Source organism: Rattus rattus, chromosome 9 (assembly GCF_011064425.1).
Source record: "Rattus rattus isolate New Zealand chromosome 9, Rrattus_CSIRO_v1, whole genome shotgun sequence".
Taxonomy (NCBI): Eukaryota; Metazoa; Chordata; class Mammalia; order Rodentia; family Muridae; genus Rattus; species Rattus rattus.
This window is the reverse complement of record NC_046162.1, coordinates 11,393,035-11,509,762: the sequence shown is the minus strand read 5'-3', so window position 1 is coordinate 11,509,762 and position 116,728 is coordinate 11,393,035. Positions and strand designations below refer to the sequence as shown.

Here is a 116,728-nt window from a genome sequence, read left to right as displayed (position 1 = left end):
TTGGTGACTCTTCCAGGATCTTGGCCTCTCCGTCTGGCTGGCTGCCCCAGACTTGGCACAGGGAAGAAATGTCAACAAAGAAAGGCCTTTTTGCCAATGTGAATGTGCAATAAAACACATACCCAATTCAAACATCAGTGCAACTGCACGTGTGGACGAGGTCTGACTGAGGCGGGCTAAAGAGTGCAGCTACACATTGGTTCTCACCTCCTCCCTCCCCAAACGCTGGCGCTGGCGAGTGAGGAGACATTTGCTGGTGGCTACATCCGTTTTTTTCCACACTCACGCCTCTCATACTGATGCCCTTGAAAACCTTGTGAAATTATTTGTGGAGAAAGAAGGGACGAGAGGCATCTCGGGTAATAGCAAAGCAGCCATCTAACTGCAAAGGTTCCAACATGGGTGGTTTTATAGCTAATTGGAAAAACATGTTTCTTCCAAGTTGACTTAATCTTTTCTGCAGTGCTTGGAACCTTGAGAGTTCCCAGAGGTTTAAGGGTGTAATTGCTCCAGGGTGGTCACCCCAGTGACAGGAGCAGAGAGGCCCCCCTCCCCCTTCATGACATGCCAGCATATGAAGGTCTTTTCCATGACTCCAGATCCATCTGGGGCCCATGCCAATAATCTTCCTGACTAGGGCATGGGCTAGATGTTGGGGCTAGCAGAGTGAGAGGCCAGACTCTGGCCTGGAATCCAGTCTTTGGGCCGTAGACAGGAAAAGGAAACTGCAGGGCTGGAGGGTCTGGGAGCTGAGGACTCCCTGCCTTCACACCACTCTCATTCCCCGGGCCTGTCACCCTATATTTCGTTTTATTTATTTTCAGACAGGGTTTCTCTTTGTAGGTCTGACCATAATGACTTAACTCTGTAGACCTGGCTGGCCTCAGACTCAGAGATCCACTGTCTGCCTCTGCCTTCAGAGTGCTAGGATTAAAGATGTGTGCATCACAGCTGGGATTAAAGGTGTGCACTACCTCTGGTTTGCCTCTCTAAAACTTCTGAGTCAAAGGTCCCTGCCCTCTCTTCCTCTTTGGGGTTCTCTTGTAGTGAGGGTTCCTGGGGACAGACAATTGGCTGACCCACTACTGCACCCTGGCTCCTCTGGCTCAGACCCTGGAAACACAAAGACATGAGTCTGTGTCTGGCCAGTGGCTGGCCTCAGTGCTTGGGTCTTAGTTCTCTTGGCTGCTGGGTTGTTAAATGTGAGTCTGGGGTAATGGTGCCTTGCATTCCCCTGTTTCAGGATAAAATACAGGGCATGGAACTCGTCCGTGAACAAAAGGCAGCCCTGCTGTCAGAATGTCATGGTTTTGTGGTCCCCCTCATTCTTTCTTGAACTCCCAGAAGAGGCTTGGCAGGGAAGGAAGGGCGTTTTGGATCCCTGAGCACTGCTGGGGAATGGTCCTGCCCCTCCTTAGCTGTGAGTGTAGCCACGGGACTGCAGATGTGTGGGCCTCTGCCGTGGGCTGTCGGCTGCCTCTGTCGGCTGGGAGTGCTCCTGAGCTCTGTTACTTTCCTTGTTGCCATCACAAGCTGATAAAACCAAGTTAAGGAAGGGCTCGCCATTTGAGGGCACAGTCCCTCATGGTAGACCAGTCACTGAGGCAGCTAGTCACATGGCATCCATAGACAAGAGACAGACAGACGAGTGGGGGTGCTCATTTTGTTACCCCTTTTTACTCAGTCCAGGTCTCCAAAATGGGATGGTGCTACCAATTTTTTGGGTGTAACTTCTCAGTTGAACCTCTCTAAAAACACACTCAGAGACAAACTGACCACGAAAATTCACCAACACGTGGGTCTCATCCTGCACAACACAGGCTGCGTGCTCATGACAATCAGGACAGGCACAGTCAGGGGGAAGACAGACCTTAATCACAGCTAGTGTGTAACCAGCCCTCTCCAGCTCTGGCCCCTCCTTACAGTAATGATCCCACCAAGTGAGAGGTAGTCAGCTATGACTTACAATAGCAGAGGGCCTGATCTCCAGGTTGCTTAAGGGAGGGTTAGGAAGTAGCCCTCAAATGTGTCTCCCCATGCAGGAGAAGGTAGGGGAAGTCTCTCCAGTCTTACCTTCCTAAAGGGAAGAATTCAGTCCAGAGAGACTGGAGTGGGTTGTGCCAGGAAGGGGCAGCAGGGTGGGGTCTGTGTTGTGAGTCTGTGCATTAGAAAGATTTTTATGAATATTTATTGGTTGGGTGGCATATTCATGAGGTAAAGTGTCTCTTTCCTTCCCAAATCACGGTAGACTGGATCACACTCAGAGCCTTTTTTCCCATGATCCTCTAGGAAAGCTCGCTAGAAGGTCAAAACCGCCAAGCAAATGACACTGTGACGAAGCTGGGCCTGTGAGGATACAGACCGTTCACTAGAGCATGGGTGTGGGCCAATGTCCTGGCACCTTAGTTTCTGACATGGTGGGGACGACTAGTTTGCAGCCTCAAGGGTGTTTAGCCACAGAGGGGCTGCCAAGGTGCAGCTGTGGTTTTCCTTACTCCCTCCCAGCCAGCCCCTCCGACTCCCCGGGGCCATGATTGATCTCACTGCTGAAGGTTGGGTAAGTCATTCCTTATTTTTAAAATGAGGCTTTATTGTGAAAACTGTGACTGCCCAGGCTTTAATTAATTTGCGAGGTGGCATACGCAGGAACAGGTTTTATGCTGTCTGTGGTTGTGACCCACTGCTCATGTCTCCCTTCTGCCTAACTGATGGGCCCCAGGGCTGACCAAGCACTGTGCTTTATGCTCCACTGCCTGAGAAGCTGTGACGGTGGCTCTAAAGCAGCGATGGCACTTACATACAGGGCCACACACAGTTGCTACCTAAGACTTAAGGTTCTGGTTGGGAGTGGTAGCGTGCACCTGCGATCTGGCCTTGGGGAGGCAGAGGCCTGAAGACCTGCAGAGCCATCATTGCCAGGTGACCTCACTACCAAGGGTGCAGAGAGATAAGCCTAACCAAAGCAGAAGCATCCCGTTTGGCCGTGGGCCCAGGCATGCTCAGACACTGCTTATAGTGAGCCAGGTGCAGACCTTAACTTTTCTCTTTGCAGAGACATTTCTGGGCCAGGGGGCAGGGTGTGCCTCAGTCAGTGAAGTGCCTATAGCACAAACGTGAGGACAGGTTTGGAGCCCAGCCCTGTAAATGTGGGTGCAGCACACATGTAACCCCAGCCCAGAGACAGGGCAGCTCCTCAGCCAGCCTGTCTAGGGAGGTTGAGGTGCCCGAGGCTCGGTGAGAGACCCTGTCTCAAAAAACAAGGCAGTGTGAGGACCGTTTGTCTGAGAAGGTTATATTTTAGAATGTATACATATATACACATATATATGTAACAACTAGAGCATATGGGAGCGTTTAGAAGGAGGACGGGGAAGAAGAACACGATTAAATTATAATGCCATAAAGAAAAAATGGAGAAAATATTACTAATTTATATTAAGGATATCTAGTGTGCAAAAACCCTTTTCTATCTCTGTATTTTTGGGCACATGGTTAAACGATATTTTCTGTAGTGAGAGGTCCATGTGACAAATCCCGACTATTGCATTATGAATAAAAATGTGTGATATCCCCAAAACTGGAAAGCACAGAGGGAAGCAGCTGTCTTGCTCACTGTCTATTGCTGAGCTAAACCCCATGGCCTAGAGCACCTCAGGTAAGAACACACAACTTACAGCCCGTCGTGAAGGACAGTCAGGGCAGGAACTCAAGGCAGAGCAGGACCTGGAGACAGAGCTGGTGCAGAGAACACGGGATGCTGCTCACTGGCTTCCTCCCCGTGGCTTGCTCAGCCTGCTTTCTTATAGAACCCAGGACCACTAGCCCAGGGATGGCCCCACCCACAATCATCAATCAAGACAGTGTTCCCCAGGCTTGCCCACAGGCCAAGCTGGTGAGGCCATTTTCTCAGCTGACGCTCCCTCTTCTCAAATGACTGTAGCTTGTGTTAAGTCGACATAAAACTAGTCAGCACAGCACCCAACATCAACAGGCATGCACGCATGCACGCACGCGCCCGCATGTACATGCACAAAAAGGATTCCCAGATGCCCTGTGGACAAGGACAGTCCCAATACTGGATGACAATCCAAAGTGAAATGAGTCGGAGGTCATTGTTCCAGAGGACAGACAGGAAGGGACACTTGTTCCTGGGTAAACTGAGTTACGGCATGAGAGGAGTAGAGGAAATGGGGCTCCAGGGTTCCCCCTCTTTACCAGGAACATACACCCCGCTTTTTGAGACAGGATCCTATTGGCCCCAGACTCACTATGTGGCTTCTGGTCTTTGTGTGTCCATCTCCTGAGGGCTGGGATTACCATATCTGGGTCACCATACCTGGTTCATGTGTTGCTTGGGATCAAATCTAGGTCTTAATGCATGCTGGGTAAGTGTTCTACCCACTGACCTTTACTGGGACTCCTTTCCACTTGACTCACCCAGACCTGTAAGGGGCAACCAGGCCTCTGGTGTGACCGAGTGGAAGCAGATAGGCAGGTACGCACAGGGAGAGCATAAAAGGCCATGCCTCAGGAACTGCAAGCTAAGACCAGATGGCAGATCATGTCCCCTACCCTGGCTTCCTCCTCCTATGGGGATCTTTACAAATCGAGGTAGAGGCTAGATGTGGGCACTAGTGATCCAAGGCAGGAGGATTGCCACAAGCTCTAGGTGAGCTTGGGTTATATAGGAAGCTGTCTGAAAAACAGGCCTATAATTCATACATTGTACTACTGGGAAGCACACAGCCATGGCCCCACGCATGCGCAGGGCTGTCAGAGGAACGCTGCCTGCTGCCTCTGCATTGCTCTCCTGTACATGGAGTCCGTGGTGTCTGGTGTCTGGCTGCTCTCCCTGAGCTCAGTGTCATGGTTAAGATGCTCCAAGCTGAACATGCATTACTAGGTTCTTCTCGGTGAGTTCTAGTCTGCTGGGTCAGTGTACTAGACAGGCATCTGCTCGCCAGCAGAGTTTTGGTAAAAAGAGAGTTGTTGACTTCTAGTGAGATGGTAGGGGTTCCCCAGGCAGGCCTGGGTTTAGGAAAGGACTTGGCCAGACATTAGGGAGAACAGAGAATGTGATAAATCTCAAACAAACAAACAACAAACAAATGGAGAAAGAAAGGTCAGCAGTTCTTTTACAGAGCATTCAGGTAGGCGGGACATTTTTTTGTGGGGAGTTCTGTGTTGTTTTCTTTGTGTGTGTGTTCAGATTTGTGTGTGTGACTGGGAGTGCCCGTGGCCTGGCACCTCACCCGAGTGACTGTGCCAGTCACCTAGTGTTGCTTGCAGCCGCCTTCACCAGGCCATCTGGTACATGAGCTTCGGAGGAGTCTCCTGGCTCTGTTCCCATCGCACTCATCAGAGTGCTCAGACTCAGAGCCCGCAGCTCTGCCCAGCCACCCCAGGCTCTGGGGTTTGAGTGTCCATCCTCACTCCAGGCCCGTGTTATCACTGACCCTTCCCTGAAGCTACTCCCTCTCTGGACTGTGGTTGGATTACCTGGCCTGTGCTCTTCTTGTAGACTTTGCAAGGAGCTGTTTTCTGTTTTTCTTTCTCACACTTCACTCTGCCTTTTCTTGGACTAGTGGGGTCTCTCTCTTCCTTCCTCCCCTCCCTCCCTCCCTCCCTCCTTCCTTCCTTCCTTCCTTCTTTCCTTCCTTCCTTCCCTTCTCTCCTTCCTTTCTTCTCTTTATAAAACACGGTCTCAAAACATAGCCCTGGCTATGTGACCAGGTTAGCCTTGAACTCACAGCAATTGGCTTGCTTCTGCCTCCTAAGTGCTGGGACTAATAGTGTGCACCACAGTGACTCACTAATGGTTTTGAACATTTTCTCCCATCTTTTTTTTTTCCCCTCTATTTTTGTTTGTTTGAGACAAGGTCTCAGGTAGTTCAGGCTAGCCTCAAGCTTGATAAGTCACAGAGGACTGTCTTCTTCCTGCCTCTGCTCCGCGTTCTATTGGCTTTTTTCTTTTATCTTCTAGCTATGTGCTTTCAGCTGAATAGACACACGTTCTGGCGGCTAGGCAATCCTCCCAGACCTGCACCACCAGGCCCAACCTGACATGTTTTCTTTAGTGTTTGTCTGGGATTACAACACCAGCATGCGCTGACTCATCGAGGGGTTCTTCAGCCCGCGTGGAACTGCTCTGAGAATAAAAGGGAATAAAAGGCAGTGATGGTCTGACACATGGGTGACCCCTGAAGCTGAGTCACAGAAGCTTTCACAAAGGGTGGTGTCTTGCCTTCTTCCTTTTACGTGAAATGTCCTGAATAGGGGAATCCTGGGAAACAGTCTCCTCTCCCAGGGGAGGAAGGGAGAAGGGACAGGTTCTGACTAAGAGTCATAAGGCTCCTTTTAAAAAGGAGAAATGTTTAAGTAAACACATCTATACACTGTATCTTGGTCATGTCGCCCCACTTCCTCCCAGTTCTCCCTTAGCGTCTCTCCCACTTCTTAACTTCATGTCTTGTGTGTGTGTGTTCTTTTAAACCACTAAATTTAGTTGGTGTTGCCCACATGCACATGCGTGTGGGTTATGCATGGGGCCTGGGTGACCCTACCAATGCTCCCTCTCCAAAGAAAGGTGACATGTTCCCAGAAGCCATTCGCTACACTGGCTCCTCTGCTAGGGGCTGGGCATTGGCGGAGCCCTCCTTCCCCCATGGTGGGGATTTTAACATTCCTGATCTTCTGTGGGTCCGTGTCGGTGGGCACGTGAGCTGCCGTGAGTTCATGCGTGGAACAGTCGGGCCTTGTCCAGAGGCCAGCTCTACATCCTTTCTACTCCCCCTTCTGAGATGTTCCCGAGCCTTCTGGGGTGGCTCGAACAGGTCTAAGGTTGACCGCTGTGTCAGTCAACAGTGAATGTTCTGTGAGTAAATAAAGCATCCTTGAGTTCTACACTTTATAGGCATATGTTTCTGTGCACTGTGTAAAGATTACCCGCGTATTATTCAAATCCTGATTTCCGGGCCCCATGTCTGGCTGCAGTCCTTATTCTGAGAGTTTTCTGTCTCAATGTTGTGTAAACATTGCTCCTCAGTTATTACCTGATTGGCCAATAAAGAGCTGATTGCTAGCGACAGAGCCCCGGGAGAAAATAGAGGCCAGGGTCGGGGAGACTGAGAAAGGAAGTGGGGTTTCAGCACAGGGTGAGAGTCCAAAGGAGGCCAGGAGAAAACTCCTGGAGCCCAGAGAGCCGGATCAGTACCGACATGCAATTGTCACTGGGATCTTGTCACTGGGAGGTAGCCAGATTACCTTAGAGAATTGAAATAGAGTATGAACAGAATGTACCGCTCAGGTGCTGTGTCCAGTCCCAATTACCTGAGAGATAAGAGGAACACGGCAACAAACATCTGTAAATCGTCACTAACGACACTTAATTATGTGTGTATGGTATATGTGTGTTTAGTGTGCATACTTACAACTGTGCGTGTGTGTCTGTGTGTGTGTCTGTGTGTGTGTCTGTATGTACATGTGTGTATGTGTGTACATGTGTACATGTGTGTATGTGTGTACACATGTGTCTGTGTGTCTGTATGTATGTGTGTGTATGTGTGTACATGTGTACATGTGTGTATGTGTATGTGTGTACACATGTGTCTGTGTGTCTGTGTGCACATGTGTGTATCTGTGTGTACATGTGTGTGTATGTGTGTACATGTATGTGCGTGTCTGTGTGTGCATGCGTGTGTATGTGTTTATGTGTACATGTGTGTGTATGTATGTGTATGTGTGTGTTTTTGTGTGTACGCATATATGTGTGTGTAGGTCAGAGATGACCTCAGGGGTCAGTCACTGCCTTCCTTCCCTGTATTTTTAGTACTTCCACCAGGCTAACCTGCCCACGAGCATCTGGGGATCCTGTCTCCACCCTGCATCTCACCACAGGAGCACCAGCCTTCCAGCCCACCCCACATCCAGCTGCTCAACTCCAGCCCCCACACTGGTGCAGCCAGCACTTCATTCTTGGGCGTCTCCCTGGTCTCAATTCTGTATTTTGAACATAAATTGTGAGCCAACAGAGTGACATCGCTCTCCTACAAATTTGTTTCGTGTTTAGAATTCTTTGTCTTCATCATGAAAACTATTTTTAGGGACTGGAGGGATGGCTCAGTGGTTAAAAGCACTGTCTATTCTTCTAGAGGTCCTGAGTTCAATTTCCAAGCACCCATGTAACAACTCACAGCCATCTGTAGTCCCATGAGATCCAATTCCCTCTTCTGGTGTGCAGATGGACATGCAGACAGACACTCATAGACATAAGCAATAAAGGTTAAAAATAAGTAAACATTTTTAGCATCCCTCCCACTAGGGACTCGGGCAATGCGTTTCCTCAGGTTGGTCTAATGTTTTATTTTGCTTACCGCACCCTTTATGAAACATAGGTTCATATATCTAGCCTAGCCTTGCCTCATCAAACTCACTGCATAGCTGAGGACGACTTTGAACTTCTGATCCTCCTGCCTTCACCTCTCTAGAACTGTGATTGCAGTCATGAGTAACTATACCTGGTTTGTACCAAGCTAAGGTTAGCACTCAGGGTCTCATACATGCTAGGCATAAAACTTTGTCAAATTTGTTTATTGCCCTGCCCCCTTTAACACTTTTTTCTTTTAAAATTATTTGTTTTTGGTTTTGTGCCCGTACATACAAATGCCCACAGAAACCAGACGATGGCCCTAGATCCCCTCAAACTTGACTCACAGGTAGTTGTGAGCCATTCAGTGTTGGTACTGGGAACCAAACTCAGGTCCTCTGGGACAGCAGGAGTATGCTGTCTGTTAGAAAAGAATATTCTTAGTGTCACAGGAGGGCCAGGGCTACACAGAGAAACCCTGTCTGGAAACCATCATCCCTCCCCACCAAAAGAGAAAAGGAAGGACAGCAATATATGAACAAAGTGAAAGAAACCAAGCAAGGTAATTTCTTTGTAAAAAGAGCACAGACTGGGCTGAGGAATTCACCCAGCATTTATTCTAATGCAGATGGTGACCGTGCCTCATCCCATTAGTGGGAGCTCCAGTCTGACTTGATTGGCCAATTGGCCCAGATGGGAAGGAAGTGATAGTCCAGTCTCATGAACGTCCAGCTTTAAACAAAAAGGTCTCAAGGTTGGGAGAGTTCGTGGAGCATTGGTGCTTGACAGGCTTGTGCCTTTGGTAGAAAGGCTGTTCTCACATCTCCTGACTGTTGAGATCCATGGTCCCCAGTCCCATTTTGGTTTTAAGGATAATGGGACAACAGCCTCTCCTCATCACTTCATTTTCTGGTTCCACTGTCATTATGTTGTGTGATGGTGTGGTGTGGGTGCATGTGGAGGAAGCCAGAACACCGAGATCTCCGTGGTGGGTTGGGTATGCTTGGCCCGGCGAGTGGCACTGTTAGGAAGTGTGTCACTGTGAAGGTGGACTTTGAGAGTTTCCTCCTAGCTGCCTGAGGATCAGTCTTCTATTTGCCTTCTGAACGAGATGCAGAACTCTCAGCTCCTCCTGCACCATGCCTGCCTGGGCACGGCCATGCTCCCATCTTGATGATAATGGACTGAACCTCTGAACCTGTAAGCCAGCCCCAATTGAATGTTTTTTTCTTTATAAGAGTTGCCTTGGTTATGGTGTCTGTTCATAGTAATGAAACCCTAATTAAGACCAAAGGGGTTGTGACCCACAGGTTGCCTGGTTGATTTTGGTTCTCAGGACTGCCATTGGGTGGCTCCTAAGTGCTTGTAACTCCAGGGGAATCTGACGCCTTCATCTGGTCTCCGTGAGCACTATACTCACACGTATACACACACATACATATATGCATGAATAATTAAAAATTAAACAATTTTGGCAAGGAGGCACATGCCTTTAATCTCAGTACTTGGAAAACAGAGGCAGGTGGATCACTTTGAGTTCAAGCATATCTGCCTTTAGTTTCATGGCAGCCAGGAACAAGACTGACCCTGTCTCAAATAAAAATGTAAAAACAAAAATAATCGTTTAAAAGTTTGTTACATTTATTTATTTATGTGCACGTATGGTGATTCGGGGTAGACAGTTCTCTCCTTCTCCTGCCTGGGTCCTGAGGGTTGAAGCCAGGCATCACTCTGCAGCAGATGCCTCTGCCCACTGAGCCACCATTCCAGCCCTGCACCATTGCCACAGGCTAGAACAGACAGTTTCCCGGGAGGAGTTTGGACAGGCTCATGTCTGTGAGCGCCCGAGGAGTCCAGAAGAAGGCACTGGATCCCTCGGAGCTGGATTTATAGGTGGTCGTGACTTGCCCATCCTGGGTGCTGGGAAGCAAACCCAGGGTACTCTGGAAGAGCAACAAGGGCTCTTAACTGCTGAACTCCATATGAACTTTCTATGAAGACCAGAATGACCTTGAACTCACAGAGCTCCAGCAGTTTTGGGACTAAGGCCAGCAGCACCGTGCTTAGCCTAGCATGACTCTTCAGGGAGGGGCAAGACTGTGTCTTCTTCCTTTGCCAGGAAGCCTCCAGTATCTTTGGGGTAGTTCGGGATGTCTTGTCTCTACTTGGTGTTTTACATCCTATTCTTCTGATCAGGAATCAGAGCCCTGCTATTTCCATTCCTGGTTTTATAGGCTGCTGATTGTGAGGGAGGGGTCCATCCTTAATGACCTTCTAGCCAGATGATAACTCCCTAACGTCCCCTGTGCTGAAACTGTGGGTATAACCATCATAGCTGGCTCTGTTGGTCTTCCCGATGGAATCAATCCCCCTTCCCGCATCTGTGTCAAATTCTCAACATGGACTCAATCTGCAACTACAATCTGCAGAGCTCTGATATTGAATTTGCTTGAACAAGGGACTGGTGTGTATGGTGCATGTGAGTGTGTTTGTGTGTGCTGGGCGGCCTATATAAGTATACATAAAGGCCATAGGTTGATGTCAGATGTCCTCTTCAGGTACTCTCCACCTTATGTTTGAGGCAGGGTCTCTCTCACTGAACCTGGAGCTCACCAGCCGGACAAGACTAGCTGTCCAGCAAGCCCCAGGGATCTTCTTGTCTACCTTCTCAGCACTAGGATGACAGGGACATGCTGCCACGCCCACCTCGTTTTCACAGGCTCGCCCAGGGTCTGAAGTCAGGCCTCTCCCCAGCTTCTGAGGGCACGCTTCTGTTTGTATGTTTGTTTGTACTTCTGTGCAGGCATGTGCATCTATGCATGGAAGGAAGCTGGAGGGAGCCATCGGGCGACCTACTCTATCACTCTCTGCCTTCTTCCCTTGAGACAGGATGGCTTATCGAACCAGGAGCTAGGCAGACTGCAAGAACGCTGCATCAGGCCCGCGTCTGTCCCCACAGCACAAGCATACAGCCACACTCAGCTTTTACACAGCTGCTGGGGATCCGAACTCAGGTCCTCATTGAGCAAAAACCACTTTTGCCTGTGGAGTTATCTCTTTAGCCTTGAGTATCCCTTCTCACGGAGCTTGGCGTCAGCTTGCAACTTACAGAGCAGTTTGAGAAAGCGTCACACAGTTCAGCCTGGGCCATAGCTACAGTCTCACTGGGGCGGGTGCTGCCTTGGTGTATGTGAGGAAGTCAGTTCTCCTGGGTGGGTTCTGGGGATTGAACTCTGGCTGTCAGGCTTGATAGGAAGCCATGACACAGTGTGTGTGGGGTGGTGTGGTGGTGGGGAGTAGGCCTATGCACCTTGAATGGCAGACTGGCCTGGTTCAGTGACATCTGGGCTCCAGACTGGCTTCTGTAAGTGAGGGAGCAAGGAGGGACATTCATTCCTCACTGGGCTATGGTAAGGGCTAAGGAAAGGTCAAACACCTTTCAAAACATCCTGAGCAGTTCCAGGTCACCACGAAGGTCTTCTGGATAGAACTGGGACATGCAGGTACGTCGTCAGTCAGAGCAGTCCATGCCTCATGCCTCCTCCTAGAGCAGTGTTCTCAACCCCTTTGGGGGGTCAAATGACCCTTTCACAGGAGTCGCATATCAGATATCCTGCTTTCCAGATATTTACAAATCATAACCATTGTGTAGAAAAATTATAGTTATGAAGTAACAACACGATAGTTTTGTAGTTGGGGGGGTCACCACATCATGAGGAATTGTTATTAAAGGGTTGCAGATTTAGGAAGGTTGAGAACTGCTGCTCTGTGGGGTAAACAGAACTGGCCTCACTTTCCTCTGTTCCGGAGTTCTTGTTTCTAGACACCTGTCGTGCACCCCGTGAGTCTAGTGCTTGCCCTCCTGCCTAGGTGACACAAACCCAGCCCTGTTCAAAGACTGAGCAGCAAGGTACTAGCCCTAACCTGTGCAAAGCCAGTGTAGAAAGGGCTCAAAGGTGCCCCCTCCTGGTAGGCAGGCTCATAGTCATCAAAGCCTCTGCTTCTCTGGCACAAGGACCAGTCAACCCCAGCAACCAATCCCGTAGACTCCTGAATTGCAGTTAAAAACTTAAGAAAAAAGCCCATTTCCAAGAGGAATGAGCAACAACAAAAAACCCTGCTGTCTAGTGGCTCAAGCTCAACGTTGGCATCACATGTTGAAAAGGAGCCTTCTCCCTATGCCTGAGAAACATCCTGGAGAAGGAAGGTCCCTAACCAGTCTGGAGGCCACCAGTCCCCTCCAGGGTGGCAGGGGAAGCCTGTGCCAGGGAACATCCTATCCACCTGGTCACGGTCACTCAGGCTCAGGCTGTAGAAACAGTTGCTGGGTGAGTGAAGCAGTGACTTGTGCTGGTGTGGGTCTGGTATGGTGTGTCTTCTGGAGGGGTGTCCCTTGGCCTGACTGCCTCCCAGTGAACTTGGAGAATGAATTCCCTGGGCCAGCTGGGAGTCCCTCAGCCCCAGGGAGGCTGGGAAAGCGGGGCCGGCCCTCAGCTCTTCCCTTCTGCGCTTGGCAGCAAGGGTTGTTTTCCTCTCTGGTTTTCTGGCATTCTGCACTGATGGTTCTCTTCCAGCCAAGAGCCTTGACCTCACCCCGGAACTAGGATTGGGGTAGAAGGTGAAGAGCTTGACATCTTTGGCAGCCTTGTGTTGGCTTGGGCAACATCTCAAACTGTAATAAAGAGAAGTGAGGTTGTGCTGTGAGGCCTAGAAGAAGCGCCCTACCATCTCCCAGGGTGGGTTAGGGTCCCTGTGGTAGCCCCTGGCCCTCCTGACACCCACCCACCACTGTGTCCCCACTTTGTAAGCACAGCAGGCACGGTGCTGTGCCTTCCTTCATACTGTGGGACAGTGTGTAGGCAGCAAGTGCTCAGTCATGCACAGAGGTGCAAAACTAACAAACGTCAGCCAAAGGCTTCTTGGCAAGGGGGAAGGCCAAGACAGACCGCCTCACCAAAGGGAAGGGCCGGGGGCAGCACCGGATGCTCTGGGAGCAGAGATATACCTGAAACAGTGCAGGGGCAGGGGTTGGGGCTGTAGAGAAAACTTAGGTCATGCTGGACCTGAGTACTGAGGGATCCAGATTGCGAAAGTGCTGCTGACATCTGGATGGTTCTGGAACATCCAAATGGCTTCTCTCTGCTCTCAGGAGGAGCTAGCCCTAACACAAAGATATAAGCTGCAGAAGCCGGGGTTCCATGAGCTTATGGGCCCAGAGCCCCTGAGGACACCACAGGACCTCTGTAGACAGCTTCCACAAATTAAGCTAAGTTCCTTTCTTGATTGATTGATTGATGGATGGATGGAGACAGGGCCTCATTAACCCAAGGCTGTACTCAAGCTACGTGGCCAAGGGTGCTCTTGAACTTCTGGTCTTTCCCTGCTGAGCCATCTCACTGCCCTGTTTGTGTTTTTAGTCACTGGTTCAGTTTCCTTTGTGGTTCTGTCTAGATTTTAAATTTCATTGCTGATCTCAGTCATTTGAGTCTTCTCTTATTAGTATAACTAAGTTTGCCTGTGCTGTGGATTTTACTCATTTTCCAGTTCATGTCCTGCCTTTTCCTACTCAAGTCGGAATTTCTTTCTCCTAGCTATAGATTTGATTTTTGATAACTGGAGGTATAAAATTCAGTTGTTTCTTTGTGTGTGCGTGTTGAGTGTGGAGGCCTGGGGTCAACTCTGGGTCCTGGCGATCCTTGTTCCAGTGCCTCCTCGCTGAGCTCGCTGATCAGCTGAGGCTGGCCAGAAAGCCAGGGACCTGCTTCTCTGCACTTCCTCAGTGCCTGAGCCACCATCACTGAGCCACCATCACTGTGTCCCCATGCTGAGCCACCATGCCTGAGCCACCATCCCTGTGTCCCCATGCCTGAGCCACCATCCCTGTGTCCCCATGCTGAGCCACCATGCCTGTGTCCCCATGCTGAGCCACCATCCCTGTGTCCACATGCCTGAGTCACCATCCCTGTGTCCCCATGCCGAGCCACCATGCCTGCCTGGCTATGGCTTGGTTCCATTGGTGTGGGGAGAGACTCAGGTCCTCTTGCTGTGTGCTGAGTCTCCTCCCAGCCCTCTGTTTCCTTGCCTCTCCCTTTGCTTCTCAGAATCAGTTATTCCAGCAGACCCTTCCAGGTCACGCTCCACCCACTGTTCCTTCCACCCAGTTGCTGTTCCTTTCGTTCTAGAGACTGGGTCTCTGTCATTTTCATTTCTATGCTCCTGTGTGGCTCTCTGACAGCAATGTTCAGCTCACTGTACAAATAAGGACAGCATTTAAATGTCCTTGTCAAGAAACGTAGAGGCTTTGTCTCTTGAAGGTTGGTGTCTGGGGGGATCTGGTTCCTTTGAGCACACATATTTCATGAATATTGCAGGGTGTCTGCACACCTCCTAAGCATAAGGAAAGGCTTTTCCTGGCTTAACCTGTTGAGGCCCCTTAGGTCTCTTCTCTAGATGTCCTCTGCCGTGAAAGGCTGGTGGTTATACAGGGGTCCCCACCACTACTGCCCGCCAGATACCCACACTACACCAGCATTCAGAGCACAGTGCAGGGTGAGTCAGGAGCCGGCTCCTAGAGTGGACCCAGAGGAGGGAAGTACAGTGCTCACAAGCTCTGATCACTCCCTTCCATTCCCAGTGGGACGCCGGGAACTGGGCAGCTAGCTCCGTTGAAGCCCACACAGGGCGGGGCTCACTGTGAGCGAAAACACTTGTGTACAGGTGTATGCACGTGGAGGCCAGAGGGCACCACCAGTGACTCCTCAGGCACTGCCCATCTTCTTAGTGAGACCGGGTCTCCTCCGGGCTGGACAAAGCCTTTCTTTCCCCTTTGTTTTGCGGCTGTGCTCTGACCATCTATGGTATGGGCCTAGTAAGAGTGTCTGAGACACCACATGCTTCACGATTAAGGGCTCTAGGCTCAAAGCTCTTACTCTCCAGCACACCAGGCCCTTTCTCTACACCCCAGGTTACACAGTAGCTCCTCCCTTCACACCCTGGGTCACATAGTAGGTCCTCATTCCTCATGCCATCACTTTTTCCATTCCACTGACTTTCTCTTCTGTTGTTCCACAGTTGGGTTGAGCATCACACGGCTGACTCTTACATTACGTGTAGACATTTCCTTTGGCCTGCTGTTCAATCTTTGGATGTCGTCTTGCCTACCCTTAAGACACTCAGGCTGCCCCCGAGTCTGGGAGGTGAAGGTCTCAGGCATTTCCCGCTGCTGTCCACTGCAGCTGTGACTTGTGTGTTGGATGAAGAAGTCAGATGTGCGTCACAGCCAGTCTTTGTCAGGTTCACAGGCCACGGGGTGTCACCTCAGAGCTATGGGTGCAGGTTCTGAGTGCACAAGGTTCAGAGAGTCTTAGGGGCTGGAGACACCTGGCTTGGTGTCTATGGTCTCGGGTGTCCCCCTTAACCTCGGGGAATCCTCACTTTCTTGTTCGTTTTTTGTTTTGGGACAGGGTCTCTTCAGTGGCCCAGTTAGGCCCAGCCTCGCCCGCCAGCAAGCCCGGGGCTCACCATCTCTGCCTCCCCAGCACACCACCTCACCCGGAGGGGATTTTTTGGGGTTTTCTTTTTTTGTTTTTCCTGGTTTTGGGGATCCAACTCATGCTTCTAAGGCAAGTACATTATCAGCCAATGTATTTTCCTGACTTTTTTGTTTGGTTCCTTTTCTTTTTAAGAAACTATTAATTTTTAATTTTACATGTATGGGGGGTGGGGCGTCAGGCCATCCATTCCCCTGGTGGCAGTTGTGAGCTGGTACATGGGTGCTCGGAATTGCACCCAGCTCCTCAGCAAGAGGACCATGGAGCCATCTCTCCAGTTCTATTTGATTTTTGCTATGTAGCCCAGGCTGGCCTCAAATTAGCATTCCTCCTGTCCCTGACAACCAGGCCAGCTCTTTCTTCATAAAAACCGCTTTGCACATAGCTTTGTTGGACCTCTGTGCTCACTGCAGAGCTGAGCACCTGTCATTCCTGCAGGAGAATGTGTCAGTGTCAGAGAGTGGCACTGCTTTTCCATTTGGGGTGGGAGACCAAGGCTAGACCAGGATGAGAACTTACCACACCGCAGAGGAAGGACCAAGGGCACAGAGTCCTGGGCACACAGGTGGGTGTAGGCAGCCACCAGCTGGCAGGCAGACCAGCGCTCCCTAGGGTCACAGGTGCTTGGACCTGGGGAGTGGGGCAGGGTCCACCTGGAACCACTACCAGCCCATCCCTGTGCTTGCCGCTGTACCCTTGGAGGGGCATAGGCTAGATCAGGCCTCTTTCATTCTGTGATTTTGCTGACTTGCCTCTGGCCAGGGGCAGCCTAGCACTCACCACTTGGAAGCAGCTCCCCAGGCTGGACCAGGGGTCTTCCAGGCCTGAAAGGTGGTGCCCCGTCCTGAGCACGGCTGCTGTATCCCCTCCCAGTACCACAGTTCTCACCACCTAGGTGGAAACACAAGACTCAATCCTCCCCACGTTTCTCTTGGGCACACTGCCTGGTGTCCTTGAGTGGAGTGTGAGGGCTCCTGCTTCACCCTGGACCTAGGCGACTGTCCTCCACTGAGCCAGGGGAGGCCTGGGAGAAAGGGTTTTCCCACCGCTTACCTGCCAGGCCCGGGGGAGCTCCCCCAGGCTGGTAGCTTCTGTGCCACCTGACAGCAGTAGCTCATTGCCTGCTTCATTATTGCTGGTACCCAGAAGGCCAGCAGACGTTCCTGCAGAGCAAGAGGGGCTGCTGGGAAAGTTCCCCCTCCAGACTCCCAGGATGCTGGAGTCCTCAGAGGCTGGGGAGGGAAAAGATGATCTAAAGAGGACTGTGCCTTGCAGTGCCTTCCCCACTGTCCCAGCCCACCGGGCCACTCAGAAAGCTTTGCAGGGGACCTCGTGAGAGCTGACTTCACTCCGTACGGACTGTCCCCGGAGAAGAGAGCCAAGCCGGGTCAGAAGCCCTGGGCCAGAAGCTGACCCTGGGAGCAGGGGAGAATATCCAGCTTCTGCTGGGTCATCGGTAGTGGGACAGGAACCACCAGGATCGAGAAGGAGGCAGCTGTGTCACATTAGAGAGGAGGCCAGCAGTCATGCCACCCCAGCAGGGAAGTGACCAGTCAGCGAAGGCAGCCATGGAGATTATTTCCAGCTCTTGCCCACTGGAGTGTGCTCTTCTCCACCAGGGAGGCCAACTGCAGCACCACTGAGAAGGGGCAGATCACCCCCACCCTGGAGTCTGGCCATGGGGTAGCTAGAAAAGGCCCTTGTGGGGAGTACCAAGCCCCAACCAACCATGGTGCCACAGGCCAGTGTCAGGCTGCAGGTCACAGGAGACAGACACTGTCCTCGATGCTCAGCTCAACCCTGGACCCAGTGCTCAGCAGAGCAGGAAACCCCAGCAGCTGTCCCAAGGCCAGGCAGTGTCTTGTAAGCCTGTGGACCACACACAGTGAGTCTGGAATCACTCCCAACAACAAACCCTTAGGCAACATGCGCACAAGAGGCTCCAGGGAGTCCCCACGCCCTCCTGAGCACTTACCTTCAGGCTAGAACCAGGGTTGTGTGTCTCAGCTCCACATGAAGGACTGTGAGCCCTGGGCTTGTGTGGCTCAGCATCAGAGAGAGCGGTCGGTCGGTGAGAGAAGTCCTTGGCTAGCAGGGATCTGCCACAGCAGGGACTCAGGCCCCACACCTGCCCATCAGAGGTCACCATGTACCTGGCACGGGCCACCACAGCATGATCTGAGACGAGGACAGACCGGCTCAACACTAAGTGTTAACTTGCCACACAGAAACAAGTGTGCTTCCAAGTCGGGACACTCCCAAGAGCTCAGGAATGTCACCACACAACAAACCACTCCGTGCCAAGCCCGATGCTATGCCGTCTCTGTAGCAAGGGCTTGGGCTCAGACAGATGCTTACAGTCTGCACAAGCCAGCCATGGCTTTCCCTCTACTCCACACAGGAGGAAACTGAGGAAGAAGAAGTTATACAGCAGCGTGAACCAGAGGCCGCCTTCCGGGGCCTCCCAGAGGCATGGGGTGCGGGGGAGGCTGCAGACTCTGCCTCCTCGGTAAGCCAGCACTCCACTAGCAACCTTTCCGCTCCAACTGGAGCTCGGCCTCCTATTTCTCCACCAAGGCCCTCTGGGAGAAGGCTGGCCTCAGAAGGGGCTCCCAGCTGTTGTGTATTTCCCCTTAGCCAGCCAGGACTTAATTCTGGACAAAATCCTAGCCAGGTCAGTAGCCCCAGATGACCGCACCATGCGCAGAATCTGTGGGCTGGCCTATGACCCACAGGACTTGACAGGCTTTTCTGTCACCAGCCCTACAGGACTCGCTTGGCCTTTCACTCCACAAGCAGAGGACGTCCCAGGAAGTGGGCAGGACAGGCAGGACTCAGACTTGAAGGGGCTCCCCAGCAGGCGATGCTGGAGCCCACAGAACCTGGCCAGCACATTAGGCTCAGACAGCCTGCAGAGAGGCCACAGGAATTTCTCCTCCACCAGGGAACTGACCACCTGGGTGCATCCAGGAGCCCATCCCCCACGGGCAGGAGTGGCAGCCTTACCGTCACAGAGTAGTTCCTGAAGGGGACACAGAGGAGATGGATCCCCCAGCAAGTGGAGATGGCTCACCGAAGGACAGTGATATCATAGGCTAGAAGGCAATCGCAGAGGTTGTCCCCTAAGAGAGGGCTTGCCCCTGTCTACAGAAGTCTCCTTATAGGATGGACCAAGGTCCTTCAGTATGGCCATGGCTGTCTGATTGTGTACCCTGCTCCAGGGGGCAGTGGGGTTAGGGATGGGCACAGACACCAAGGGAGGCTTGTCAAGCCAGGGTTCTTGTCAAGGTATACAGGCAGGCACAGTAAGGTGATGCTGAATGGACTAGAACAGGAACCCAGCCAAAGGGGGCTCGTCTGAGGGACAGGCTAGGGAGAGACTCTAGAACTTTCTCAGGCTGTAGAACAGACGCTTGCTCAGTAAACCTGGGGTCAGAAAGAGTGAGGAAAGTCTAGGCTACAGTGGAAGGGGTTTAGGCACTGGGAATGGTCACCACAGAGCTACAGAGACAAGCCACCACTGTCACAAGAGACCCTACTCTTTCCACTCAGTGCCATCTGCTGAAGCATTCGTTCTACATAGTCCCTGTCAGGTTTGCAGAGTAGGAATCCAACCAAGAGTTAGGTCCAAGTTTCCCATACCAGGAGGCACCATGCTGCCCCCTGCTGGGCAATACGGGAACTGCAGGCACTGGCGGCTCCTACCTGGGAGGCCTGTGCTGCCACTTCTCCATGGTTAATCTCTTCTCATCTGACAGCGCCAGAGGGCCAGCACCCCTACCTCAGCCCTCCAGAGAGAACCTCCTGTGGTTCAAGCTGCTACAGTTCTGCTTACATTGCACTGGTTAGACATACCCAGAAGCCCTTTTGTTTGTCCCTTGTCTGTAGAGGGACCTCCGTCCTTCCAGCTGTTGAGGCCAAAGATACTTTGAAGTCATCTCTCACTCCTCTTTTACCACCTACATCCAGCTGAGTCCCAGTCCTCTCCAGGCTGACATTAAAAACACAGCTGGATTCTGACTGTCTCTCATCCCTTCCACGCTGACATTGTTCCAGCAACCCTAGACAGCCCTGCACTCTGTCCAGGGCCACCAGGATGGCCCTTAGCCGCCAACTCCCAGGCAGCCTGAGCTGCCAGGTCCCTCAGCATGGGAGCCAGCGGGAACTGAACGTTTGCAATACACAGAGATCCACTTTTTCCTGGGCCAAAACCCCGGTGTGTGCCCGTCTCCAAGCAGAAGCCACGGCCTGAGGAGGAGCTTGCTCAAACCCTGCTGGCTTCCTACTGTCCTTCAAACAGATGCCATGGCTCTGCAATACCCTCTTCCCCTGCTCTGCACCGATTGTGTGCCCTACCCAGAACTGCCTGCTCGAAGCTCACCCCTGGGCTGGGGAGATGGCTCAGGGGTCAAGGCCCTTGCAATGCAAGCACAAGGACTCACGGTCAGAGACTCAGAACCACACATGAATGTGAGGCAGGCACGAGAGAACTTGTAACTTCGTTCTCAGAGGGAATATCCCCAGAACAAGTCACCTGGTACGACTAGCCTTATCCTCGAACTCTGGGAGGGATTGAGAGAGCCTGCCTCAACAAGAAAGGTGGAAAAGCAATCATTCTCCATCAACTTCAAGCTTACCATCACTCGTGTGTCTCCTCATCAATCTGCTTTCCTGCAGCATGTGCCACCGAACACATCCTGGACACATCCAGGCTGCCGACAATGTCCTTCCCACAGCTGGGTCTTCTGCAAAACGACTAGAATGTCACCAGTGCTGTGCAGAGCCCATGCCTGCTTCCCACCGTCAAACGAGAACCTCCTGTGTGGCAGCGCTGCCCTGAGGATGAAATGGGCCAGCTACAGGCCTGGGCCTGCATGTAGCAGGACCATGGGACCCATCAGTCTCAGCACCACTTCCTCGGCTGCATGAGAGTATGTGGTCAACAAGGGTTTGCAGAGCGGCTTCAGGACCGGGGAAGCCTCAGCCTCAGCCCAGGACAGTGTATGGTGGATGACCTTGGGGAGCAGGCAGAGACAGTTCAGAGATACCCTCACTGAGCTCAGCCCCAACACACACACACACACACACACACACACACACACACACACACACACACACACACACACACACACAGCCCTTACCAGCTCCAGGGTATCCATCACAGCTCCCAGGTCACCTGGATGGGCCTTAGCCTCCAACTCCCTGGCAGCCTGAGCAGCCAGACCTGCAGCCACTGCCTGGCCTCCTCAGCTCGTTCTTGCCACACCTCATCTAGAGGCCGTAGCATCACCTCCAAGTAGACCTCCTTCAGCGTGGCCAAGGCTCTGCAACAGGTAATCATCACCCTGAGACCTCAGGGATCCTTGCCAATGAGAACCCTACAGCGCAAGCCAGGCATGTCTAACACCTGAGCCCTAGAAGTCCCAGGGTCGGCGCCCTGAAGTAAGGAGTCGGGTAGAAATAAGCAGCGGGCACTAGGACTGCAGACCTGGTTGCCTGGAGTTGACAGAAAGGGCCTGCTATCCCTACTATGCGAATGACCCCTACTATGTGAATGTATGTCCTCCACCAAGCGGGAGCCAGTGTGGTATGACTACCCTGTACATTGCCTTAGGACTTTCCCGGAGGTGAATGTTTCCCAGCGAAGTTGCTGGTACCCAGTGGGGTACGGTGGAGCTCTGCATGTAGGGTTTGGGGTTTCAGCCCAGTGTCTTTCCCCATCATCAACTCTACTCTGCACCCTTGTGCTGCTGTGAGTCACAGCCATGAGGAAGTCTGTGTGCTCCTGGCCAGTAAGAATCTCAGGGGCCGTCAGGAGGATCAAGAGTGGTTCTTAACTGTGGGGAGGCCAGGGTCCCAGCTTGCCCAGGGCAGGGCTGTGTGCTAACCAGCCCGGAGCCCATAGACAGACACACAGTGGCAGTGCTGGAAGCCTCACAGCGAGGCTGTGTGCGTGAGTGGAGCCAGGCAGGGGGATGGCTGAAGCGTGGGCAGCGGGCGTAAATGAGCATTGCCTTGGAACCCAGGACGAAGAAAGCAGGCCAGAGGTCGCAGGCATCTACGAAATAAGCTGCGGGATCTAAGGAGATTAGACCGCCTTTCTGACGGAGATAGAGGTGTGAGATCCAGTCTGAAGGCCCAAGGCTCCTGGCGCTAGGGTTGGGGCTGCACTAGTGCCCTCTCCTATACTCTCGTCCCAGCCACTGTGCAACTGCTGCGTCTCCACCCGAAGCTGCTCCAGGTAGAGAGGGAGGTGACAGTCAGCATGTGTCTGGGCTAGCCTCTGCTCCACAAGGTGGCCACCATCTGGTCACCTGCCTGGACAGTGCCTGGCACAGCCTGAGTCAATAGTAACAGACAATTTGCCACACTGTCCAGAGTGCCCACCGGCGGTACCTAGGCAGGGAAACCAAGGCAAGATCAGTGGGAGACCACAGAGACAGCATCCTCTGCCTCGCATGCCTGGGCTGCAGAGCTGCTGGACACAGGCGAGGGCAGAGCCCCCACATGCTTCCAGGCTACCCACCAGGGTCTGAATGTCTCTCACATAGTCTTCTATGTGACAGAGCTTCTCTTCCAGCCAGGCCTGCACCTGGGAGCCAATTGCTGTCATCCTGGACTGCAGGACAGAGGGACAGGTGAGAGACAGAGGAAAAAGTCCTCTGGAGAATGTGTGGGCTGTCCCGAAGGGACCACTCTGATTTTTCTGGGCACCGTTCACTCAAGGGCTCTGGACTCTTGACCAACAGCCCTCCATCCCTGGCCCTCTTACCTCCAGATGGCTCAGTAGGGCCCCCTGACAGCCATGTGCCTCTAGGAGGAGGCTCCGGTCAGCTGCCTGAATGGTCAGGCCCCCCAGTGTCTGGACAGGCTGCTCGCTCTAGGAGCAGGGCCTCCACCTCCATGGCTCGCATGTGGGCACACGTCCACAGTGTCACTGTCTTCTCTGCCTCCTGGAGCCATAAAGGGACCGAGGTTACATCCAGGCCTTCTCTGCCTGCCTACCCCAGTGCCCTATACAAAACCTTAAGATATTAGGGTTTAAGGGCCTTGAGTTGTATCGCCTTAGTAATCCTGTCTCCTGGAATACTGGAAGCCCCAACTCCACACTTAACTCTGGGATGGGTTAGCTCAGCCAGATCCCCTCCCCAAACCCCACCTCCACAGCCTCACTTGACCCAGCCAAGTCAGCACAGGAGTTGACAGGAAGTCTGGGGTGGTTCTGTGTTTCTAAGCTCTCAACAGGATAGGAGTAGGGATCCCCTGTCCTCCCTTGGACAGAGGTGGGGCCTAGCCACCACCTTGCACTTGGTGACTGTCACCTTGCCCTTATCTTCCCCATGGGCAGCAGAAGCCTGAAGACAGCACAGGGCCCGGGACACCAACAGTCTTAGTTTCTGCACCTCCATGCTTCCTTCCAGCTGGACCAGGCTTTGGAAGCCGAGGTAGAGATGCAGCCCAGCAAACTGAGCTGCTGAGCCCTAGGACCTTGGAACGACAGACCAGATAATAGAGGCCTGAGTGGGCCTGGCTGCTGGGGCTGCTCTGGTCTCTGGCATCTGCCTGTCCCAGGCTCAGGAAGGGCTAAGGCTGACTCAGTAGGGAAGGGTTAGGAAAATGTCTGTTCTTCCAGGGAGGACCGGCTTCCCTGCCCTTCACCCCTGCCACATGGCTCAGAATCCCACCATGTACAGAAAAGCATCACAAAAGCCCACACTGTCCAGGAAGCTTGGAACGCAGGACCTTGCTCTCTCCTTAGACAGATACCATTGGTCTGGGGACTCCAGGCATTTCTCCTTTGACAGTCCCAGTGCCCAAGTGTTTCTCCTGCAGCCCAGATCTTCTAAGTTCTCATGAGCATTGCTGCAAAGACCTTAGCAACTTCAAGAGTCATGTGTGGTCATTGAGTTTACCCAAATCCGAGTAAGCGCTCAGCCTCGAGGGAGGAGCAACAGAACAAATGGTTGTTGCATGAACTGGATCAATGTCAAATGCGTCAAGGGTTCCAGGGAAAGAGGACCCTTGAAAAAGATGAAGCGATTGGTGGTAGAGGGTCTCGGAGAAGGGAGCCTGTCCTGGCCCAAGTGCCCTGTATTCTAGCTAGATCCTGCAACTGACGAGTTGTGCAACCTTGAGTAAGCCTCAGCTTGTGACTGTAAAATGACTCGGACCAACAGTTCTCAGAGCTCAGCAGAAATCAGAGGCTGTCTTGAGTCTTAGGAGTGTAAGCGCAGCCATCAGTCTCTGATGTCTTTCCAGAGGTGGTCAAGGAAAGATGAGGCCACAGTGGGTTAGAGTAAACCACGAGTGCAAAGTGCCACATTGCTAAGGGCAGTATAGACTAGGGGCTGGGGCAAGGACCGTGGGGCAGCACCAAAGCCAAGGTCAATCAGTAGCCACTTGAAGGTAGCAGTGGTTGTGGCCCGAAGATCCCACCTTCAGTTCAGCTTCAGCAGTTATGACCCGTGAACAAGACCCCACAGGCCATGGTGTGGCTGGGAGAGGGGCTGTCCCTGCACATGTCCTTCCTGTGTTTTGGGGGCTAAGACCCCAGCGCAGAGTAAGGAGGGTTAAGGGTGGGGCCACACATCTTGGGTGCCTGCCCAGTGCTTGGCCTCAGGCCCTGCTCTCTGCTCTGATTCCAGGAAGCTGTGTCCAGCACCTGTTTATAGATGCCGAGGCAGAGCCTAGATGTAGGTTAAGAAGTGGCAGGCACAGAGGCTCTGCATCTTAAATAGAAATGGCCATGGCCTGTGGGCATGACCCTATCCAGAAACGCCATCTGTGATGTCTAGTCTTGGTTGTCAACTTGACTGTATCTGGACTGACTAAATAAAACAAATGGCTGGGTGTGCTTGTGAGGTGGTTGCTTTGTTTCTTTGTTTGTTTAAGTTGGCCACTTAAAGTAGGAAGGTCCGCTCTGTCTGTCTGTCTGTCTGTCTGTCTGTCTGTCTGTCTGTCTCTCTCTCTCTCTCTCTCTCTCTCTCTCTCTGTGTGTGTGTGTGTGTGTGTGTGTGTGTGTGTGTGTGTGTGTGTGTGTGTGTGTGTGTGTTTCTCTGTGTAGCCCTGGCTGTCTTGGACTTGATTATATAGACCTCTGCCTAGAAGGCTTTCATTACCACACTTGGCCTGGAAGATCCATGCTTAACCCAAATCTTTTGAGGAGGGAAAGTCCACTCCACCCTTAACCTGGGTCACACTTTCTGCTGTCAGCTTGTTTTAGGACATGGAAGCTCTCACTCCGCCTGCTTGCCCTCACTCTCAATGGCAAGTCCGTCCGTTCCTCCATGGGCATTGGAGCCAACATCTTCAGATTCTGGTGTATCCTGGAGACCAGCTGAGACATCCCGCCTTGTGGACTGAGCAGCTACTGAAGTTCTGGATCTTCCATTCTCAGACAGATATTGTTGGACTTGCAGAACCACAGCCTGTAAGCCACTCTAATAAAACCCCTTTCTTGGGCTGGAGAGATGACTCAAAGGTTAAGAGCACTGACTGCTCTTCCAGAGGTCCTGAGTTCAATTCCCAGCAACCACATGGTGGCTCACAACCATTCATAATGAGATCTGGTGCCCTCTTCTGACCCGCAGGCGTACATGCATGCAGAACACTACACATACTAAATAAATAAATAAATCAAAAAACAAAAACAAACCTTTCTTTCTCTCTCTATATATATACCCATTCTCTCGGTTTTGTTCCTCTAGAGAGCCTCAAGTAGTACACCAACCTCATCACACTTGAGCAAAATAGAAGCCATATTTTGTTTATAGGGAGAGAAGGACCATGGAGTGATATAGGAGCCGCTCAGTGGACCCAGACAGAACCTTAGGTTCAGTAACTCTCCCCGGAAAGAAGTCCTGGACCATCAGGATGTAGAGCTGAAGTTCCACAAATGACCACTAGGTGGCATGGCTACCCAGGCAGTGGCGCTCCTGGCACGGATACTAGAGAAATTGGAGATGAACCTCCAGATGCCCAGAGAAGTCCGATGCCTTAGATCAACTGTGGTTGTGTATTGAGAACGCATCAGGAGTGCACCCTGGTCCAGACTGTGCTCCCCAGAGAAGGAGAAGGCCTACGGGAAGACAGCAGAGGTTTCAGAAGTCAGGAGACACAGGGGAAATAGCTCAGTTCCCACTGGACCCTGGCCCAGCCTGTGATCCCTCCCCCCTGGATTGCTGTAGCAGGCTGTGGGGGTGGCAGGCTCTACTGCCCCACCCACAGACCTTGTCTAGCAAAGCCCCTTAAACCTGGAAGCACCACGTCCTGCGCAGGTGCGTGCTTGTGTATGATCTGCAGGGACCCTGAGGCCAAGAGTAAGCCTGGTTCCCATCCTTCCCAGCGTCCCCCGGGTCCTAATCGCACAGCTTAGGTCTTCCCTGTTTTCCTCCACTTCCGAACAGCACCCGCCTTGCCTCCCACTCAGTCCAGAGACACTGCCTTCATGGCCCAGTGGCATGAGCAAGAGTAACAAGAGCTGTGATGACTTGTTAAATTTCAAATACTCTGCCTGGCCTTGACTGAAGCGTCTATGGCCCCTGGGAGGGAGGGAGGGATGGGAAGGTGGATAGATGAATGTGTAGTGGGTGGGTAGGGGAGTAGATGGATAGATAGTAGGAGGGTGGGGTGGGAAGGAGGACCTGGGAATGGTGGGGGAACTCGGGGTAGCCCAGGGTCCCATGTGCCTCTCAGCAGTGGCTGTGGTGACACCCTTAGTGACACATTCCTGTCTCATTCTCCGGAATACCATGATCTTCCCTACGTGTCTCCTCTGCCCCCTGAGGGAAGGCAGGCAGGCATGCAGAAGGGTGGTTCTCTTGCTTTGGTCATTGCCTATTCCCTCCTCTCTGGCCCAGGTTCTCCTGCACCTGCCCTTCTCCCAAACTCACCCTGGGGCTCTCAGGATGGAGGTGTGGGCTCCAGTGGCGTCTCTCTGCCTGTGCTTGGTCCAGGGGCCGGGATGTGCTCCAGTGTGGCCTCTGCGTGGACCTTGTCCCACCAGGACAGCGGCTGCTTCTGGAATGGTGGGCCATGACATGGGCGTTTGTCACATATAAGAGAGTGCTCACAGCACCCAAAAGTGATTGTCAACCACACAGGGGCCAGGCATCTGCAACCCCAGCCTCGGCACCTCAGGGGTCTCAGAAGCCCAGGGATGTTGTGCAGAGGGCTGAGGGCAGAATGTTCTAAGAGACAGCTGTTCCCATTTCAGTGCTGTCTGGCTTCTGTCTTGCACTCTGAGGATTGGCACTTAGTCCCACCGGAAGCCCTGGTTAAGTGGAAAATACTGAGCCCTGCCCTTTCAGGAAAGGTGAGCCCTCCCTCATCCTCTGCCCATGTCCAGCAGGCCCCTAGAACCACCAGCTCCTCTACTGGGCCTAGCACTAACTTGAGTGTTTGATCTACTTCCAGGAGGTCACATGACTGTCACACCCATTCAGATAAGCAAGGCTCACTCAATGGAATGAGTGGCCTAGGTCCCCTGGCATAGCCACACTTGATCCCAGAACTGCACTGCTTTCAGATTGGTACTTCCCCTAGGAGGTGAGGCCCCTGCAGGTGACCTGCCTTGAGACTGGCTCCCTGGGCCTCACCTCATAGGTCACATTCTGCTGCAGCAGGTGTTGGCCCCAGGAGAGATCAAACTGCTCACTGAACATGACCAGGGTCTTAGTCAGGGCCCACAGGCCTTTGGTGGGCCCAGGTTCCAGGTCCCTTGGAGCTGACAAGAACAGGTAGTTAGGCAAAAGCCTACTGGAAGCAAAGGATCGTAGGCAAGAGCTCACCAGTGAGCCAGTCCAACATATAGAGGCAGCTAGGCAGCTGTCCCAGGCTACACTGCATAGAGGATCTGTCAGCCCAGGTGATCTCCAGAGTCCCAGGATTGCTGTGCCAGGACTGCTGAACCTGCATGAGGGACTAGCAGAGGAGCGGCTGTCACCACCTCTGAGGGGAGAAGCTGGCAGGACTGAGGCTGCCTTCATCCTCCCCTGTAAGGAAATGGGAGCTAGAGATCTCTGCCCCTCTTTGTAGGTGTCCAGAGCCCTCTACTGGGATACTGAGAAAGACCTCTCCCTTGGTGACAGGATGTCAGCCAGTCCCTTCTGGATGCCGAGTGTTCTGCCCTGCCTAGTGTCAGCTTCTTCCACGGAGGCTCCACAGCACAGGGCCTTTGCACTTGCTGTCCTTGCTCACACTTCCAGGGACCTTGGCTGATGGTCTCGTCTCTCACGAAGGTCTCACTGGCCTTTCAAATCCAGCCCCTATCACAACTTCTGATTTAAACCACATCCATCTGCTTGCATTTTGCTGGCTAATGCACCCCCATTGAAGGGTGGCAGAGGAGGCTCAGAGAAGCCACACACACAGTTTGAGGACGCACAGGGGGTGGGGAGGCTGCTGCCCTGCTCAGCCCTCCCTGGGGTGGTTACATATACAGGTTATCATACAGATGAGCTCAGAGACTCTTAAGAATCATTTTTTCCTTTGAAAACCCAGAGATATGCAAGTGCGGGGCAAGCATGGGTCTCCAACCCAGGCACACAGTAGGCTTCACTGAAAGAGAATCGAGTAGGGGACAGTTGAGGCCATGTTGTGTCTGTGAACAGGGTCTTCCCACCCTTTCCAGGACCAAGCCTGAGACCTGCAGTCTCCCTGCGTCCTAGGCTGAAGTTCTGTTCCTAGCAAGGCTGCAGACCTCTGCCCCACATGGAGAGGTGAACAGGATGGGGAGGGAGGAGGGGTGGGCAAGTGCAAGCCAGTTCTTCCTTCCCTAGCCACCCGGTGAGCCCTCTTTGCTGCCCCCACCCCCCACAGGGAGGGAGCCTGAGGCTCAGGGAGTACGGATGAAACAGGAGCATGACTGGGAGGGTGGCTAAAGACAGGTGCTGCACTGGTTGTCACTCCAAATCAGTGACAGCTCCTCTCTGTACTTCAGTGTCAGGTTCTGAAAACAGCAATGGTAACAGCACCAAGCAGGATGGACAATAGGATTAATTTGTGACAGGACCACATCAGCTGCACTTGTCACATGGGGCTGGAACCGAGGTTCTCTGACCTCATCTGTGGGCATCTAGTGCAGCTGCTGACCCCGCCCCAGTCAGGCTCCCTGAGCAGGGTGGGCCACCCAGGGTCTCCTTCCAGCCCCACTGCCTACCTGGTCTTTATTGTCCCAGGTTACAGCCAGGTTGCCCTGGTGGCTGTCTCTAGAGTATTCCAAGGACAGGCGGGGGCTGCAGCATCGTGGCAGGAACAGAGACAGCTGGTGGGCAAGCTCCACCGTGGGGGACATGGTAAGAGGGTGGCAGTAACTTCATGTAAGATTATGGCTGTGGGTTTAGGTCACGGCAGGAGACTGGTTCAGGGGACTCAGTTACTCAGGCAGCAGGTGGTCACCTCACCCATACTATAAAACTTGGGAGCCACCTGTTCTTGTCATGGTATCACTTAAAGCCACCTGTCCCCATGGGAGCTCTGTCCTCCTTTCTTCCTACCCCAATGGCACTGAGCAGCCAGCCACACCAACCCAGAGCCACGTCTGGGCCCCAGCCCCAGACTCAGAACAGGCCACTGAGGCCAGCCAAGCAAGCATCAGGGCCAAGTCGTAGTGCTACCCCTCTCCTGACCACTGACCAGCCACCGTGGAGCACCTTAGATGGCTGCTGATGGCTTCAGACCAGACTTGGGCTAACAGCCAGAAGGTGCTGAGCTCAGTAGAGATCCCAGAGATCAACAGAGCCCTTCTCCTTAGCTTGCCTCTGACCTCGAGAGGCACGGGCCTACCAGGGCCTCTCTGCTACACCCTCCTAACCACTTTAAGCCATTGGGTTTCATTCAGGACAATCTAGGGTCTTCGTTACTCTTATTTGCGTGTGCACTGTGGTACAAGAGAACGGAGAGGAGAGAACAACTTTTGGGAACTGCCTGTCTCCTTCACTGTGCAGGTCTCCGCTCAGATAGTCAGGCTTGAAAACAAGCACTGCCCCGACAGCCATCTCATGAGCCCCAACTTACTTTTGCTGTTAATTTTGGTTTATTTGAGAGAGGGTTTCATGTAGCTGAGGATGACCTTGAACTCCTAACCTTCTGGCCTCTACTTCGTGGGGTTGGGATTGCAGACATCTTCCCCTAAACCTATATATTTTTTTAAGGTGCTGAGGATCAAACATTCTAGGTAAGTAACTCTACCAACTGGGTTGCAGCCCCACCCGCTCTGAGATTTTGCTGACACAGCGTTTCCTCTCTCTGCCTGTCTCCTCTGAGGACTGGGCATTGGACCATCTTACGTCCTGAGGATTCCCTGTACACAAGGACAAGGACCCCCATGGCCAGTGAGAGCACCCCTTACCCTACTCCTGCCCCCATCCACTTACCCTTCAGACGATGGTCCCCAAGAACTCTGAGAGTGACCCAGAGAGGCCCCCGTTGAGGGTCACCTCCCTGCCACCCCACAGCACCTCCTGGTACAGGATGAGGTTGCCTTGTGCTTTCTGGATCACAGTCCTCAGGACCAGCTCTGTGGGAAGAGTGCTGAGCTGGAAGAGAATGGGGTGGCTGGTGTGGAACCCAGCCCACGCACCGATTGGGTGGGGAAAGAGAGACACATCCAGGAAGGAACGGCAGCTGTGTGTGGATCATGTGGATCGTTGTTTCCTGCATCTTCAGAACCACAATGCTTGAGCGGGAGGGGGAGGGTGGGAGCGTGAGCAACAGAGGGTAGAGCCCGTGAGCTCTACAGACGTGCGGTGTGCCTCTGGGCAGGGCTCCTAACCACTCTGACTGTCTCTGCTTCCTGTCTGTGACGTGAGGTAAGACTGTCGGTTCCCACTGTCTCTTTATCTGTGTCCCTGCCTAGCCCAGGCTGTGTGTAGCCCAGGCTGTGTGTAGCCCAGGCTGTGTGTAGCCCAGGCTGTGTGTAGCCCAGGCTGTGTGTAGCCCAGGCTGTCCTGTAACTCACCACAGTTACTCTCTAGTACTGGGACTTAGGTCAGTGCCCTGACTCAGCAGGGCCCCCCTGACATATCTCTAAAGCCATGCCCACTAGCTCCTCCCTGGGGAGAGACCTTTTCTTCTTGCCCAGCTGCTCCCCCTTTGCCGCCACCTGCAGACCTTTCTCAGCCCAGCAGCTGTGGGAGCCTGGAGGGAAGGAAGGTGCTTGTAGCAGAGTCCCCCCTGTGTGGGCCGACAAGCACAGCATGTGCAAAGTGCTCTTGCTGTCCCCACACAGCCTGTCCGTCCCAGCTCAAGGGTTTCTGTACTTCTCAGACTCATTCCCACCCCAGGCCTTTAGCATGGAGTGCTCTTTTCCCAGACTGCTTGTCATACAGGATAAGCTCAAGTGTCACCTCCTCAGGTGACACTTCCTGACATCCTACCTTCTAATCAATTGTGTGTGTGTGTGTGTGTGTGTGTGTGTCCTGCTTATATATCCTACTTATATGATTTTTTTTGTCACCTGCTTCCACTACATTCAGTGACAGAGCTAATTGGTTCTTGCTACACCCCAGCTTCTGGTGTGGTACCTAGGGTCTAGGGGATGATCAGTAGATACAGAGATGACACACAGCTGAGAGTCCCTTCCGACATTTTGTCCCCTTCAGAGCCTGGCTTGTATTGGTATCTCCAGAAGCAAAGCCTCAAATACACTCTTCTAGGAACCTACACACCTGGGAGAAGGTCTGCTGCATCTGGATGACATTGGCTAGGCTGTCCTCAGCAGCCAGCGGGCTGGTACTGATGTGGAAATGGTGCTCTAGGACAAAGCTGCTTTTGGTCTCACCCTTGGAGCACCGGAGCTAGTGGAGGGGAATGTGTAGGGGAGATGCCATCATCAGCCAGATGACACCTTGCTCCAGGCTCTGCCTCCAAGAACCCCAGACCCAAGGGGCCCACAGCTCCCCTCGATGAACGAACCAATGATATAAGAGTCTTGAATGGGGATAGAGCCAGCCTGGTGCTACCCAGGGCCAGCCTGGTACCACCTGCCCTGTGGCCAGACATTGGCAACAACCCTATGCTCTTGGGCATTGACTTGCAGATACTGGTTCAAGACCGGGATGTAGTTGTGGTTCCACCTAAGGCCACAGAGGGCAGTGTAACAAAGGTCATTGCTCCATCAGGCTCCAGGGTAGCTCTATTAGGCATGAACTGAGTTATTGACAGCTAGATCCTGGGTTCCTGAGCCTTGACCATTTGACCTTACAGATCAAGATGCTTGCTTTATTCATAGACGGCTTTGAAAACTCTACTGAAATGATATACCATCCTGTGGGCTGGCAGAGTGACTGTCACTTAGTATAGATTCCAGACTCCCATAGAAGAGCCAAAAGACTTAGGGACAGGGACAAGAATTGATGCTCATACTTTGGGGTCCACATTTTCCTTATTCCCCTCAGCGTCTAGCTGGATTATAGAGTTAAGTTTATTGTCATGAGTAAAATGACAATAAGTCCAAGAGGACTGCAGAGGAGACTCTGCTAGGAGCACTGGCTATCCAACCAGAGGACGTGGGTTTGAGTCCCAAAACCACTTAGCAGCTCACATCTGTCACTGACTTGAGTTCCTGGGGAGCCAGTGCTCTCTCTGGGCCTCTGAAGGCATCAGGCATTCACGTAGTAGCCAGATATACATTGCAGTCAAAACACAACACACAAAATAATAACTTAAGAACTAATTTTTTTTTTAAATGCTGCTTCCAACTAGCTCAGAGGCCCTGTCAGCATGTTCAAACTAATTCTTACCCAGTACAAACAATCCAGAAGTACAAACTACGGCGTTCCACAAACTGACTGCTTTCACATGTCAGGATAGCAAACATGGGGATTTTAAAAGAAATCGAGTGAGAAAAGATGAACGGGGAAAAATCTAGGCAGTGGGCATACAGGTGGATGAACATTTATTTCACTTTGATATCTGAAACGTTTCACAGGAACACGTTGGGGAGCTGCAGACACACCTCTGCAGTTAGGGGTGCATATTGTTCTTCCAGAGGACCCAGGGTTCATTCCAGATCCTGTTACTCAGGGGATCTGATGCCTACTTCCGACCTCTGCAGGCACCTACACCCACACACATAAAGGGAAGAGTAGAAGATTCTAGATCTAGAGTCAACCTCCAGTTGATGTGGCCTGCAGTCAAACTCATTGGTTTGGTAAAGAAAATTGTATTTGGGGGTATGTATGTGCATGTGTGTAGCATGTGTGTGGAAGCCAAAAGTTGATGTCCAGCGTTTTCCACAACCATTCTCCACCTTGTTTGTTGAGACAGGGTCCCTCAGTAAACCTGGAGCTTGTTGATTGACTGGACTAGCTGGCCAATGAGCTTCAGGGATTCTGTCTCCCCTACCCACCCAGCCTTGGATTATAGGTGTGTGCTGCTATGCCTGTCAATTTATATCTATCTATCTATCTATCTATCTATCTATCTATCTATCTATCTATCTATCTATCTATCATCATCTATCAATCATCTATCATCTATCATCTACCTACCTATCTATCTATCTATCTATCTATCTATCTATCTATCTATCTATCTATCTATCTATCTATCATTTGTCTATCTATCATCTATCATTTGTCTATCTATCATCTATTTATTATCTGTCTGTCTGTCTGTCTGTCTATCATCTGTCTGAGACAGGTTCTTACTGTGTAGCCCTGGTTAGTCTGGAACTCACTCTACAAACTAGACTGGCCTTGAATTTGCAGAGATCCTCCTGCCTCTGCCTCCTAAGTGCTGGGATTGAAGGAATGGACCACCACACCTGGCTGTGCCTGGTTTTTTTATGGGTGCTGGGAATCCACACTCGGGCCTTCTGCACCACCTCCAGCAGCACCCCCGCCTGATGGTTATCGGTCTTGTTTGCACACTTACTTACCAACTGTAGTAGCTGGCGTCCTCCGGTGACAGAACTGAGTGCTGTAGCAGAGACAGGATGGCTTGTGGCTCACACCTCATATACCCGAGCTTGCTTTCCGGCTTCCTACACCCAAGTTTGTAGACTTCTGCTCAACGATAAGAAAAGAAATGTGTCATGGTTCAACGTGTCCTGTGCAGCTCTGGGTCCTGCCGTTACGGGTCTAACCCTGGGACTGAGCGTTTGAAAAGGCCTTCCTGAACAGCTGGGGAGTTCTAATTACCCAAGTGCTATTTTAGCATTCCAGTTCCTGCCAGGCCTTGTGGCACAGGCCTGAAATCCCAGCTCTTGGGGAAGCTGAGATAAGGAAGGTAAGAGAAGGTGGTAGTGAGCTCAAAGTCAGTGAGTTCAGGACCAGCCTGGGCTACATAAACAGACTATCTCAAAACCAACAACAAACAGAACAAAACCAACTAGGGCTAGGGCTGTAGCTCAGTTGATAGAGAGACTGCCTAGCATTCAAGAAGTCCTGGGTTCAATCCCCGGAAGACCATGTGTCTAAGAAATTAAACATCCTGGGTTTTGTAATTATGCAGTGTTATATAAAAATCCTTGTTCTACAAAACGCTTGAGGTGTGTGGTCTGCCCTGGCCCATCAGCATTTCCTTGTTGTTGATTGAGACAGGGTCCCATGTAGCCCAGGCTGGCCTGACATGAACTATGAAGCTGAGGCTGAGCTTGACCTTCTGATCCTCTTGTTTCTACCTTCCTAGTGTGGGGGTTACAGGTGTGCATGGTTTATGGGGGTGGGGGGTGGAGCCCAAGGCTTTGTCTCCATTTGGCATTCCACCCACTGAACCACATCCTTGGCCCAACAGAGACCATTCCTGTGCACTGAGGCAGTCTAAGTGACTTGAGGACAAAACTCTCACAGGGTAAAGGGTTGAAAACAGCAGGCGCTCACTCTGTAAACAGTGGCAGACCAGGATTCGATCAGGAGGACATGAACAAAGCTGGTGGGGAAATGCGGTGGTCAGGGATTGGGGTGGGGGGTGTATAGCTCAGCAGTAGAGAGCTTGGCTAGCATGCAGGAGGCCATGGGCCTGGCCTAGCTAAGAACAGGCAGAAGGACAATGGGGAAGGGAAAGGGAGAATGGGGAGGAGGGGCAGGGGTAGGGAGGGTGGGAATGGGAAGTGGGGAAGTGGCCGGTTGGCAGGCCTCACTGTATTGACCAAGCAGCTACTCTATATTGGTCCCTGTGCCTAGGGCTGGCTGGCATCCCCTGTAGGAGCTCCTGATCTGGGGACTAGGGACAGACACGGAGGCTAACAGAACAATGCAGAAGCAGCCTTCAGTCACAGTCTAACAAGCCACCATGCTGACCCAGCCTTCCCTGTAGCCTTCAGGGTGAGTGGAGGTGGGGTGGGAAGTGGTAGGCTTTCCCCAAGGACTGGAGCAGCTGCTGCAGCTGCTGGGAGCATGCCAGGTTGGGGAGTGGGTGGGATATCAGGTACCAGGTTCCAGGGCAGGCAGATATCCCAGCACCCCAGGGTCCCCTGGGTTCCTCTGAAATGTAAACAGGGATGTTTGGGAAAGCCAGAGGGGGAGCCAGGGTTTGCCTTTGACAGACTTGGAGGTGCTGACACACCCCAGCAGCCCAGGCTGCACTGGACTGTCCGGGTTCTGTCTGGAACCTTAGGAGAGGGAAGTGCTGGGTGATTGCCTTGGCTGTGGAAGGGGCTGATACAGCACCCTAGGAGGGAGGGGAGGTGGCATCAGCCCCACAGCAGCAACTCTGTGCTGGAAGTAAGGGACGGGACTGGAGCTGGCATGAGGGCATCTGGTTCAGCACTAACCTGAGGTGAGAGGGTCAGAGAGTCCCAAATGTGAGTGGTCTGTCCAAGTGTGGTCTCAGTCACCAGGGGACCAGGTCATGGGTCCCACAGGTGCAGCTTCTATCTAGCTCTGACACCAGGAGCCAGTTTCTCACACCTCTCAGCATCAGTTTTCCTGTAAAGGGCTAAAACTGGCTCCGGATTGTGTGTCCTCCAAGAGCCCAAATTCTTGGGTTTGCACAGCAGGAGCCCTAGGGGATATGGGCAGCAGGCACCCCAACCTGCTCCCAGGAACTCTCCATGCCGCCCTTCTACAAGCTGCTTATCTATGGGGCCATGGAATCTGCAGTCGAGACCTTTCTATGCACCCAAGGGTGTTTAGCAACCTTACTCTCCTGGCTAAGCAACCAGACATTTCCCCAGACAGTACAAAGCCTCACCCAGGTGAGAGTGTGGGGACCGAGTTCTAGAAGGGGAGCCGGTACCCACACCCCACCTAACAGGAAAGAGTGTGAGCTCCACACCTGTTCCACTAAGACCAGTGGCTGCTGAGAGAGAGAGAGACAGACAGACAGACAGACAGACAGACAGATACAGACGGAGAGAGTCTAAGGACTCACTCTTGCTTCCCCAGAGGACAGAGAACTTTAAGAAGCTCTATGACCTTGGAAAAGCAACTCTGCCTCTCTGAGCCTACCATTCTGCCTTCCTAGTGGGCTGTGATGTTTTGTAATGATTTGGGAGAGCCATCGTGTCTCATTGGTGTCCATCAGTGCCAGCTGCCTTTAGTTCAGGCTGTCCCCAACTCCCCTTTTCCTGGGCAGCTCCCAGAACTAGCAAGAGGTCCTACCTGTTGGCATGGTTCTGGCCATGGACACGGAGGACCACCATATCTTGGGTGTCAAAAGTGAGTTTCAGGGAGGAACTCATGTCTTCCAAGGTCCAGTTCTCAGAACTGAGGTAGGGGAGGAAGAGAGAACAGGACACTTGGTGTTGGGGGTGCTGAGAGCCTTAGAGATCAGCAGAGATACCTACGTGAGTCACAGTTCCAGAGCAAGACCCTACCCTGCCCCCAAGCATGCAGGCCCTGGCTCTCGGCTGCCCCTGGACACTGGGCTCGTGGGCAGGGCTCAGGTGGCCCTGGCACACCCGGCAGCCAGACATGAATACAGAACCAGATGGGGAAAGAGGGAGTCTGGCTCGCTCAGTTGTGGGTCCTGACTACAAAAAGAAAACCACCAGGATCTGCCCTTCCTCTTCAGCGGAATTGTGGGACATGAAGAAATGGCTGGAGGTGGGCTGTGGGCACCCACACAGGCTTCAGGGGAGATTTGAGTTCTCTCTCCACTGCCTGCTCGCTACATGGCCATGAGGAAGTTGCCTACCAAACCTAAGTGTGACCCAGAGACATCATCACAGCCAATGGCGTCCCAGCATCCTCAGCTCATGGCCTCGATCACCACAGCTCCACACCGGACATTACCATCTCTGTTTCACACATGAGGCTGAGGGCACGGACAAGCATCTGCTCTAGGCGGCACAGCCAGGGATGGCAGAGTAGGGCTATTACCTCGAGGTGGTATTCATAAGCGGTTGTCAGAAGGATGAAAGGAAGCACAGAACAGCTTGAGTGCTGCCCACAGCACTAAGTACTGCCCACAGCACTGAGTACTACCCACAGCACTTAGTGCTGCTCACAGCACTGAGTACTACCCATAGCACTGAGTATTTCCCACAGCACTGAGTACTGCCCACAGCACTGAGTACTACCCACAGCACTTAGTGTTGCTCACAGCACTGAGTACTGCCCACAGCACTGAGTACTGCCCACAGCACTGAGTACTACCCACAGCACTGAGTACTGCCCACAGCACTGAGTACTGCCCACAGCACTAGGGTACTAAGCAATGCTCACAGCACCAAGCAGTGTCTCCTTGGTAAAAGGAAGCTGGGTTTTAGCTTTGATTCATTACTGGATGAGCAGACAGGATCCTGACCAGGAGCTAGGACATGGCTGTGGTCAAGAGTTTGCTTGGTAGGCATTGGCTGCAACTGCTTTGTTTTAGTTTTGATTTTTATTTTCACAACAGAGTTCAGCCTTGAAAGTCTGGAACTCTATAGATCAGGCTGGCCTTGAACTCAGAGACCTTCCTGCCTCTTAGTACTGGAACTAAAGGTGTTCCACACCCAGGCCATGACTGTTCGGTTATGTCGTTGTCATTTTAACAGAGCCTCTATAAACTGTAAAGTGTCGTGAGCACCTGTCCACCCTCCCATCTGCACGAGGGGAACGGGATGAGAGGAACACACTTGGAGAGTGGCTTGCTGGCCCTGTGCCCCTCACCTGGCTGTTGAAGGGCAGACCCAGGCCCTGGAAAGCATGCACTGTGGCCGGTGTTCACTGCTGCCTCCAGTGTGCCACTCGGCAGCTGAGCCGTGAGGGCTGTCACATCCACGCTGACCTCGTTGATCCTGCCACGGAGGTCAACTCGGGCCCAGAGACAAGAGCTGTGAGAACTCGAACCTTCCTCCCGGGCCAGCAATGCAACAGACTCTAATGGGGACATGCTGCAGCCATGGACATTGGCAGAAGAGGCCACCATATAGGCCTGGGAGGGATCACTGACTGACCTCAGGCTAGCTGGTCACCTTTCCAAGCCCTGATGATATCATCTATCACAAGGTGTCCCCTAGAGCTTCCTCTGAGAAGCCCCACCTTGACGTGTAAGCTCACCATGCACCTGTAGTTCACCTCGCAGGTTAACCTCACCAGGGACTCCAGCCTGCAACAGGGCCTCAGTGTTGTGCTGACTGTGCCCCTACAGCTCCAGTCCACCTTCCGTGAGTCCGTTGTTCACAGAATAGTTGGTGGATATAGGGCCAGCCGAGATATGTGTGGAGTGCTCGAAGCTGGCCTCATTATCACGAACATCCACAGGGACCTGCAGAGACACCGTAAGCATGGACCATGCCCAGTGAGCCACACTCCGGAGCCCCAGGGATTTCAGGGCCAAGGGATGAAAAGAGCAGGCCTGACTTCAAACATTCCCTCGAGTGGAATGAGGTAAAGAGAGTGGCCTGGGGGAGGGGCTCAGGCACAATAGCAAGATCGAGCCTGGGAAGGCAGAGCTGTCCTACTGGTGAGAACAGGTTCACAGGCCTAGGGCTTCTTAGCTTGTGCTCCAGTTCTTGTTAATAGAGTTTTATTAGAATATGGCTCTACTCCTTCATCAGCCACTGCCAATGGCTGCTATGGACTGGGAGAGTCCATGACCTAAGGCTTCTCTCTCCTCTGTCTCTCTGTCTCTGTCTCTCTGTCTCTCTCTCTCTCTCTCTCTCTCTCTCTCTCTCTCTCTCTCTCTCTCTCTCTCTCTCTTGTTCTCGCCTCGCTCTGTAGTCCTTGCTGCCCTGGAGCCCACTATGGAGACCAGGCTGGCCTTGAACTCACAGAGACCAACCGATCCACCTGCCTCTGCCTACCAAGTGCTGGGGTTAAAGGTGTGCATTCTCTGCAGAGAAGCCTGCTGTCCTTTGCCCTAGCACATTGGTCCTTCCTGTGCTACCTTCAGCTGTCTCAGGCCTTAGGGAAAACCTCCACCTCCCATTACTGAAAAGGATGGGGTTGGGATTAAGGTGGCATCGGGGCCATGTCTGTCTGTAGTGTTGGCTGTGGACCGGGGTTGTTGGTGTCACTCAAGCACACATAGTCTCGGGCTGCCCCAATCTTGCCAGACCAGATTCATATTTTAAAAACTATTATTTTAAGTAAATGGATATTTCGTTTGCATACGTGTCTGTGTACCACATACAAGCAGTGCCTGGGGGCAGAAGAGAGAGCTATTCTTTACCATTGAACCAATTCCCCTGCCTCAGACTCACACTCTTACAAACAGCCCCAGGGGCCTGAGTGGAATGGCACGAGGCTTTAATCCCAGCATCTGGAGGTAGAGGTGGGCAGATCTCTGCGTTTGAGGCCAGCCTGGTCTGCAGAGTGAGTTCCAGGACAGCCAGGGCTACACAGAGAAACCCTGCCTCACAAAACAAACAACAAAATAAACAAAACATAAACCCACAGTCCTGGATGGTGTTTGGACTGTGGGCACATGGCAAGCTTAGGCAGAGGGATGTTCATACCGGAGCCCCACAGGAAGCCCCACTCTGCTACCCCAGCTTCTGAGGCCTTCATCCTGGGCTGTGTCCCAGACCCCTGCAGGTTCCTTCAGTGGACCTGGTCAGGTAGAATGGGATGCGCATAACAGGGACATCTCTGTTCCCCATATCTCAGGGTGTCCCTCAGAGTCACACTCACTGGAGCCTGGCTAGGCCTGCAATGAGGTCCCCTGGCAAGCTGAAGCGCCTGTGTGTCCTGGCGCTTACACCTACACCTTTGGGAAAGCCATCATGGGCAAGCCATTCCTACAGAAGGGTTACACAGCCAGAGCAGCTGCTCCTACAGCATCTCTGTGGGCTAGGTACTGTTCTAGAAGGTTCCTTATCTGAGCCTCTACAGAAGGCAGTGACTGTCGACAGCTCACTTTGTGGATGAGGAAATAGACGTAGAAATCCACATGCTCTAGATGATGGTTTGACCAGCCCTGTGACAGGCACAAACGTGACTCTGTGTGTGTGTGTGTGTGTGTGTGTGTGTGTGTGTGTGTGTGTGTGTTGTTGGGGGTGGGGCTCACACAAGCTGCTGCATTCTATCATTGAGCCACAACTTTTAGTTTTTCTTCTTGAGACATGGTCTCACTAAGTTGTGCAAGCTGGCTTTGAACTTAAATTCTCCTGCCTCAGCCTCTCTAAACCTGGCTCTACTCCTTATACTATATGAGTGACAGTGGGTGATTGAGGGTGGCTTCCTTGTGATAGTTGCTGGCAATTTTCACCCTACAGGACTTAGAATCAGCGAAGAGATTAGTGTCTGGGCCTGTCCCTGAGGGATTTCCTAGCTTAGGCTGGGAAGGGAGGACACATCTAAATTTGGGCAGCAGCATTCCCTAGGCTCCACTCCAGACTGACTGAAATGGAAGTGAGCTGGGCACCCGCATTCATCTCTCTCTGCTTCTTGTCTACAGATGTGATATGACCCAGCCACATCATGCTCCTGCCTCCATGCCTTCTCTACCCCTGGACTGTGCCCTAAAACTGTAAGCCAAAGCAAACTCTCTTCCCTTATGCTCCTCTTGTCTGGTATTGTATCCCAACAGCAAGAAAAACAACCGTTACACTTGTTGAGCCTGCAAGGTTGCTTGGTTGTTGCCACGTTGGCCCAGTCTTCTCCTCACCCACCTGGATGTGCCCATGGCTATATATGGAGAAGGGGAGGTCCCAGTGCCTGTGGCTGGGCATGGTGGGGCCTGATGAATCAAGGTTGCCATCAAGGTAGCGGGTCGCACTCCACAGTGACATCTGTGCTGAGCTGTTCAAAGACTCCTAGGCCCCCGTCACTTGAGTCTCAGCCTTGGAGGGGATTCCTACAGATGAGACCCAAGAACAGGTGGCAGTGGATGGAAGCAGAGGACTGTCACAGGGCCCATTCCAGCCTGTTGTGTCAGAGTGGACTCCCGTAAGATTCCTGGAGTCCAGCTGTCCCCAGAGACTCCAGGTGTGCCACATGCAACTTTCCCTGTCCCTCTGAAGTGGTAATTTCATCTGATCCAACCACCCAGAGCAATTCTTGTCCATAGCCGGGGTCAGACCTTTGCCCCTGTGGGCTGCCTGCTACCAAGTAAGGCCCAACCTCCTAACAAGGCACCGGGGTTGGCAATGTAGCTATCTGTTGCACAGACATCTTGGGCCTCTCCAGGCATCTAAGAAATGGCCTGAGGAACTAGGGCCTGAGGCCTGATCTGTCCCACAAACACAGGTGACAGAAAGGCCACAGCTTTGGGCTCCAGATGTCCCTTTCACTCCTGTCCTTAGTTTTAGGTTTTCAGAGTCTGGGAGAAGCCACTCAGCTGAAAAGAACCCTCCTACCCGCATCACACAGCGTGATGAAGTTGGGAGTCACTTTGCCTGAAAGCTGACTATACCCAGATCTAAGGGGCAGGTCCCATTCAGGGACGAGCTGGTCAAGTCACCATGGATGCTGGCCTTGCCCCTGAGGGCGCCGGGGTAGGTGTGCCACTGCCCTCTCAGCTGGAGCTCTCCCAGCAAGTGCTGACTACAGTTGTTTTTTTTTTTTTTTTCTTTTTTTAGGAGCTGGGGACCGAACCCAGGGCCTTGCGCTTGCTAGGCAAGCGCTCTACCACTGAGCTAAATCCCCAACCCTGACTACAGTTCTGAGTGAGGATGCAGGCCACGGTGTGCAAGCTGCTGCTCCCTGTCTCCTCATGCACGTCCTGCAGAAGGAAGCTCAGCATGGTCCAGTCAGTGGCCACCCTCACAGAACCTGGGGAGCAGGGAAGGAAGGAACACGATATTGAGTGGGAAGTTGCTGCATCTCAGGCACTGTGAGGCCAACACTGTGGCCTAGACTGTGGTACCCCAGCTCCTCTCAGGGCACTGTAGAGCCACACGAACCGGTTGAAAGACCGCCAGCCTGGTGAGGATGTCTACTGACTCCTGACCTCTGTTGCCACCACAGACCCTCTGTGCTGGCCCAGTGGATCGTCAGCAATGTGGCACCAAGGAAGCTCTGAGAGACCCGGTCCGGAGTTGCAGGACTAGGAAAGTGACTCTCAGGGTCTCATCCCATGTTTCCAACTTGGTTCTGTGTCAGGGTCTATACATCTCCTGATACAACTTTCTCACGAGATGTTCTGGTGTGTGCTCACAAACCCACAGTGCTCTGAGGGAGTCCGCATTGCCACGCCGTGACAGTCCTCGGCTGTCTAGTTGACAGGGTCTAGGATCACTTAGGAGACACCTCGGAGCATGTTCGTGAGGACTCTGCAGGCTGGGTGAATGGATGTGGGGAGGGCCTCCCCAAGTGTAGGCAGCACCATCTCAGGGGCCCTAAACTAAATACCAAGGAGGTTCCTGACTGTGGACGCAGTGTGACCAGCTGCCTCATGTACCCGCTGCCCCACATAAACTGCCCTTTCTATATATCCGTTCTACAGGTTCTGCTCTCCAGAACCCCAACTGATACAGTGTTGCTTAGCGCTCACCTTCTCGGAGTGCCCTCTTCTGCTTTAGCACACCCCTGAGCCTCAGGACCTGGGGCAGTTTCATCCAGCCAGCTACTGAGTGCTGTGTAGGGGTCCACAGCCCCAGACCCAGCCTCCTCGTCTCTCCTCAGATGCCTTGAGGAGCAGTTGAGCTGCGTCTTGGTCCAGCATCACCCTGGAAAACAGCTGTAGCCTAGGAGGAAAGTGATGGGGCCTGCCACAGTCTTCTGCAGGCTCGCATGTCTGAACACATGTCGCCAGCAGGAGGCGCTGCTTAGGGAAGGATGTGAAGCCTTTGGAAGGCGGAACCTTGGCGAAGGAAGTGGGTCATTAAGGGGTGGCTCTTAAAGTTTCTAGCCTTATCCCACTTCCTGTCTGCCCTCTGCTGCTCATCCACCCAGACGTAGGTGAGCGGCTTCACGCTCCTCCTGCGGCTTTGGGCTGCTCCCTTTGTGATGCACACATATCCTTGAATAGTGAGCCAGGGTGAGCCCAGATAACTGCCCCCTAAGCTGCTTCTCCCAACCGTTTTGTTCCAGAACTAGAAGTTAGTAACACAGAGAATGTAAATGGGCAACCTCTGGGCTGGACCCCAAGAAGCCCCAGTTCCTGGGAGCCCCCATGGAGAATCTCTGCAGGATTGCTCTACCAGGGCTCCACACACAGGAAGGCAGGGAAGTGGGGTACCCACATCACAGGCTTTGGAGTCAGGCAAGCCTGGATTTTAAAAAAGGGGGGGGGTGCCACTTTAGCTGTGTGGCCTTTGACGAGCTACCACCTCTCTGACCTTTCTCTCCTGTCCAGTAAGGAAATACTAACCCTTCTGTGGGACTCCTCTTCACACAGAAGGCCATCTCCCCACGCTCCTTTGAAAGGGGACCTTACCACTGCCCCCATTAAGAGACAGACAAGGCAGACCTTGGGAAGTGGACTTTGACTAACAGAGTGGACAACAGGCTGCAGCATCTATCTGGCTGAATGGTGGGTGAGATGGGAACTGGCCGTGCAGAAGCCATGAGCAAACGGTATAAGGGTCCCTTTGCTCCACTGCGTCAGGCCTGTTTGCTATGCATCAATCCATCATGGTGACACACCGTTCCGCACATGGTCGCTACTAAGTGCCTTATCAGACTTTTCATAGGAGCCCTGGGAGACGAACCAGGTTATAATGCCCAGTGTCCAGATGAGGAAACCGAGGCAAATGGCAGTGATGGGCCAAGAACTCATCATGTTTCTGCTTGTGCCCATTCTGTGGGGGTGGATTGCAGCTAAATGAACTTGGAACTATTTCTGGGCTGGATCCTGGCCCCTCAACAGCTTCTGTCATGGTGACTCTTGAAGCCTGATGTTAAACTTGCTCTTACCTCCATGAGTTCTGTACGGCACTGTGGGACGTACTCCATTGTGTATGGACAGATCGAGCTATGTCTCCCCAGCATGCAGGTACACAGCTATGTGGCCCGTGTGCTTCTTTATGGCCTGTGTGCTACACTACAAATACCGCCATTGTGCCCTAAAGCTCAGAGCCTCCAGTGCAACCCTGGGAAGCACACGAAGTCCTTTGGCACACATGTTCCTACCCGCACTGCCGTAAGTGCAGATCACCGTAAGCACAGCTCCCCTTTCTCTGCCCGCTGCCCCTTGTGTTTTATTTACCTAGAACTGAACTGGTAAGCCACAGGCTTCCTGCCATTGCTTTTACAGTCACGTTTTACTGACACACAGTCCTTCTCTTCATTTCTCAGTAGCCTCCACTGCCCTGTTCTCAGCCTGAGGCTGTCACTGTAAGGCCTGGAAGCTGGAGAGCTCACCATTCGCCTTCTTCTGGGATCCCACCAGCTCCTGACCTAGAACAGGTTTTGTCATGGTAATAGATGACAGACGTGAACTGATGTTTAATAACCTGCCTCAAATCAGCACGGCGACTACACCTTTAATCCCAGCATTGGGAAGCAGAAGCGGATGGACCTATGTGAGTTTGAGGCTAGCCTGGTCTACACGGTGAGTTCCAGGACAGTCAAGGATATACAGTGAGACCCTGTTACAAATTAATAATAATAATAACATCAATAACAACAACCACAACAATAATCTGCCTCAACTCTTTATGATGCAGATGAGGACGCACACGCTGATGGTTGAGCAGCTGGTGGGTGGCAGCCCTGGGACCAGAGGAAGGAATAACGGTCCTAGGTCTGAACCGGCCCAGCCCCAGGTTCTCAACAGCATGGCATCCTGGGGGTTTTAGCCAATCAGAGAGGAGAGAGGCAGGAACCGGGCAGTCTCTGTGACTATCTGGTAACTTGTTTTGTTCTCTGGAGAAAGAGGTCATTTGAGATAGGCTCTTTGTGGCCCTGCCTGGACTCAAATCCACAACCCCCCTGCCTGTTTCCTGGCACATGAGTAACTATGTGAGAAGATAACCCTGTCCTCTCAATGCCTTGGGATCAGGGTTGTTATACCAGGGCCGATCCCGTGGTCTCGGGGATACAGGGGCCTGCAGGGATGGCTATGCCCAGGCGACATTAGCCTTGGTCTCTGGAGATCCTTTGAAGGTTTTGTCAAGGCACGTAGGGACAGTTACCTTGCTGGGGTCACCTTGGAGGGCGGCTGTAGCTGAAGGGCTCTGGGGCTGCTGAGGATAGCCTGGTGGAGGGAGAGCCTCATGTTCCAGCCCCTGTGGCTCTTTCTAATTTGCTTGTTAGTGCCCACCTCTAGCAGAAGCAGTGTGTGACCAGACACATGCATAGGCAGGGACATGTCCTCTCTGTGTTCCTTGTGAAATCCTGTGGCAGCCTGCACCCGCGGGACGCTGGAAGGGATGGAGGGTCAGTGGAGGTTTAGGTGAGGACAGCCTCACTATGAGAATCACTCCAGCCCTGGCCACCGTCCCCAACCCCAGCTCCTGACAGGGTTCAATCCTAGCTGTTCCTTAGCTGCACATGTCTGTTATCCGGGCATGTAGGAGGCTGAGGGAGGAGGGCCATGAGTTCAAAGACCCCTGGCCTTAAAAAGAGAAACACGTGAAGAGGAAGGAGGACCTGAACTCCCATGTGTAGTTATGGCCAAGAGCTTCCAGAACACACCTCAGTCTCTTCTGCCTGCTCCCTGCTCGCAGGGGTCCTGCAGGCTGTATAGTCCCAGCCCCATTTGTATGGTACCACATGGGCAAAACTTGGTTCTTAAGCCAGATATAGTGGCACAGCTATAATCCCAGCACCCAACCGGGGCAGGGCAGGGTGAACCCGAGGCCATGTAGCTGTTGGGCAGCAGTGCTGGAAGCCACATTTGAGTTTATATTTTATTTTATTCTCTGTCTTTCTGTCTTTCTCTGTCTCTGTTTCTGCCTTTGTCTCTCTGTGTCTGTTTCTGTGTCTGTCTTTCTCTCCTCTCTCCCTCCCTCTCCCCTCTCCCCCTCCCTCTCCCTCTCTCCCCTCCCTTCTCTCTCTCTCCCTCCCTCTCTCCTCTCCTCTCTCTCTCTCTCCTCTCCTCTCTCTCTCTCTCTCTCTCTCTCTCTCTTTCTCTCTGAGGCAGGGTTTCTCAGTGTAGCCCTGGCTGTCCTGGAACTAACTCACTCTGTAGACCAGCCTGACCTTGAACTTGCAGAGATCTGCCTGCCTCTGCCTCCTGAGTGCTGGGATTGAAGTCGTGTACTACCACCGACTGGCTTAAACTTACACTTTCAACTTGTGTAGTTTTTACATCTAGAAGTCTTTCTGGACCCCTTGGTTGTAATATAGAGTGAAAATTGACACTATTTCTACTCTACACCGGCCAAATACTACCCTGTGTCCAAAAAGTCCTTTCCAAAGTACTCTGGCTTTCCCTAGACACAAACACAGGACAAGGTCGGGAGGAAAGTTAAATTCTCATCATCGCTAAGGGAGAGACACAAGCCTTCATCCCTGGAGTTTAAGGCTGCTTGGTGCAGGTGGTGACTGAAGGCTTCCTGCTCCCTTGCCCTGATCCTGCTGGAGATGCTCCTTGAAGCTCAGGGATGCAGCGCTGGGAGTTGGCAGCCTGTGAAAAGTTGGCTGAATCTGAAAAGGACGAGGTCACCAGAGCGGGAGGAAGAGTGCCAAGGACCAGACGCACCCTGAGTGAGTGCATTTGAGGAACGAACCATGGATTTTCCTTTGCAGAGGCCAACACCACAGCTCCAAGACCTCCCTTCATCCCCTCCCTATCTTCCTGTGAGCTAGCGATGAGGGGAGACCTAGTAGGCAGTTCAAGGTCATCTCAAGGGCAAAGTCCATACCTCTAAGCTGTGCAGGAAGGCAAGGCCGTCTGGAGGTTGGAGTTGCAAAGAAAATGCCGAATGTGAGCTTGACTTGTTCAGCTGGACCCAAACCTATTGGGCTATGGGAGGGGGGAGAGGGGTGCGCTTCCATCATTCTCAGTAAGGGGGTGGAGAGCTGATGTTGGGGTACTCCTAGCTTCCCTGATGTTGCACCTGCCTCCTGTTGGACCCTGACCACGAACCCCCCTGACTTGCTGAACCTCACACTGTTCTGCTAGGTTAATGTTACCAACCCATTTCCCAGCTGGCAAAACTGAGGCTCAGAGGCATTAAGTGATTTACCTAAGATCACATAGCTAGTGAGCATAGGACTGGGAACTAAACTCGAATGAGTAGTAAGCTGGGCACCCGCTGGCTTCAGAGCTCCTTGGAGATGGTGACAGTCATGCCACCTATCACCCAGCAGAGGCTGGTGTAGACACACGGTGTGCACATGGGAATGGATGAATGCAGAAATATATCCACAGCAGCTACTCTAGGGCATTCATGGTTTTCCTCTAACACACAAAGCCAAACTACATTTCCCAGCCTTCCTTGCAGCCGTAGGGATTTCCTGTGGGTTCTGGCCAGGGATATTGGCTGGAGTAACAGTGCTGCTAAAAGGCCTGGCCCTCAGAAATACCTTATGGCTTTCCCCACCCTTTCTGCCACCTGCTTGGATCCTTGAGTGGGGACACGGGGCAAGGCTACTGTGACTGCAGTGTGGGTGTGTGGGCCAGGGTTGCTCTGGGCTGTACTGTGGATGTGTAGGGAATTACAGGTGTGCACCGCCATGCCATGTGCTGGGAATGGATCCCAGGGCTCTGTGCATGCCAGAGAGGTGTCCTACTGAGCCACAGCCCTAGGTTACTGAGTAGATTAAGACCCTTTTCCTTCACAAGTGGGCAAAGTCTGCCCCTGACCTGGGATGTGGCATTGTGACTGATAGCAGCTTGTGCATCTACAGTGAAGTCAAATGCTCCTTGTGAGGTCAAAACCACCATTCAAGCCGAGGGTCTGAGGAAACAGCCGGGAGGAGTCCCACCCCTCACTCCTGAAGGTGGCCCTGCTCAGCTCCCCGGATCCACACTGCGGAAGGAAAAAACTAACACCTTCAAGTTGTTCTCTGACTCTACACATGCACAGGGGTGCAAAGCACACACACACACACACGCACACACACACACACACACACACACACACACGCTAAAATGTTTAATGTTTAAAAGGAAGCACTCACATAGCCAGACTAAACAGCCTCAGGCTATAGTTAATGATGGTGACCTTGTAACCCTGATCCTCCTGCCTCACCTCCCCAGTGTTGGGAGTGCACCCCTAATAGACTCTCAGGCTCCCTTGGCAGACACTGGCTAACATTTGCCTAGCCTAGGGGCGCTCACCTGGTTGGAATGAGTGGCGTCCATGGTCATGCTGTGCTGGATCCCTCCATCCTGAGAGCTGCCCTGGTGTAAACCCTTCAGATGCAGAACGACTTCCTGGTTGTCTTTTACTGTAGCGCTGACCTCACTGTTCTTAGCCTGAGTGTGTAAGAACCAGAGGTGTGCAAAGAGGTCACCATCATGTTGACATGCCACAGAAGCCATGGTTCTAGAGATCAGAAGCAAGAGGCCCAGAGATGGATGTCAAAGTGTAGTCTTTGCACACTTTGCAAAGGTCCCTTGCACTATGGAGGGGGAAGTGAAGCCAGGTGCATGCTAGGCCTTCCACTACCAGTGCTTGTAGTTGTGTGGGCCCAGTGGAAGGGAAGCTGTGTTAAGACTCTCCTCACAAGGTGGTGCTCAGCCAGTTGATTTTCTTCTCCGCTAGCTTCTGAGCACTCAGATGCTAACACACAGTAGGTACTTAATAAATGTGGAACCACTATGTCTAACCTGAGATGTCGAGGTCAAAGTGGGAGCGTGGCAAGAGTGAGAGAAAGGCACATAGTAGGAGAGCGATGGGGTTGTATCCTAATCCCTGGAGCCTGAAGCCACACTGCCTTCTGGGCAAAGATGATTTAGGGACCTCAAGGTGGGAACGGCTCTTCGGCTTCCATCTTCATCTGAATAAGGAAGGACCTTGTGAGGGGACTGCAGGAGAGCCATGGTCATACAGAGAGAGGTAAACACTCTTTGCTGCCCTTGGACAAGCCAAGCAGCACAGGTGACTTCAAGAAGCAGAACAGGGAAGGAGGGGCTTCTTCCCGGAGCAGCTCTGCAAGGAACTCAGTGATGCTGGACCATGGCTTTAATCCAGGGAGATTCCTTGGCCGTTCTGAGCTCAGGGGCTGAAAGACACCTGTTTTGTTTTGTTTTTTTAAAGTCACCTATTTTAAGTTGCAACATTTGGGGCAATATGTAACCCAACAAGAGGAAACACAGTAATCAATTATTCACTCAATAACCACGAGGCAGCTGCTGGAAGACAAGGACAGCATAGCTGGTTGAGTTCTTTATACCTGTACTGATGGGGAACCCTGAGGGTTGACTCTAAGATACAAACAAGCATGGTTTCTTGGAATCGATGGAAGGAAAGGAAGCAGCTAAGAAGGAAAATGTGTGTGACAAAACCTTCTGGTTTTTTGTTGTGGTGTTGGGCCAGAACCCAGAGCCCGGGCAATGGTTCTCTATAGAGTTGCCTCCCCGCAGAGGCACAGCTCTGTGCAGAGAGGAGGTCAGAATGACTGTAAACGGAGACCTCTCCAGACCCTGCCAGATGTTCTCAGCTGGGATTTCAGTCTAAGTGGGGGGTGGGGGGGCAGACCTGATTTTTCTTTTCTTCTCAGGATTTGTCGAAAGTGTTCCAGTTCTCAGAGAAGGCAGGCCATGAATGTACACGTGTGGCTGCGTTTGGCCTGCAGCATCACTCAGCGATCTCTGGCTGAGGAAGCTATACAAGGCACTGGGAGCCACTCCAGCAAGCATCTGACTTGGCATTCGTCCCGTTTCCCCTTAGACATGCGTAGGATTTTACTGACCAGCATCTGGAGGAACTACTGTCAGCCCCGTGATTATGGAGATGAAGCGCTGGGATGGAGTGCTCAGTTCCCACTGCATGCTTGACTTCATCTTCCTTCCTAGCAGAGAGAACCGCTATTATTCCTTGTGCACACAGTAGGTGTTCAGTAAATGCTTGTTGGAGATTGTGGTGATCTCTTCCTGAGAGGGTCAGGAAAAGAGTCTAACGAGGCCCTGGTAAGCATGTGTCACGTGCTTAGGAGAGGTCACCAGTTACACTCTGACCTATGGCTATGGAAGAACAGACGTACTGCCCACTCCACAGGAAAGGGAGCTGAGGCCCAGGGCAGTGTGAATCCAGGGTGTATGTGCTGAGACTCTGCAATCAAAGGCCACAGGCTGTAGCCCGCTGGCCACTGCAGTCTCTTTTGTCAATCGAAGAGCTGCCAATCGAAGCCTGACATGGGGCCAGGGAGACAGCGCAGTGGTTAAAACAGCTGTCGCCAGTATAAAGACCAGAGTGAGGATCCCCAAACCCACATACATACCAGGTGGACATGGTGACCCATTTCTTGTCTAGCTTTGGAAGGGGCAGGTGGACTCCAAAGGAAACAGTTGGTGAGCTCTGGGTTTGATTGACAGGCTGCCTCATAGACAAGGTGAAAACACTTGAGGCTGATTCCTGAGATTAGCCTGGGGCCTCCACATGCACGTGCCCTCATACACATGTGAACACCACACACACACACACACACACACACACACACACACACACACACGCACACACACGCACGCACACACACACACCTGGACTGAGCATGGTATGGTGGCATATGCTCTCCTTGGCAGAACAGGCACACAGAGGACACGGATCACAGGATGGGTAATGGGTGTCACCATGCCTGATGTCTGCATATGTCACAGAAGCCAGAGCCCAAAGGGACATGCATCTAGGGCATGGCTGTGCTCCGGTGCTGGGCTCACCTCCAGTAAGTGGGTGTGGAGTGCTGGTCCTGAGTCATTCCTGAAGGGCTGGCTGATGCGCAGGAATCTCTGGTTACCACTCTCCGCCCACCGTTCCCGTAGCTGGCCTCCAGCTGCCCGCGCAGGTGGTCCAGGCTCTGTGCTGCAGCGGACCTGGGACACACCAACAGTGAGACCCCCTCAGAGGCCCACCCACATCTGCCCCTCTCCAGAATGTCAACTCGCTTTTCTGCAGCCGCAAGAAGTTGTTTGTTTTCCTACTGGAGATAGGCCCCTGGGCCTCACACATGCTGCGTAAGTGCTTTCACCCTAATAGTTTTAGTGTGTGTGTGTGTGTGTGTGTGTGTGTGTGTGTGTGTGTGTGTGTGTCCCATGCTTGCCTATGTCTGTTTAGGCATAGAGGCCAGAGGACAATCTCAGGTGCCATCTGCCTTGTCGTTCTTTCTCTCCTCTTTTATCTCTTTTTTGAGACAGGCTCTCACTATGTAGCCCGATTGTCCTGAAACTCATTTGTAGACAGGGCTGGCCTGGAACTCACCAGGTAGACCAGGCTTCCCTGAAAGTCAGAGATGCACCCGACTTTCAGGCTCACTGTCTGAGGTCAACCTGGTCTACAGTGAGTCCTAGAACATCCAGGACTACATGGAGACACCCTGTCAAATTAGGAAGAAAAAAAGGAAGGAAGGAAAGGAGGGAGGGAGGGGGAAGGTGCAGTGAGGGCTAAGTGCTGAGTCATCTCTTCAGCTCTAACACTAGGAATCAGACTCAGGCCCTGTGTGAGCCCTTTACCCACTGAGTCGTCTCCCCAGCCCTCATTTGCCTTCCCACAGTGCATTGCCCCTGAGGGACGGGTGGAGCCTAGCACACTGCTAGACACTGGGTGCCTGAAGCCATGAGCCCAGCACCTCATGATCCCCTCACCTTCGTCAGAGCAACAGGGCAACAGTCCAATGGGAGAAGACAACTTTAAGAAGGTAAGTGAGAGGCTGGAAAGACGGCTTGGTGGTTAAGAGCGTCTGCTCAATTGTAAGGACCAGAATTCAGATCCTAGCACCCTCATTGGGTAGCTCACCAAAACCTGTATCTTCAATGCTCAGGGATCTGATGCCCTCTTCTGGGGTTCTTGAGCATCTGTGTACACATGTGCACATGCATTCAGGGAGATATGTGCAATTACACACACACACACACACACACACTCACACACACACTCACACACACACACACACACACACACAATTTTACCAAAAAGGAAGTAACAGGGCTGCAGGAGGTAGCTCAGCAGTTAAGCCTGCTTGTTACTCTTTCAGAGGAGCCTAGTTTAGTTCTCAGTCCCCAAGTCTGGTGGCTCTCAACCAATTGTAACTCCGGGGATCTGAAGCCCTTCTGGGCTCTGCAGGTACTGCGTTCGCATGCACACACACACACACACACACACACACACACACACACACACACACACCCCTCTGGTTTCCTTGGGCACTGCATGCATGTGGTACACAGATTTACCTTCAGGTAAAACACACATACACATAAAAAATAAAGGTTAAGATTTTTAATAAAAGTCAATCTTTTTTTTTTTTAAAGCAAGTGTATTAATAAAGGAATTCTGACAATGTGGCCCAGTGGGAAAGTGGCTGCTTAGCATGTATGAGCATTTGTATGCAGTCAACCCCCAGACTGCATACAAACCAATAACCCGCTCCTCCAAGGCAATAAAAGGCAACACCCCTGCTCCCCTTTCCTTTGCCCTCCAGCGACTTGATAACCTTCCTGATCCTTCTCTTCTCTCTCCTGCCCACAACTTTTGTTCTTCAGTTCCTCTGCCCAGGACACTTGTACTAGAATAAAGTTACCTTACATCTTAATTTTCAGTGGAAACATCACCTGACCAGAGGAGTCTTCCCCACCAGCTCCATCCCAAAACATCTTCCCTGTGCTCAGCTCCCACTCAGACAATTATGGTTTTCATGGTTGGAGTTTTCTCTAAAAATCTACCTGTGCCTACCAACGAGGTGGCAAGGGCCAACACTATTTCCCTGTGGCTGGGTATACAATAGGTATTTAATAAAAGCAACCTAGTGAAGAGACTGAAGCTATGTGACCCTGTGCTGCCCTTCCCCATCCCCCACGAGTGAGGGGAGGCTTTGAAATCCTCAGTTCCCTGCCCAGGCACCGACCTTGTGACTGATGGTCAGGAGCTGTGTGCAGTGTCATGGACCAGCTCCAATTCATGGGTATCCTCGGGTCCCTTCTCCATCCTCAGCCTCTGGTGGGTCTTGCACTCATGGGCAATGTGCCTTTTTTGACCTGTGTGAGTCAGCCCAGAGTCCCTGCCTCCTTCTGCCAGGCAGCTTCCACTAACCTCTGAGGAGAAGCGGGTTCCAGCCTGACTGGACTTTAGTCACCCTAAGCGAGCATACAACCAGACTACCTCCACCCCCCCCCCCCATTTTGCTTCTGAAGACAGGGTCTTGTGTAATAAGTTACACTCTGACTAGTTATGTAGGTCTCTCTACCTCCTGGGTGCAGGGATTACAGACCTGGGACAGCATGCGTGGTTTATGGAATACTAGGGGTAGAACCAAGGCCTAAGCAGCAGGGCAAACATTCTACCAACGGAGTCAAGTCCCTGGTCTCCTCATGCAGCTTTCGAAAGATCAGGTGAGCAGCCCCAACACACTTGGTGTTGTTTGCATTTAACTGCTGTGTCTGATCAAGGGCAAAGCCAATGGAATGGCTGGAGCATCAAAGGCTGCCATACTGTCCCAGGAGGCCCTCTATGTGGAGTTCTACCACACCCGGGACCTGCAGCTGGACCCCCAAGATGGTCTCCTGCAACCCAGTCTCTGCCTTCTTCTCCAGCAACACTGTGGACAGTAGGCAACAGGGGTGGTGGCTTTCCCCCAGCATGCTTCCCACCTTGCGGGCTCCGAGAGCCAACCCCTGCTTCTCCTGTGTCATCTCGGCAGATGGAGGCCTGCTAAGTGAAGTGAAACAAAATCAAGAGGGGCAGGAGAGGAGAGTGTGACATTTGAGGTGACTGAGCATATCTGACTTCCTAGAACTTTCAGCTCTGTAAATCTGGCATGCAGCCAAAGGGAAAGAGCTAAGCCAGACTACAGGACCTCCCCAATACAGCCACTGCTCCAAGTTCCTCCAGCTCAGGCCCTGGGAACCTTCCAGAATACCACAAGGAGCATAGCCAAGCCATAAGCTGACTCTAGCACCAGGGTCAGTACTGCTCACACAGGACCTAGCTGGGCTGTGTCCAGACACCCGGGGGAGTGGGGATTTAGCTCCGGTGGTAGGTGGCCTGCCTAGTGTTTAACCTGGATGTGATTCCCCTACACTGCAGAAAGCTGGGCGCAGTGGTGCCCATCTGTAATCCCAGCTCTCAGGAAGGTAGAGACAGGAGGAGCAGAAGTTTAAGGTTATCCTCAGCTACCCAGTGAATCTGCAGCTAACCTGAGCTACATTAGACGATCACAAAACAAAATCTCCTGGACATTATGCTCGAAGTCAGAAGTAAACACTGCTTCTCACAGTGGGTTAGAACAAACAGCCCCAAAGCTGTGGGCTGAGACAGCTGGTGCTTTGGGGTACCTGAGGTGGGTTGAGGGGAAGGAGCAAACAGGAGCTGGTACCCCTTAGATGGACACCAGTGTGAGGGAGGCTGAGCTGGTGGGGGTCACACCGGGGCACTGGGCTGTCTCTCCCCAACCTCGCCACAAACCACAGAAGGAGGGTTCTGTCTCCATGAGCCTGGTCATTTCAGTGCTTCTCAGAGATGCAGAGCAGCCCAGCCTGCTGTCTGACTGCCACACGATGTTCCCAGCAAGGACTATAGGTCTGCCTGCTGTTGCCAACTTTACCTGGGCCTCAAACCGCTGGGTCTTGTTTCCAGACTCTGGCCCTGAAAAAGTCCCAGCATCGTCTGGGAGACAAACATGTCCAGCAGGCCTGACCCTGATCCTGTGAACTGGGACCAGACAGGGGTGGGGGCAGAGTGTAACTGATGACCTCTACTTTGACCTTGGCTCATTTGTGGCTGGCCTCAAACTCCCTATGGAATCAAGAGCGACTTTGAACTTCTGGCCCTCTTGTTCTAACTCCTGAGTACGGGGATTACAGGTATGTGTGCCGCCGTGCCAGTTCTTGTGGTCCTGGGATCATGGCGAGGGCTTGGTGCAGCACTTAACCACAGCCCCAGACCTTGGCTTGATTTTTAAAACCCTGAATTGTTTAATATAGGTTCCCAAGCCCACAGTCAGGGGTAAGCGGGGTGGGGGGCTGCACTGCTCCCCTTTATCTCATTACAGGGTCAGAGCAGCTACCCTAACAGTTTCTAGAATCTAAATACCTCTGTACCCTCTGGCTGCCCAGGCCTCAGTCCCAGGCTTGAAGCCTGGGTCACTGTAGTGTCCTCCGCACCCGACTCTGGCCTCTTTAAGATGTTAGAACCAAGGTACAGCAGGAGCCAGGGCTCTCTGCACTGAGGACAGCCTGCAGGAGCACAGAGCCTCCCTGGAGGCTGGGGAACCACAGACCACAGCAACCAGCGCTTTAAATGGCAGCTGTGAGCTGAAGAATGGCCCCACGACCTCTCTGCTGGTGTCCATAACCAGTGCTGCAGGCGCTGTCAGAGCAGAGGCAGGTAGGGTGGTGCACAGCTGAGGCCCCAGAACTCTGTGGGTAACAGAAGGACTATAAACTCGATAGCATCCTGGCTATGTAATGAGTTCAAGGAGAGAGTGCTCGGTGATTAGAGAACTCTGCCCTCCCAGAGAGCGTAGGTTTGGTTCCAGGACCCACATGAGTGGCTCCCAACCATCTGCCACTCCAGTTCCAGGGCATCCGAGACCTTCTAGTTTCCAAGGGCAGCAGACATGAACATTGTAGATATACACATGCTCAGACCTACACAGGTACACATAAAATAATAAATCATCTTTTAAAAAGGAGGGGAGGAGGAGGAGGAGGAAGGTTGATGGGGAGGAAGGGGAAGAGGATGGAGAGAAGAGGAGGATGGAGGATAATGGAGAAGGAAGAGGGGGAAGGGGATTAAAGGGGAATGAGGAGGAAGATGGAGACGGGGAGGAGGAAAAGAAAGAGGAAGAAGTAGCAGCAGCCAGGCATAGTAATACAGGTCTGTAGTTCCAGTGCTAGAGGAGTTGAGACAGGAGGTTCACAAGTTCTAGGTTAGCCTAGGCTACACAATGAGACCTTTTTCAAAAGAGAAACAGAAAAAGAAATATCATGCTCTATACATTGGGAGTCTTTGTGCATGCACATGTATGTGAACGTGTGTGTGTGTGTGTGTGTGTGTGTGTGTGTGTGTGTGTGTGTGTGTGTGTACATAAGCAGACACACACCCTTCCTTTTTACAATAATGGATGTAGGCCATGCACTGTGTCCCGGTGAGGGCATCCTCAGCTCTGTATCAGGGTCTGTGGGTGGCAGCCAGAGCTTCCCAGGCACATCTCAGGCCTGGTGCCCAAGGAGACTCCACAGTTACAGCCCTTGTATAAAGGGACAGAGCAGCTGGGCCTCCCCAGGCCAGTCCCTATGTGGGATCCCTAACATGGCACACCCCATCGACTCAGCTGAACCCTGAACAGTTGTCTGAATTCAGGAGCTCCCCTGCCTCAGTCTCCTCACCTGCTACAGGTTTCCTGCAATCAATAAAGTGAGGCCCTGGAGCTGTGAGAACAGGCTGCCATGAGTGCCCTAGCCCTGGGCGCTGGTGTTCTGCAATGGGTGCGAGACCAGTGGCAGGTGCTCTAGGAGCCCATGGGGCTTTTCTACGATGGTGCTGAGGGCTCAAGGCCCTGGGACCGAGAATGAGGAGTCTTAACCTAGCTACCAGGGGCTCCTCCCAGGTGGCTGGCAGCACAGTCTGGACGTGACAGCATTAAAGTGGCGAAAACCAGTAGAGCCTCATGGCTCACATGCCAGGAGTCACTAGGAAGACTCTGGAAACCAGGTGGAATCCCTGGATCCTATGCTAGGGATACCCAGGGGGTCGGGGCCCTCGGAGGAACAGGTTTAACTGTGGCTGCTTTAGTCTGGCCTGGTGGCACTCAGCAGGCTGAGGCAGGAAGATGGTGAGTTCAAGGCCAGCCACGAGACACCATTTCAAAAGAATGATCCAAACCAAATCAAATAAAAACGAATGCGTAGAACTCACACTAGAGAATCAGGGCGATGGCTTGGTAAGGTACTTGTGTGAGGACACGACTTGATCCTCAGAACCTAGGTCAGAGACTGGGCAGTCAGGAGGTAGAGGCAGGCAGATCTCTGAGTATGAGGCGAGCCCAGTAAGCCAGAGCTATACAGTGAGGGTTTATGTAAAAAGCACAAATCAGGGGCAGTGATAAGGGTGCAGTCAGTGGTAGTGAGCAGGCAGAGGTCAAGGCCTAAGCTGCAGCTCCAGTGTCCCAGCACCAAACAATACAAAAACCTCAGAGTAGAAACCCCAGAGTAGAGGGCATTACGCGTTGGCAGGATTATGAGTTAAACCAAGTCTCCCCAAAGGATGCTGGAGTCCTGACACCCGGAGGCTGTGAGGGACACCTTGTCTGAAAACAGGGTCTTTTAATGGTGGCATTAAAAGAGCTTATTAGTATGAATGACAGGTGTCCCAAAGCCATCTCTGGGTTGAGGAATCCTGCTTTAACAGCTCTCACTCTCAGGAATTCTGGAGCAGGGCTGGTAGCAGCAAGCAAAAGAAGGTAGGGTTTAACTCTAAAGCAGTTCAAACCCAAGGCAGGCTCCCACAGAGCTAGACCAGCCCCGCTCACGCCTTCAGAACTAATGGGAGATACACTGTTAAGACACCCAGGTCTGGGAGCTTCAGCCTGCACTTAGGAAACCTGGGAGCGGCCTGTTTAACTTTTTATCTTTCTCTGAACTTGTGAAAACTTCTATTATTATTCTCTTCCTATCATTATTATTATTATTATTATTATTATTATTATTATTATTATCTAAGATTTATTATTTGTCTATGTGCACATATCTGCTGTGTGTGTGTGCACATACATTCAGGTTCCCACAGAAGCCCAAAGAGGGTGTTGGGTCCCCTGGAACTGCAGTTACTGGCAGTTGTGCGTTCCTGGATGTGGGTGCTGGTCCTCTGCAAGATCAGCAAGAACTCTGAGCTGCTGAGCCATCTCCTGCCACAAACCTTCTTATTGACTCCACACATCAATGTCTTTAACATTGGGGCAGGGGCCGAGAGAGCTTTGTTGGCCAGGACACCAGCAGGGGCACGGAGACCTGGGCAGGGGTAGGGCTGACACAGCTGTGCCAAGAATATGAAGCAAACCCTGATGTGATAGACATCCCTGTCATCAAGAACCAGCTCCAGATGGCCCACGAGTGCACTCTTGAGAACCTCCATCTTACCTGGGGACAAGGCCAAGTTCAGAGGCTGGGGCTCCACCTTCTAGCCCATTTTTGATCCCCTGAGCCATCAAACTGACTGGACCTTGCTCTGGAACCCAGAGTGAGTGTGTGGCAGGCACACTGCCCATGTTGGCAGATGCCGAGAGGGGAGGTTACCAGGGAGAGCGCCATCCTCACCGTCCAGCTGAATTTTCTTTTTGGGGTGTAGGAATCAGCACTTTCTCTGGGGAACATTGTGGCTGATGTCCACCCCAACGTTCCTGGCTACTTCTGACTTGGGGGTACTTATGAAGAGGTGGGCTGTGGCTTCTTCAGGGAGCCAGCTCCCCTTCTGAAACACAGCAGGGTTCCTGGGAAGAGACCACTGCTCCTCTTCTGGAAAGCACCTCCTGTCCTTGCAGGGAACAAGCTCAAGGACTTCCTGGGCTCTGACCGGGGAGAGGTAGATTTTCAGAACAGTCAGGCACAGGACTTTGGTTTTTCCCTCAGTGTTGGAGTCCAAGGCTTTGTCCCATGCTAGGCAAACACTCTCCTTCTGAGTACACCCAAGCCTCTCCAGGTCTTGATTGACAGGGTAAACAGCCAGGATGAAGCTTCTGCAGTACACAACCCCAGTGTCCTATCAATGCCGTGTCATCCTAGACTAGCCCTGGGACAGGTCCCTCCTCCTTCTTGTGTTTTACTATGCACAGGGGGCATCTGCAATGTCCCCCCCACCCCATCACATGGCCCTGAGTCCAAAGGGTGAGAGTTGGTGAGGCCAGGCCTTTTCACTTCTCCTCCAGGCCCTAGGACCTTTGCTTAACAATCTTCCTTTACCCCAAGCCTCTGTATGCAAGGCTCTGAGAAAAGCAGCTTTGAGCTCAAGCTGACTTTAGAGCACCGAGGCAGGGCTGAGGTAGGGCTCAGTGGGCACGGATAGACCTTGCATGCACAGGGCTCCAACCCCTACAACTGCAAAAGAACCAAATCAAATACCATATCCCTACTCACTCATTTGGCAATTCATGTTAGCTCAGCACACATGCAGAACTCCTGCCGCTTGGGGCTGACACACCAGAGTGGGGGTGGGGCACACAACCACCAGACGTAGAACCAGGTAAGAGAGCAGTGGCCATCCTTGTCACAAACATGAGCGGTCCTGGAAGGGGATGTATTCTATGTCAGATGGTCAGGGTCAGGCTACCTTTAATGAACTGAGGGAACACAGACTACGCGGCTACCTGGGCATTGGAAGAAAGAGTGCCTCAGGCACAGGAAGGAGCCAGTGTGAAGGTCTGGGCACAGGACTGTGCTTGACACATTGGGTCAGAGTTAAGTCAGAGCCTGAAGCAGGGATTAGCATGTGCAAAGGTCCTGCATCAGCAGGAGTCAGCTCAAAGCATCTGTCAAAACCTGAGTCTCTGTGGTCAAATGAATGGGGAGATCCACAAGCTAACTGGGAAGCAAGGGGCCATTCCACACTGCCCACCTTGAAGTGCAGGGTGTAGGCAGTCTCTAGCAGGTATGGCTGAAGTCCTGGGTCCTGCTTCTTCAGAATCAAGTCCATGAACACAGGCACTGAGGACAGAGAGGGCTGACCAGGCCCTGGCCAGGCCACGCTAGTACAGTTTCCAACCCCAGATGTGGGACACTGCAAAGACAATTGAGTGACGGTTATAGTTAGCAGAGAGCTCTGGGTATGCCCTCAGCCACTCGTGTTAGCATTTCCTTCTGAGAACAAGTCTGCATAGACTTTAATCCTGAGAGACAGGACTGCATAGACAAGGGCTCCTCAGCCTCAGCACACTATTGATATATGAGGCCCAGTGCTCTTTTGAGATACCATCTATAGTATGCAATGTTCAGTGGCATTCCTGGCCTTTACCAGTGAGATGCAGGAACCACCATCAAAGACAGTTATAGCAATTTCACTAGCCATTGCCTAACAGACCCCTGCTGGAGGCGATGCAGAAGGCAAAAGCAACCACACCTAGAACTGCTGATACAGACTGTTCTCTCTCCCTCCCTCTCCTTCCTTCCTTCCCCTTCACTCTGTGTGTGCGTGTGTGTGCGTGCGCGCGCGCGCGCGTGTGTGTGTGTCTGTATGTATAACCATGTGAGTGCAGGTACTTGAGGGTGTCTGATCCCCTGAAGCGGAGTTACAGGTGGTTGTGAGCTTCCCACTGTGGGCGCTGGGAACTGACTCAAGTCCTCTGCAACAGTAGCAAGAGCTCTTTACCACAGAGCCGTCTCTCTAGCCCCAGGAGGATTCTTTTTGATTTGTGTGAGACAAAGTTTCTCTGTGTAACAGTCCTGGCTGGCCTGGAACTCACTCTGTAGACCAGGCTGGCCTGAAACCCACAGAGATCCACCTGCCCCTGCCTCCTGAGTGCTGGGATTAAAGGGGCAGACTACAATACCCAATCCAGGGATCATTCTTTTTCTTAAAAAATTGTTGGGGTTGGGGATTTAGCTCAGCGGTAGAGCGCTTGTCTAGGAAGCGCAAGGCCCTGGGTTCGGTCCCCAGTTCCGAAAAAAAGAACCAAAAAAAAAAAAAAATTGTTGTATTTTAAGCTACCTAGGCATCTTTCTCAGGAATGTACCCAAATGACTTGCTTTTGGGTTTGTAGATTGGGATAAGCATAATTAATAAAATAATTTCACCTATTGTACAGAGATGCCATGTAAAATGATTTATAGGCTGTCTTTTTTAAAAAGCAGGTGTCTTGAAAGTAATATGTTGAAGGAGCTCTCCCGCTAAAGCCTGCGTGACAGAATGAGTGATCCCATTGGAACGCCTCAGAGTTCCAGAGTACCTAGCTTCCAGCACACACAGCCACTGGGATTTGTTCACAGTGTCCTCTGGTTCCTTTCAGAATGGCCTGGCACAGAAAGACGCCATACAGCATACATCTTCAGGTAAAACGCTTTGATACAGTGTGTGTGCATGTCTGAGGGGGAGGCTGTAATTCTGGTCAATGGTGGGTCCCAGCTCCCTTCTTGGTTTCACGAAGTTCCTTGGCAGAGGAAGCTATTGTGCCCGTGGCATACTTCATGGTGGCCGAGGCGCTTCTCAAGGTCGCCCTTCTGTTCCAGACCCAGAACTCATGTGTGTGTTATGCTCACTATAATCAGCATAATTCTACGATACTCTTCAAAGACGGACGTAACTTCTGCAGCCAGGGTCGTGTTAACAAGTGCACACCATCCCCTTCCTCCAGTTTCATACGAAGCGCTCACACCCAGATCGGCCAAGTCTTGATTCATGCTCAAACTCTCACAATGGTGACCCTTGACAGAGGAAGCAAGGCCTCTGCAAGTCTCCATGTACCAAGGTGTGTCTTCGGACAGATCTCTTTTCCGCCCTTCTCTGTGTTCTTGTTCTGAGAGTTTTTTACTTGTTCCAAGTCTCTCCATCACCCGCACAGTTCATTTTCATCAAACTGGGCTGGAGTTTTAGCAAAAGAGTCTCTTCATACTGGTGACCTAGGCCGGCTTCCTTCAGAGCTTTCCTCAGGGCTCCCAAGCCCTGAGCCTTCCTGAGCTGCTGAGGCTGAACTTGGTTCCCTTGGTGACTATGTCAGGGGTGGTTACTGCATCCACCCCTTTAAGAGCTACAGCTTTGTGCAGGACAGCAACATCCGAGGACGGGTTAAAGCTAGGACATGACTGCTGTTGACCCGGGACCACCTTTGGATGATGTCACCATTTGAGCAAATCTTAGCTACTTTTCTATTACTGTAAAGAGACATCATAACCAAGCAACTTATAAAAGAAAGCATTTAATTTGGGGGGTCTACAATTGTCATGGCAGGGAGCACGGCAGCAACCAGGCAGGCATGGTGCTAGAGCAGTAGCTTAGAGCTTACATCCTGATACACAAGCTAGAGGCAGAAAGAGAGGACAGGGAGGGGGAGAGAAAGGGGGAGGGGGAGGGGAGGGAGAAGGAGAGGGAGAGGGGAGGAGGGGAGAGAGAGAGAGAGAGAGAGAGAGAGAGAGAGAGAGAGAGAGAGAGAGAGAGCACAGGAGCGAGCTAACTGGGAATGGCAGAGGCTTTTGAGGTTTCAAAAGAGACACATCACTTCCAATCACTTCCAACAAAACCACACCTCCTAATCCTTCCCCAATAGCTACACCAACAGGGAGTCACACATTCAGATGTATAAGCCTCTGGGGCTAATTCTCATTAAATCACCACAGGACATATTCCTGTTCTCAGGTGGTCAATAAACCAGGCCTGTCAGAGGAATTCTGTTACCATTGCCATTTTTTTTTCTTTTTTCTTTTTTTTTCAGAGCTAGGGACCGAACCCAGGGCCTTGTGCTTGCTAGACAAGCGCTCTACCACTGAGCTACATCCCCAACCCCTACCATTGCCATTTTAAAAGAAATAGCTTTTTTTTTTTTAATCTCCCTTTCTTCTAAGGGACTAAAGAGAGGCATCACTCTGAAGGTTTCAATCTCCTTCAGAGTGGGAATAATAGGTCAGCAATTTGCTGTCAGGGCGTCTCCATCTTGTGCCATGCAGGCTCCCAGGAGTGGTCTAGTTCAATCTGCTCAGCCCACAGTCCCGGGAGTGTCCCTGCTTGGCTGAAGTGGAGATTGATTAAATTGTCCAAGAAAGCGTGGAGACCCCATCCTGGATTGGTGGATCCTGAGGGACTCACATGGCTTTGCACAGAGCATTTTGTAAAGGTCTCATTCTGATCCTGTAGAGAGAGCTCTGCCACTTAAGAAAGCCGCTACAGCTGGGCATGGTGTGCTTGGGCACTCGGGAGGCACAGACAGGCGGATCTCTGTGAGTTCAAGGCCAATCTGGTCTACAGAGCAAGTTTCAGGATAGCAACCCTGTCTCAAAAAACCAAAAGAAGAAAGAAGACTGCAACTGTTTCTCTCAAGCACCTTCAAGGAAGGAGGAGGAGACTAAGTTCCAGCTGATCCCAGACTCTGACTGTCCTGTTACTGTTGGCCAAGTGCATCTTCTCTGATCCTTAGGGAAATGAGCCATAGTTCTGTTTTGTACAATCAAACAACAAAGTAACTTTAAATAATTAGCATTTAAGAGGAGGGGAAGGGGAGGAAGGGGAGAGGGAGAGGGGGAGAGGAGAGGGAGGGCTGGTAAGACAGCTCAGATGGTAAAGGTGCTTACTGCCAACCCCAACAATCTGAGTTCTATCACCAGAACCCACATAGAAGAAGGGAAGAGAGTCCCCAAGTTGAACCCCTCCTTCAGAGAGAGAGAGAGAGAGAGAGAGAGAGAGAGAGAGAGAGAGAGAGAGAGAGAGAGAACTTTTTAAAGAAAGGAAGAAAGTAACAATTACTTAATCAGGATAAGGAGTTTGAGGTCCCCCCGCCTAGCTACATATAAAGTTATAGACCAGCCTAGGCTATCTAAACAAAAAACCCAACTAACCAACCAATCAACCAACCAACTAACCAACCAACCAACCAACCAACCAACCAACCAGCAAACATCTGCCCTGGGGTGTAGCTCAGCTGTGGGACAGTCAACACTGTCAGTTTGGCCCCATCCCGAGTCATACTGGAGACAAATCTGGTCTATAAGGGGTTATTTAGATTAGGCTAGCCTCTGAGTGTTTGGGAGGGATTTCCCGGATAAGATTAAGGAAGAAGGGAGGCCTCCCTAAACGTGGGCAGCACCTTCCCATGGTTGTGGTCCTAGTCTGAGCAAAGGAGAGTAGTGAGCATCACAGCTCCACCCCCATGCATCCTAACCAGTTGTTTCCTGCACCCTGTTTGCCTTCCCCTGAAGATGGGAGCAACAGCAAATCCTTTTGTTGTAAGACCCCATAGTGTCCTTACCTCAGGAGCACAGATTGACAAAGTGACCACTGCAATGAGGGTGTAAGGTTTTTAATCCACATATGTAGGGTTGCTCATCCACTCAGGGAGAGGCAACCCCAAGCCCAAAAACCACACAACTTTTATTCTTTACAGAGGGCAGACTTCAGCAACAGGGTTAGCTGGTTCATTCTCATTGGTGGGGCACAGGACTAAGAATCTGGTCAGGTATTGGCCGGCCTGCTCAAGGGGCTGTTCTTGGCTCAGTTGGTTACTTTCTTCATCCAGCCCTACACCTGGCCTTGGAGAATCACTGGGAAAGGGCTAAGTTGTCACGGCTCTAAGAGGTGGGTGAACTGGGTGGTTGGGCAGGGTCAGGATGACATCTTGCGGTTGTTCTCGGAATTTACCACAGGGATGGGTAGGGGGTCTTTCTGAGAACAGTTGTTATCGCTTAATTAGCTTAGTCAGAATCTTGATCACCAAAACTTTATCATATCACTGGGCATCCTGACGTCAGATGTATCTCTCAGAAAAGTCACAAGTTTGTCATAGGCATCCTGACCACCAGATGTATTTCTCAAAACCTTGTTTTTACAGCTTTGTTTCTCATATCTATGAAACTATGAAACTTTATTTCTTCATTCCCCCCTTTTTCTTTTGTCATGGTTTCAATCTTAAAATCATAACTCGATCTCATCACTAGTGATGGGCTCACATTGCTGCCTTAACAATATGTTCTCTAATAAGCAATAAACCAGAGTTGTGAACCAAGGGGAAGAATTGAACCAGGTTTCAAACCAACTTTGTCTTGAGCTCTCTCTCTTCTTAAAAACTTTGTTCTATACCCTCTCTAATCTTAGTCAAATTGTCTTTAATTCTTCCTGAATGATCTATATAAAAACAACATTCTTCCTTTAATGCAGCACATAGGCCTCCTACTTTAAGGAATAAACTTCTCCTATTCTGAAGGACTATCTCTGAGAGGGAGGTCAGGGATTCTTGGAGGTCAGTTAAAATCTTTTCTGTCCTTTTTACATCTAAGTCAATGGCAGTCTTCAATTCTCCATAAGCCTTGTATTGCAGGGCAATGGCAGATGTCCCTGTAGCTGCCCCTGCAGCACCTAAACCCAGCCCTAAGATAATTGCCAGAGTAATTCCCAACTCTCTTTTGTGCCTTACTAAGTCTCTTCTCTAGTATCAGGATCCCAATAGTTCAGTACATCCTCATAAGGATGGTATAACAGTCTAGGTACTATCTGAACCAACACATAAAAGTCATGATTGCCTTTTAGAACTTTTAAACTATACAGGTTGTGATCCTTGAGGCACAGGCCCAAGAAGTGTTAGGAGTACTAACATATGTCATACCTTTATAGTAAGGGGGTGTTACATCATTTGCAATGAAACCAAGCCTACCCTCACACCTACGATTGGGGGACCTATCTCTATGTAACCCAGGGCAAACATAAAATTCTTGTTTCCAAAGTACACCCCCCAAGCGAGCATTACAGCAAACCCCCAGAAGGTCTCTGATGTATCCACTTATCTGACGTGGAGGTCTAGGGAGCTTTTTAAAGATCTGATTGTCCTTCTAGGTCCCAGCCTCCAGCCCCAACAGCTAGTATGCAGCTGATGAGGGCTAACATTGGACGGCTGTCAGGGTGGTCAGCAGCACCAGGTATGGTTCTTTCCAGTGAGGCTCGAGTGTCTGGGTCTGGTGTTGCTGTATGTAGACGGAGTCTCCGACCTGGAACTGATGAGATGTCTCGGGGGTCCCTGGGGCATAGGCTGTTGCCAGCTGTGAGCAGATTTCTTTCTGTATCACTCGTCGGCCTTTTAGCCTAGCATACAAATCATTATTACTATGACATGTTGGTTCAATAACATCATCTAATACAATCAGAGGAGCTGGGGCCCCATATAAGATCTCAAAGGGGGTTAAGGCTGAATCTGGAAGGGGTACTTCTTGCTCTGAAGAGAGCAAGAGGGAAGGAGTGCCACCCAGTCTGCGCCAGTCTCCATGATCAATTTGGTCAGGGTCCCTTTTAGAGTTCTATTCATTCTCCCTACCTGTCCTGTGTTGGGAGCTATGCCCTTGAAGCCCTCCATTGTTGATGTTAGAATTAAGTATGACTAGGTTCATGGAAAATCCCTAGCCAGCTGCAGAAGACTAATACAAATCTGGTGGTCAAGAAAAATAATAATATGATAAAGACATCCTGCTGACTAATAGATATGACAAACCTGTGACCTTTCTGACAATCTGTCAACATCAGCCTACTCCCTGACCACATGAATATTGTGTCCTTGGCCTGTGTAAATGTTTCATACTTCCCCATTCCCTCTGTTACCCATGTTATGGTATAAATTCAGCCTTGGGGGAAAATAAAATTGTCGCCTTGTTCAGACTCTTGTCTTGGCGTCCTTCTTCGCGTCCCTTGTCCCCCATTCTCTTCCAGGTACCCCAAGACCCTTCGCTTACAGTCCTGAACTTTGAGGTCTGTAGATACAATGTAATTTCCAATCGACCTCTAAATCCCTGGCCACACCCTGGCTTACCTTGGCAATGAAAGTGGGGCCGTTGTCTGACCCGATTACCTTGGGCACTCCAAACAGAGGGGGTGGGGAGATTTCTTCTAGTATCTTCTTGATGACTACCGAGGCCATCTCTTGCTTAGTGGGGAAAGCTTCTACCCATTCCTGAAAAGGTATCTACATACACTAGGAGATACTTGTAACCATATTTTCCTGGTTTTATCTCAGTGAAATCCACTTCCCAGTAGGCCCCGGGCTGGTCCTCGTGGAGCCTCCTGCCAGAGTCAACTTTCCTGAAAACATTTACCTTTTGGCGTGGTACATATTGGTGGACTATCTGCTCCACGAGATACCTGAGACCTGTGACGTAATATTTAGTTTTTGAAAATGTCTGGATGAGTTTGCTTACCCCTAATGAGTCCATTGATGCATTTGTTTTATCATGGCCTCTGCCTGTTTTTGTGACAGGATCTTTTTTCCCATTGAGGTGTACCAGAGTCCCTTCCTTGGCCTGGCTGGGTCATGGAGGGCCCTTAACAGAGCCAGAATCTCTTTTTTCTTGCCCTCAGATGTCAGCAGGCCCCTCTGCTCATGGGCTGTGGCAAAGGCATACCTGCTCTCCTTATAGATGTTAAGTCTCTTTCTCAGCTCAAGGGCTTTGGTGAGGGCAGTGAGCTCTGCCCTCTGAGTAGAGGTGCCCTCTGGTTGGGCCTGAGTCCAGATGACTCTGTTTCCATCTACCTCTGCTGCCCCAGCCCATCTTTTTCCTTCTCTAAGAAGCTGCTCCCATCTATGAACCAGATGGCATCTACCCTCTCTGGTGACTGGTCAGTCAGATCTTTACGCCACCCCTGTGCTTTAGTGAGCACCTGCTGACAGTCATGAAGGGGGTCTAAGTTGGGGTCCGGGGCAGGGTTGCAGGGTTCAGACTTGTAGGGGCAGTCTGGGATCACAAGGAACAAGTGGGATACCCGGGCCACACCAAGGTCTACCATTCTTCAGGTAGTCCATGAGTATCGTTTGTTGCCTGTAGTCCCCTGTACTCAAGGTCTTTTGCTGGACACTAGCCCATTTGGGCATAGGAGCACAGAGTGTTGAGCCCCCATATTCACAAAACAACTGGGTGGACTTCCCTTCTATCTTTGCGCATAGCCAGCACTCTAGGACCAAGAGGCTTGCCTTCAGGGCCACCAGAGAGGCCCCTCTTGTTCTTCCTGGGGCAGTCCCTGACCCAGTGCCCTTTTTCCTTACAATAGGCACACTGATCTTTAGCCAGGAATTCTCTTCTGTTGCCAGGTACTTTCCTCCTAGTCTCTCTAACTACTATGGCCAGTATATATTCCTCTCCTGTCTTTTATCTCTCTTTAGCTCTCTAACGTCCTCTTCTTTCTGTCTCTTTTTCTTCCCTGGCTTCCTGTTCTTTTTGCCTTCTTTCCTCTTTCTCTTCCTCAGTCTCTGTTATGATATCTTCCGCATCTTCCTCTATAGCTACTAGATGCTGTCCACTTATGTGCACAGACCCTGAATCACACTTCAACCTTACTTTCTCTGCAACTTACACTAACTCTCAGCAACTTAGCTTAACCCCTCAAGTTTCTGCAACTTTCTCTTCATATCTTTCCCTTACCTTAGCCAAATTGGTGGGGCATTTTCCAGCCCCTCAGAGACCCACCGTTGGAGTCTGGCAATAGACCAGGCGCTCCCTACCTTCAGGGCTATTAAAGTCAACAGGCAGGAGTGAGGGTCTTCCATCCAGGTCTGGAACATTCTTTCTGGCCTCTAGTAGGATTCTGTATTTCCTTGGTGGTAAAGAAGACCTGTAACAGCTACTAACAAGCATCTCAAGTGGGCTGGTGAGAAAGGAAGAGAATCTAGAAAATAGAGGTCTACTGAAGAGGACAAATAGCTTCAGTCACACAGCCAAATGAGGAAGCGTTCTTGGGACGAAAAGGCCAGTGCTAAAATAAGCACAAGCCTTGTGCCTATGAACAGAAAGGTGAACAGAGGGGCAGCTGGTCTGTTACTGACTGTCTCTCTGGACTTAGATTCTCCCTTAAGGAGTACCTCTCTTCAGTGTCAGCTTGGTGACTTCGTCTCTCAAGAGACCTAGCCTCTAAACGACACTAGGCTTCCAGTAAGAACTAATAACAAAAGGATGGAGAGATGATTAGGACCTGGGTGCTAGATGCCAAGCGGCTGACAAAAGAATTGTATGGCTCATCTGCTCCCTGGAGCACCTTGGTGAACACGGAAGAAAAGCCAGATTTAGGGGGTTGTGATCTGATTGATGCCTTGGGTATCAGAGAGTAAGCTATGGTCAGAGATAACTGGTTCACCTGGGGCTATCAGGACTTTTTCTGCTGCCTTTCCTGAGGCAGGAGTCAAAGTTGAACTGGGCTTCCTGCCTCTTACATCCAATAAAGAGATTGCTAATGCTAGAATACTAACCTTTAATAGAACTATAGCCTCCCTGTGGCTCTGAATTCCAGGACTGCAGTAGCAGTCCCTTACCAAGCTGTCTCACTGGGTTAAAGGTCCATGGAAAAGAAAACATTCTCACTTTCTCCTTAAGCTGTTATTGGAGGCAGGAGTATCAGGAACTCTGCTGCTACTGAGTTTGAGGCCAGCCTGGGCTACATAAGCCAGCCTGGGCTACACAAGACTTCATCTCAAATAAACAAAACTAGTTCATCAAACACCTTTATGCATAAACATTTAGAAGTGACTTTGGTGTTGTCCCAGGGTGGAGTACAAAAAGCAGGTTGCTAGGAGGTTAATTAAATATCAGTGGCACAAATACTTGTGGAGAGAAATTTGAGGTTATCCCCTCCACACCCAGGCTGAGAAGCAGAGGCCCAGCTGCCTACCTTCCTCACTGGTACAGGAATGGGACTCAGAGAGGTTGTGACTGTCACTTACACTCTTCACACTGTCACCAGTGACAAGATACAGCCTGGAACTAGTGGAAGAGGATGACACTTGCACCTCAGGCCATCCCTCCTGCAAGTCCTCCCTCCCCCAGCAGCCTGCCCCACCCGGCCCCTCCCTCTCCATGCAGGCCCCAGCCCTCCCATTTCTTTCTATAAGCAGTTCACTTCTCCCTCCCCCCATTACCTCCAAGACACCTCACCCTCCACACTGCAGGCTCTGCCCACTGCCAGCTCCCCCTGTGGTGAAGGCCCCCCCTGAAGCTGAGTAGCTCCCCTGAATCCTCTGGGGCATTCAGATGTACTTTGAGGTCCTGACCTTAGCTTGGATACTGCCATCTAGGCTAGTGGTGCCATGGGCACGGGTCAACCATCTCAGCCCAGTCTGCCCCAGGGTTCCAGCAGTGCCCATCTGAGCCAAGACCTGGAGGAGGGCCCTGAGGGAGAAAGAACAAGGCCCGATCCCTGCACCCACTGGTCCACTTGCCACACACTATCCAGTCCTCACTGTCACAAGCCCATTTTACAGATGGAGATGCTGAGCCTCTAAAGGGCAGAACCATCTTCCACTGCCATGGCTGGGGGCCAGGACACAGACAAGATGATTGAGCCCCACTTCTACGTCCCACTTCAGTCCCCCTACTCCAGACAACTGTTAGAGGGTGTGATTAATGTCTCTGTTCTCAGTTCCACCCAGGACCTACAGCTTGGCTGGGTAGTGGGGCAAAAGACCCTGAAATGAGACTGTGACTTACATCCACTCTGTTCCGTCCCTTCTGTGCCACATGGCCTGATCCTGTGGCAACTTCGTTGGAATCAGTTTCCTCACCAACAGCAGGATTAAAGAAGGACCTGCCCTCCTTGCTCAAAGGTCACTGGGGTTTGTGGAGCTTGAGTTTGGGCCCTATCACCTCCCTTGGGAGGCACGATGTGGTGATCCTGGCCTCAGTTGCTGACTCCCCAGTGCAGCCCTGAGCACACAACTTTACCTGTCTGAGCCTGTCTTCTTACCTGCAGAGGGACCTCATAGCCCGAGAAACTCTCACGGTTGTTTGGTTTAGCAGACAGCAGGCAGGCAGGCTGCAGAATGGATGCCTCCCCACAATGTGTGTGACATCCAGTGCCCACGTCCCCAACTCTCCATCCACCCCAACTTGAAGAAGTCTGTTACTGGGCTTGAAGTAACCCCTCAGGGAGAGGTCTGAGAGTTGTTGGAAGTCAGCCACTCCTTGGACCCGGATGCTGACTGTAGCCAAGGCTTGGAGGCTGAGCCTGGCTGTAATGCCAGACACCGTGGGAAAGAAGACCTCCCCCAAAGCCAGGGTCAGCCTCCAGATCACCTGTCCCTGTGGCCAGAGAACCACAGTGACAACCCACGGCCAAGAGTAGGGACAGATGGCTTTAGCATGGAGCACAGGATACCTATGTATCCACAGATACAGGCGGGGGGAAATGAAGCCACGAATATGAATGGTTGGCCCAAGGCCACATAGTAAGCAGGAGTAGAGCCATCCTGGAAATATGACAGTCTGCTTATTGATTAAAGGCCAGCTATGCATGTGGGGACACCGAGACACATCCTTCAGTGTGTCTTAGGCAGACCCAAGCACTAACTTAGTCAGTGTTGGCCCTGCGAAGGAAGCACGCTGGTTTTATTTAACATCTGTTTCAAAGCTGGGGTGCAGAGCTCCCGCTGAACATACCTGAGGCCCAAGTAGGAGGTGGTGTGGGTAGAGGTCTTAAGCTCAGGTCCCACCCCAAATTCATGTCCCAAGGTCAAAGGTCAAAGGGGCAGGGAATAGAGAAGAGAAGCAGCTAGGATAGGGGTTCCAGGACTGTCACAGAAGCAAAGGAAAGGGACTGGGGACAGAGACACGAGGCAGGACACAGGGCTGGGGACAGAGACACAAGGCAGGGCACAGGGCTGGGGACAGAGACACAAGGCAGGGCATGGGGCTGGGGGCAGAAGATAGAGACAGGAAAGGAGCAGGGGACAGGGGGCAGAGAGTAGGGGCAGAGTAGAATGGAACAGGAAAAGTGGGGAAGGGACAGAGAATACCTTCAGAAGCTCAACAGTGAGTTCAGCCAGGCACAGAGACCAGCGTTTCCTGTGGCCTCCCAGAGGCCCGCAGTCTATGAAGCTCAGCTCATGCCGGAACATTCTGACACTCAGCTGACAGCTTGGTGCCCGCCTTGCCCTGTGCTGCTGGGCCACCTGAGGAAGAACCCCAAGTGAAGACAGAGAAGCAAAATGGGGTTAGAAGAGAGGGTGGGCTCTGCTAGAAAGGTCAAGACATGTGGGGCCTAGCCCACCAAACACAGTCTACCACACATGTTCTTTGACGTGCATGTAGCACCCATGACCTAGTACAGACACAACTTCCTAGAACAGGCACAAACGAGAAGCCAACTCATACCAGCTGCAATGGTCTGGCCCTGAACTGAACTGATTTCCCTGGTTCCCGCCTCAGCATCCACTTTCCAGATCCCCTCCAGCCACCAGGCTGCACCAGGCCTCGGCCTCCCTCCCTGACTCCAGGCTACAGGCCTTGGCCTCCCTCCCTGACTCTAGGCTGAGATGCTCTCCTCATTCCTCATCATTTTTCATGCTGTGTACTCTTGGTTATGTAAGTAGACTTTATTTTAACATTTTGGGCTGGAGAGATGGCTCGGCAGTTAAGAGAGAGCACTGACTGCTTTTCCAGAGGTCCTGAGTTCAACTCCCAGCGACCACATGGTGGCTCACAACCATCTGTAATGGGATCCCGTCCCCTCCTGTGGTGTGTCTGGAGATAGTTACAGTGTACTCACATATAATAAATAAATAAATCTTAAAAAATGAGAAAGTTCAATTTTTACAGAAAATCCAAATGCAATCTATCTTTGAAGAGAGAAATAGTATTTTGTCCAGCCACCCTCGGTAGGGGACAAGAATGAGCTACACCAAGAAGTAGCCACCCGTTGTAATGGATGCTCCTCCCTTTGTCTTGCCAACATGGAGGTCGAGTGTCTGTTGTTCCTCTCTTTGTTCTTGAGATGTGAAGAAGTGAGGGTAAAACACGAGAGAATAACAAACGAAGGAGAGTGTGTTCCAAGACAATTATTTTTTGAGAAACAGAGTCCCATGTAGCCCAGGCAGGCTCTGCCCCTCCGTGGTGCTGAGGCTTGCCTGGAAACACATCCACTTCCAAGTCCTAGGGTTACAGGCACGTGCCACCATGCCCAGCTGGAATAAAGTGTTTATTCCTGGCCCACCTGAGCTTTGGGCTGACATCTGGTCTGTGTTTAAACATGTCAGTACACACCCAAGCCACCCACATTGCTGGCTCTCAGATGTACACAGAAATGGCATTTTACAAGAGCAAATGCTGTAGGCAGAGTGCCCGTCTCGGTCCCCACCCTCCAGAACACACATGAAAGGACTGTCCTCACAGTGTCTGCTAAAACAGTAACCAGCAATGGGGCATGATCATTCAGCAGACAGGCTTCCCGCTGCAAGGTACACAGCCTCAGACACTATACACACATCCACAGAAGCCGCTCTCAGCCCAAGTGTTCACTTCATTTTATCTGTTGACACGGGGTCTCATGTAGCCCAGGCTAACCTCGAACTTGCTAGAGCGAGACTGGCTCTGAATTTCTGATCCTCTGTCTCCACCTATTGACGCCTGTATGGGTACAAGCATGTACCAGCATACCTGTTTTTATGAGCTGTTGGGATCCAATGTGCACTACTGAGGTGGGGGCAGGGGGATTGTCACTGAGGTCAACCTGAGCTACACAGTGAGATCTTTATCTCAAATAAAACAAAAATTTAATTTATCAATAAAGTGCTTGTTGCGAGCATGAATAACTGAGTTTGGGTCCGCAGTCCTCAAGGAAAACATAAGCCAAGCACAGCAGTGTGCCCTTTGATCTTGATCTGGGGAGGCCTGGAGTCAGGGAGGCCTGGTGCAGCCTGATGGCTGGAGGGGATCGGAGAAGGGAATGCTGAGGTGGGAACCAGGGAAAGCAGTTCAGTTCTGGGCCGGCGCATCACCACTCGTCTGAGCTGGCTTCTTGTTTCTGCCTGTTCTAGGAAGTCTGTCTGTACTGGTCACCACCATGCATGTCAAAGAACAAATGCAGAGTCTGTTGGGCTGCGGCCCTACGTGCCCTTGACCTTGCTAGTGGCCCACATTTGAGAACACACACATATGTATGCACACATGCATGCACATGTACAGATACACATAAACATTCATACACACACCTGTATAGACATACATACATACATATATACATGTACACACATTTTTACATGTATGTGCATGGACACACATACACATATACAGAAAAGTGGAAAAGAACCCAAAACTAAACAACAAAACCATTCCCAGTGGAAGAGGATAAAGACATATCACAGACTGGGAGATAGTATTTCTGAGTAATATACTGATAACAGGGTTTACTTCTAAAATAAAGAATTCTCAAAACCTAGTAAGAGAATAACCTGATAAATAAAATGAACCTAATATTTGAATATACATTTCGCCAAAAAAAAAAAAAAAAACACCTGGGTAGCAAGCAGATAGGAACTAACTATCCACAAGGTTTGCAAGAGGTCTCAGGTACTCGCAGCCAAAACCGATCATGTATGTGGTGGAGGAAGAGAATCAGGAACTGAGATTTGTCCTCTGACCTCTGCACACGTCCTGTGACACACACACACACACACACACACACACACACACACACACACACACACACACGCACATACACACACACTGGGCATGATGGTGTGCATCGTTAATCCTAGCACATGAAAGGCAGAGACAGATCTCTATGAGTCTGAAGCCAGCTGGTCTACATAGTAAGACCCTGTTATAAAAAAAATACATAAAATAAAATCATAAATAAGGTTCACCACCATTAGTCACTGGGGAACACAGATTAAAGTTAGAGATTAGCCTGGCAGGGTTGAGCAGGCCTGAGATCTCAGCACTAGGAGGCTGAGGCAGGAGGATCATGTATTTGAGGGTAACCATGGGCTAAAGAGCAAAGTTTCAGGTCAGCCCAAGTCGTATGGAGGGCCTGAGGTCAGCCTAAGCTACATAACGAGACCCTTCTCAAACAAACAAACAAACAAACAAACATCAACAACAGCAGCCCCTGCTAGGTAGCTCGGTGGCAGTGGAACGGTGCCTCTCCAGCATGGAAAGGCCCTCGGTTCCATCCCCAGGCTGCATGGGTCAGGGGAACCTCACAGCCATGGATGAATGAAAGAGAGCAAGAGTGTGCATAGACTTTAAATCCATGTTCAGTTTACAAACGTCTGAGGGAATGCCGAGCACCCTACTGTGGCAGAGAGCTTCTCAATTGCTCCCTGGGGTGGGAGCAGGACTGGAAGGAGGCGTATACAGAGGATGAAGGTGCTTGGTCCTCACCTGTGATCCCATCAACAAAGAGGCTGAGGCAGGAGGACTGTAAGTTGGAGACCAGCCTGATTACAGAGTAAAACAGTCTCAAAGAAAACAAACCAAAAAAAGACTCCTATGAGAACGATAAGGTCATTAGATTTTCGGTGAGGGTGACATTCGTTCTCAGATTGTATCACATGCGTGTGTGTGCGTGTGTGTGTGTGTGTGTGTGTGTGTGTGTGTGTGTGTGTGTGTGTGTATGCCAGAGGTCAATTCCTCTCCAATTAGCGCAGAGCCTCTCACTAAAGCTGGGCATCTTGGCTAGCTAGCCACTAACCACCCAGTTTCACTGCACAGCACTGGGGTTAGGGGTGCATGACACTGAGCCCAGCTTTCCAAAGCTGAGGTTTGAAAGGCAGAAGCCATTGCCATCAGAAGTTGGTCTGGTGCTTCCCTACGTTAGGGATGGTTAAGGACTAGAAGAGAAGATGGAGGGTTCTCTGGGATGAACAGAACGGCTCAGTTCTGGCCTCGCTGGTGCACAGAGGAGGGGCTTTGGGCCTTTACCGTATAGAGGTTACACTTAGACAAACGCCTTTTCAGCACCAGGCGGGCCTCGCCAGCAGGTGTCCACAAGGGATCCATGAGCACCTAAAGCTTCAGTCTTTCCAAGAGCCATGCTGGCGTCTGGGTCACTGGCTGGGGGGATGGGGTAGTCAGAGCACACCAGACTCATGGCCTTCTCCTGGAGGTTCTTCGTCTTTCTGTATCTTTCTCTTGGACACTCAGCTGTCCAGCCTGGGCTCTGGCCCTGAGGGAATCTCTGGTTCCCCCTCTCTCTTCTTTTCCTGCCCCCAGAGGGTTGGAGGCCCAGCAGACTGCGGAGGATGTCTTTTGCATTTTTCAGCTGAAGTCCCAGCTGCAGAGAGAAGCCAGAGGCTCACAGATGAGTAACCACATCACACAGGTGATCAAGAGCTGTAGGACTGGGAACAGGGACCTGGGAAACAGACCTGGAGTACTCAGAGCTCCTCGGGAGGCCACCTGGGCTCAGGAAGCAGGGTACCACCTTGAAATTCTCAGGCAAAACTTCCTATGAATCCTTTAGGTGTTTGGTTCAAACGGCGCCCCCTCCTGGGCAGCCTTGCTTCTCCCATGTGAAGCCCAGGCCACACACATCACACATCCACTTGGGTTCCCAGCACACAAGGTCACACCCAGGCCTCTCGTGGGAATCTGCTGAGTGGTGTAGGGACTCACGAATTACCCATGAGGCATCTGCTAGCCCAGATGATTCTCAGAAGATGATAGGTGAACAATTTTTTCCCCTGGGGGCTGCAGTGATGGCTCAGAGGTTAAGAAAAAGCACTGACTGCTCTTCCAGAGGTCCCGAGTTCAATTCCCAGCAACCACATGGTGGCTCACAACCATCTGTAATGAGATCTGATGCCCTCTTCTGGTGTGTCTGAGGACAGCTACAGTGTACTCATATACACTAAATAAATAAATAAACAAATGAATAAATAAATAAATAAATCTTTAAAAAGTCCTTTTTCTGTCTGTTCTTCCTTCCATCTGTGTGTCCTTTGTCCTCTTGTTCACTCTCCTCTCCCCCCTCGGTCCCCTCGAATCTCTTCCCCTCCCCTCCTGCCTCCAGATGTCTTTGATGATGTTTAGAGAAAAATCACAAGGGGCGGCACCACCCCCAGCTGGCAGCATCTGGGTGACAGGCTCTGGTCTCCATCAATCAGAAAAGGTTGGGAGAACACAGAGCAAACGTCCTGCAGACAGACTCCAGGGCTTTGGGGCCAAATGTCAGGACTTCACAACAACGCACAGGACACCGGCCTCAGAGATCTTCCATTTTCCTGGGCACTCAGAAGAAGAGAGCTTGCCTAACATGCACTAGGGTCCCAGCACCAAAAGGGGGGAAAAAGGAGGGAGGGAGAAAGGGAAGGAGAGAGGGAGGGAGGAAGGAAAGAAAGCAAAAAGAAATGAAGGAAGAAAAAAGAGAGAGAAAGAAGACTGTGGCCCCACAGCTCATTCATTCCTCAAGGTGACAAGTAAACACTCTGTCACATCACACCACTCCCTTCCATGCTCCCTCTCTGCATACCTCATCCCTTCCTTCCCTCTGTTGCCTGTGAACACCACACTTTTCCTCTTAGCAGGCTACTCTCTGACCTCAGCTCTGCACAGGGAAACCTTGACTGAGTTTAGAATTGCCATCCATCAAAACACACCTCTGGGCCCATCTGTAAGGGAGTTTCCAAAGAGGCTAAAATGAGAAAGAAAGACCCACCCTAAGCTTACTCCAGTCTATGAGCTGGAGTCCTGGACTGAATAAAAAGGAGAGACTCAGAGCAGGTGATAGGGTTTGGCACATAAAGGCGCTTGCAGCCAAAGCTGATAATGTGAGTTCTATCTCTCAGACCCTCGTGGAGGAAGGAGATACTTGACTCCCACCCCCTGCATGCATGTAGTGGTACCCACGTGCTCCACCCTGACAATTTAAAAGAAAAAGAGAAAGCAAGCTGTGCACCAGTGCAGTGTGTGCGCACGCATGTGTGTGTGTGTGTGTGTGTGTGTGTATGTGTGCACAGATACACATACACATGATCTGCTTCCCAAGTGGATGCAGTGTGACCAGCTACCTCACACTCCTGCTACCTCCATGACTCCCTGACATAATGGAGTGAACTATCAAACTCTCCTCCCCTCAGCTGTTTTTGTTGTGCTTGTTTCAGCAGCAAGAACTTTAATAAAATGTCCACTCTTCGTGTCTCACCTCAACCTCATATCTTCAAACACAGTTTAAAGCTGCCATTGTCACATTCAGCTATCTTCCTCTGAACAGCACTGTGGCCATCTTCACCAGACCAGCTGTGTCAGCTCACAGACAGTCGCTGCTGGGCTTGTTGGCTGTTGATCCCTTGTGGAAGGAAGGGCTGAGGAGAGCCACCATTCCTCTCAGTGGGATAGATGCCATTCAGTCCCAATTGCATGTGGCCTCTTGGCCTTGGGAGGGGCCAGAGTACACAGGCTAGGGGCAGAGATTCCCATCTCTGCAGTCATGGAGTTATGGAGGAGCTGTCGTCCACGCTCGCTGTAGACCTTCCAGCAAGGCTGCTCTGCAGGTTAGCTTAATGAATTCATTGGTTCCTCAGGGTGAACTCTGGAGAACTCAAACCTTGGCTTGTTAGAGCTTTGGTAGGAGAGGTAGAAGTACTCCCCCCACCCAGCGAGAAAATTCCCACAACAGCCTCCCAGAATGAAAAGTTCCAGACAAGCAGGAACCATGGCTTAGTGGTTCATCACTGTGTGTCCAGAGCTGAGCACATTGCTTGATACAGTGTCAGCTAGAGGAGGGATATTCCTGCAATGGATCGTAGGTGGGTGGGCAGGTAGAGAGAATGTGGATGGGTGGATGGAGACAGATGGAAGATGGGAATATGAATGGATGGGGGAGGGAATAAGAGCGATAGACGATGGTAGATGGATGGATGGATAGATAGATAGATAGATAGATAGATAGATAGATAGATAGATATTAGGATATATGAATGGATCAAAGAGATGGATGGAAGGATAGATGGCCGAGTGGGATGGGTGGATGGATGGATGGACAGACGGGTGGGTGGATGGATGGATGGACAGACAGGTGGGTGGACAGATGAATGGATGGTTGGATGGATGGGTAGATGGACAGATGGATGGGTGAATGGATGGATGGGTGGATGGATGGATGGATGGATGGATGGATGGATGGATGGATGGACGGGTGGGTGGGTGGACAGATGAATGGACGGGTGGATGGGTGAATGGATGGGTGAATGGATGGATGGGTGGATGGATGGATGGATAGATGGACAGATTGGAGGGTGGACAGGTGGATTGATGGATGATGGGAGGGATGAGATGTATCGAAGGATGCTTGGGTAACATGTGTGGACAGATGTATGGCTGTATCTATGGGCAGTAGGTAAATAGGTCAAAATGATAGATGAATGCAAAACAATGGATGCAAGGGCAGGTGAACAGACAGAGGGACAGGTGAGGTCACTCCCAGCCCCGCCTCCAGGACAGGCCTTAGGGGGAAGGCAAGACCAGTACTCTTACCTCCAGCAGGTTGCAGGCCCGGCCAGCAGTGTGGATGGTGAAGTTCACCATGGCAGAACAAGGGAGGAAAGAGTTGGGAGAGGAGGGTCCTCTCCAGGTTGGCTCCCAGGCTCCTTAGAGATAGAGAGGGTGCATCCTGCCCCCAGGAGAGCGTTAGCCATTACCTCATCCACCTGATGGAGGTTGGGAGAGGTGCCAGAGCACCCTCCATACCCTATGCTTCCCAGCATGCATGATGTGGTTCAGGGACCTCAGCTGAAAAGACCTCTGCTCCTCCCACCCACTGCCCACTTGGAAATCCAACACAAGCCCTTGAGAACAGGGTAATCTTCATCATCGAACTCCAGCTCTCTACCTTTTGAGACAGGGCTCTGTAAGTTGTCCAGGCTAGCCTCAAACTTGTTCTATGTAGTCAAGGCAGAGGAGAGAGTACCCTTAGCCCCTGTGTTCTGGGAGATTGGAGCTCTGGAGTTCCCAGGCCTTGCGGCCCCAGGTGAGCCATACTTGAGTGGAAGGTGACATCAGAATAAGACGAGTGTGTCTAGGTCTCTGTCTGGATCTGCTGACTGAGGATGTCCTCAGTGTTTCAGGGGATCATCAGTCTCCAGCAGTCGCAGGATGGGGCTCCACACAAAGGAGCCCACTGAGGCAGAGTGGTAGCAAGAGATGCATGGTGAGCCAAGGCTCTTTGACTCAGCCCAGGCCTGCCATGCCCCTGCGTCTGGGCCGCTCAGGACCTACTGTGGTAGCTGACAGGAGTAGAACCCAGCCTGTGGATGGAATTCTGATGAGCTACCCTGAAGACAAAGGAAAGTTATGAAGTGGGATCCCTTGGCTTGAAAATCAGACCCAAGTCTGAACCAGTTCATTTCTACAAGTACAAACTGTGTTACCTCAGGATGCTGGTATGCCCTCTCTGTGCCTCATCTGTGAAATGAGGATACCGTGCTTTATTTCAAATTCTTATTCCACCCAACCCCTTTAAAAACTTTTCTATGTGTGTGCGTGCGTACATGTGTGTGCATGCATGTGAGCTCAACTCACAGGGCTGTTGGCGAAGGCCAGTCAAAGGCCAGAGAGTCTGACATCTCAGAGCAGACAAATAGGGGATGTGTAAACCACGAAGGCGACCCTGTCAGAGCCCTGCAGGGATATCGCATGTAGGTGTGACTCTGTAGGGTTATCAGAGCCTAATGGGAACCCTGACCATAGGGCTTGATAAGTCACAGCTGGAAGCTACTCAAACATCTGGCCATGGGGCAGGGAACCCACTTATCCTACTGGGCAGCACACAGCTTGCTATCTGTGGCCCCTGTATGATCCCTTGGAGGAGGCTTAGCAGGCTGACTACTAAGATTCAAGACAAGGTCTTCCCTACCTCAGCCCTTCCCTCCGCGTCAAGCCTGAAACGAACACTACGATGATCTTCTGTGACCCTACGTTCACAGAAGGTCATTTGCAGCATGGTCTTGGTTTTGCTCGCTTTGTAGTGATGGAGCTAAAAGCCTCATCATACATTCAAAGCACATGCTCTGTTGCTGAACCACATCCCTGGCCCTGCATCTGTTTCAGAAGACTCGCATAGGTGTTTGGGTTTCAGGAAAACACCAAGTCACATCAGGTGTGCAGAGAGGTCCATTTGGATGCTAAGGCCCAAGACTGAAAACAACCTCCAGCCCTTGGTGGGGACAGGTAAACCAGATAGGGATGTGCATGAGTGTTATCTGTGCGTGCTGGTCTCGGTTACATAGATGTGTGTTGATTGGCTGGTTAGATGGGTGTCTGCAGTGGTGCAGACGGAACCCAGGGTCTCACACAGCCAGGCAAGCTCTCCTGCACTGTGTTGAAGTTTCGATGCCACCCGAGAAGAAGGCCTTCACTGTTCACCCATCTCCCTGCCCTGCCCTTTCAAACATGACTGCAGAGAAAACAAAGGGTGAGCTGTCCTCTTACATCATATCACATGAGGATGTACCAGCTCACCCACACACACACCCCGCCCCCAGTATACTCTGAGGCACACTATGTAGTGTCCTCATTTCACAGACCTGGAAGGCTCACAGCAACGTGGGTCCCTCTCCTGTGCACACAGTCAAGGATGAGTTGGGCTGGGGTTAGAACCAAGCTGTTAACAAGCTATGTATTACTCATTTGGTTTCCGAAACTGGGTTTCTCTGTGTAGCCCTGGCAATTCTGACTCACTCTGTAGACCAGGCTGGCCTCAAACACAGAGATCCACCTGCCTCTGCCTCCCGAGTGCTGGGATTAACAGTGTGTGCTACCACCACTACATGGTGCATTATACAATTCTTTAGATTGTTTTTACAGTGCAGGATGGAGGCCAGGTCTTTCATACATTAGGAAGTGATCTACCTCTGAGCCCCGGCCCAGGCCATGTCCCTAGGCCCAACCTTTGTTCTTTGGAGACAGAGTTATAGTGTGTACAGTCAGGCTGGCCTGGAATTCCTGATTCTTTTGCCTTATTGCCTGTACTGCAAGAATTACAGATGCACACTGTCACAGCTGGCCAGCTGTTACTGGGATTTTTGTTTTGTCAGGTGAATTTATCTTTCATACTATGTCCAAAGTTCCCCCGTTTAAAGGGAACTCACTGATTCCCATAGAGACCTAGTGGTAGCCGGAGTCTCTGTTGGTGATTGCCTCTTACTCTCAGTCAGGGTCTCATGAAGACCAGGCTGGCCCTGGTGTCTGTTTATAGAACTGTCTGTGACCTGCCCAGAGTGAGCAGACCTTGGAGAGTCTCGAAGAACCTGAGGACCTGAGAGAAGGAGATTTTCTTAAGCTACCCACGGGCAGGAAGGGGCTGGAGCTGCCATGTGGGAGAGCACACAGGGCTAACTGTGTAACTAGAGGAGTAGAGGCTGAGGGGACTCCTAACCACACTGCACACCCTGAGAGACCCCTGGCACCCCACACCTCCCTACTCACCCTGGGTGGAGTGCTCAGTTGCCTGTGTGTTGCCCGTACCTGGGCAAACACCTCCTCACTGGGGCACCTCATCAGGGCCAGGTTGGCATTGATACGGAGCTCTGTGTCCTCTTCAGGGGCTTGGTACAGGTGCAAGAGAACTGACCACTGGCTTGGGAAAGACATCCACCATTTGGTCCCCACCCTGTATAGTGCCCTTGTTTCTACAGTTGACCCTGTGATCCCACCAGCTTCCACAATGTCTCTACCATAAGTAACTTCCCCAAAACACTGTCCCTGTGACCCTACTATGGGATGTAGTGAGGTCCCGTCTATTCCCCAGTCCTCCTATGCCAGAGCCTGGTCAGTTTCCGAGCATACCAGCAATAACATGTGAATGCATTCCAATAAAGTTTTATTTACAAAACAGCATAAACATGAAATATAAATGTCTTAGTGCTTCCAGACCAAGTCCTAAAAGAGCCACCTCCAGGCTCTGTGCCTCTCCATCAGCTTCTCCCAACTCCCCTCACAGTGCAGCCATCTACCCATCCATTCATACCATATACTTTCTGAGTGCCTACCATGTACCTGATTGGATAGATGACATCTTGGACATGGCTGACCCAGGCCCTATCAACCAGACACTCAGGTTCTAGTGCAATGAAGGTTAATGTGGAAGATAAGTAACACATAAGGAAAAAGAGGGAAGCAGGAGCAGTGTATATCTGTGCATGTATGTGTGTGTATGTGTTTATGTATATATGTGTGAGAGTGCATGTGTATGTGTTTGTGTGTATGTATGTGTGTGTTTGTATGTGCATGTGGTTGTATGTACATATGTGTGAGTGCATGTGTTTGTGTGTACGTGTGTGTGCGTGTGTGCTTGTGTGTGCATGCATGTATATGTGTATACATGTGTGTGTGCATATGTGCATGTGCATGTGCATGTGTGTGTGTGTGTGTGTGTGTGTGTGTTTCTGAGAACCATGGGCAACTTCTCCAGTACACAATCACCTGTGGTTCTGCTATGAAAGGTAGTGGGGCCACTACCCAGGTCCTCTGCTAGAGCAGCCGGTGCTCTTAACCACTGAGGCATCTCTCCAGCTCCTCTCCACCTCATTTTTTTAAAAAGATCTTTTATTTTATTTATGTGTGTCTGCTTATATGAATCATGTGTGTACATGCATGCATGTATGTTTTAATGCCAGAGGTCAACATAGATTACCTTTCCATAATCGCTTTCCACCTTACTTTTGAATGTTATCAGTATGAGTATTTTGCCTGCTTATATGTCTGCATACTATACGCATGTTTGGTGCCAGTGGGGGCCAGAAGAGGGCACTGGATTCCCTGGAACTGGAGTTACAGGTGGACATGAGCTGCCGTGTGGGTGCTGGGAACTGAACCCAGGTCTTCTGCAAGAGCAGCGGTGCTCTTAACCACTGAGGCATCTCTCCAGCCCCTGTCCACCTTATTTTATTTAGATTTATTATTTGTTTAAGGTGTCTTTCCTTGTATAAGTATATGTGCGGTGTGTGTAGAGGAGCCCTGGAGTTACAGGTGGTTGAAAGCCACCATGTGGGTACTAGGAACTAAACCAGGTCCTCTGTGAGAGCCAGGCAGCCATTTCTGCAGCAGCTCTTCCCCCACCCCCTTTTAAAGACTTACTTATTGTGTATTCTGTTACGTGTGTTACCACCTTTATTCTGAGCTGAGGTCTGTCGCTGAGCCTGTCCAGCAGTTCAGCTGGAGTGGCCGGCCAGCAAACCCCATGGGCTCTCCCATCTCTGTCCCTTCCTCAGGGCTGGGGTAACAGAAATGCTCACCATGCCCAGCTTCTCTGTGGGTGCGAGAGATAAGCTCAGGTCCTCACATTTTCACAACAGGCACTTTACTGACTGAACAGCCCCCCAGCCATGCTCGGCATGCAGCTGCAGAGTGAGGCCTGGGGACATCTGGAAGAGAGGGTACCAAGGAGGCTAAGATGTGCTAGCAGGTCGGAAAACGGACCACAGAGAGCTCAGTGGTCCACGGGCAAGACGTTGACCTAGTGACAGACGAGTGGATAAGCTTTTCCCACAAAGATACAGGAATAACTTTCTTGGGCCTTGCAGTTTCTCCTGCCCAACTGCAGCCAGAGACAGGAAAACACAAGGCCTCACACATCTGCAGAGCAAGGGACCCCCCTGAGGGCCTGGAGCACTGCCAGCCTGATCTCAGGAGCGCTGCCCCTCAGGGATGGGCAGGTGCTCATTACAGGGGTGAGAGCTGCTGTTGACAGACCTGCATTGCCCAGGGCCTTCAGCACAAGCTGAAGCTGCGAAAACATGGCAGTCGGATGAGGGCTGGAAGAGTCTCGGGCCTCCCACTGGTCCAAGGATGACCTACCAGGCAAGCCCTCTACTCACCTGGCCAGCATCCACAGGTTCTGGGAAGCTGCACTTCACACCCAGAGCCTCTCCCAGAATCCTCACAAGCGAGCCGACTCCAGGCAGCTGTTGGTAGAGCTTACCCAGAGCAGCAGAGAGGTTGGGTGCCAGAGCTGAGAGGCCAAGGAAAGCCCCTGGGCTGGCCTCTGGAGACTGCAGCAGAGGCTAGGGATGGACGTGAAGTAACCTGCCTCTCGTTGCCCACCCATAGGAGACACAGTGCTGTCTTAGCCTTGGGGTTGGAGTCCCAGGTTCAAGTCTGGGCTCAGTTCTGAAAAACACCATTTCTGAGGCCCTGGGTATAAATGTCAGCCTGAGACCACCCAGTGCTAACAGAGTTCTGCTGAGGATGCACGATGATTTCCCACTGGCCCACACGAGAATGCAAGCTACAAGGTGCTCACCTGGGGGCTCACATGCACACCTCTCTGCCAGCAGATGTTTTGGAATCTCAGCATTTGTGTGTGTGTAAGAGAGAGAGAATGAATATATGAAATTCGTTTGTGTGTGTGTGTGTGTGTGTGTGTGTGTGTTATGGGTAAATGTGTGTCTGTGAATGAGTGTATATAAAGGTGTATATAAGTATGCATGAACAAGTGTGTCTCTGTATAGATGTGAAAATGTGCCCTGTGTGTATGTATATGCTTGTGCGTGCATTCCGGAGTACGTAAATCCTGGTGCACGCATCTCAGCATGTGTCTCCTACGAAGTCTACAGGAACAAATCACTTTAAGGCACATTTTGGTTTTTTCCCCTGTGTTTATCAAAATAAAAGGCACCTGAGTCGAATGAAATTTTTAAAAATTAGAGACACAGGCATCAGGCAGCATTCACCCTACCTCGAGGGAGAAAGGAAGGCTGCTCATGTGATCTTGACCGAAACCACTGCTACCCTGTCCACACACCCTGACTGTCCCAGTCACTCGCCTCGCCAGCAATCTCCTGATCCACACATAGCACAGCCCCACCATGCAGACAGGGAAACTCAGACCGTGCTGGGAAAGGTCACGTCTATGCCTCGTATCCACACCACACAGAGAACAGATAAATGGGGGAGGTAGAGGAGAAGAAAGGAGGGATGGAGGGGAGACGAGCCCGCCCAGCCCTTGGATGGCGCCTGTAATCAGTGTGTCACCTGGTGGGCTGTGGACTGTGGGTCACTCAGGGTCCACTCTAGACCTGGATCAAAGTTAGTGCCCAACTTTGTGTCTTCGAGCGCAGCATATAGCCTGTGGGACCAACCCCAGGGTCAAGGGTCAGGGTTAAAGCTTTGGGAGCTCCCTACACACTCTCAAAAAGCTGTTGGGGCTCAGAGGTACCAAGACCCCCATCAGTGCCTGATGCTCCTGGGGACTCTGAGTGTGGCCACAAATGCTGGCTGTTGGTCCCCTCACACGCTCCCAGCCTGGGACAGTGGGATGAGCGTCCCCGAGAAGCACCTCCAATGCCTGAAGCAAGCGATGTGGATGGTGCAGGACCACAGAGCAGGGTTACCCACACGGGCAAGCTGCCCTGCGTGGGGACCTGAGTTTTCCACCTGTACATTTATGGTGGTGATGGCAGTCACGGAATAGTGGAGGTAATGTGATGGAAATGAGGCTTTGCTCATCAACGGAAACTTGGTTAGTTTCACCCAGAGCTCCACATCGCAACACGCCCAGATGAAGTTTGTGGTGGCTTTTAGACTGCAGCTCTGGTTCTGTTTTGTTTTTAATTGTGTACATATGAGTGTGCTGGTGTGAAGATACACCTTGTGTGGACATCAGATCCTCTAGGACTAGAATAGTTGTGAGTCAATCGCGGGGGCTGTGGGAACTGAACCCGGTTCCTCTGCAAGGACAGCTAGCCCTTCTAACCACCGAACCATCTCTCTAGCCCCGTGGTGGCCCTTATTTAACAGGTTCTAATTGGGTGCTGAGCAGCGTGTCATCTCTCACCACAAGCTTAGGACAAAAGAACTCAGTCCATGCTTGGTCCCCACACCAAAAATCAGTCTCAGAAGGAATAGAGAGATGGCTCGGATGGGCGTGGTGGTCGCCTTTAATTCAGGCACTTGAAAGGAAGAGGTGGAGGAGACTCTGAGCAAGCTGGCCGGCTAGACTTGCCTGCATCGGTGAGTTCTGGGAGGTGGCACACACCTTTAATCCCAGCTCTCATGAGGCAGAAGCAGAGGCAGGTGGACCTCTGTGAGTTAGAGGCCAGCCTGGTTTATGGGGAAAGTTCCAGGACAGGACAGGCAGGGACACACAGAGAAACCCTGTCCAAAAAAAAGGGGGGGGGCGGAGAAAAGAAGAAAGAAAAGAAGAGAAATGAAAAGAAAAATAACCTTGCCTCTGTGAACACGCACGCACATTCATGCGAACACACATCCATACGCACATAGAAGAGTTCAGAGAGGTTGAGTCACTGGTTCACAACAGCTCTACGCATCACTGAAATTCAAATCCAGTTCTCACTGCTATGGTGGCCCACACACTGAGTCTCAGAATCTGGGAGACAGAGGCAGGACGTTGTATAATTTGAGGGCAGTCTGGGCTGTGTGACAAGCTCCAGGTCAGCCTGGCACACATAGCAAACTCTGCTCCCTACCTCTGAGAACCACATCTGTGACAGCAAATCCTGCCTTGAACATAGCACCATGGCAGCAGCACCAAACCTAGGCTATGAAGGGAAAACACAATTTCAGGATGAGAGCAGTTTACCTTCCTGTGTCCAGCAACCCAGCCAAGGGAGGAGCTCAGGGCCGGGGGTTGCAGAGTAGACTCACCAGCAGTGTGAGCACCATGGTGTCTGTGGGCTTTGGGATGAAGCCAGCGACCACAGCCATGCCTCAGCCTGGTCTGCCTACACCTCCCTAGCCAGGATGTGCTGCTTCCTGAGGCCCACACGGTTCTGAGTGCTGCAGGAGGACAGAGTGGGTGCTGAGGAGAGCAGCAGTCACAGAATTGTGTCACATGGGGGACAAGTCACATGGCGGCAGTGGAGGGACATACCTGAACCCTCCAAGGAAGGAGCCATGCTGGTCCTGTGTCCCTCTTGCTATGCCCAGCTAGCTAACGGAAGAGCCTAGTCCACCCTCTGGCAGGATCCAGCAAGAGGATGACATGGGGATGAGGCCCTGCATAGGTCAGTGGTTCCCAGTTTAAGCATCTGATGCTCTTAGCCCAACACCAAGGAATGCCTGCCGAGTGGTTTTATGATCTTATTTTCATAGCGCTGGGAGCAGAGCCCAGGGTCTTGTCCACTAGGTGAGCGCTGTGGTACTGTCCTACTTCCCTGCATCATTTGAGACAGAATCTCCCTAAGTTGTTTAGGCTGACCTTGAACTCAGTCTGTAGCTCAGGCTTAGATTCATGATCGCCCTGCCTCAGGCTCCAGTGTAGCTTAGATTACAAGCTTGGGCAAGGAATTAATTAATTAATTAATTAATTAATTAATTAATTAATTATTATAAGCAATGGATTTGTTAAATTTTTTTTTGTCTATTTCAGATTTTTCCCCTTTGCTTTTATTCCCAGACTGAAAAGAAAAAGGTTAGAAGGCTCCAGAGAGACATTACGCCTTCCTGCTGCAGACTGGGGGTGGTAGTGTCTGGACGGGAACAGTGAGTGTATGGAGGGCTTCTCGGTCCCAGCCATTCCCCACGGGCAGAGGTGAAGCTGGGGCCGCAGGAGGCAGTGAGGGAAGCAGGTGGAGACCCAGCTGCCCCGGACGCTCTCCAGCATCTGGTCTGTCGATGAGTCTCAGCCTGCTCAACAGCAGGATGGGACTATGGTGACAAGACTAGGGCTGCTGTGACATCCTGTGGGCTGAGGGTCACACGGACCCTCAACCATTTCTCTTGTTTGTCTGTGAGGCCAGCCTTCGGGAGGAGCAAGGGCAGAGGGTACTCAAGAGATTACCAGCTCCCTTGAAGCATGAGGACTTAGAAGGGCCTCCCCACCGTCTAAACCTTAAGGTTCTTCATCCTAAGGCTGGCATGGTGGCATAGGCCTGGAATATGAGGCAGGAGAATTGCTGTGAGTTCTAGGCCAGCTGAGCTAAACAGCAAAACAAATGACTCTGCTGTGTGGCTTCAGGCAGCTGTCCCAAATGATCTGTGCAGATCCAAGGAGCGGGAAGAACAGCACTTGCCTGTGGAGTTACTTTGGGGATTCAATGAATGAACGCGGACAGCAGCCACAGAAGTCACATTTCCCGTATCGTGTTATGTGGTTGTTGAAGGTCCCTTCACACCTTTCCTGGCCCCAGTTCAGCTGGAGTGAGAGTGCGGATGAGGTGGGGTGGGATCCTAGCCTGCAGCACCCCGCTACTAGACACCCAAGAAGCCTCTGCGGTTGCGGGGGGAGACCCAGGTGCCTGGCTTGCCACTCCCTGAGTTTGTACAGATGATGCTTAAGGGGGAACAGTGCCACCTTTGTCTGCGCCTTCACATCTGATCTCAGGCCCACAAAGATGGCATTCTGGATACCACCCTGGCAAGTGGGAGCCACACCCTATCTGAGGACCTAGAGAGTACCAAGGCCACCTACCCCATCAGGGATTCCCCAAAGGCAGCTGACCTGTGGTTCAGCCTCCACCTGGAGTAAAGTTCTTACCAATCATCTTGGCATCTCAAAGAAGACCATCTCCAGACTTCCATCAGCTCATCCGCAGAAAGGCCTTGGAGCTCAGACACCAGCGTCAGGAATATCTCGGAGGTCTGGGGTGCGAAGGAGGCAGAACATCAAAGGGAATGCCCCTGGTTGCTTGTCCCATCCCCTGCATCGAGACAGACTTGCAGAGCGAGCTAGACAGTCAACAGACAGCTGGACGGCGAGGCCACATATTCAACTCGGCACTGCCTTCCTCGCACGCTGGGTTTTGTTTGTTCGTTGTGGTTTCTGGGGACCTGGTGTTGTTTTCTATGATACTAAGGACACAAGGCCTGGTGCCCGAGAGACAAGCAATCCACCTGCTGACCTATGTCTGTGGCCTTAAACTTTCTCCCATTGTTGGGAACAAGCAGAAGAAGTGTATTCTAAGTGCTGCCATTTCATTCTCAGACTCCATTTAATCATAGGGAGAAGCTAAATTCAAGGTCCCAGGCCCTAGGGGATCTGGGGACTTCCCAATAGTTAAACAGCTTCTGTTATAAGGAAAGAGTCATCTGAGCCCAGACATCTTAAGGACAACTTTGTCATCTTGCTGGCTGCCTCAGTCAGGGTTCCTATTCCTGCATAAACATCGAGACCAAGAAGCAAGTTGGGGAGGAAAGGGTTTATTCAGCTTACACTTCCACATTGCTGTTCATGATCAAAGGAAGTCAGGACTGAAACTCAAGCAGGTCAGGAAGCAGGAGCTGATGCAGAGGCCATGGAGGGATGCTGCTCACTGGCTTGCTTCCCCTGGCTTGCTCAGCTTACTTTCTTATAGAACCCAGGACCACCAGCCCAGGGATGGCACCACCCACCATGGGCAGGGTCCTCCCCCCTTGATTACTAATTGAGAAAATGCCTTACAGCTGGATCTCATGAAGACATTTCCACAAGTGAGACTTTTTTTCCTGTGATAACTTCAGCTTGTGTCAAGTTGATATACAAAACTAGCCAGTACACTGGCAGGGTCAAAAAAGTTCATGTACGCAGGCCCAGGGACGAACCCCTATCCTGATTGATGGAAATGCCCTTGCTCAACTCCCTTATGTCAAAATATGATTGGACAGTGCTACAGCCCACCTGCCCCCCCCTACTTTATGGTTTTGTCCTTTAAATATGCAATGCAGCATCCCTTCAGGGTCATAGTTCAGCTCCAAAATCTGTTCTGTGGCCTGAATCCATCGATAATGGTTTGATTACAATAAGTTTTTGTCATCTGCATTGACCTGGTGTTTGAGTTATGTTGGATTTAAGCAGACACCACAAAACCTATCAAAAAGTGACTGCCAACAGTGAGGCGAGAAAGCATAGTCAAGATTTCTAGTTCTCAGCTGAAGGCCAGTCACGGAGTGTCCAAACACTGACAGACAGAGGGCAGCCTCCAGAGCATATCCCTGACCCCCATAGGTTGCTCAGTTTGGGAAAACTCAGCCTCCCTCTAATCCAGATCCCTGCTGCAACTCAAGCCCGAGGCCACAGGACAAGCAGGTCCTGGGGAGCCATGCTGGGTCCACCTCCTGCTGCCTGCTCTGCAATGGACTTGGGCAGGTCTGAGGTGTCCAACATTGTGGGATTGCTAAAGTGGAACCGGCAGCAGCCTGGTCTCAGAACAACACATGACATAGCCATCATGGTGGCACACGCGGTAGTCACAGCACTTGGGAGACACCAATGGGGGTCATCATAAGTTCCAGACAGCCTGGGCCACAGACTGAGACCCTGTCCCAAAAACATAAGAGGATAACTGTAGAGGACTTCAGCAGGTCAGTGTGCCCAGCCCAGAATCAGGAGCTTTCCTGGGATAGACCTCTAGCACACACCCTGTCTTCACGTCCACTGCTGGTCCTCATGGGCAGCATCAGAAGGCTGGCCCTGACTCAGCTAACCTCAGAGCTTCTCTGTCACCCCACCATGCTACCTGAAGGCCTCAGAGTCCTGGACCTGTTTCTCCTCCTGGCTGTAAGATTTAGAGCACATCTGCAGCCACCAATAACGTATAAGCAAACCCATCTTGTATACCATGGTTTCTAGGGCATTTGGCTGAGGTGTGACTGTGTTGGGACACTTGGGTAGCATGTGTGAGGTCCTGGGTCCTATCCCTAGTGCCTCCAAAAAGAAGAAAACCAAAACAAACACCACTTGGCTCTACAGCCAAGCGTTTAATCAATGTGTGCAGCTTGGGTTTTCTTTCAGAACGAGTGAGCCTGCTCCTCTCCTAGCCACCCCAGCAGGCATTTCCCTTCCCCTGGCCTCCTGGTGAAAGCTTTGGCTAGGCCACTCCCACCATCGCCCCCAACATTACCAACCCCAGGCCCCCCACAAAGAGAAACACACACACACACACACACACACACACACACACACACACACACACACACACACACACACACACACACACACACACATTGGGAGTTGGTTCTCTATGGGGCACCAAGTCCTCGCTTTGTTTCAGGACTGAAAACTAACCTTGTCTGGGGCCACTGACCTTAGGAAGGGGCCGACATTTTAGTCTCCTGGCAATGCAGGAGGCTTGTCCTCCTGGGGCTGGCGGTGAGGGTGGGGTGGCATCTGATGGATGTGGGCTAGTGTTTCCCTGGAAAGCCTAACAACTTATTCCTTGGCTCAAAGTACCTCCTGGGGAAGATGGTGGCCCTCTGACACAGCTCCTGTTCCTGGAGTAGAGTCGTGTGGTGGTAAAGGGAGTGTAGCAGTTCTCAGCTTGGACTCAGCTGAGCACGCAGAGGTGTCAGTGTGGTTGTCAATATGGCAGGAGGAGACCAGACGTGCTTCTGTACAGCACCGTGTACAGCGCACCCCAACCCCCCCCCACAAATAATGCTCAGGGTAAGGAGACTTGCTGTGCTACCGAACGGCCTCGGAGAAATGCCCAGCTCTGCCACTTCCTAGCTAGGTGGCTTTGAGTACGGCCCCTAAACTCTGCAAGCTTCCCTTTCCTTGCCTGTTAGACGGGCATGCAGGTAAGAATTTTCCTGAGTTGACTTCGATAACATGAGTGAGGTCTCAGCTCCCGGTCTCAGCACAGAGCAAAGGTTCGGGTGTGCAGGCAAGGCTAGGTAAGGCGAGGAGAGTATGGAGAAGGTGCTCAGGCCCAAGGCAGAGTCCAGCATGGGGCTGCCGAAACTCACCTCAAAGGTGGCGGACTGAGCTGCACACAACCTCCTCACCAGTACAGCTGCTGTGGCCACAGTGGCTGGGGACAGTGTTTCCTCCCACTCATACTGCAGGCTGCTGGGACTCAGGTCTTTGAGGTCTATATCTGAGACGGCAAGGCAGTTAGAATCAGAGGTCCCTGGAAGCTGTTCCTTCAAATCTACAAACAAATCCTTCGGTATGCTCTGGGCAAGAGGTTAAAGAGGCACACACGAGGCCAGAGAAAGACATAACCGAGGTGCCTGTTCCCTGAGGGTGAGAGAAGGCTACAGCCTCAGCATCCTACAGCCCCACCTGTCAGGCAGAGAAGCCCATGGCGGTCACCTCTGACAATGAGGTCCTGTGCCAGCTTCCGGCCACACATGGTAGGCTGATGGTTAGTGAATAAGGGGTTGCTTTGGGGCTGATACACCCTGAAAGTGATGGAGACAGTGAGTCTCTGAATACATCAGAATCAATGTCGGATCAGACCCTTCGAGCTCTGGGTCACTTTGGTCTTTTGGTTCTTTGGTTTTTGCTGTCCTGAATTCCCATCAACCCCCAGCTTCCGGCCTCAGCCTCTTCAGTGCTGGTGCGATCCACCCTACCCAGCTCAGATGCAACCTCACACAGTGAAGCATGGGGAAAAACACCTCAGTAAAGGTGTCATGTGTATGCGTGTGTGTGTGTGTGTGTGTGTGTGTTCACATGCATGTGGGTGCCCATGCGTGTTGCTAGACATTTATATGTGCTCATGTGGAGGTTCAAGATCTGGGTACTTCTCTTGATTGCTCTCTAACATATACTGACACAGGGGCTCTCGGTAGAACCCAAAGTTTGCTGATTTGCTAGTCTAGCCAGACTGTTTACTCCTCTGGGCTCTGCCTCCTTTGCACTGAGATCACAGATAGCCCACCATGGCCACCCAGCTTGTGTAAAATGTAGTTTTATGTTTAATAACCTGTGCTTGTGTGTTCTGTGTGTGGGTCCGTGCATGTGTATGCATCGCTCTCAGACAGAAGAATGTATCAGATGTCCTGGAGCTAGAGTTACAGGTGACCGTATGCCACTCAACATGGCTGCTGGGATCCAAATTCAGATCCTCTGCAAGAACAGCACATGCCAGTAATCACCGAGCCATCGCTCCAGCCCAGCTTTCTGTGAAGTTTCTGGGGATCCAGCTCTCTGTCTCCTGCTTTCATGGCCAGCCTTGTACCTTGTAAGCACTCTGTCCAGAGCCTTAGGTAAGGTGTTTTTCAAAAAAAGACTAATTCTAGAAGGGTAGGCATGTAGCTCAATAGTAGAGTACTTGCCTGGCACTCAGGAGGCCCTGGGTTCAAGTCCTAGCTCAAGAAAAAAGAAAAATAAGATGATAGAGGACTCACAGAGATTGAGAGTTTGGGGCCAACTGAGACTATAACAAGTTAGGCCTATCCTGAAAACCAAAGCCAAGCATGGTGTTCGTGGCTGGGATCCTAGCCCTCAGGAGAATCAGGAGCTCAAGGCCATCTCTTGTTACATGGTTAGTTCAGGGTTAGCCTGGGCTACATGAGACATTATCTCTAAAATTCAAAACAACAGCAAAAACAACTGAAAGTAAAAATAATGTTCTTGGGTCTGCGGAGATGGCCCAGCGGTTAAAAGCACTTGCTGCTCTTCCAGAGGACCCAGGTTCAACTCTCGGCAACCACTGGCGGTTCATAAACATCTGTCATTGCAGTCTGAGGAGAGCTGATGCTCTCTTCGAGTATCCACAGGAACTGCACACTTGTGGTGCACAAACACACCTGCAGACAAAACACCCATACACGTAAAATAAAAATAAAGGTTAAAGAGTCATCATTAAAAATATTTTAAAAGAATAGTATTCTTATTTCCTCATTTGGAGGAATAATCGGCTCCTTTAAAAAGGCAAAACGAACAAGCAAAACTGAACACTATTTCTCCTTGCCCCAGCCTTAGTCAGTTCTTTCCACGCACGGCTGTAACAGAGGCCCACTTCAAAGGGAGGCTGCACATTAGCAGGAACTTTCTGGAAAATCAGGAATTTAAAAGGGCCTTTGAATGTAAGACCAATTGTCCTACAAATGCTCAGACCAGAAGATTCCGTGTGACGACAGTTCAGAGAAGGGATAAGAGGTAATGTCCTCAGAGCCAGCAGAGAGCTGACAGAAACGTCTAGAAGAGGCTAGCTTCTGACAAAGACCATTTCTGGGATAGTTCAGGGGTACACAGGCAGGGAAGGGCCGTGTGGGCCCTCTGAGGCTCCTCACATCCACACTCCCACTGTGGCCAGGGTAGAAAGGACAGAGTCACCTGTGATAGATGGAACCTGGGCCACCACACGCAACAGTGTGACAGAGGAGCGTGCCAGTGTGTGCAGGGGCTGGCCTTCTGGAGCAGGGGCCCAGCTGTGTGCCGGTCTTCACAGGCAGCCTCCTGCAGCACGCCAGCCTGGAAGCTCTGCTGACAGTTAAAGCTGGAAGCTAGACTGGGCTGGACCAGGAGAAGATATACTCAGACCATGTCCTGGGACCCAGGCCGACTGCAGGAGCTGCAGCATTAGGAAGAGCTAAGGGCCCATCCTCACCTGGGCAGTGACATAGCAGAAGACGCTAGGAGATTAGACACAGGGAATGGGAAGTCCAGCAGACAGGAACCCAGGGACAAGAAGGGTTGTGGCAGTCAGAAGAGCTAGGAGGTGCAGTGTGGACAAGGCTCTTGGCCTCTCAGACCTCTAGGGACCAGGACTCTCAGGAATAAGGGTTGTTTCTTCCTTATTCAGGTGGTCACTACTCAGAGCACACATCAGAAAGATGTGGAGGGGGAGGGGGGATGATTGGGTGAGAGGAGGGGGAAGGGGGAAAGGAAGAGGAGGAGGAGGAGGAAAGAAAAGAAGCAGGAGAGAGAGGGGGAGGAAAGGAAAAGGAGTGGGTAAGGAAAGAGGAAGGGGGAGGGTGGAGGAGGGACTGAGCAAAGGGATGGGAGGATGGCAGAGGAGAGTAGGCTATGGGTGTGCACATTTACCATCCCGGGCAGTAGCAGAGTGTACAGCGAGGAGTGAGCACTGTGCAGGCAGCGTGTTGCTGAGTCCTTGGTCTCGAGCAGCTGAGCCCCTTGACTCTCGTATGTGGTGGGGCCCATTAAGTCTACCTGAGATGTTCCATAGAGCAGTCATCCCCTACCCCACCACTCCACTGCCCTTTCCTTATGGCTCTGGCCTCGCCTCCTCAAGGGTCTTAGACTCATGGACCTCGGGACAGCTCTACACAAGGCTCAGGACTGATCTTCCAAGGCCCAGCATGTCTCAGAGTGGTGGGGACACAAGTGGACCCTTGCCCAGCACTGAGGATGAAGCCAAGAGGACTGTGGCCCAGAACAGCACTGTGGAGGGAGGGATGGGGGTCACATGGGCCGCAGTAACTCTGCCCTGCAGCTCGGCCCCCAGAGGGAACACCCAGTCACTTCACTCCTGGAAAGCTTTGCCTCCCCTTTCTCTCCGCTCAAGGTGTTCCTAGGTCTGTCAGCACCACAACGAAACCCACAGCTAGGCGACTCGTGCACAAGAGGCTTCCGAGATCTGCCTGAGCTCTAAAATGCCCCACTGAGCCTAGAATCTGTCTCCATAGATAGCCCCATGGCACCCAGACCAACACCAGACATCTGCTCATATCAGACAAGCTTTCACTGAAGCCATGCAGCCTCCAAAGGGGCCCTCTTGTCATTCGCTCCTCTCCAGAGTGTCATCTAGCAGAGAAAACTCCAGCCCAGGAAAAAGACTATGTTCCTAACCATCTCTCTCCATTTTCTTTTGTTTGTTAGTTTTGACAGAACACCACATACCAAGCTTCCCTGAACTTGCTGTGTATCCAAGGGTGGCCTTGGTCTCCTAGTCTTTTTGATTCTATCCTCAAGTGCCACCAAACTTCTCTTATCAGTGCTGGGGACTGAACCCATAACCTCACTCATGCTAGGCAAACACTCCCCCAGTTGAGCTACAATCCCAGCTCAGCCCCACATTTTTTTTGTGTCAGGGAGCAAAGGATTCCATTACTGAGGACTCCACTGGTGTGGAACAGGCTCTGGAAAAACCGTTTTTACTTTAAGTGCTAAATCCAGACCTGGGCCCACAGGAAACTAGACAGACTCAAAGCCTGGCCTCTCTGCCGTTGTTCTGTGGGACTTCTTCGCCATGGGCCGCCTGCTTTCCTTGTCAGGTCTGTATGCATGCTTTACTGTCAACTTGACACAATTAGAGTCACTTGAGCAGTGGGACCCTCAATGGAGTAACCGCCCAGAACTGACTGCCCTGGAAAAGTATCTCCATTAAGGACTTGTGTGGGTGTGCGTGGCACCATCTCTAGGCCGGCAGCCCTGGATCTAACACAGGACCTTGCCAGCGGCTAGCGAGTGAATAAACAGTGTTCCTCCAGCAGTTTCTGCTCCGACCTCACTCAGCAAAGGACTCCTTTGTAAGCTTTCTTCCCTCCGTCGCTGGTGGTCATCGTGTTGACCCGACCACAGCTACAGAGAACAGATTGGCAGAGCATGCTAACCTGTATAACCCATCCCTTCCCTATTAGGGCTGCAGGCACAGAAGGCCAGTTCTAACCTCAGGCTCACCTTGGGTTCCATAGGGCGTATCACTCCCTAGTGGAGGGCAATTACCACGAAAGAGCAGAGATGATCATTGGGTGGGGACCTAGTGGCTTCCTCAAGGGCTGACAGTGGGAAGGCCTTCCTCACACCACTGTCACAGAGCCAGAACTCGGCCAATGATAAGCAGCTGCACCTTGCTGGGGCAGCCTGGCCATGCAACTCCTCCTCCTCTAAGGCTCAGGTCAGCACCGGAAAGGCGCATGTGGGATTTCTGGAGTCCTGCATTGTTCTTCCCAGCATGCTGATTGCCTCCCTCTGCTTTTCACAACTACTCAGCTCTTAAACTGGTGCATGGGGACTGGTGGCCAAGCCTAGAATGTGCGCACTGCTGGAGCTCTGGGTTTTGCCCTCAAACTCCAGGTCACAATCATTGAGACTAGAAAAAACAGGAGATGGGGGTTCTGGGAGCATTGCCTCTGGGCCCTGCTCCTGACTGGTAGGAGGGCCTGTGCTTGGTCCCTGGAAGGTGGGGGAAGGAGGAGGGACGAGAGCTAAGGCCTGCATCCTTGTGTGGAGATAGGAGACCAAGACCATCCAGGATGAAGACAATTACTCTACTCCAAGCCACAAGCTAGCAATGCGTCCTCTGAGCAGACAAAACTGTCCCCATTTCTACCTCCCACAGAGGCCTTTGTCCCCCTCCTACCCCAGTTGTTGTCAGGGGTAGGGGGTCCTAAGGCAGTGCCTGGAGTCTCAGACCCTGAGCTTAGAGACATTCCAATGGTACTTCCTCTCTCAGAATGCAAGTGTCAGTCTGGTCCCAGGGAAGTGACAACCCTCAGGGCCCCTGACTTAGCATTTCTGATGAGGAATGGGGGACAATAGGTCCCTTAGAGGAGACAGCCTAAAGCCTTTCAGGGGACCCATCTGCCCCTGGCCAGCATCCCCCCACCCCCACCCCCTGCCCCTGAATTCCTGGACAAAGGCTTTATTTTTTTAACAAATGAATTTGCAATAAAAAGGAAGGGGAATCTGTCAGATGGGGCTGTCTTCAGCGGCTGCCCTTGGAGCTTTGAGCCCACAGTCAGGGAGCCCTGGGAAACCAGCGGAAAGGAGAGTTCCAGGCTTGGCTGGGTCACAAAAGGGCAGCTAAGCTTGGGGGCAGGCAGGACATTGCCTTTTCCCTCCCCAGATCATGGCGGGCGGGGGGGGGAGAGCAGCTGGTCTCAGGGGATACAGAGACCAGAGTCATCCAAAACCTGCACAGGGACCTACCTACTCCAAGTGAGCAACAGGCAGTACTGGGAAGTGGGTCCCCTTTACCAGGAAAGAGGGTAGAGGCAGGATTATCAGGAGTTCAAGGCCAACCTTGGCCACATAACAAATTTGGGGCCAACCTGGGCTATAATAAGACCCTTTTCCCCAAACAAAACCTGTTAAGATAGACCTTCATTTGATCTTTACTCCAAAGTGACGTTTCTTCAGCATGGTTCTCTCTCCCTGGATTTTCTGGTCTGGCTTAGTGAGCTCGAAGTCCATTAGTCATGGGAAGGGGTTATGGGTTCATACAGGAAACACCAGGATCTTACCTCAGATTCTCGGACTCCTTCAGAACTTCCACCGGGGACCCCAGGACAGACGTCACCTCAAAGTCTTGAAGCTGAAGCACAAAATGTCGTGAGTAGATCGCCTCTCAGTTCTCGCTGATGTTAGAGGCTAAGGTCCCTTCCTCAAAAAGAAGGTTCTAGATTCTGGGTACCGAGATACTCCAGTCGTGCCTGCTTCTCCCTGCTACACGAATGTTCTCATTTTACCCAGAAAGACCTTAAAATCGGATAGGATTCCTGTAACAGAAATCTACAAACTAAAATAAATAGGAACATAGAAGAAATGTGCTACTGGGGCAAAGGTGCTTGCTGCCAAAGCCCGAGTTCAATCCTAGGGCCCCGCATGGTGAGAGAGAACTGACTTCTACCAGCTGCCCTCTGCCCTCCATGTGTGCACCCACACAGAAAATGAGTTAATAAAGATTCTGACAACCACAAACAAGAGGACACCAAGTTAAGTGACAAACGGCGTCAGCTGCTGCTGCTGAGGGCTAATTACAAACCCACAATATAAGCAGTTGTACATACGTACAACAGTGACCAAGAGAAATGTGCAGGCACAGGACTGGATGGCCCAGCACCACCGGGTTGGTGGTATGTGTGTTTATTGCAACAAAGATTACTTTCTAGAATCAGATATAGTGATGTCTCCTATGATCCCAGACCCAGGTGGGAAATCCGAGAGGCGTGGTGCATGCCTGTAATCCTAGCTTTGGGGAGGCAAAGGTGGAAGCTATGGGGGGCTGGAGAGATGGCTCAGTGGTTAAGAGCACTGACTGCTCTTCCAGAGGTCCTGAGTTCAATTCCCAGCAACCACATGGTGGCTCACAACCATCTGTAATGGGATTCAATGCCCTCATCTGGTGTTGTCTGAGGACAGTGTACTCACATTAAATAAATAAATAAATAAATAAATAAATAAATAAATAAATAAATAGTGGAAGCTATGAATTCAAGGGCTACCCTGGGCTGTGTGTGAGTTCCTGGCCAGCCTAGGCTGCATGGTACCTAAAAAAAATAAGTAACTTTTAAGAATCACACTAGGGATGTAGCTCAGACTGTTTGCCTAGAATGTGCAAAGTCACAAACTCCATCCCCAGTGCTGAGGAAAACTAAAAAGGAATTTTTAAAAATTATTTATCTTTCAGGAGTGGCACACAGCTTTCATCCCAGTTTGGGAGGGATGTGTGTGTGTGTTCATGTGAGTGAGTGTGTGTGTGTGTGTGTGTCCATGTATGTATATGTGTGCATGTGCGTGCATGTTTGTTCATGTGCATGTGTATGTGTGTGCATGCGTGTGCGTGTCTAGGCCAGAGACTGATATCAGGCAGCTTCCTCTGTTACTCTCCACCTTAGTTTTTGAGTCAGAACATCTCACTGAACCTGGAACTCACCAACTGGGCAAAGCAAGCAACCAGGAGCCCCAGGGAACCTCTGCTCTCTGCATCCCTAGGGCTAGCATCATAGGTGTACACAAGTCCAGCCTTCTCTGGCAGTGCTGGGGATTTGAACTCAGGTCCTCGTGTTTGTGCAGCAAGTGCTTTACCAATTGAGCCATTTCGCAAGCCCCGCCAAAAGACATTTTATAATGTGGTACATGCTGTAATGTGGGTAAACCTTGAACTCATCATTCTAAGCGAAAGAAGCCAGAACAAGCCAGCTTGTCAGCCAGGGTACACTTACACAGAGCGCCAGAAGCACAAAGGTCCCCAGAGTCAGGAGAAAAGAGGTAGAGTCGGGGAAGAGCTGGGGAATTCGTGAATAATGTGTAGGGTGTCCAGCCTTTTGTCATTTGTTATTTATGAAGTTCATGCTTGTCAAACACAGAATCAAGTTACACACACACACACACACACACACACACACACACACACACACACACACACACGTGTCTCAGAATGTCTTAAGTAAATTTAAGGTTTTGTGCTGGGCCACATTCACGGCTATCCTGGGGTACACGTTAGACAGGCTTTCAAGAGAAGGGGAAAAGAGCCCTCCATGCAAGGAGCAGCAGGGCCTAGGATGGTACAACCCAGCCTGCAGGGACCTCGCAATCTCAGGAGTGCGACGCTGCCTACAAGTACCTCAGCAGCACACTGCACACGGTACACTCAGGCTGTGGAACTAAGGGGTCTTCGGGTTTCCATTGCTGTGAAGAAACACCATGACCAAAGCAACTCTTAGAAAGGAAAACGCTTCATTGGGGCTGGCTTACAGTTTTGCAAACCTCTGGTTTGGGGCCAGCTGCCCCCTGCCTCCCTCTGGCTGTTGCCTGTACTGGTCCAGTAGGTCTCTGTCTCCCAGGCTTGGAGCTGGACCTCACACACTTGTGTCTACACACACTTCCATTTCACATCCATTCGCAAGGCAGCCCAGCATCCCGTTCGGTTTACTGATGGGATCCATGAGAGTCTAGAAGCAAAGTCCACCTGATGTGGCTTGAATAAAAATGGCCCCATAGGCCCTTAGGAAGTATTAGGAGGTGTGACCTTGTTGGATTAGGTGTGGCTTTGTTGAAGGAGATGTGTCACTGAGGGGTGAGCTTTCAGGTTTCAGAAGCTCAAGGCAGACATAGTGGCTATCTCCTCCTGCTGTCTGTGGATCAAGATCTAGAACTCTCAGGTCTTCCTCCAGCGCCATGTCTATGTGTATGCTGCCATGCTTCCCGCCATGATGATAACGCACTAAACTTGTGAAACTGTAAGCCAGCCCAATGAAGCGTTTTCCTTTGTAAGATTTGCCTTGGCCATGGTGTGTCTTCACAGCAATGGGAACCCTAAGACCCGTGGCTTCAAAGGAGAGGAGCCGTAGGCTAAAACACAAACCTCTCCTTGGGCCTAGGAGAAAATCCTTCAGATTAGCCACTCTTTATCACAACTGATCTCCCCCAGGGGACTAGAGAGGTGGATCTGTGACTAAGGGGGAAGAGAGCATTAGCACGAGCTTGGGGTCAGTTCCCACACCCACACTAAGGGGTTTACATCTGCAACTCCAGCTCCAGGGTACCCACTGCCTCCCTCTGGCCTCCATGAGCAAGGAGTAAACTCAGGCAGCTAAATACAAAAGTCATTCAATTAAAAAAAGTTAAGGAATTCATCTCAGACCACCCCCCTTCCAGCCAGGCCCCTGCAGGTCATCCTGGTCCCCTGGCACGAAAGCCTCTCCTTGTCCCTGTCACCCAGCTGCTCCCTGCATGGTGTCCTGTTTCACCAGCAGCCCAGGTCCAGCGTGCAGGCTCAGTGATACCATCTTCATTTACAACCATATGTCAGCCGACCTGGTCTATCCTAGTCCACACAGTTGGAAATGGCAGAGACAGCTGTACAAAGTGGCTACATTACGGGTGGCAGTGAGCAAAGCAATGAACACGTGAATAAATGAGGCTTTCCATGCATAGGCCACAGGAGGGCATAGACGACCTGTGGTGGCAGAAGTCAGAAGAATAATACCCTCAGCAGAGGTGGCCAGGAGGCAAGGGAGGAGGGGAAGGAGGAAGAGGAAGGCCTGGGATGGGACTTGGCCTCTTGCTGAGTGCAGGGCTAGACCAGTGTCTTCAGTTTGTAAAAGTTCATTTGTGGGGCTGGAGAGATGGCTCAGAGGTTAAGAGCACTGATTGTTGTTCCAGAGGTCCTGAGTTCAAATCCCAGCAACCACATGGTGGCTCACAACCATCTGAAATGAGATCTGATGCCCTCTTCCGGTGTGTCTGAAGATAGCTACAGTGTACTCATATATAATAAATAAATAAATCCTTTTTTTAAAAAAAAAAAAAAAGTTCATTTGTTCAGAGTATTTGTGACTTTTAAGCTAGACATGGTGTTCCATGCCTGTAACCTAAGCACTTCTGAAGCAAGAGTAACGGAAGTTCAAGGGCATCCTCAGCTACACAGCAAGTTCAAGGCCAGCTTGAACCAGAGAGCCTGCTCTAAAGGGGAAGAGGGTGAGGAGGGGAGGGACGTGGGGGAGTATCAGGGTCCAGGCTCCACATAGGATTAAAGTTCTCAACTGGAAGCAGGGCTACCAGGAAGGAGCATAATAAATATACGCAGACTACTCTTTGGATACAAACTGACAGGCAAGTTCAAGGCTTAAAGTTCCTCTCTCTTCTCTTTCACTCTGCTTTCTTTCTCTCTCGCTCACTTGCCCACAGCTTGAGGCTGCACAGTCTGCTTTTCTCCTGTGCACTTTTCTTATCTTGAACTCCCACACTCCTACACACCTCTGTTCATTCCTCTTTCGCTCTCACACACACTCTTCATACACACCTCACACACATCTCACACACACCACACTCACTCACCTTCTCTCCTTTTACTCACATTCTCTCTTCACTCACTCTTCACATAGTCCTCTCTCTCTCTCTCTCTCTCTCTCTCTCTCTCTCTCTCTCTCTCTCTCACACACACACACACACACACACACAATCTCATGTACACCTCACACCTCACTCTCTCTCCACTTGTTCTTTATATGCTCACACATGCTCACACATGCTCTTTACATGCTCACACATGCTCTCTTACTCATTCCCTAGCTTTTCTCATGCCCCAGTCTTTTATTGATACTCCAAAAGCAGGTAGAAAAAAGACATTATACAATCATTGCCAAATCAAATTCAAAAGAATAACCACATCCCACAAAGAACTAAGAATTACAATAGTTCCCCAAAGTTTCAAACTTCCCCTATTCCCTGTGGCCACAATAATAATAATTGCAAACTTATCGTTATTGAAACTTTAACTTTTAACTTACTATACTTCAGAGCTCAGAGCTCCGAGGTCAGCTACCTGCATTTCCCTGTGAAGCTCTAATGATAAATGACATGGGCAAAGCTGCCAGGCAGTGGCCAGAAAGAATCAAGTTAACCCTTAACTCAGCAGCTCCCCTGGCTTCCTGCTTCTGCACATTGCACACAATGACTCTCCTCAGAGTCCCAGTGTTGTGAATTAGTTTTACTAAGATATAATTTTATGCGTTTTATACTTTCTTATCCCTACACATCCAAAGGAGACCAGGAACCACTCTCAAATGTTGTGCAAAACTCATTTAATAACTTCAATAGTTTTTTTCCTCTCTTGGGATTCCAATGTTGGCTCTAATTCATTTTCTAATAATTTCTTCGAACTTTCTTTGTAAGTCGAGCATTAACCTAGAACTACCATTGTGCAGTCATTACATTGTTTCCAGGATGAGAACACACAGCATGCACCGGGCCATTAGGGCTGTGCTGTGCCCCTATGCCTCAGTTTCCAATTGTTTAAGAATCATTACATCAAGGAACATTTAGTTTCACAGAATTCACCAGAACAGAAGGAGAAATAGGAAAGTCAGATATAATAGAATAATTATGCACACCAAGACCAACTGAAAGGCAGTCATGCACAAATGAAATCTATACAGTTGCTGTCCCGGGTTAAGGTTAGGAGAAATGGGAACAACTGTTTTTTACAAAGAGCTGCCATGGCTACTGAGATGTCTTCAACCCAGCCTGCTGCAGGCAGTCCCTGTCATCATATGCTGTCCACAGCAAGGGAGTAGGGAAGGGAATGGATAAGAAGGGGGGAGGATGCAAGGGAGAAGGAGGGAAAGGGAAATTAAGGAAGGAAGAGAGGACAGAAAGAAGGAAAGCCAGAGATACTGCTGGATGGATGGATGGATGGATGGATGGATGGATGGATGCATGCATGCATGTACACATGATGCATCAGATGAATGGTGCACAAATGAATGAATTCATGTGTGGATGGATGAGTAGAGGGATGGATGGATGGCTATGCTAATAGATAGATGAATGGATACATGGGTGCATGGATGGATGGATGAATGGATGCATGGATGAATGGATGGATGCATGGATGGATGGATGGATGCATGGATGGATGGAAGGCAGTCCTGCAGAAAGATGAATCAACTGGTAGTCTTTACAAGGTATTGTAGGACACTCTTCTCCCAGCAAAACAGGCTTCATCTTCATCAGACTAGCTGTGACAGCTTCCAGGACATCCTGAGACTGGAGTCCTTGTCACTGTCATTCTCTCAGAGGAGTGGGGGAAGGGCCACTGGATCCTCACCTGAGATTGCAACTGCTCTCTCCTGCACCCCCAGATGTTTGTATGTCATTCTGCTTCACTGTGAGTGGCCTCGGTCTCAGGTGTAAAGTATACTGTGGAGGAACCGATGGAGGGACTCTGTCCACGCAGCTGTAGGGAGGTGCTCATCCACACTGGGGCAGACTTTCCGGCTGGCTCACCCGTGCTTCTGTAAGGAGCACCTCAGCCATGCTTTGTAAGCAAACACAGAACTCATGCTTCCCCAAGCTGGACTCCAGTGGACTCCCACTTGGGTTTGTTGTTGGTGTCCTGTGAGGAGGGCATAGGTGTGTCTGTATCTTCTCAGTGAGAGTTCTCACAAGGAGCCTGACCAGGAAGGACATGGACACTTTTGACAGTTTAAAGGTCAGAGGAGTCAGGTGGCTAGGTGGTACAGTGGTACTCTGGCATGTGTGAGACCCCAGGGACCTCGCAGTCCGTCCCCAGTTAAGACTTATTTTTATGTAAGTATTTATTTCAAGTCTATATGCCATGTTGGTGAGGGTGTCCAGTTTCTAGAACTGGAGTTACAGGACATTGTGAGTTAACTGGCATGTGTACTGGGATCTGAACTAGTCTTCTGGAAGAACAGGAAGTGCTCTTAACCACTGAGCTGTCTTTCTAGCCCTCCATTCATTATTAAGAATTATAATTGGGGGTGCTGGGGAGATTGGTCAGTGGTTAGAGCACCAACTGCTTTTCCACAGGTACTGAGTTCAGTTCCCAGCAAGCACATGGTGGCTCACAACCATCTGTAATGGGACTTGATGCTCACTTCTGGTGTGTCTGAAGACAGCTACAGTGTACTCATATAAATTTTTAAAAAAAATTCTTTTAAATGATGATCATTAAAAAAAAAGAATTTAGAATTGGGCACATGTGGTAGTGCATACCTTTAGTCACAGCACTCAGGAGCAGAGGCAGGAGGGTCTCTGTGAGTTCGAGGCCAGCCTGTTCTAGAAAGTGAGTTCCAGGACAATATGGAGAGTCTTTATCTCAAAAACAAAACAAAACCAAACAACAAAGAAAAGAATTTGGAGTTAACTCAGAGTCATCCCAAAGGCACCATCTACATGAAAACACAAAGAACAGGTTTGAGAAGCTCTTATCAGCAAGTACTTTGGCCAGCTCGAGAATGCTACACAAGCTCCTTTAGGACTTCAGAGGGAACTAAAAGGCCACATATACTCATAGGAAGGTTTGTCTAAGAAACACGACAACCATCATAGCAGGAAGAGGGAATAGGTGGGTGTCTTCTCTTACAAGGATGCATAGGAACTTTGATGTTTGAAAAAGAAGGAGGAGGAGGAAGAGGAGGAGGAAGAGGAGGAAGAGGAGAAACATTCAACCACCCAGTGAACGAGCCTACATTTCTGCCAGACTAACCCTACACGTAACCACTCACCTTTGTCCTCAGCTGTGGACTACACAGTGCAAGGCCAGAGCCAAGCAGAAAGAATAGCAGGGCGTGCAGAGGCCTAGAAGCTTGTCTGAACATGTATTTACACCAGTCTGCGTGTGTGTGTGAGTGTGTGTGTGTGTGTGTGTGTGTGTGTCTGTCTGTCTGTGTGTGTGTGCCTGTGTGTGTCTGTGTGTGCCTGTGTGTGCCTGTGTGTGTCTGTGTGTGTCTGTGTGTGCCTGTGTGTGTCTGTGTGTCTGTGTATGGATGGGGCTGGAGTTCAGAGGTCAACTCTGAGTCTTTTCCTGTCACTCTCCAGTTTATTTTGAGACTGGGTCTCTCCCTGAATCTGAGGCTTGTACATTTGACCAGACTTACTGATTGGTCAGAGAGCACTAAAGATCCTCTTGTCTCTGCTCCCCCATACCAGGGTTCCAGGTGTACGTGACCACACTGAACTTTTGACAAGGTTGCTGGGGATCCAAATGAAACAAAGAGTCGCAGAATGTACTCAGTAAATTAGCCAAGGCTTTTCTGGGATAAGCTCTGATCTTTCAGAATGTGTGCACACATGTGCATGTATCTGTGTGCCTTGCACATGTGTGTAGAAGCCAGAGGGCACCTTGGCTGTTTTCCTTATTTCCTGTTGTGACAGGATCATTTGCAGGCCTTGATTCAGCTGCTCATGAGACCCAGGACCCAGGCAATGGAGTTGCAAGTGTGACCCACTATACCTGGACTCTTTAAATGTGGATTCTGGCAACTGGACCTGGGGCCTCAGGTCTGCTTGGTAAACACTTTATTGACTGAGCCATCTCCCCAGCTACTCCTTCCTCAAGTAAGTATTCTTACTTTCATTATTTTACAGAAACTTAATCTGAGACTCAAAGTAGCTAACAAACTTAGCAAAGGCCACATTCAGACTTAGGAAAGTCTTGAGTCAGTGAGATGGGGAAGCAGGGAAAGGCTTTGCCACCAAGACTGAATCCCTGCACCCCACAGGTGGAAGGAAAGAACTATCTCTCTGAAGTTGTCCTCTGACCTCTACCACACATCATGGCACAGGAACATGCATGCACCACTCCAACATATATACACACACATGCGCACGCACACACATGCATGCATGCACACACCGTTGCCAGCCTAGCTCCTCCTCTACCTTGATAATCATGAAGTAGGAACAGGCTGTTGGCTCTGTCTTAGTGGCCGCCAGCCTGGGAGGAGAAGACTTGTTGAGGGTAAGGAGAAATTGCTGGAGGGGAGAGGTTTGAGGAACAGAGATGTCTATAAATTTCCAAACCTGTCTTCAATCTGATACAGAACATGTCATAGTTCAATGTCACCGCATCACTGCCACACCAGGTCCCCAGGATGCTTTTCTTTCTCACCAATTTGCTCTCAGTTTTCTGGTATTCTCCACCCCCAAAGACAAATGGGGGCATAGGGCCAAAGACAGTTACCTGCCTGGGAACTCCAAGGTAGAAGAGCATGGTTGGGGGCTGGGGCTGCCTACCTTGCTAGTGTGAGTGGCGTGGCTCTCCTCCCATTGGTTGGGAACATAACCAAGGTCCTGTGGGACTGTTCCTCCCCCACCCTGCAGCTCTGCCGTCCCCTACGTCACCCTTGCCTGGCTCTGCACCAATGGCCTGAGCCTCCTGTCAGATGTGTGACTCAGTGTCCCTGAGAGATGCACCTCACCTTCACAGGCTGCCATGCAGGATGATGCCTCCTGTCCAGCCTGTGCGTCTGCAGTTTCTGAAAGCACAGCCAGATGGTACCAGATAGAACCAGCACAAGATGAGAACAAGAGGGTGAGAACAAGGGACGCTCTCCGCCTCCTACAGGTCCAAGAGTTTGCCTTGCCCCTTGGCCCACCTGCCCTTCCCCAGTTTGAACACCAGCATCAATGCTCCCGATGGCCTAAGCAGGCCTGGAGGTCCTGTGTGTTTTTACTTTTTCTCTTACCACAACCCCATCTGATGCATCAATGAGTTTGCTCAATGCATCAGCTAGTATGAGTCTCTCCCTCCCTCCCTCTCCCCCCTTCTTCTCTACACCCACTTGTCCACCCATCTCCATCCCATAATCTCCATCCCCATCATCCCCATCACCATCTCCATCATCCCTATCCCCAACTCCATCATCCCCATCCCCATCATCCCCATCACCATCCCCATCATCCCCATTCCCATCATCCCCATCCCTATCATCCCCATCCCCTTCCCCATCATCCCCAGTCCCATCATCCCCATCCCCATCCCCATCATCCCCATCCCCTTCCCCATCATCCCCATCCCCATCATCCCCATCCCCATCTCCATCATCTATATCCCCATCCCCATCCCCACCCCCACCCCCCCCCCCCCCCCCCTCCCCATCCCCATCCCCATCATCCCTCTCCATGGCCATGGCTTCAGCACAGCTATGACTTCTCTTGCCTAGGAAAACCCTCCAACTCTCCAGGGCCCCAATTTATCTTAAAAACATGAATCATGGGGTTGGGGATTTAGCTCAGTGGTAGAGCGCTTGCCTAGGAAGCGCAAGGCCCTGGGTTCGATCCCCAGCTCGAAAAAAAAAAAAAAAAAGAACCAAAAACATGAATCATGCTGGGTGGTGGTAGCACATGCCTTTAATCCCAGCTGCAAGGGGCTGGGCCTCCCACATTAATCATCCATCAAGAAAAAGCTGGCCTTGGTGCACATACTTAGGAGGCAGAGGCAGGCAGATCTCTGAGTTTGAGACCAGCTTTGTCTACAGAGCAGAGTCCAAGATGGCCAGGGCTACACAGAGAAACCCTGTCTTGAAACACCAACCAACCAACCAACCAACAGCAACAGCAAAAAGTCAAGAATCAACCTAGGGAGATGCACAGTGAGCAGAGCAAAGCATGAAGACCCACGTCTGGATCCCCAGCACCCACACGAAGCGTCAGGCACTGTGGTGCACACTTGTAATCCCAGACAGACAGAAGCAGAGCATCCCTGGGCTCATGGACAGCCAGTGTAGCCTACTTTGTGAATTAAGGGGAAAACCAGACAAACAAACAAACAAAACCCAGACAGATGATACCTGGAGATGACCCCTGGGCTGACCTCGGGCTTCTGCTTGTACCTGCACACACACTCAAGAGAGGATGGCTCTTTTCTTTCTCATCATAAAATCTCGACCATGGGGCTGGAGAGATGGTTCATCGGTTAAGAGCACCGACCGCTCTTCTGGAGGTCCTGAGTTCAAATCCCAGCGGTGGCTCACAACCATCTGTAATGGTATCCAATGCTCTCTTCTGGTGTGTCTGAAGACAGTGACTCATATAGTGTACTCATATACATTAAATAAATAACAAAAAATAAACCACAAAGCCAGCCAGCCTCTGCCTGCCCCTCTGGACATGCCCAGTGCCTCTCTCTCTCCAGCCACACTGGTACTTGTGCTAGGTGCGATGTCTTTACACAAGCTATTCCGTCTAAACACTGTTCCTCCTGCTGTCTGAACTCCAGGCTGCTTTAGGTCCCAGAAGAAATGCATCTCCCCAGTCCCCCCTCTGCCTACAGAAGGTCCCTCTCTACCTCAGCACTTTCTCCATTACTATCGTAAAATCTGTGATATAATTATTCTGACTTAGTTAATTTTGTAGCCCTCAGCTTCTGAAAAAAACTCAGTACCAAGCAGAGAAAGGAAAGGTTGAATGAATGAATGAATGAATGAATGAATGAACAAACGAACGAAAATTAATTCCAATCAAATTATATATTCCACCAATTCCATCATTCTGGCAACCACTAACAGCTGCCATCACCTACAGACAGAGGTCTTGAGACTCCAGGGACCTGTGACCCTAGGGATCTGTGACTCCAGGGGCCTTGAGACTCCAGGGACCTGTCACTCCAGGGACCTGTCACTCCAGGGACCTGTGCCGGGACTCATGGCTTGTCAGCAAAGAGCCAGGCTCTAACACAACTGGGCTCATTCCACAGTTTTGCCACCTCTAATTTCATATAAAAATATGTGGGGCCAGCATAATGGCTTAGTGAGTAAGAATACTTGCTCCAAAGAATCCCTGTCTCAAAAAACCAAAAGAAAGATAGAAACAAAGAAAAAAAAAGAAAGAAACAAAAGAAATAAACAAAGAAACAAAAAAAAAAAAAAAAGAAAAGAAAAGAAAACTTTTGCTGTTTTGAAACACTGCCTAGTATGTAGCCCAGGCTGGTCTTGAATCCTCCAGCCTTCTAAGTGTTAAGATTACAGATGTCCTTCACCCCACTCAGCTATTATGTTTCCTTGGTTGGTTTTGTGGTTATGTATTCTGGGGGAAAAACCCAGGGCCTCATGCCTGCCAGGAAAGCACTCTACAGGTGAGCTACACCCCGCCCCTCCCTTTTAAAGACATTATTACAGTGGCACAAAATGTATCATAGTATACACAATCATTCCTCTCCTCTTTGTGCACAAGTCCCACCTCCTGCTTAGACATGACTGATAGCTTGCCCGTGTTTCCCTGCAAAGCCAGTCTGGGAACACCTCGACCTTCCAGAAGGTGTTGTAAGAACTCTCCCTATTTCTCAGGCACTTAAAAAACAAACAAACAGGGGTTGGGGATTTAGCTCAGTGGTAGAGCGCTTGCCTAGCAAGCGCAAGGCCCTGGGTTCAGTTCCCAGCTCCAAAAAACAAACAAACCACAACCACACTGTCATTTCACAAAAAAGCTTCAAAGAACAAAGTTCATTTGGTGGCGAATCCATAGAAAATAACAGAAAATGTGAGGGCACACACAGGCAAAAGGCTTCACCTGGGTTCTGCATCTTATTAATTTACACTTTTATTCATGTGTGTGTGCATGTGTTCTTGTGTGTGTGTGTATGTGTGTGTGCATCTGTGCGTGTGTATGTATATATGTGTATGCATGTGTATGTATGTATGGGTGCATGTGTATGAATGTGTGTGCATGAGTGTAAGTGTGTCCATGTGTGTGCATGTGTGCATGTGCGTGCGTGTGTGTGTGTGAGCATGCACACTTGTGCACACAGGTACCTACACTAAATACATGTAGAGGCCACAGAACAACTAGCCAGAAGCAATTCTCCCATGTACCACATGTGTCCTGGATCTAACTCAGACCGTCTGCTTCAGAGCGATACCCTTTCCTCTCTGAGCCAGCTCACTGGCTCCATTGACTTATTTAGAACAGGGTCTTGCCATGTAGCCCAGGCTGGCCTGAAGCTTGTGGTCCTCCAGCCTCAATGGGTGTGCTCCTGTGTGCTTGGTTCACACCGCTCACTTCTGAGAAGAGGTTTGAAATGGACCTTGTGTGTTCTCCAGCCGGGAGGAGAAAGGTCTCTTGTATCCGGGTCATGTAGAGCCACCACGCTTCACTCATGTAGCCAGCTAACAGGGGTTTACTGAATCCCCAGAGGAGGAAGCAGCAGATAGAGATGGCGGTAACCTGCACCCCACTCATCAGTCACCCCTGGCCTGAACCCTCACTGATGCAAGAGAAAATTTAAGTAATTGGAACAAAACTCTGACACTTAATTCAGATAGAGAACATTGTGGAACGTGCTGGAAACCACAGTGCCTGCCTCCACCCCATCTAATGACATCACATTTTTTCAATGAACTTGAAGGTGTGGAGGCATGAACCTTTAATCTCAGTGCACAGGAGGGGAAGCAGCTCAGGAGTTCAAGGCTACAGAACCCGACTACACACGGGGCTACGTGACACCTTTTCTCAAAAGACCAAAAGTTGAAAAATCGCCAGGTGGAAAATGTCTACTAGATTTCAAGAATGGAGACACATAGACATCAGATGCTTTCTAATATTATCTTGACAATCTTGGGTTTAAAAAACTTATGAAAATTAATTCTACCTGCTTTCACATTTTAAAAATGTTAACTTGGGAAAGTTAACATTCCACAGTCAGGAAACACATGCAAGTCTATCTCGGCCTCCTCCAGAACTTCCCCGAGCTTGGGAGAGCTTCCCCAGGAGCCCTGTCCACCAGCCTCCCAGACCCTCCACCAGGGTTTAGATCAAGTCGCCAGCAGAACCCTACCTTACCCTCTTCGGGAAGGCGGAAGAGGGAAGGAGGGGGTGGGGGAGAATTCACCTGTAAGTTTACCTCAGCTCTCCCCAGCAAAGTGCAGCAAAGTGTCAGAGGGCATCTTGGAAGGAACCTGACCCCTGCAGATCAGGGTGGCTGCTCTCTCCATGCCTCTTAGAAAGCGTCTTCCGGCCTGTGCCCAGAGCAGGACCAGCACCAGGAGCCCCATGGGAACCAGCGTCAGCATTCTTCAGGAACAGGGGAGCCCACAAACCACAGCTCACTCCCTAGAGGAGCTGGCTTAGCTCTCTCCAGACCAAGAGAGAGGGAGTGAGGTGGTGGAGCATAGACCGGCCAATCAGAAGTCTGTGGTGACACTCCCAGCTCCCTGGGAAGGGATAGGAGAGGGCTTGAGATCACTGAGAGGAAGCTGTTTTTGTCTCCTAGGGACAGTGAGGTCTCAGGACATTCACACATTGTGGCTGTGCAGGTTTGTCAGTGTGTGTGTGTGTGTGTGTGTGTGTGTGTCTGAGCACACGTGTGGAGGTGAGACGACAACTTTGCAGGAGTCGGTTTTGTGTGTGTGTGTTTGTTGTGTGTGCGTGTGTGTGTGTGTGTGTGTGTGCGTGTGTGTCACAGCACGCGTGTGGAGGTGACAGGACAACTTTGCAGGAGTCGGTTCTGACACAGGAGTTTTGAGGTTGTGCTTAGACTTCACACCAAGCTCCATCACCCGCTGAGTCATCTTTCTGGCCCTGTGGTTTTTGCTTGTTTGTTTTGTAATCTAACATATAAGGCACAAAAATGCCTTCGTGCATGTAATCAGTGGCCTTGAGGACTGAGCTAAGCCCCCCCCTGATAGGCTCATGGTCAGATGCTTGGATGAGCTGTACCTCTGCTAGAGGGAACTGGGTGACCATCGGGACAGATCCACAAGGCCTTGGGGACAGTGGTGTCACAGTGCTGGGGCTCAGGGCTTTCCCAGAGGACAGGAAAGGCAGAATTGCTCACATCTACCTTGTACTCCCCAAGCTGGCCTCAGTTTCCCTCACTCCAGAATTCCCTCCAACTGGGCTTTTTTTTGCTAAGCTCCAGGTCCCAAATCCCTCATGGCAAACAAAGTCTTCATGAAGCACTTGGTTGAGGTAGGATATCTACAGTACAGCTCTACCATTCGAAGTGGGCAGCTCAAGGCTGGAGCAGTGGCTCAGTGGGTAAGGCGCTTGCTGATGGGTAAAGAGGGTAGGACCCAGGTTCAACTCTCAGCCACATAAAAGCCAGGCATGTGGCTCACACCTACAACCATAGCGTTGGAGGACTCCCCGATGGGGCTGGCTGGTCTATGGGTTAGCCTAAAGTAGAGAATTCCAGATTTAATAGGAAACTCACTCTAAAAAATTAAGGGGTCTGGAAAGAGTCCATCCATGTTGGGTACTCATGATGCCCTTACCTCTAACTTCAGGAAATAGAAGCCCCCTTCTGGCCACTCTTGGTCATGTGCACACTCTCTCTCTCTCTCTCGCTCACACACACACACACACACTCTCTCTCTCTCTCTCTCTCTCTCTCACACACACACACACACTCTCTCTCACTCTCTCACACACACACTCTCTCTCTCTCTCTCTCTCTCACACACACACACACACACACACACACACACAAACTTAGAGAATAAGTGACCAAAGAAGACTTATCTGATGTCCCCATCTTGGGGGACGGATATACGTCCGTAAGTCCATATGTACACACATGCACACACAATATATACACACAAAGAAATGCAGCACATGGTGTGCTGTATGCTAGCATGATCTCAGACTTGTGCATCCATCACACAAGGCAGTATTAAACTATTTTCATTGCTTTGGAAGGAAACCTTGGGGCTGTTAATCCAGGGTCTGGTCTCTGGTCTTGGCCACCATTTTTATTTTTTGGGAGAGTGTCCTTTGGATATTTCACACAAACAGCGTGACATGAGGCCTTTTGGATCTGGCTTCCTTTTCAGAATATGTGCTGCTGAAGTGTGCACTCTGGCTTCCTCCTCAAACAGGTGGTGTTCCTGTCCCAAGCATCTTCACTGTCCGGAGCCCTGAGCCACGAGGCTGAAGTCCCAGTTTCTGGGGGCCTATGATGCTTTCCAGGGTGCCTTCAGGGAGAGGTGAAAGCTGAGCCCCAGAAGGTTGGTCTGAGGACGACATGCCTAGTGGGGACACAAAATGCATCTACAGACAACATTCACACACTGAAACGATGCCAGCCAGGGAATGAATGGTTGACCGCAGTGCCCTGCAATGGGTGCTCTGGGAGCAGTTTCTGAGGAGAGTTTCTCATGGCCTCCAAGAACAGATCCTAATAGTAATAATGACAACACTGTCCTCAGAAGGCTGTGTCTAGCAGTAATGGAACCCTCATGTGGATTAATTCCATCAGCTCCCCAGCCATGTTCCCACTAGGTGGAGCAAGCCTCAGAGAGGGTAAGTCACTCCCCCAACCTCACACAGCTTCTGAGGGTTTTGATCCACTCTAGCTGAAGAGGCCTTGCTCTTTTAACCTTGGTGGCTTTTCTGGGCCTTTCTCCACCTTCTCCCCTGGGAGAGTCTACCTCAGTCTATAGTCTGGATTCTCCCCATTCAGAGTCGGGACATTGAGCCAAATCTTGCCATCTCTGCTGTGGTCTCCAGGCAACATGGAAATGTTAACAGAGTGGGCATTCTACAAACTAGTGCCTATGCCCCATTGCAGAAACAGAATCACCAGGGCGGCCCTGCCTCCCTCTGTCCCAGTCACTAGTACCTCATTGTGTCTGCTGTCATGCCAGGCCAAGGTGATGTGCCGCCCAGGAGCTCTGCACTGTGTCCCATCTCTAAACAGTTAGAGCATCACAGGGCCACACCTTGCTCAGCTGGCCCATGGAGCCAGGTAAGGGACAGCATTCCCACAGGCCTTTTAGACAAGCACCTGCCACAGACCCTGCTTCCACTCTGTTTTCACGTCTGCACTCCTGGAGCTAATGAGACGTCACTTCCACTCACAATGACCAGAGCATGAATCAGGCCTACTACGCAGATGGGACTATTGGAAGTCAGGAGCCTGCATCTTTCTAATAATGTGTTTTCTCTGTTCTGGGGACAGAACCCAGGACTTTGCCCATGTGAGCCAACTGCCCCCCCCCCGCACTGCGCCCGCCCTCCACACCGTGCACCCTCGCAGCCCTAGACTGATACTATGTCACACTGATTTTATTTTTGTGGTTTTTATAAGATTATTTATTATTTTGTATGTGTGTGTGTTCCTGAGTACACGTATGTGCAACACCAAATACACATATGTACAGTACATGTGTGGGTTTCTGCAGAGCACAGAAATTAGTGCCAAGTCTCCTGGAGCTGTAGTTGGGGCATTTGTGAGCCAGAGTAGGTGTGGGAACCAGACCCTGCCCTTCTGTAAGAGCAGGGAGCACCCTGACCACTGAGCCATCTCCCCACCACCTCCCCACCCCAGGTTTGTGGTCTTGTTTTGATTTTCGTTTTTTTCCAAGACAATATCCTTGTTCACAACTTGAGGTTCACAGAAACAGTGAAGGAAAGCCAGGGGCTTCCCATCCTCCTGCCTCATATGTCCGGCCTGTGCACACTCCGCAGTCCACACCACGGAGCTCCAGCTGCTAAGAGCCTTGGGCCCACCAGTGGCTCACAAGAAGACTGCTTCTGAACATGATGGTGATGCGGGCCCACTGTCTCAGACTCAAGAGGCTGAGGCAGGGGGATCAAAATATCCTAGGAGATACTTTCTGTGTCTCAGAACAGCAAAATCAAAAGAAGAGATGGGTTGGGCTTGTGTTCTCTCTCTCTCTCTCTCTCTCTCTCTCTCTCTCTCTCTCTCTCTCTCTCTCTCTCTCTCTCCCCCTCCCTCCCTCCCTCCCTCCCCCTCCCCCGTCTCTCTCTGTGTTGAGAAAGGGTTTCATGTAGCCCAGGCTGACCCTGAGAGTCACATCCCCCTGCCCTCCATCTCCCAAGTGCTATGATTGTAGGTGTACATCATGGTGTACTGCTCAGACAGTGCTGGGAATTAAGCTCACCATTTCCCTCCCCCTAGGCAAACACCCTACCAACTGAGGCACACCCCTAGCATGTCCTGTAGAGACAGGGACATCCCAGTAGAGGGCCCTCGAGCTGTGGGAGCCTGGCGGGCCTGTCTTAGGAAATGCTGCCCATCTGTTATCTTTGAGATGAAAGGGGCAGGGAGACTCTGTCCCCTATTCATCATGAGAAGGCAGGGAGGAGGGAGGGTGACTCCTTTCTGATGACTGCTCAGTGAGCTGGGCGAGCGACCTCTGAAAACCAGTTTCTTTCTTTTTTCTTTCTTTTCTGGTTTTTCGAGACAGGGTCTCTCTGCATAACAGCCCTGGCTCCTAGGGCTCACTCTGTAGACCAGGCTGGCCCCAAACCCACAGATATCCCCCTGCCTCTGCCTCCCAAGTACTGGTATTAAAGGGGTGCACAACTATTGCCTGTGGAAAACAACCTTCTTGATGTCTCTGGGCTTATTAATTCACTGGAACACTAAAGGGCTGGAAATGAAAAGTGAAGTCTCCTTCCTGTGTTCAGAGAGAGAACAAAGGCCAGAGAGGAGTCAGATGCAGGAGCTGTCACGTGATGAGCTTAGCAGGGCCCAGACTTGGGAGACAGATCATGCGGTCGTCAGCCACAGTAGACAAGTTCACA

At 51.1% G+C, this 116,728-nt stretch overlaps 1 protein-coding gene across 1 annotated transcript; it reads right to left on the bottom strand.

Moving 5' to 3' along the window:
- Positions 1 to 16,341: 16,341 nt before the first annotated feature.
- Positions 16,342 to 107,405, bottom strand: LOC116909256. Its single transcript, XM_032912778.1, is given in 75 exon segments — positions 16,342 to 16,347; positions 16,435 to 16,545; positions 16,696 to 16,806; positions 16,969 to 17,078; positions 17,644 to 17,668; positions 17,905 to 17,985; positions 17,987 to 18,093; positions 20,780 to 20,930; positions 21,057 to 21,088; positions 21,091 to 21,239; positions 22,230 to 22,311; positions 22,423 to 22,534; positions 22,688 to 22,795; positions 23,217 to 23,353; positions 23,356 to 23,403; positions 25,864 to 25,993; positions 27,513 to 27,598; positions 27,601 to 27,640; positions 29,075 to 29,228; positions 30,328 to 30,452; positions 31,584 to 31,712; positions 31,916 to 31,991; positions 36,462 to 36,566; positions 37,072 to 37,141; positions 37,956 to 38,165; positions 38,346 to 38,553; positions 40,147 to 40,184; positions 41,886 to 42,002; positions 42,724 to 42,831; positions 42,834 to 42,916; positions 45,308 to 45,535; positions 46,509 to 46,549; positions 47,926 to 47,984; positions 48,384 to 48,540; positions 50,944 to 51,038; positions 51,041 to 51,096; positions 53,708 to 53,813; positions 53,866 to 53,926; positions 54,771 to 54,880; positions 57,988 to 58,081; positions 58,133 to 58,353; positions 58,531 to 58,684; positions 59,825 to 59,963; positions 59,965 to 59,986; positions 69,542 to 69,636; positions 69,863 to 69,923; positions 69,926 to 70,025; positions 70,756 to 70,947; positions 71,661 to 71,816; positions 73,500 to 73,566; positions 75,799 to 75,868; positions 75,871 to 75,919; positions 79,120 to 79,201; positions 79,203 to 79,255; positions 79,404 to 79,474; positions 79,624 to 79,700; positions 79,702 to 79,762; positions 82,069 to 82,099; positions 82,102 to 82,215; positions 84,215 to 84,367; positions 84,459 to 84,644; positions 87,247 to 87,290; positions 87,293 to 87,400; positions 88,178 to 88,227; positions 89,078 to 89,181; positions 92,263 to 92,393; positions 94,583 to 94,651; positions 94,654 to 94,762; positions 94,857 to 94,881; positions 95,536 to 95,557; positions 95,560 to 95,601; positions 95,604 to 95,650; positions 98,455 to 98,525; positions 107,123 to 107,215; positions 107,352 to 107,405. Coding segments are annotated over 75 exon segments (7,179 nt in total).
- Positions 107,406 to 116,728: the final 9,323 nt, after the last annotated feature.